This window comes from Solenopsis invicta, chromosome 14 (assembly GCF_016802725.1).
Source record: "Solenopsis invicta isolate M01_SB chromosome 14, UNIL_Sinv_3.0, whole genome shotgun sequence".
Taxonomy (NCBI): Eukaryota; Metazoa; Arthropoda; class Insecta; order Hymenoptera; family Formicidae; genus Solenopsis; species Solenopsis invicta.
In genome coordinates, this window is record NC_052677.1 from 4,948,018 (window position 1) to 5,092,196 (window position 144,179).

Consider the following 144,179-nt stretch of genomic DNA (forward strand, 5'->3'; position numbering starts at 1 on the left):
AATACTTACGTTGAGTATCATTGTTCAATCCAATCCGAGATCCGATTAGTATCGTAAACTAGAGTCCTATATAAAGAGAGAAGCGACATTGAACCCCCACCACAACCTTCAGTATCCAATTGAGTCCTCCACCGCCATTTTGGGACCGCTCTAACGTCATCAAACACCATTCGTATCATTCTACAAACAGCTGTGGTCACAATACGGCTGCTCGCTTAGCCAATCAAGTATCAATCAGATTACCAATCAGAGCTTTGGACATCAATGTCGCTTCTCTCTTTATATAGGACTCTATCGTAAACACCCTCTGTGCTGTATGGGTATTTATCTCATCTCAAGTGCAAAAATTTTTGGGGATTTCAAGCAACTCGAACAAACCTTTAATAACGTAAAAAGCGTAAAGTAACTAGGCGGAAGTTGATGTTCCAGTAAAACGATATCATTGGTCGGCGCAAGTTACGCTTACGCAAGTTATGCCCCATGTGACGGCACCTTAAAGGGCCTCGCACATGAAATGCATAACATATCATAAGCACAACATAAAACCGACGGACCAATGAAAATGTTATGTAAATTAATATGGCGACTTTATGCTGAATGCTTATTGGCCCATCGGTCTTATGTTGTGCTTATGTTATGCATTTTATGTGCGAGACCCTTGAGGCTGAAGTCCCATGAATTGCTATTTTTCGCGTAACGCGTATAGCGTAACCAATCAACTTTATAAAAAGGCTCAACAAAAGACGCAGAACGCTTCTGATTGGTTACGCATTACGCGTTACGCGGAAAATATTAGTCCATGGGACTTTAGCCTGAGTTTACATTTTAAGGGCCTCGCACATGAAATGCCTAACAAAGCATAAGGATAGCATAAAGGGCCACGCACATGAAATGCATAACGTAACACAAGCACAACATCAGACCGATGGGCCAATGAGCATCCAGCATAAAGTCGCCATATTGATTTACATAATATTTTCATTGGTCTATTTGTCTTATGTTGTGCTTATGTTATGTTATGCATTTTATGTGCGAGACCCTTAAAGGTTGGTTTATGCAGGCCGTAACCGCTAACTTATGCCGTAATCTAAAAGAAATTGACCAATCATAGTCGATTATTCTTTTATAAATTGATTACGGTTGGTCAATTTTTTATAGATTCCTGCATAAGTTAACAGTTACGGCCTGCATAAACCAACCTTAAGGCCTCTGGACTAGAGTCCTATATAAAGAGAGAAGCGACATCGAACCACCACCACAACCTTCAGTATCCAATTGAGTCATCCACCGCCATTTTGGGACCGCTCCAACGTCATCAAACATCATTCGTATCATTCTGCATCAGCTTTGTTCACAATATGGCTGCTCGCTTAGCCAATCAAGTATGAATCAGATTACCAATCAGAGCTTCGGACATCAATGTCGCTTCTCTCTTTACTAGAGTCCTATATAAAGAGAGAAGCGACATTGATGTCCGAAGCTCTGATTGGTAATCTGATTGATATTTGATTGGCTAAGCAAGCAGCCATATTGTGACCATAGCTGTTTGCAGAATGATACGAATGGTGTTTGATGACGTTAGAGCGGTCCCAAAATAGCGGTGTAGAACTCAATTGGATACTAAAGGTTGTGGTGAGAGTTCGATGTCGCTTTTCTCTTTATATAGGACTCTACTCTTTATATAGGACTCTACTCTGGACCAAGGGAAATTTTATGTAAATCAATATGGCAACTTTATGCTGGATGCTCATTGGTCCATCGGTCTTATGTTGTGCTTATGTTATGTTATGCATTTCATGTGCGAGATCCTTTACACGATAGTGTACAAAAGTGTAAAGGGCCTGGCACATGAAATGCATAACGTAACACAAGCACAACATCGGACCGATGGGCCAATGAGCATCCAGCATAAAGTCGCCATATTGATTTACATAACATTTTCATTGGTCTATTGGTCTTATGTTGTGCTTATGTTATGTTATGCATTTTATGTGCGAGACCCTTAAGCAAGAAGAACAAACCTATTGACTGAGCTCCACGAACGCACCCGATATGACATGTTTTCTAACCTAAATAATCGTCAACTTTAACAATTAACATCTTCGTTTTCGGGGCAGAGCGACAATTATTTTTCTATACAAATCCACCGCAAAAGCGCGTTGTTTGAACTTAATTTATCAAAATTGGAGGTAAGTTCCGTAAACCTAATAATTACTTTATTTAAGTGTAATAAGATTTCAAGTCTAATAAATTTTTAGACAATTTTATGAGCAAGATTATAAATTCTATTTTTAATTCTGTTTTTATTGTTTAAGGCTGCTTTCCTTTTAGTAAACAGTCGACACAAGCATCATTCTAACCTTTCCTGGTATTCAATAAGTAACAAAGTAGAACGACGCTCATTTAACCTTTAAATACTTGCGTATATCAAAACTATGTGATTTGACATTATTTTTCAATGCTTTTGAAAGACATTTTTTTAAGTAAGTTATTGTTGCTTTTATTACGTACACCAAAAGTTTATTGGAAAATGTTTCAACAATTTTTATTTAAATTTAAACGGTATAAACAAATATAAATATGTACATTATAAGTGGTACAGACAAGTGTAATTAAGAATAATTATTTGAACTATGCTGCTTAATAATGCTTAGAGTCATAGAATTAATTGTCCAGACGTTAGAGGTTTATTTTATGTTATAAATTCACCAAATATAATTTTTTAGGAAAATCTCAATTAGAAATGAAAATCCTTATTAGTGATGTGTTTCCATCAAAAGCATACTTACATTTATATTTAAAAATTCATGGTAATCAAATCAATTTGAAATTTAAGGATATATTGGCTTTATAATCTCAGTAAAAAGTGGCTTGTACTGTTAAGAACATGATTTTTTAAATTTTAGTATGTATTTGGATTTCACAAGACTGCTATTGTGGCTGTCTAAAATCAAATTAATGAATTATTTTTGATAACTATTTATAAGATTTTACATTTTGTTTGAAAGTTTGTTCTTAGTTATGCTAATTATATTTATATTTTATTTAAAATATTAGACATGATTGTACGAGTACATTCAGAGACCCCATGAAAATTACTTAGAATTTGTCATAATGTTTCAGAATTTCTATGTAAATTTTGTAATATGTTTAGTTTTGTAATATGTTTAGAAAATTTTTTAGATTTTTTAAAATAAATTGAAACAATTTTTAAAAATAATTTGAAAAAATATGTATATTGCTCATGTTCTTTCAGAGCAATACAATATCTAAAATGCTCAAAATTACTTAAACTAATTTAAATTATTACTGACAAATAATTGTGCTAGTCTACTATTGAATATGTACTATTAGTAGAACACTATAGGAAGTTTCCATGGCCATTTTTATCTTGTAAACTAACAGACAGACCCAATAAATGTAATATCAAATTAAATGGCTTGAGGTAAAGTTTATTGTAAGCACAGTGATTATTTAAAGAAATTATGTATGTTAAAGAATGAAGAGACATACATAACTTTTGCATGGTAAACTAAATATTTCTATATGATAAAAGTTGTAGCGTTATTTCTAATGAGTACACTGATGTATGATGTATCAAAATTATTTTACAAGTTATATAAGTTGTGTCAGTTTAAAGTTTTGTGGGCGAATAGTACCATTTTAGTTTCGCCACTGTAGTTTGTCTAACTTCCAACTCCCATTTTGGCAATTGACATGTAACATGTGACATATGATTATAATGCTAAGTGTATGTAAAATATAAGTAATAAAAATATGAAAATCTACAGATTTATAAAATTGTTAAAATGTTTAACAAAATTATGAAGTGTTTAGCGTTTTGTATAATAAAAATAATCCATATCAATAATACACTTGGAGAAAAATTATGTTTATATTGATAAAATTGTTTTTTTAACTTGGTATTTTTAAATTTGAAGTAAAAATACCTCTGTAAAAAATAAAAATTTATTTGATTTCAAAAAATGACGTTACTAGCCTTTTTTACATACTGATATGTCCAATCAGAGAAAGGTTTCTTTGAGTAAAAAATATTTATTTGACTCAAAGAAATGTGTGCATTGCTATATGGTTAAAGAAAAGTTTCTTTAATTTGTAGAAATTTTGTGATTGGTCTTTTTATTGAAATTAAAGAAATAGTTTGGTTGTGCAATGCAAATTATGTTTTAAATAAAAGAAATATATTTTTAAAATGACTTAATTCTTATACTTTTGTCAGTACTTTCTTTGAATTAAATAATTTTTTGTTTAAATTAAACAAATTATTTATTTTTAAAAAGACTGATAACACTATTTTTTGAAATTAAATAAATTTTTATTTTCCACAAAAGTATTTTTACTTTGACTTAAAAATACCAATATATTGTTATTATTGTATACTTATTAGAAAGAACTGTTACAACTTTTATCATATAGAAATGTTTACTTTACAGTGCGAAAGTTATGCATGTGTTTCCATTCTTTAACATAGATAACTTCTTTAAGTAGCTACTGTGCTCACAATAAAGTTTAGCTCAAGCCATTTAATTTGATATTACATTATTGAGTCTATCTCTGCTAGTTTATGAAATAAAAGGAGGGAATGGCCATTTATACAGAGACACCATATACTATACGTACAGGTTGTAATTAAAAAAACAAACATAGGAGTATGCCATGAGATAGAAGACAAGAAAAAGTTCCGAGTCATTTTTTGATCTAAGCTTTTTATTTGTATAATAGTTATACAGTATTGAAGTTTGCGATCAGCGCCGGTTTATAAACAAAAAGCAGGGATGGAAGATTAACAGCTATTTTTGCTCCTGTTTTCTATAGACGAGTGCTAATTCGCAATTTTTAATACCATATAACTACAAACAAAAAAGAGATCAAAAAATGACTTGGGACTTTCGACTTGTTGATTTTTGTCCTGTATCTCGTGGTGTACCTCATGTTTTCTTAATTGTACTAGACAAAACAGGCGTGCGTTACGGGCATGCTACACAGCTTCTAATATTACATAATTTCATACAAATTACAAATTGAATATTACACTATTTGAAAAATCGGGTATCGATGCAATATATAATACTTTTTTAGATAGGATGTGTGTGTGTGTGTGTGTGTGTGTGTGTGTGTGTGTGTGTGTGTGTGTGTGCGCGTGTGTGTGTGTGCGTGTGCGTGTGCGTGTGCGTGTGCGTGTGCGTGTGCGCGTGCGTGCGTGCGTGCGTGTGTGTGTATTTGTGATAAAGGACACGATTTCAACTTAGTAAAATAAAAAAATTAATCATATACAGATCAACATGTAAAGTAAAAAATGTGTCACTACCATTTCTATCATTTTCATTTATAATTTATTACTCGCTATAAGTGGAAAGTGAAATATTAAATGAAATACATGTTGTGATACACAAAGGTTTAGACAAAATTGATTTATTCCACTATTTGGTATTTGTGAATATATTTAAATAAACTAATTTTTAAATTCATTTATTGATAAATTGTATTATATATAAATGCTACTTTATAAAAACAGTATTTGTACTTAATATGATTATAAAAAACTCCCTCTTTGTAAATCTCTCAAGTTATTAATACATTGTTGAATATAAATATTTGCATTTACATTTGTTTATTAATGTATTACAGGATTTCATTAAAAAATGTGACGTTAAATTAAAAGTAATATTTTTATATGGATACAGGAAAAAAATATTTTTCAGAAAAGTCTGCCCCCACTATGTAATTTTAGCACGGACACGAACCACATCTATTTTACGAGACACGATTTTAACGGCACGGTTGCAAAATGTATGTGACTTGTAGTTCACATTCTGAGTGAAAATGGATGAGATCGTTAGTGTGCGAGTTTTGAGTGGAAAAAAGGCCGGCGTGGCCTCTCAGGTTCTTTTCTGCTCTCGATCAGCTGGTGACACGGTTGTAAGCGAGTTGCCGCTAATATCGAAAACTTGAACTAGAGAAAGACAATGACGATGACGTATTTCACATGATAATTTCGAGACTTGGACTTTTCTAACACATTATCTCTTGTATGGGCATGGAGAAAAAAAATAAAAACACTTATTATACAATTCCCTCTTTCTTTCTCTAGCTATCAGTTGAGACTATTCAGAACATTAACGGTTCAGTTGTTACTGGTTGTGAGATCTGATAATCTCGGGTGCTTCGAAGTCACTGACTTGCTTAAAGAGTCGCTGTTTCTCTTGCTACACGTTTATTTGGCGCAAGACTATACCACGTTTCTTGATAATTTTATTAATACAATCTTCAACTCGTACAAATTGTGCATCGCGAATATTATGTTGGTTTTTAAAACAATCCATTGGTCTAGTTTACATCATGCACTTGATACGCATATTAGGGCACTATATTTGAATTAAATTTATACTTAGTAGAAATATTTAGTACGCATGATGTAAACGCTGCCGGATGAACTTGATACGAGCGTATCAAGTAGAAGTATTTTATTAAATTGATACGCGTATTAAGTGCTACAAATAGCGATGTAAACGTATGAAACATATTGGAGGGAATCTAGTATTGAGCATAATCTCAATTAACCAGTATTAGTAATAAAAAAACGGGACTTAAGCGACGATTTTTCTTCTCAGAATGTATTTTACATACGAAAATATACAAATTTACAAAATTACAGGAAAATCGGAAAGGAAAACGTTATATTGCATATTTATCCGTAATATTACGTAATGATTCATAGTTATGTGTAGTTTGGTATTGAAATTTGAACTTTTTTTGAAAAAAAAAGAGGTCACTATCCAATTTATGGTCACTGTCCAACGTCTTTGACTTGAAAGATTGTACAGAAACTGATAATCCATGAAATATATAGCCTAATGTTTATGGATGTATATTTTTGGATTTGTTCATGATGATAAAAAATTTTAGATAAGTACGAAATTCTACCAAAAATAGTAATTTATAGGAATTTTTTTTCATAGAAATAGTTTTTTTTTTTTTAGAAATATCAACGCAATAGTATCACAAATTACAATTTTTTTGAATCAAGAAATTTTGTGTTTTTTTTTGTAATAATTTGTAATAAGGACAGCATTATTTGTTGGCAAAAACAAAGAAATCCTCCGTCTTTTTCGTAATAATTTGTAATAAAGGATAAGAAGATATACTATTTTATACATACTTTTGCATTTTTTTACGAAATTCTACAAAAATTTAACTGTTGTAGTATTGCGTACTTTTACGTGTTATTTGGCACTTGTTTTAATTTGTAGAAATTTTTCAACAAAATAATTAATTAATTTTGTCCTTTATTTCTTTTGTGGCATAAGACCGAGCATTATTGTGCTTCAAAATGACTTGTCTTGTTCTATAAATAATTGTTTTGTTAAATAATTTTTTTTTCAAGTCACTCAAACATGTGAAATGTTGCTGTTAAACCTTTGAATTGATAATTTGACCAGCTTCTAGCAACTCGTAATGTATTACTCTCTTTATGTCTCACAGTCAAATCTTTTCAGCATATATTCAGTTTTGCAATTAATAGACAGGTAATATTTCTTGCATACCTTTGCGTCACTGTACTTTTGTCCAACGCAGAACAAAGGACCCCATACAATCTTTATGGAAATTAGATTTCAGTGAAATTGGCTGAAAATTTAATATGTTGTACATCTTGTCATCCCGATAAAAAATCTTCATAGGGCACAACCTCCAATAACTGATCGTTTGACCTCTACGAGGTGTTACTTGTTAAAAGTGTCTAATGTCACACTTTTTTATTTTTAACGAGTAAGATGCATGCTTACATCATTATTTACATATTTTTTAATTATTTTTGTGTATAATTTTAAATAAAAAGCTGCAAATATGACACTGATTTAAAATCAGTGATTTTATGGATTTAAATCAACATTGTATTGTCGCTTCACATCAATTAACTCAGGATCTGAAATGTACGATTTTAAAATATGTTCATAGGGGATTAGAATAGACAAACAGAGAGATACAAATAGACAAAGCGTTTATTGGCGTTCTAGGGCAGGCCCTCTAAGAATGCAAAAGTAATAGATACATTGTAGTGCAGAATGAGAGAATAAGGTATCATAAAAACAAAGTAACAGACAATAGTTAGCGCAGAATAAGGTAAAAAAAGATAACAGAAGCCTAAAAAAATAAAGGTGAAAGTAAAAATAAAATAAAAATAAAAATGATAATAATAGCTCTCTAAGAACGCAAAGCAGTAGAAACATTGAGAGAGAGAGAGGGGGGGGGGGGGTGTTTAAATAGGAATGTGTTGTCCGGATACCGTTGTCAGTCATTTTAGCGCAGCAGGCGCCTCACGGAAATATCCGCGTGTAACAGTGACTCGTGTCGCCCCTGTCTATCCGTCGGATCCTTGTATCCGACTCGTCATACGTTAACTAATTCTTATAATTTAAAAACTAAGCTCGGGACGAATTTTTGCCAAAGGAAAAATCGTCTCAGAATTTGATTACGAATATGCTAGTAACGGGACCAATATGTTATTTGGAATTACTTTGTATAGTGTTTTATAAATGTTAAAGCCTGTGTTCAAAAATTTACTATTAGTGCTAAAAACCTATAATTTACGTTATATGCACTATAGATTTTCTTTGCTGACAGTTTGAAACATAGCCAAAGTAGGTACTTCAAAATTCCAAAATGATGGAAAATGTTTAAATTTAAGATGGATTTGTAACTGATTTAATGTAAAGTCACTACATTAATTTCTATACCTAATATAAATTGCCCATAAAAATGTAATTATTTATAGATTGAATGGTTATTATTATTTATAACGAAAGAATTTTATTTTAATTTTTATTTAAATCTACGTTTTTAATTATTCTAGATATTGCAAACGATATGGACGTAGATGCTTCTATAGCAGAGCGCTTGCAGAAACTGAAACAATGGCAGATGCAGCAACAGGAGAGATTGTTAAAGCAACAGCAGATACAAAGGGAGATTTTAAATAACGAGCAGGATCGTATTTACAAAGTGCTCGGCTTGCCAGGGCACGATTTTGACATTATTGTTGAAAATACTAAGATTGGGTAAGTTAATGAATCGTTCAAATTTTGAACAATCTAAAAACAAATATTTCTTTGTTGTGATAAAAGGTAGTTTTTTACAGAAATGCACGATGTTAACTTTGAACTGTCGCTATTTTGTCGATTTTCAATTTTTTTGTAAAATCTAAAGTTTATGCTGTATGTATGTATTAATAAATAAAAGAATGATATCAAATGGAAGCTATTTTTGGCTTAGAACCAACAGCCAAGTTATTTATTAGAAATTGTTAATGGACTAAGCTCTAAAAGCAGAAAAAAATATTATTTATCCACGAGGTTCAGGGAAAGTTATAAAAAAAATTGGAATTTATTATTGATTGTTGAAGTAATTATGTGAGTGTTTTTTTAATCTTTATTTTATTAAAATAAAATTAATTGCGCATTTATATGTTTAAAAAGGTGAGTAGTAAATGTAGAGAGTATGAGATTTTGGTTCGTATAATATATAGAGCGTCTGAAAATTCTCGGATTTCTTAAATAATACTAGCTTGCGAAAATAGACAGTTTTATTACGGATGTAATAAAACGACGTGATTTTTATAGATTTTTGCGTGCTAAACACATCCATTGTCTGAATTTATATCTAAAACACGGAATCTTCTCTTTCGATTGATACGGTTGATCAACTTTTTTGGTCAACTAAAATTCGAACGGCACGGCAGTAAAGTTTTGTTAGGGTCAATGCGACCCGTATAGTGCGTAAGTGAAACTTTTTGTGAGTATTTTACATAAAAAAACTGGACAAAATACGTTCAAACAGGTTGGTTTGCGGATGTTACTTGCATATACTCTGTCTAAAGTTGGAATACTATAAAATGTTGTAGAAAAAAAGTTTTTCCGAAATGTATCATGAAACACATCAATTTTCAATTTTAGACACGATTTAATCAAAAATACCTCATATTCGCCTTGTTACATAAGTACATTTTTTAATAGAAATAACAATAATATAATTTTTTTTTGAAAGTATGAATTTTTAGCTTTAAAACGCCGTATTGTAAAGTTCTTCAAAGTTTTGTGTTGCAAAGATATGATTTTTTTTGTGAAGTGATTTTTTTGAAAAGTGAATTTTTAGATGCCCAAAAATACCGCATATTCTCCATGTTACATAATTATACTTTTTAAAAGGAATGACTTTGTCAAATTTTATTTTGAAAGTGTGACTCTTTAGCTTTAAAACGCCGTATTTAAAAGTCCTTAAACATTTTTTGTTGCGAAGATATGATTTTTTGAAGGAAAAGTGGATTTTTGACCAATTTCTCATTTTTGTTAAATGGTTTTTTTTTTATAAATTCACAAATTATTTTTTTGCAATGCCGATTGTGCAGTCACACTCCTGAGATTTTGAACTTTTGTTTAAAAAAAAAATCGTAGAAAAATATTGATTGTAATCAAAGTTATAGCTTCTCAAAGTTGAAAAAGTCTCCCAGACCCTAAAATGTATTTCTGTATTTTACAGGATTGGTGTGTTTAAGGGTTAAAGGTCGAAACGTTTACTCTATTTTGGCATTTGTTTTTTGTTTTTGGCGTACAACACCCAGCACGGCTCTTAAGCTCTTGCTTTTGAATATATACATATCTACTTTAGCAATCAATAATAACTTCGGATTTTTTGTAACTTTCCCTGGACCTCGTGGACAAATAATTATTTTTTTCTGCTTTTAAAGGGTCCCATAAACAGTTTCTAATAAATAACTTGGGTATCGGTTCTAGGCCAAAAATAGTCTTTGTTTAACATCTTCCTTTAGGTTTTATTTTAAATTAACGTATAAATTAACATAAATTAACGTGGTGCAATTTTTTCAGAAGCGTTTTTCTATTTTCTAATTTTTAAAGAAATTAATATTTAACAATTATTTTATATATTTTTAAAAGTACATAGAATTAATGGGGGTGCATACGATTGGACATCACTACTCATGGCGGCCGATGCCTAGAGTTTTTCCACTGGTCAAGCGCTGTGAGTGGTGGTGTCCAATCGTGCTGTGTCCAAAAGGGTGTCACCCGAATTAATGCACAATATTTGAAATCAATCTACGGCGTAGTTTAAATAAAAATTAAATAACTTTATTTTTTGCGCGCAAATAGAAAAGGCTCTTTTTATCTAGGAAACGGAAGATCTCAGCGAATGATTAATCGTGTCCTGATCATTTCACTCTTTCGGTTTTTATTTATATCTCAATTTATAACTTTATTATATATTTTTTACATATATTTTTTTTAATGTTTTCTCGTATACAGGGTGTTCCAGACCTCTTATACTTTTAAAATAAAGGGAAATAATTTTTGTTAAAAATCCCAAAAATTGAAATAATAGAGGAGAAAGTGGTATTATGGATCTATTTACATTTTATTCAATAACTTTGTTGTAGCGGGGCGGGATCGCTTGTCTTGCTTTGATAGTTTGTACGCTCTCAGATTTGAGAACCGAGAATCGAGAATAGGATGACTAATTAAACGTTTAACAGAAATACATGATAATTTGATTGCATAAGATCACTCACATTTATTAAAGTTATATACAAAAGTTGAGGCGGTACGGATATAAGGGGAGGGGAGAGCGGATGCCTAGAATTCTTGAAACTGGTCTCTCACTGCTGCACGATACACGACCGGAAATCTTTGCGATGGAACCGAACTCTGCTCCGAAAACAGATATCTTGACGCGGATAAAAAGTGTAGCGACCAGATCGCGTTCGCGAACGCGATAGAAAGAATGTAAATGTAACTTCGAAAATCTTGGCGCGGAATGGCGGCGAATCTCACGCCATTGGAGCAAGTGCGAGGCACACACGGTTGCGGAATTTGAAGGCTATCGAAATCGGCATGAATATTGGTGCGGCTCATAGCACGAGACATTAAACAAAAGGGAACAATAACGATGAATTGTAAATTCACCGCGCACATAGATCGGCACGCGTGTTTCGATTCGCACTCCGGATGGTATAACATTTACGAACGAACAGGGCATGGAAAATTATTTTTTAAAAGTAACTCGTTATCGTTACTCGTTAACAAATCAAAAAAGTAACTAGTTACCATTACTCGTTACTGACTCTCAAAAGTAACTCGTTACCGTTACATAAATAGTAACGATTCGTTACTTTGTCGTTACTTTTTTAATTTTAAAATAAAAATAGATTATGTTTAAAAATTTTTATATAATTCTAAACCTACAGTTTTTAAAATAAATAAAACTACAAAAATTATATAGGATTTTCTGAATAGGATTTATATAGAAGTTGTTAAATATAAACTACATATATTTTTTATCGATATTTTAAATAGAAAGTTAAATAATTACGTCATAAAGGTTTGACTTTTGTCTGAAGGTTTTACTTTGTAATGTAATGTAAAAATTAAACCATAAAAATGTTTTACTTTATATAGTATTACATTTTTATCAGTATTAATTTACTATTTATTTTTAACAAAAGTTGACATCTGTAAAGTTTTTATGCTAATACAATTCTGTGATTGGTTTATTTTTGGGAACTATTCTTCAAAACGATCTTAAATATAATATAACATAACAAACTCTAAATATTGATTGAATAATAAAGATTAAAAATTATATTATAACGATAAAAGTAACTATTAAATTTGTTACCGTTACTAAAAGAATGTGACTACGTTACTGTTACAGTTACAAAAAATAAAAATTAACGCCGTTACTAATTCGTTACCAAAAAAAGTAACTGTAACGGTAACGCCGTTACAAGTAACTTGTTACTTCCAATCCCTGCGAACGAACAACGTTACTTTACGTACCACGAATAAGAGGCAAGAAGCAAGTGCTGGATCGCGCGACGATTTGCGAGAATACCAGAATTAGTGGTTTTACACCAATTCTCGCGAGTTCAGCGCCGCATGATTTCCGCGTGATTGATACACGATTCTCGTGAACGGTTTATTGAGTGAGCACGGAGACTCTCCAATATAATGTGAACTTGAATTTTTATAACGTTGACGCAAATACGGAACATTTGTAAATAATTAATATTTTATATTATAATATTTTATATTATAATATTTTATATTATAACTAAAACAATTACATTTTTTTAAAGTGTTATTCAAAAAGATTCTAGACTCAAAGTTATGAAATTTATTACTTAGGACGTGATTTATATAAATGTGACACTGCATAATGGGTAGAAAAGGAACAGAGGTCGTTATTACATCCGCTTGTATTAACCCTTTCTGTCACGGTGTAGTTCTGGGAGTTACATCTACCATCCAAGTTTATTTGATCTATAAATTAATTGTTTCATGTATTCGTTTAACATGTTTAGTATTGCTGGATTGCTAAAGGTTTCCTGTAACTAATACAATAAGTTTTAGAATGTTATTTTAAATAATTTGTTATTAATAAATATATATCGAAAAATTGCCATTTTTACAGATTAAATTTGTTTGTATAAAATTTTGCCTTATCAAGAGGTACGTCTCGCGCTAAGTGCACGCAAAGCGAAGAGAGACAGAGCCTTTTTTACGCAAGTCAGCGACTTTAAGCACACAAGATTATCAGATCTCAATAACGGCTGAACCAATCAAGTTCTGAACAGTCTCAAACGATAGCTTGGATAAAATGGTATAATAAAAGTGCTTTTATTTTTTCTCTCCATGTCCTACGAGTAGAGATATCATGATGCAAAGTCCAAATTCGGGAATTTTTATGTAAGAGACGTCATTGTTATCGTCATGCGAATCTTGTCGAGTACACGTTTTTGACGCAGAGTGGCGTTCATTACTACATTATTTGCCGCATTCAGGTGACCATGCATCATGGCCGCACTTATGATTGTCGTGATGACAGGTTTCCTAACCTGAATCGTCGTTATCAATAATATCTCAGTTTGCGGGGCAGATAACATTCTTTCTGCCGAATTTGTTTGTTTCATGCAATAACGCGTTGATTAATAAATATATTGTAATGATATTTGTTTCACGGAACCACGTATATGCAGTTAAAAATATACATTGCATTAACAAAGCAACACGGGACAACATAATCTGTGTAATTAATGAAATAAATAATTAAATTATACAGGGTGTCTCAGACCATCAGTACACTCCTTTTATCTTTGCAGGATAAGATCCAATGAAAAATATGTTCAGACAAAAGTTTCAGGGCTTAAAAAGATCTATTTATTGATCTTATTAGTTTGATCTTGAATAGCGTCGCAAAAGTTAGATCAAAATTACATCAACTTTTTTAAATAAAACACTCCATTTTTTATTGCATATTCTTGTAGCTTACTTTGAGAGTTTACCAAAACATTATAATAAAATATTTTTCCATTAACAAGGAGATGACGCTAATTAGAAAATCGCTTTTCCAACGAGTCATAGTGCGTTCGATAGCTTACAAGTAGCTAATAAAAACCGTTTGTGCCAATGGGCCTTCGTTTAGGAGAAATTACAAAATAAAGTTAGGGTCACGCAACTATGTCCCATGTAAAGAAGAACATTAGAATCTTTTTCGAGTAAGCGACGTAGCTGAGCCGACTAAGGCTTCCATACATTTTTGCGCCGGCGGCGTGCGTTCGAGTCCCGCCGACGACTGCTTCGCTTTTTTTTCAATTTTGGATATATAAAAGACACTACATTAATCATTATTTATTTTTTTTTATTTATTTTGTTTTTCTATGTAAAAATAAGGACATTTCGGGATGTTTGAACGCAATAGGAAATAAAAAACAGTTTTAAAGTCATGAACTGATTATATTTCTCATGCAATGTACATGTGCTATTTTGTCAAGAATGTTTTGTACAATATAAACTTTTTTTTTATAATTATATATCTTTTTATAATATTTTACACTTTTATTCTACATATAAAAAATTCCACAACAAAAATAATAAACCAAAATATAATTTATAATTTATACCGCCAAGATGTACATCGATATGCGATGTTTATTTTTACATCAATTTTCACCCAAATACATTGCGAAGCGATGGAAACCTTTTATCGTATGTAAATAAATATATAATTATAAAAGAAAGTTTATATCGTACAAAATATTCTTGACAAAATAACACATGTACATTGCATGAGAAATGTAATCAGTTCATGACTTTAAAACTGTTTTTTATTTCCTATTGCGTTCAAACATCCCGAAATGTCCTTATTTTTACATAGAAAAACAAAATAAATTTAAAAAATAAATAATGATTAATGTAGTATTTTTTATATATCCAAAATTGAAAAAAAAGAAAGCGAAGCAGTCGTCAGCGGGACTCGAACGCACGCCGCCGGCGCAAATATGGACGGGAGCCTTAGTCGGCTCAGCTACGCCGCTTACTCGAAAAAGATTCTAATGTTTTTCTTTACATGGGACATAGTTGCGTGACCCTAACTTTGTTTTGTAATTTCTCCTAAACGAAAGCTCATTGGCACAAACGCCTTTAGGGTTTTTATTAGCTACATGTAAGCTATCGAACGCACTATGACTCATTGGAAAAGCGATTTTCTAATTGGCGTCATCTCCTTGTAAGTACTTTTTGAGTTATAAGGCTTGAAAGTTACAGTACCGTCAGCATCAGTATTACCCAAGATGTACCATGTGGAGGTTACCTAGTCAGATTTAATCTTGTGTATGGGTGTGTGTAAGATACTATATTAAGTAGGAATGCGCATTTGCCATTTTGGCTTTTAGCATCTGGTTGAAGGTTTTTAACCTTAACTTTTATTTATTATCTACTTTAAATGATTGAAGTAAATAAAGATTTACTGATAATATAATTAATAAATATTTAGTGATAAATAAATATAATATATACTTCGTATAACTTTGAATTTGAGGAAGATATCCACTTGTCGTGCCCACAGTTAATTAACTATTTTTTTTCTCTGTTTTTTTTGGGAAGCGAACCGTTTGAAACCCGGCTTTATTTCTATTTTTACTAGACTGCAACTGCCCATTTTATATACTTAATTAAAATAATTTTACATAACCAAAAATTATTGCATTTTCTTTGGTCGAATTGCCCGCACTGACTAGAAGACAATATGGCGAATGCGTATTCCTTCTTAATATAATACTCTAGGTGTGTGTATACGTGTGTATATATATGTATGGAGAGAAAGGGGAGTCAAAGTTACATGTACTTTGTATGTAATGCTGATGCTGGTGGTATTGTAACTTTCAAGCCTTATAATTTGAAAAGTACTTAATAGAAAAATATTTTATTGTAGCGTTTTGAAAAGCTTTCGAGGTAAGCTACAAGAATATGCAATAAAAAATGGAGAGTTCTATTTCAAAAGTTGATGTAATTTTGATCTAACCTTTGCGACGCCATCCAAGGTCAAATTAATAAGACTAATAAATAGATTTTTTAAGCTCTACAACTTTTGTCTGAATATATTTTTGATTAGACCTTATCCTGCGAAGGGGTGTACGGGTAGTCTCAGACACTCTGTATAGAAATGTGTAAAAATGTGAGTGTTATTAAAATGTCTGTTTCATGTAGTTTAATAATTATACGAGGTGTGATCAAAAAGTAAGGTGACTTTTCATTTTTATAAAAAAATATTCATTAATTCATCCAAAATTGTTATCTCCTTCAAAATAATCCCCCTCTGATACAATGCATTTGTGCCAGCGCTTTTTCCAGTCGTCAAAACATTTCTGAAATGCACTTTTGGGTATTGCCTTGAGCTCCTCCAGCGATGCAGCCTTAATCTCCTCAATCGTCGCAAATCTTCGTCTTTTCATAGGCCTTTTCAATTTTGGGAAGAGGAAAATGTTTCGTCACCAGTTATAACCCTTTTGAACAGATCAGGATCATCATTGACGTCATTCAACATGTCTTGGGCGATGTTGCTTCTGATCAAAATTAAGCAGTTTTGGAACGAATTTCGCTGACACACGTGTCATACCCAAATCATCCGTTAAAATTGATTGACATGAGCCAAACGATATGTTAAGATCATCAGCTATTTCTCTAATCGTGATTCGACGATTTTTCAACACAATTTCTTTCACTTCCTGAACATTTTCGTCGGTTTTTGACGTGCTGGGGCGTCCAGAGCGAGGTTCATCGTTAACATTTTCTCGGCCCTCTTGGAATAACTTATACCATTTTTTTTGCTCAAAGTTGACTCACCGTACGCCACTGTCAACATTTCAAGAGTTTTTGAACACTTAATACCATTTTTTACATAAAAATTAATACAAACTCTCTGCTCCATTATTATCAACAGCAAAAAATCGCCGAGCACGCAAACACGAGTCTAACCTTTATGCCTCTCATATAAAAACAACACATGCTATATAGTTAAAACTGTGAACATATGATCGTGACCAGTGTACCAACCGAGTGTACCAACACAAAAAAAAATTTTTTTAATAAGAGTGACAGAGCGCGCGAAATTCAAAAAGTCACCTTACTTTTTGATCACACCTCGTATATTTGTTGTTTTAATGAATCTATGTATTTTAAATTTTGATAATGAGATATTGTATATTATGCTCTTTTGATTACTGCTACGTATCAAATTTTTCAAGTATTATAATATATGATTGACCAAGTGCATGAATATGGTAACGACACAAAGCTAATTAGATCGAATGCGCATTATTAAATCTGTTTTTGTCTTCCTTATTTTCTTTAATGCGTATCTCACTTTTCTCAGGGAAAATGTGCTTTGCTTTCTCAGATCTGCCTCCAAGTCATAATTGTTTTGATGAAACAAGTATCAAATGATTGAATGAAAATATAAAAATGAATCTAATATACGAGGTGTGATCAAAAAGTAAGGTGACTTTTTGAATTTCGCGCGCTCTGTACACTCTAATTTCAAAATTTTTTTTTTTTGTGTTGGTACACTCGTCACGATCATATGTTCACAGTTTTGACTATATAGCATGTGTTGTTTTTATGTGAGAGGCATAAAGGTTAGACTCGTGTTTGCATGCTTGGCGATTTTTTGCTGTTGAAAATAATGGAGCAGAGAGTTTGTATTAATTTTTGTGTAAAAAATGGTATTAAGTGTTCAAAAACTCTTGAAATTGACAGTGGCGTACGGTGAGTCAACTTTGAGCAAAAAAAATGTTTATAAATGGTATAAGTTATTCCAAGAGGGCTGAAAAAATGTTAACGATGAACCTCGCTCTGGACGCCCCAGCACGTCAAAAACCGACGAAAATGTTCAGGAAGTGAAAGAAATTGTGTTGAAAAATCGTCAAATCACGATTAGAGAAATAGCTGATGATCTTAACATATTGTTTGGCTCATGCCAATCAATTTTAACGGATGTTTTGGGTATGACACGTGTGTCAGCGAAATTCGTTCCAAAACTGCTTAATTTTGATCAAAAGCAGCGTCGCATGAACATCGCCCAAGACATGTTGAACGACGTCAATGATGATCCTGATCTGCTCACAAGGGTTATAACTGGTGACGAAACATGGGTATATGGTTATGACGTCGAAACCAAAGCCCAATCATCCCAGTGGAAGAGCCCAGGAGAGCCAAGACCGAAAAAGGCACGCCAAGTTCGTTCGAATGTGAAGGTTTTGCTCACAGTTTTCTTTGATTACCATGGCGTTGTGCATCAAGAATTCCTACCACAAGGTCGTACGGTAAACAAGGAGTATTACCTTGAGGTTATGCGGCGTTTGCGTGAATCAATAAGAAAAAAACGTCCGGAAGTGTGAAAAGAAAATTCATGGATTCTGCACCATGATAATGCACCTGCGCACACGTCGTTACTAGTGAGTACTTTTTTGGCCAAAAACAATACTATCATCATGCCTCAGCCACCGTATTCACCAGACTTGGCCCCCTGCGACTTTTTCCTCTTCCCAAAATTGAAAAGGCCTATGAAAGGACGAAGATTTGCGACGATTGAGGAGATTAAGGCTGCATCGCTGGAGGAGCTCAAGGCAATACCCAAAAGTGCATTTCAGAAATGTTTTGACGACTGGAAAGAACGCTGGCACAAATGCATTGTATCAGAGGGGGATTATTTTGAAGGGGATAACATAATTTTGGATGAATAAATGAATATTTTTTTATAAAAATGAAAAGTCACCTTACTTTTTGATCACACCTCGTATTCAGTTTTACAAGTCTAATCTTTAGAGGTCTCAACACTGCGTGTTCCCTCTGGTTTCAGAAATTTATAACTGGATTAATAAGTAAGGTAAGTACATTTTAAATCCTGTTTATTATAATAAATTTAAGTGTGACTTTTATAATGTGTAGTGTTTTTTGAACTACAATAATTAAAGTAATACATAATGATATTAAGTATGCTCACTGTATTAAAAAATGAATTATCTCTTATAAGAAAGGATACCTTTTATAAGAGAACTTAGAAACATTATTAAATATCAGGTAACACAGCAAGATTAACACACATTTTATTAAATTACAATTAACATTTATTTTGTAACAGCTATCATATTTAATATCATTATGTATTATTTTAATTAGTTTAGTGAACTCTATACATTGTGAAAGTTACACTTAACTTTATTAACTTTAATAAACAGGATTTAAGATATACTAATCTTACTTATTAATTAATCTAAGTTACAAATTTCTGAAATCAGAAAGAACATGCAGCGCTAAAGCTTCTAAGACTCAACTTGTAAAATTAACCCTTAAACACACCGATCCTGTAAAATACACATTTTTGGATCTGGAAGACTTTCAACTTTAAAGAGCTATAACTTTGATTATAATCAATATTTTTTAACTTTTTTAATTTTTTTTTAAATGATGGTTTAGAATCTCAGAAATGTAAATACACAATCAGCACTTGCCGAAAAATGCTTTATTGTGAAGTTATAAAAGAACCATTAAGCAAAAATGAAAAATTGTTCAAAAATCCACGTTTTCTTTAATCTTTTCGAGACTCTAGGTACACATGTAGTGTACCATGGTACCGGTAAAAACCATCTTGAATGGATTAAAAAATCATATCTTCGCAATAAAAAACTTTTAAGGACTTTCAAATACAGTGTTTCAAAGCTAGAGTCATATTTAAAAGAAAATCCATGACATCATTCTTTTTAAAAAGCATAATTATATAACAAGGAAAATACAAGATACAGCCATTGACAAAATTATTAGGCACCTTATTTATTTAATAATTTTTTCAATTCATAAAAAAATACATAACACTATTTTTATAAATGTTATCATTTATTTCTTAAGTAACCACATAAACTAATATTTGCTTGGTCTACCATTATTTTTTATGACTTATTTTTTAGCTTACGCACATACAGTTATAAGAAATGTAAAAAAAGCAAGGGTGTCCAATAATTTGGTCAATGGCTGTATTTTTAGATGTCTAAAAATCTATTTTTTTGTTTTAAATCATATCTTTGCAATAAAAAACTTTTAAGAACTTTACAATACGGCGTTTTAAAGCTAAAGAGTCATATTAAAAAAAAAATTATGTCATTCTTATTAAAAAGTATAATTATGTAACAAGGCAAATATGAGATATTCTTGATTTACTCACGGTGTCTACAATTGAAAATTGATTCATGATATATTTCGGATTTTGCGCAGAAGCCCTGTTTTCCACAGTACTAATGTGCGTAATTTCATTTAGGGGGTGAAACACTTCTTTGAAAAACAAAACGGTATTTCTCTTTTAGGGCGAATATTATCGAAAGTAAAAGAGATAGAAAACATTTTTTTAACAAAAGTTGTACGGTTAAAGAGTACTTTTAAGTTATAAAAAAAAAGAAATTTTTTTGTTTTTTTTTATAAAATACCCGGTACAAGGGTAGGTAACTACAGTTACAAATCAAACTTTAACAACATGTAATATCGAAGATTGTAATAATATATTGTAGCTGTAGTAAGATGTGCATAGTGCAAGATGTCATTATGTTTAAAATATTTTTTTATCGAGTACCATTACTGTAATAAGTATTATGAGTGAATGATTACAAAATATAAAATTATATAAACACTTAAAAATTATTTCACTATTAAGTACATTTAAAAATTATTATTTAAATCACGAATAAATAAGATGTGAAAGCGTAAAAAAATATTTTTAACAAGATAATTTTAAGATATAAGGAAATAATATACAGAGATGAATAAACAACAAAAGTTTTACTAAAGAGAAATAATAAATTTGTGTAATTTTTAATATTATTTATAGTCTGTATTAACAGATAAAACAAATTTTTTATTTTATACCTTTGATGATATTTTCCCTGAAAGAGAAATACCAGTTTTTCTTCAAAGGGATGTTTTATTCCTTAAACATAAGATTCCGCGCATATAAAAAAATACGGGTCTCCTAGATTTTCACGTTTAACAATATATTTCAAGAAGAATCAAATTGGCGCCGGACACCCGTGACATATTTTCTTGTTAGTGTTCTATAATAATTTTTTAAGTGGATCTATATGCATCCCCCTATAGCAAACTGTTATTATTTATTGTTGTTTTAACATCAAATATGTCATTTTACGAAACATCCGGTTTCATGTTTTTCAAACTTATTGAAAAGTTTCTTAAATATGGTATTCAAAAAGAACAGAAAAGTTAAAATAATGTCAATTGGACGTTACATTGATCAAATTTGTCTTTTTTTTTTGTTATAATTTGATCAATATGACATTAAATTAACACATTTTGATTTTTCTATTTTTAAATATAAAAAAAATACGAAAAGTAATGTAAAAAAAGTTTGTTAAAATTGTTTAAACAGTAATAAGTCATATTGAACTGACGAAATTCAAACATAAGATTAGAAAGCCTATTTCAGTCATAGCAATTTTTAATGCCAAATAATAATCTTTAATTTTTATAATCTTTAACCTATTCAAATTGCGTGCCGCATATTTATAAAAAAAGTTTTTAATTTGACGCATGGTGGCGCTTTATGTATGAAAATTCGACAGAATAATGGATGCATTCAGCAGACTCAACATATTTTAGATAGTCTTCTAGACTCAGCCAATCAGACCTTTAGAGCTAGAAGAATACACCAATAATAGCGAGCGCTCACCCAACTGTTGAGTTTGAACTAAATGTTTTAGAAACTTGGCAACCTTGGTAAACATTTTTCAAGTAATAGTTAGTTTATGATTAATATAACGACTAGAGCTTATTGGTCGTTACGTTAATTATGAACTGTAAGTATGTAGAAAGATAGCGACTTCTCAGTTTGGAAAATTTTTTGAGGGACAGAATTAATTACCGTGGGTGTACAAATCTCTTGTTTATCATTTAGTAAACAATAAATATAAAATAATTTCTCTATTTTTGAACGCAGCCTTTTAAAGTGACAATCGATTTATAGAAATATCAAAGAAATATTTCGATACGAAAATTTTGAGATTTCTCATATTACTAGCACACTTCTATGCTTACTTTAATAAAATGCTAAACTATCGAATAACTTTGCATAAATCAAAATGTGTACAGCTGAATAAAAAATTAAATAACAAAAAAAACATTTGAGTATATACAGTCTGTTTAACAAGAGCGTGTACGGCGAAATTTGAAAACTATTTGAGATAATGAATTGAAAAAAAATACATATATACTATATGATATAGACTAGGATGCTTTATTCTTAATAAGTTATCCAGTCGCCTTCATTATTAATAATTGTCTAGCATCTCCGAGGCAATTTTCGACTAATTTTATAGCATAATCTTGTGGCAAACCTCCAAATAAATCTATTGAAATAACTGCTTGTCGGTCCAAATCTTTTTCTCTTGGAGCTTGATAGATCGAAGAATTTTCCCAAACAGAAGTTTCGTCAGTAAAAATTATCTGGCCTCAATCGCGGTTTAAATTGTCTTTCGCCCAAGTGAGTCTTTTTTTGACGTGTTTTTTTGGACATTAGCAATTTTTTCAATGCTTCGAAATTTCATTTCATGGGCCAGTAAACGTTTTCTTATAGTGTCACATGATACATTTAGACCCTTTTTACGCAAAATTGCCTGTCCTCTATAGATTAGGATTTTTCTCTAATATTCATAAAATCACTTTGTCCTCTTTTTTTTGCCGTTACTTGTGCAGAACCACGATCTGGCAGGTTATCGACATTTCTTACGTCGGAATAGTGTTTCACTCTCTTACTTATAAATGTCTTTGACTTTTTTATGTATTTTGCAGCAGTCAAAATGACATTTTTGGTTCTTTTGGATCCAAACTCAAAAATACGGCTTTGTAACGTGATGCGTACACGGCACTCATGGTGAAATATGTTCTTTGTGACCAAAATCAAACGACAATTGAGGTTTTCTTTTCAAAGCATTTTGGGGGAGGCATCCCTCTATCTGATCGCGTTTGAATTTTCCCTCTAAAGGTTTCCAGAAAAAAGTTTTGCCGTACACGCTCTTGTTAGACAGACTGTACATTCATATAATATACGCTCAAGTTTTAAAACAATAAGGAAGTATGTGTAATTAAATGTAAAAGTGTACCTTAGAAAAGTTTTGAAAGGTTCAAAAATAAAAATGCCTTATAATAATTGTCAGCTATTGTGTATTGACATTTTAGCTAACTACATAACGAAAGATAATTGAATAAATGATTCCATAAGTAATTACTAGCAATTTATCACATAATAATAGAGATAATACAGTTACTTATTTTATCTACATGACCCATAATACCATTTTCTCCTCTAAATACAATAAATGTCGGATACATTTTATACAAACATTTGTTTCAGGGAATTTCTTTATTAATCTTAAAATGGTTTTGAAAGTAAATGTAACAAAAAATAAATTTAAATAAAATTTAAATTGCAAGTATGATCATACTAGTAAAGGTCTAAAGACATTTACAAGTTCTCCTAAACTGCGTATCGTACGTTTTACTTTAAAACGCAGCTATTAAGTAGAACTAGAAATGCATTATTCGGAGAACTTATAAATGTTTGTAAATTTACCTAGGAAATTATTATGGAGCACTAAGATCTACATTCGATCAGTATGGTCATTCTTTCAAATTTTGTTTGACATATTTCCTAATATTAGTATATCGTTTATACTTAAATAAAAGATTAATGCAGGTGTTTTTAGGAAAAATATATGAGACAAAAATTTTTAAGTTTTACGTATAATCCGAATCTTCAATAAAAAATGCCATATTCTTTTCATTTTAAAAAGAGTTTACAAATTTAGGACATCGTGTATAATGTGCAGAAATAGCGTAGACATATTTATTTCTATCTTTTGATATTTTTGTAGCAAGTGGTCTAAATGATCGTAGTGTTGTACTCATTTATTGTAATTTTTTTTATCTTTTTTGCGTTTTTAATATAACTAATTCTATATTATAATATACAGGGTGAGTCAGAAAGACCACTTGTCCTTTCTCAGGCATATTCGTAATCGAATTCTGAGACGATTTTTCCTTTGGCAAAAATTTATCTGGAGCTTAGTTTTTGAATTATAGAAAGAAATAGTTAGCGTGTGACGGGTCGGATACAAGAGGTAGGCAGGGGCGGCGTAACTCAGCGTTCCGCGCGGCGCGGCGGCGCCCCTGCCTAGCTCTTGTATCCGACCCGTCACACGCTATTTTTCTTTACAACTCAAAAACTAAACTCCAGATAAATTTTTGCCAAAGGAAAAATCGTTTCCGTGAGGCTTGCCATTGCACTTAGATAACACAATAGTACACGGACAACACATTCACATTAAAATTTTCTCTCTCTCTCTCTCTCTCTCTCTCGCTTTAATTATGCTATCTTTAACTTGAAAATAATCTTCTAATAATTCTAATAAAAGAAATGACAGAACTTTTTATAGAAATAAAGAACAGAGTAATTACATGAAGCCTACAAGAATATTTGCATGTAGGATTTTAAAAAACAATCAAAATACTTTTTTTTATAAGAAACGCGACTGTACTCGACATTTAGATAATTAAGAACACATGAAGTAAAACAAAGTTAATCACGATTTAAGAGTACAAATTACTATTGCGTTGTAGAGCTACAATTTCAATCTCTAGCTTCTTGAGAGAAAAACGGATAAATAATTTTAAGTTGTATCTATCATTATTCAAAACAGGAGTGTATTATAATAAATGTATGCTCGCGAATATAAAATTTAATACAAATGGAATTACTTAAATATTATTTTCCAATAAAAATAGCATATTTAAAATGCATGAGAAGAGAAGGAAGGAGAGGGGGAGAGAGAGAGAGAGAGAGAGTGAGAGAGAGAGCGGGGGGGCGCGTTCGAACAAGTTTAAGCATGTTTACTCACGAATCCATCCTGTACGGCGGTCAGCTTATTGTTTCCACGATGCGACAGTTCCACTTGAATCGAAATTTGTCCTTGAAGAGAAATTTATCTCTCAGAGTTATTTCACATTTTATCACTTTTACTCTATTTGCTCACTTGATCGATTAACGACGAACAACGAACCGATCGATCGATTTTATTTATCACTACGAATCACTACGAATTAACCGCTACTAATCATTCGACGCGTTAAAACACGTTACTCGAAGAAACACGTGTTTACGTTACGAGCACACAACACGTGTTTACCCGACGATAGCAAGCAGTCGACTGGATGTTATGATGCGGTAACAGTGGTGCCATAAGTAAAAACGCGGCAAAATTAAAATATTGAATATTACTATACGACTTACATTTTATAAATAATAAAAAATAAAAAATAAAATATTTAGAAAAAATTGATTTTGATAAAATCAATTCTTAAATATTTTGAATAAATAATAATTATCTTGATAAAGTCATTAATCATACAATTTTCAATAAATAATAAACATGCATTTGCAATATTTTTCTAATAAAAATCAATTTTTTCTAAATATTTTATTTTTTATTTTTTATTATTTATAAAATGTAAGTCGTATAGTAATATTCAATATTTTAATTTTGCCGCGTTTTTACTTATGGCACCACTGTTACCGCATCATAACATCCAGTCGACTGCTTGCTATCGTCGGGTAAACACGTGTTGTGTGCTCGTAACGTAAACACGTGTTTCTTCGAGTAACGTGTTTTAACGCGTCGAATGATTAGTAGCGGTTAATTCGTAGTGATTCGTAGTGATAAATAAAATCGATCGATCGGTTCGTTGTTCGTCGTTAATCGATCAAGTGAGCAAATAGAGTAAAAGTGATAAAATGTGAAATAACTCTGAGAGATAAATTTCTCTTCAAGGACAAATTTCGATTCAAGTGGAACTGTCGCATCGTGGAAATAATAAGCTGATCGCCGTACAGGATGGATTCGTGAGTAAACATGCTTAAACTTGTTCGAACGCGCCCCCCCGCTCACTCTCTCTCTCTCCCCCTCTCCTTCCTTCTCTTCTCATGCATTTTAAATATGCTATTTTCATTGGAAAATAATATTTAAGTAATTCCATTTGTATTAAATTTTATATTCGCGAGCATACATTTATTATAATACACTCCTGTTTTGAATAATGATAGATACAACTTAAAATTATTTATCCGTTTTTCTCTCAAGAAGCTAGAGATTGAAATTGTAGCTCTACAACGCAATAGTAATTTGTACTCTTAAATCGTGATTAACTTTGTTTTACTTTATGTGTTCTTAATTATCTAAATGTCGAGTATAGTCGCGTTTCTTATAAAAAAAAGTATTTTGATTGTTTTTTAAAATCCTACATGCAAATATTCTTGTAGGCTTCATGTAATTACTCTGTTCTTTATTTCTATAAAGAGTTCTGTCATTTCTTTTATTAGAATTATTAGAAGATTATTTTCAAGTTAAAGATAGCATAATTAAAGCGAGAGAGAGAGAGAGAGAGAGAGAGAGAGAGAGAAAATTTTAATGTGAATGTGTTGTCCGTGTACTATTGTGTTATCTAAGTGCAATGGCAAGCCTCACGGAAACGATTTTTCCTTTGGCAAAAATTTATCTGGAGTTTAGTTTTTTAGTTGTAAAGAAAAATAGCTTGTGACGGGTCGGATACAAGAGCTAGGCAGGGGCGCCGCCGCGCCGCGCGGAACGCTGAGTTGCGCCGCCCCTGCCTACCTCTTGTATCCGACCCGTCACACGCTAACTATTTCTTTCTATAATTCAAAAACTAAGCTCCAGATAAATTTTTGCCAAAGGAAAAATCGTCTCAGAATTCGATTACGAATATGCCTGAGAAAGGACAAGTGGTCTTTCTGACTCACCCTGTATATAGGGGAGACCGGGGCAAATTGTTAGACGGAGTAATTCGATAATTGGAAATATCTTTTTATGGGTACATATTAATAAAAATTTACTTTAAACACTGTAAACATGTCCTAATGTAACGATGTTGCTAACAAAGATTTGTTGGTAACAGCATCATATTGAAGTCATAGTAGTGAAAAATGTGTTTTGCGACAGTCGAAGTAATTTCTGATAGTCGGCATTTCTTCGAAATTTAAATAAGATAATAAGGTTTTTTGAAAACTTTGAATGTATCGTGTCCAGTTGAACGTATTTGAAACATTTCGTGTTTACTTTTTGCTTTGTGATGTCTATTTTTGTCGATCATACGCAATAATGCGCACAGTTGATGTTGGGGCTATTCGTAATACAGAGCACCGGGGCGATTCGTTAATACTGATTGCAGCGTCTAACCTAAGTTGGGTAACCCTAACCCTTCGGCTGTGTTACGAACGTCTGCGCTACGCAGAGTTAAACATTGAGGTAAAGTTTTTCATTGATTTAGTTCAAACATGATAATATTATGTCTTTTAGTACATAGAACATGAATATGAATATAAAATTGTCGCTCTTAAGCAGGTAAAAAGTTATAAAGCGTTAAAGATTGACACTTGTGAGGTTAGGAAATCTGTCACACCGATGGCATAAAAGAACATGTAAACGTGTATGTTTGCATTTGTTTTTTGTATACCTACATCCTTTTTTAAATAAAAGAAAGTCTTAACAACAGCTTTTTTACAGACTTTCAACTTAAAATACAAATTTTGGAATATTCCCGGACTAGTTACGAATTACCCCGGGCTTGGGGCTATTCTTAATTCTTGACATTGGTCGACATTTTTATATGCACTTTAAAGCAAGTACATTTGCATGTTCTATTTATATCGGCATTGTGAAGGGGAAGGTTCAACCTTTCAAACTGGCTCATGCTTTTTTTTTTTATTAATATAAGACTCAGGAGACACAAAAGAACAAAAGGTCTAACGATTTGCCCCGGTCTCCTATATATATATATACAGGGTGACCAATGGGAATGTGTTGAAAGTAAATAGTTATTACTTCGTAACAAATAGGCCGAATAAAATGAATTAAACGCCATTTTGTAGAGAAAACTTGTCAATTTTATTACCATATATATGAAAGAGAAATATAATAATTTAACAATTGAAATACACAATATTAAAAAAAAGAAAAATTTTGCTTGCGCATATGAATTAATGGTATATGTTTTCAAAGTGTTGTCCATTAGAATTAGCACAGAACTGCAATCGTTTGCAAAAACTTTGAAATACATTATCTAACATAGATGTAGGAATGCTGCGAGTGCATTTTTTAATACTATTTATCAGCTCTGCGGTGTTTTGAGGTTGTACGGCGTAACATTTGTCTTTGAGGTAACCCCAAAGAAAAAAATCACACGGGTTCAAATCAGGTGAATAAGGAGGCCATTCCAGACCTCCATGAGCAAATTTCGGGTATCCTAATCCAATTTTTCTGTTGCCATACACTTCATGTATCGATTCAAAGACTTCGCGTGTACGATGTGGGGTCGCGCCATCCTGCATAAAATGGAAGTTCTTTACTAATCCGCGTTTCTTTGCATGGGGAAAGAATTTAGTCTCCAATAATTCTTTATAACTTTGACTAGTCACAGTTCCTTCAAAAAATTGCAGGTAGACCCCCTTTTACAGAAATTGCAGCCCACGCGGAAACCTTTTGAGGATGAAGAGGAACGGCAATAGACACGTTTGGATTTTCCTGTCCCCAAAACCGATAATTTTGTTTGTTGACATATCAGTTTAACCAAAAGTGAGCTTCATCCGTAAATATTATTTGTTTTTCATCGAGTTCCTCACTTTCAAACATATTGGTTATCACCTTACAAAACTCAACTCGTTTTTCCATCGCTTTCTCCATCAGCAATTGATGTGTAGTGATTTTGTAGGGATGCAGTTTAATGACGTTTCTCATTATTTTTCGGAGAGTTTCTCGCTTTAAATCCAAAACCTGAGCAGCTTTCCTAATCGAGGTGTTTGGATTTTTGTCAAAATAATTTCTAACGTCATCAATTGTTTCGTCCGTTGTAACGGTACGAGATGGACCAGGTAAATCATGTCTACGATCGTTCAAAGTGCCATACATACCAAAATTATCAATAATCCTGCCAAAAATATCGACAAATAAAAATAAAATCTCACCTAACCAACATTGGAATGATGACGCGATTCCAGGGAAAGGGAGCGTGGGTAAAAAGTATCAAAAACATACCTTCTGAGTATTGTTTCGCTTGAAACTTTTTTAGATCCATATTTACTACGGAATCCACGATACGCTTGACTATAGTTTTTGCCTCTACTATAGAAGCACTCGATGAGAAACACTTTTTCTTCGATGCTTAGCGCGTCCATCCTATAACTCGCAAATCGGTTTATACGACGGTTCAAATGAAATTGACGGGTCTTAGGTAGCGGACCCTAGTCGGTAAAACAGTTACCGAAATCGAGGAGGGGATATATAACCGTTTACTTTCAACATATTCCCATTGGTCACCCTGTATATATATATATATATATATATATATATATATATATATATAAAATTCTATAACTTTTGTGAAACATTTTTCCATTAAACCAAAATTTTTCAAAATAATTTGTCATTCAGAAACTTTTGTCCCAATCTATATATATATATGACAAATTATTTTGAAAAGTTTTGGTTTAATGAAAAAATGTTTTACAAAAGTTATAGAATTAAAAAAATCTATTACCTGGTAATATTTATTTAAACTTTGGATAAACTAGAAAAGTCTGGTCATGTCAACATTAAAATCTTAACTCTTTACTGCGTGAATTTTTTTTGTTCAAAAAAATTGTTGGATAAAAACGCAATTACAACAAAAATTGAGTTAAAATATTAAACAAAAATTTTTTTTTTTTGTTCGTGCCATATATGGCACATGATGCGGTAAAGGGGTTAAATATCGCATTTATAATTACACATTCTTGTAACTGATCTAAAAATCTATTTAAAATACTATAATCAAGTATTTTTTTATTAAGTATTTTTTGAGTTATAAGACTCGAAAATATAGTATTGCCGGTATTAACCCTCACCCTGTAAAGAGAGGTCATTTTTACGAGGTGTGTTCAAAAAGTATCGCGAATTTTGTGTTTTTTCAAAAATTATTTATTTATTCATGAATATCTATTTTGTCCCCTTCAAAGTAATCCCCATGAGATATTATACACTTGTGCCAACGGTTTTTCCAATCTTCGAAGCACTTCAAAAAATCATTTTTTTTTATCTTGTTCAGCTCCTCCTTCGATGCCGTCTTTATCTCGTCAAGCGTAGCGTAACGTCGTCCTTTCATGGGCCTCTTCAGTTTAGGGAACAAGAAAAAGTCACAGGGGGCCAGATCTGGGGAATACGGTGACTGCGACATCATTAGTGTGTTGTTTTTGGCCAAAAAGTCGCGCACAAGCAACGATGTGTGAGCAGGGGCGTTATCGTGGTGCAAAAGCCAATTTTTGTTCTTCCACAAATCCGGGCGTTTCTGGCGGATTGCTTCGCGCAAATTGCGCATAACTTGCAGGTAATATTCCTTATTGACCGTTCTACCCTGTGGCAAGAACTCATGATGCACCACGCCCCTGCAATCGAAGAAAACTGTCAGCAAAACTTTCACATTCGACCGAACTTGGCGCGCTTTTTTCGGTCTTGGTTCGTGCGGCAGCTTCCATTGAGATGATTGAGCTTTGGTTTCCACGTCATAACCATAAACCCACGATTCGTCACCAGTTATGACCCTCTGGAGCAAATTTGGGTCGTCGCGGACAGAGTCCAACATCTCATTAGCAATGTTCATGCGATGCTGTTTTTGGTCGCAATTGAGCAATTTTGGTACGAATTTCGCGGCGACCCGTCTCATGCCCAAATCATTGATAAAAATCGAATGGCACGAGCCAATCGATATGTTTAGGTCCTCAGCAACTTCTCTAACGGTGATTCGACGATTGGCCAATACCATTTTCTCCACTTCATTAATTTTTTCGTCTGTTGTTGAAGTGCTCGGGCGTCCGGCACGCTCTTCGTCGTTCACATCTTCTCGGCCTTCTGAGAACATTTTGTACCACCGATAAACGTTGCTTCGGTCCAAGGTAGCTTCTCCGTATGCCACAGTCAACATTCGGAATGCATCCGCGCACTTAATTTCGTTTTTCACACAAAATTTGATACAGGTTCTTTGATCCATTTTTTTGAATAGGTAAAAATCGAAGACGATCCAAAACACGTGCAAGCAAAGCAGCTGTCAACAATTAAGTGAACATTCAAAATGGCCGAGCTTGTCGGCATAAGTGAGAGACATGAGTACCAACATAACGCCACAAAAAGATCGAAATTCGAATATACGTAACCCGCGAAAATTCAAAATTCGCGATACTTTTTGAACACACCTCGTATATAGATGATTTTTAAAATTATGAATCTTGAAAACAAGTGAGTATTGGCGCACTTTTGAAAATCTTGTAGGGTAGTGCCCATTAAAGCCTGACAGAATGTGTTATTCTGTTGCTGATGTGAACAATGAAAGTCGAGAGTGAACAAAATAGACCTCTACTTTACAGGTAATTTTATTACACAAATTTGTTATATAAATAAGCAAAATGATATTTTTCGTGTTTATTAATTATTTTTACAAGTAAAACATATATACAGGGCATATAAAAAGTTCCGGACTCCTTGATTATTTTGAAAATTAAGCATTTTTGTAAAAAGTGTTGCAGATAAAAGTAGTAAGACCTTGGGAAATGTCGCCAAGATTAGGTCAAGAGCAAATGGATTTTTTTTAATTGAATACCTTTTTACTTCAGACTCTAATAGCTGATGTCAAAAACTTTTTAAAACACTACAACAAAGTTTATTTTCTTTAAGTTCTTTCCGAATTGTAAGGCTTGATAGACCGCTGCATAATGATCGAAACAGAGAATACTCTGTTCAAAAATAGTTTACAGGCCGTATTTCTTAACCGATTTAAATAATTTTTTGAACAAATACTCAGAAATATATTCTTAAGAGAATTGTCAAAGCCGATTTTGGAATTTATTTATGCAAAAATATTTAAATAAATGAAGTGATCAATTACTACTTTTCCAAATTATATTTTATTTAGCTATTAACTACTTTAATACTCTCATTATCAATGAAAATGAGTACTATCATATTATAAGATAAGAAATAATTCAATAAGTATTTAAATTAATTTTTATAAACAAATTACTGAGAAAAATTATGGACTTTTGCGCTTTCTCACAGAAATAATTTCTCAACTTAATTCACCCAAAATTACTATTAGAATAGTGACTCATAAAATTTGATTACTAACAATTTTTGTTGTTGTAAACTAACAATTTTTATTGTTATAAACAATCAAATAAACAAATAGTGATTTTTAGATAACTCATTACTTTTTTATAATTAAATCAAATACACGTTAAATTATGCGCAAATAAATTTTGTAACATGAAATTATGTTAACAATGTAAATTTGTTACTGTTAAAATCCAATACAATAAGAAATATTTTAATGCAAAATCTATTTGCGCACAATGAAATGTACATTTGATTTAATTAAGAAATAATAAGTTATCTAAAAATCAATATTTGTATATTTGATTTTTTATAACAATAGAAATTATTAGTTTACAATCAAATTTTGTATGTCATTCTGATAGTAATTTGGGTTGAATTAAGTTGATATATTAATTACTTCTATGCGAAAGCGCAAAAAATCATAATTTATCTCAATAATTTGTTTATAAAAATTAATTTAAATATTTATTAAATTATTTATCTTATAATGTGAGAGTATTTATTTTCATCAATAATGAGAATGTTAAAGTAGTTGATAGCTAAAAAAAAAATAATTTTGTGGAAACGTAGTAATTGATTACTTTATTTAAATATTTTTGCATAAACAAAAAAATTCCAAAATTAGCTCTAACAATTCTCTTTAAAACATATTTCTGAGTATTTCTGTAAAAAATATTTAAATCGGTAAAAAATACGTAAGTTATTTTGAATAGAGTATTCTCCGGTTTAACCACTGTGGTTACTTTTTGAATTATAAGAGGATAAAATTAGCGAATTACGGGCCATGTAGACATGGTAGACAAAAGCGGCGTAACTCACCGTTTGGCTGCGCGCTCGTGTGCGTGCGTGCGTGCGTGCGTGTGTGTAACATTATAATGCTAGCTTTAATTAAAAAATGTAATTATTTTCCGTCTTGATTTTAATGATTTTGATAAGATCAATATTTCAAATTGTACGTTAAAGAAGATGTTTTAGAAAGGACGCAAGAAAATCTGTTAAGACGCATGAGAGCCTGCATCACGATGGATGGTGGTCACTTCGAGCACTTGTTATGAAGAAAACTCTTCGAAAAGAATTAATTTGCCCTTTTCAAGGCAACCAAATAATTTATTTTGAGGAACAATCTTTTGATTTTAACAAACTATTAGAATATTTTGACATTAAAAAAATAATAATTTTAATAAAATAAGTAGAAAAATATTGATGCGTCCGCCAAAGACAGGCTCGCGATACGGTTCACTCGCGCACTCTTATTCACACACGCACTAAGAAATTAGTCGACTTGTTTATAAAAGAATTCTTCTTTAATTCTAAACGTGTCACAAGGTCAAAACTAGATCTAACGAACGAACAGAAACAGAAACACAACGATCTCCGATTGTCAAACAACGCAGCTTCGTTCACGCGCTGGACCTCCAATACCAGGCGTAACAATATTTTTTGGAAATATTGAAGCAATTTTAATAAATAATGAAGAAACTTAAAATTTTTATATTTTTTAATAAATTTTATTATTAAAAATATATTAATCAATATTTTAGTTTTAAATTGCCGCGTTCTAACTTCTGTTCGACCAATTACGCATTCATATTTGATCATAACATAACCAATAAATTCAGTCGGCTCTTTCCTGTTACCGAGTAAACGCATGTTGCCTGTTCGTCGCGCATAAACACGTGTTTTATCGAGCTACACGTTTTCACACGACGAATGAATCATAATTTGTTGCAGTGATCGTTACTCGAAGTGATTGTTAATTAGTTGCTCAAGTTTTATTGATCAAGTGAATGAATTGTGTATTGTGATACACTGTGATATTGAAATGTAATACTAAAGTTATAAATGGGGGGGGGGGACTCTTATGTGTTGTATTAGCTGAGCATAGCAGGTGCCTCACGAAACACTCACGTGTAACGGTGAGTGCGCCGTCCCTGCGTATTTTTTGTATCCGACCCGTGGTACGCTAACTTAATCAGCTTATATTTTGAAATCTAAGCCTCTGCCAAATTGTTGCCAAAGGAAAAATCGTCTTAGAATTTGACGGAGGGAATACGTCCCGTAAAGGACAACTATTTATTCTGAATCACCTTGTATACAACCAAAACATTTTTACTCACAAGGAGTGGGTAAGAACTGTAAAATGCCAAATAAAATGATTCATAGCTCATTCAAAAGAGGGGAACACGTATATTAAAAAGTGTAAAACGGTTAGTATGAATGGGCCTTGCTTTTTAAGAGAATTTCAAATTTAACATTGGGTCGTTTGTACGTTAAGTACTAGAATCTTGAATCATTATCCAAGAGAGCGTCTTGGCTAAGAACGAAGTGTTAGCGTTACATTTTTTCCTCCGCGTCGCGTCGGTTTCAAATTTCCGCAACATCAATTTTTTGAAGTTTTTTTGTATTTTATATTTGCATTATCTTTATTATTTTTTTAAATTAATGATAATCTACTTACATATAATAATAAAATTAATCAATTTTTTATTAATAAAAATATATAATAAATTATTTATTATAATTAAATTATAAATGTAAATAATTAGGTTTTAACGAGCAGATTTATTCCAAAAAATAATACACTTTGAGAGTTTTTATGTCATAAATTATACGACGTTATAAATTATAAGAAGTTATAAATTACAAAATGTTATAAATTTTAAGATGTTATAAATTATAAGACGTTATAAGTTAAGATGTATTATTTTTCAGAATAAATCTGCTTGTTTAGGCTTAATTATTTATCTTTATAAACAATTGTATTATAATAAATCATAAAATATTTTTATTAATTTTTTATTAATAAAAAGTTGCATAATTTTATTATTATATGTAAGTAAATTATTATTATTTAATTTAAAAAATAATAAAGATAATGCAATTGTATTATAAAATATAATAGCAAAAAGTTTAAAGAAAAGGACCCCGCACAAATCTTATGGAAAATGATTCCCGGTGAGTTTAGTAGAAACTTGGGAAATTTATAGTTTACATGGTTCTGATGAAAAACTTTCATTGCCCCAACTTGATGCATAGAGCCATTTTGGCTCTAGAGACAGTTAAATGTAGGAAATAGGCGACTACGTGTAGGAAATCGCCTGATAGTGCTTTTCTTTCTTATTCTCTCGCTACTCCTCTCTTTTTTTTCTCCCTTCTTTGCGTGTATATGTGTGCACGTGTGCGTGTGTGTCGGAGGGGGGGGGGGCAGTTAGAACAATGAAACAATGTTTAAACATTAGTAACATTTGGTATATTATTACGATGTTCTTGCGGTGACCTATTCGCTGAATCGCGAATAGTATAAGGGGATCTCAATGAAGCGTACTAAACATATTTATGTCGTGCGTATTTAATAAACCATACAACACTCGCTATGTGTGCACATTTACTCAGAGTTTGAGCACCGGATTTGTAAGTGCAGTAGTAACCTTGGATATGAGGACCATCCTGAATATCCATTTCATTATTCAAATCATGATCGTCTGTTGGTCCAAAAACAACCTGATTTAACAAGAGTTTGAGTCTATTCTCGATTTCGCATTGCAGCGAAATACCAATTATGAATATCATATCGACCGACAGACGATCATGATGTGTGGATGATGGAATGGATGTTCGGGACGGTCCTTACATTCAAGGTTACTGCTGCACTTGCAAAGGTGCTTTAATTCTGGGTAAATGTGCACACATAACGAATGTTTTATGTTTTACTGGATACGCACGACACGAACGTGTTTGGTACCCTTTATCGACACTTCTTTTTACTATTCGCGATGCAGCTAATAGACCAGTGCAAAAAAATCCTGATAATATTCCAAATGTTATTGATGTTCAAACATTAGTTCATTTTTTCATCCCCCTCCCCCCCTACCGGGTGCGCGGGCGCATATACGCACGCACGCACGCACACACGCACGCACACGCGCGCGCGCGCGCGCACACACACACACACACACACACACACATTTACACGCATACAGCAGAGAGGGTTTGGAGTCATAAAATACTGCAAAAGTGACGAACCGTAGGGTTCTCATTTTTGCTGTAACGCGCGCGCACACGCACATACATACGCGGAGAAGGGTAGGGGAGAAAAAAAGAAAGTAAGAGGAGTGAAAAGTGGTAGTAGTCGGAGGCATTATTAGGTGATTTCCTACAGTCGCCTATTTTCTACTTTCAACTGTCTCAAAAGCCCAAACGGCTTCATGCATCAAGTTGAGGCAATAAGAGCTTTTCATCAGGATCATGTAAACTACAAATTTCCAAAGTTTCAGCCAAATCTATTGGGGACCTATTTTCCATAAGATTTGTGCGGGGTCATTTGATGCTGCGGAGATTTGAACCCGGTTTGCCACGGAGGGAAAAATGTAACGCTAGCACTTAGCTTTCTCAGCCACGATGTTTTCTTGAATAGTGGTTTGAGATTCTAGTACTTAACGTACAAACGTCCAAATGTTAAATTTTTATTGCAATTTTTAAAAAAGTAAGGCTTATTTACGCTAATCCTTTTACACTTTTAATATACTTGTTTTCCTCTTTCAAATGAGCTATGATTCATTTCATTGGACGTTTTATAGTTTTTATCCACTCCTAGTTTTATTTTGAAAAAAAAAAGGTAAATTGCTGTGCCATAGCGGTATTATGATAACCTTTGGCCTTAAAATAATATATTTTGGAGAAAGTAATAGTGAGGACAATATGAGATTGTAGATTTTGAATAAAGAATTTTTTAAAGTCAGTGTTATTTTTTTATTACGAAGGCTTATTCTTGTAAATTTTAGAATTGTACGATTTCATGTTCCGAACTTAAACAATTAAATTAAAAACAATTTGTTTTCATATTTTTTTTTATTAAAATATGAACCTTAAACTTTATTTTCTAATATTAGTTGATTATAAATTTCACTGATTTGTTTAAAAGTTACAAAGTTTTGAACATATCTTACTCGCATTTTGATTTATGTATGCGGGGCGATTCTAAAGTAAGATTACAAAACCTGCAGTGAAGAGGGAACGTTTTATTCAGAAAAACCAATGTATCTATTTTGAATTATATCTCTAGCATTATTTTTTGACGTAGTTGCTATAGCTATTTTAGCACTTATCGCTTTGTGGGATAAGGTTGAAAATTTCTTTCTCATAAAATTCTTGTCCTTGCTCTTTCTGCCAAGTTGTCGCGAAGTCTTTCATCTTCTTGTTTGAAGCGAATCGTCGGCCCCCCAAGTGCTCCTTGAAGTGAGGGTACAGATGAAAGTCCCTTGGAGCGTGGTCCGGGCTGTAGAGAGAATGGTCGATGACGTCCCAGCGGAACTGCTTTAACAGCGTCGTAGTCTTCCGTGTGGAGCTGCGCGTTGTCGTGAAGGAGGATGATGCTCTCGGAGAAGTCCTGGCCGTTTCATCCTGATTGCTTCGCGCAATCGTTTCAAGGTTTCGTAGTATCGATCAGCAGTCACCGTGTGTCCTCTTTCTAAAAACTCCACGAGTAAGACATCGAATTGTAATAATCGATTTCAGGAATGGCCTTTAGCTCCTTCTTCGCAGCAGCTTGAATCTCTTCTATCGACTCGAAACGGTGATTCGTGATTTTTTAACCAAAAACTCGACTAATATCGTTCCACAACCAGCGTATTCACCTGATTTGGCTCCATGCGACTTCTGGCTATTCAGCAAACTCAAGCAAGTCGATAGAAGAGATTCAAGCCGCTGCGAAGAAGGAGCTAAAGGCCATTCCTGAAATCGATTATTACAACTGTTTCGAAGATTGGAAAATCCGTTGGAATAAGTGTATTATATCAGGGGGGGATTACTTTGAAGGGGACGAAATTGATTTGCAAGAATAAATAAAGAATTTTCGAAATAAATGCAATGTCACCTTACTTTTTGGACACAGTAGTACATTGGTTTTTTCTGAATAAAACGTTCCTTCTTCACTAGAGGCTTTGTAACCTTATTTTTGGATCGTATATTTAAAAAAATAAAATATTTAAGCAAATGGATTTGTTAAATAATGTATAAATTCTTCATTTAGAATAGTTAAAAAGGCTACATGAATTTTTTGATATTTTCTGAAACACTTAATCCATTAAAAAATGCTGGACATTAATGACCGCCCTTTACAGTTAACAAATGCCAAAAAACACGCTACAAGGTGAGGGTTAATATTATCTTAGATGCATTGCGTAGGGACTGACCGGATTTACATCTTTTTGCGTGATACACACATACACACACATACGCGCGCGCGTATGTGTGTGTATGTGTGTATCACGTGTTTTTTAAACTATATAAAAAATTTTTTCAATAACGTATCAAAATAATAGCCTAATATGGATAAGTGTACATTTTTTAGAAAATTTTCTAATATTACTTCAACTCACGCTTTTATTTTTAGCTTAAATTAGAATATCATAATTCTTTTTAATTAAATTATTTTTTTTATAGATAACAAGACAATTACAATATGGATTATTAAAAAAATTTAATATGTTATTTAAATTTATAAATTAAGTTTAAAGAATAACAAAGAAATATTGTTTTTTATATGAAAATATACCTTATAATTTTTTTCTTTTACATATGTTATATATATATTCTTTTATTCTTTTACATACATACCTTATAATTTTTTAAAATAAATTTTTAACGTGGAAAAAAGTATTACTAGGTAAAGTCAGTATTGCTAGGTTAGGAAATTTTTTCTAAATTTATGTTTTGTTATTTTATGGAAATTTTTTTTAGAAAATAAAAATTTATACATATTTTTCTCTCTTGAAATATTTTCTAAACGTTTTATTCTCCAGAAAATCCCTTGTGATGAGCAAAAAATGGGAACAAATTTTTCCAACCTGGCAATATTGCTCAAAGTTTTAAAAATAACTAATTGAAGTTAAACATTAACTCATTTAAAATAAGCCAATTAAAAATGTAAATTTTTTAACTTGATTATTTAATTTTTTTTTTTAACTAGCTACTACCCAACCTTAGAAAATACTGAAGACATGTGCGTTACGCACGAGACGGAGGTGGATGTACAGGAAACAATGTTCGATAAAACTTCAAAGCTTCAATGTGACACGAACAATTCGGATGGTATATTAAAAATGATAAATAAAGGAATATCAATGGATGTTAGTCTATTGTACAAAGATTGCAACAAAGAGCAAAGAGACAATTCAGATTGCACTTCCATAATTGCCGATGAAAGTAGAATTTCTATGAAGGATTACAGTTCCGATATATTATCGCAGAGAAAAGAATTAAATAATTTGTTGATAGAAGATACAAAGCCGCTATCGTTGAATAATAGTTCGAATAAATGTGTCTCAATCGATGACATTCTTCTTCCTTCACCTAAAAAAGATTTTCAGACATTACTGGAAGAGAAATTGAAGAAAGAGTCAGAAATTACATTAAATGCGCATACCAACGCGAAGATTAAATCAAAGAAGCCATTCCTCAAGAAAGGCCAAGGACTGTTAAGATTTAAAATGTCTACAAATTCACATTCTCCGATAACAATTACGAAGAGACATAGCGTGCCTTTATCTTCTAATATACAACGTACTGATAGACATGATAAAAGCAGAAAATCTGTTGTACATAAATATGTGTCTCCAAAAAGTCTAGATAATGTTTTTGATGCAAATGGAAAGCGACAGTTAAACTTAAAAACTGTTCCATTACCGAAAAAGGTTTTTAGTAAATCTGTTATTCCTGCTAACCGAACGTGTAATGTTACTTCTAATCAATCGAAATGCTTATCAGAAATAAACACTTCAGATTGCGATTCAAAAGCAGAAAAAGAATTAGAAGAGGTAAGAATATTTGAATTCTTGGAAGAAAAAGCGGAAAACTCTAGTTTCTGCTCGACATCAAGCACAGTACTCGCATTTTTGCAGCAATCTACGCCATTTAAAATAAAAAACATATTAAATCAAACAAGAGAAAAGAATAGTATTACGTCAAATAAGAAACAGCAAAATGATGAACGAACAAGTGATGTGATAGAGCAGAAGTCAAAGGTTCAACAAGTTGCACACTCAGAAAATTCAAACTTAAGTATACAGCGTCAAATCAAGCAAATTGAGCCTTGTAAACGTCCTCATGCTATCACTATTGATTCCTACTGGAACACCGTAGATAGTCCGCCAGAAGAGATACAGAATTTGATACCTACTAATCAAATATTGCAAAATAGCGAGATACACACAAATCATTCAGAGAATCATGTAACATCTGTTGTCTCAGTATTGTCGAATAGTGATGAAGAGAGAGATGACCTCATTTCTATGGGAGATGATCGTAATTTAACACATGATAGCGAAGCGGATGTTAACCACCATGTTAGATTTTCAGAATATAACGAATATAGAACCATAGATTCAAGCGACATGTCCGATACGGCGAGTAGTTCTTTGAAAGATTATCTGGACCAACAAAATTGGAACGATCATTTCTACGACACGTTGGAATCGTCTGACATCAAGAAAAATCTGTCACTTAATTATGAGGAGCAAATACACGATTCCTCTTTGAAAATTGTCAATAATAAGAGAATAACTACAAGGCAATCACTTTTACAACAAGATGTAACGAGGCATAACAAGGATTCATGTAATCATTTAATGGAAACTGTATGTGTTTCCGACGAAAAGAAAAGTGCTTCAAGTTATAAAGACAAATTGCCTGACAATAAAACTTGCTACGATAATGAATGTATCTCGATAATTGAAGAAATGGTTGAAACATCTGATGAAGAGCGGTTTATCCTGTCGTCGCCGTTGTCGTTATCAGCATTATCGTTGCCAGATACTCGAGAGGTAGATGAACATGAAAGAAAAAAGTATGTATTGAAAAATGAGCCGGAAAATATAGCAGAAAAGATAACGGAAGTGTATACGAAAGTAGGAGAGATTGGGTTTTATCCATCTAAGGAACACACATCTCAAACGAATATATTCGAGACGGAGCTTTTGAAAAGTCGTTTATTAGAACTTGAGAAAGAAATAAATATATTTCGCAAGGAAAGTTCAGCTTTATTACTACAGCGCCGAAAGCTACAAGAGAACGAAACAATTCTGCGTAAACAGTATGCGGAGAAAGAAAATAATTTTGAAGAAACTAAAAGAAGAGTACAAAATCAATTGGAAGAAGAGAAGAAGAGAGTAGCGCGTGAGAAGATAGCAATGGAAAATAGAATTCGCGACGCTCAGGAGAAGGCGAGGCAAAATAAAATAGAAAGGCAAACGACACAGAATCTGCAAGAACAATTGGAACAACTGAGAGACGAACTAAATATCAAAGAAAGTAGATGGAGTGCCGCTGAATCAAGATATAAAAGCGAGCTTCGTGTGTTACGGGCAGAAATTTCAAAGTTGAAACAGGAAATTGCGAATCTACAGAATACTAAGAGAATAAACGTCAGAAATTTTAAGAAAAGCACAGGACAAGTAATCACGAAAGCTATTAATCAAATTAACAAACGCATTATTGTGGCTCCGTCCAAAGAAACGTCAACAAATATGCGACAAGATTTGTTGAATACTTTTTCAGATACTTCCGTTTATGACGATAACGATGAAGATAAGAACGAAAATAAAGAAGAGTTAATTATGGAAACAATTAATGTAAATGATGGCTTCGGACAAATAGAGGATGATGTAACTATAAATAAAGTAAAGCACAAACAAGCTGATGTTGAGTTACAGGCTAAATGCAATCAGAAATTCTCGGAAGGAAACATCATGAAGAAAAAGCGGTATTTATATGAAAATTTACGGAAAGACGCAACGTTGGATTTGGAAGAAAATCAAAATCCATTTTATATGGAGTCAGAAATATTAAGCGATTCTCAGCCAATAGTTACGCAAATACAGAATTTAAATGCAAAAAGTACTCACAACTCTTGTTTTAGTTCCACAAACAAAAATTTTGAACATACAACGGTTTGTGTTGCGAATAATACCAAGTATTATACTAACAGAACAAGTGAAGTGAATCAGGATTTGGATGAAAATGATATAAGATTAGAAAAAGAAAAAGAAAAAGAAAAACATATATTATCGCCTGAGAAAAATTCAAGTTTGCATTCCTCCTCTTGCCAGAGTCCGATTAATAAGATAAGCATGGACACTGTAAAACAGATGCAGTTTTCTGATGGACGTATAGAGTACTGGTATTCAAATGGCAATGTCAAAAAAATCTTTCCCGATCAGGAAGTCACAAAAATGATATATTACAACGGTGATGTTCGTGAAACTGACAGAAATAAACAAATCAAATATTTTTACGCCGCAACTCGAACATGGCATACAACGACTCCTGATGGCTTAGAGATTTTAGAATTTCCTGAGTACGTTTACTTCATTTTATTGTTATGCTTGCTTATTCCAATTTGCTGTTTTATTTTAAGGGAACCGCTTGGTTTAGAACGCCAAAATATCAATGATTTACATGAATTGTTTTATAGAGAAATGGTTATAATTATTAATTTTATATTTGCATACATATTTGTTTCATACATTAAGATATGTATGAATTTTTATATGTCAAAATAATTTTAAATAATCAAGCAGAAATATGGACGGTAGATGTGTTCATAGCAATTCTTGTGAAATTTCTGACACTATTTAATAGTAATTGTCTAAAACAAAAAATTCAAGTTGATTTTGTAATTAATAATAATACATATTTTAAATCTAATGAAATTACGGCGATATTTTATACGTTGCTATTTCTATAATTTTTAAATCTTAATTACCATTGGCTGCGTTCAGCAGAAAAAACAGTTTTGCAACTGTTATAACATTCTTTAATACGATTGGTTTTTGTTCTTAGTACTTTACGGATCTGAATGTAGTGTTACTTTTTTCTACCACTGTACCTTCAACATTTAGTGAGAGGCAAAAATGAGATTATATTTTGATATAAGAAATAGTGATGCAGACGAATGCACCATCTCAGCAAACACTAAATATAAATGTTATATAACGTGAGATTAACATGTAATGTAACAGTTGTTATACTCGATTTATATTAGGATTATGTAATTATCTTTTATTTATGCAATGTAATTCTATAAAGAAATAGTTATCTTCTAGCAACAGTAAAATAACACCAATGTAAGTATTATGTTATATGATAAATTTTACTCTGCACTTTACTGTAAGTTTTGTTAGACATGAATTTATAACTTTAGGTTTATCGCTATTTATAACTATAGAATAATCGTGTTACTTGAAATTGCCAAATTTTTTGTACTTGAAACAAAATAAATATATTCGATATAGAAGAAAAAGTCAACGAAGATACTAAGTGTAAAAAGTACAAGCAACGCGAACAGATTTATTTGTGATTATCATTCGTGGTTTGTCATTGAACCAAGTACATCGTAAAAGACCGACGTATTTTAATTACTATAATCGTATATTGCTCGCGCGCATATTTGATATAAAGGTTTTTTTAATATTCTGATGCAATTAAGAATTACTACATACAATATAATTATATTATGATTATAATTATTATATGTCTGTATTACTAATCTTATATGGAGTGTACTATTATAGGTGCCGTTTATAAGTAGGTAGAGCGTGCCGTTTATAAGTAGGTAGAGCAAATTGATAAGAAAAGATACGAAAGTGTCGTCCTTTGATTTTGATGAGTCTTTAACTTTTTATAGTATGGATCAAAACAAGGGACACGTATTTTTTTATATGTGCCCGTTTTCACCCGTTTTTAGGGCGTAAAACCTCTTTGAAGAAAATTGGTATTTTTCTTTTGATGATATTCTCAAACGAATATTGTCGAAACTATAAACCAAAGATGTTCAATTTGCGAGTATGCAAATGTCAAATGCCGAAAGCCACTCCGAGAAAGTGCGAATGAATCGTGCGGAGATTAAAGTTTGACTTTGGGTTCTGTCCAGATACGTCACTGAACGCGCGAATAATGAGTGCGAGCGACAGTACAAAGCGAGAGCGACGAAGACCGATTCGCTAATGTATTGGTGACAAAGATGGAAAGTGGGAACGAGACAAATGAGTGATCACTCACAGTGTGTTAACAGTTCAAAAAAAATGTCTTTACTAATAATCAAAAGTAACACCATCTTTGTCTTGTTAATTTAAGTTTAATGCTCGCGACTAAATGCACTGACTTCAATGCTATAGCCTGACGCGCGCACTATTACTCCCAATACTTTCAAATTATTTTGTTCGATAAAGTTTTGTTTTATGATATGTAACTTACTCGCGTCGCTCGCTAAATCTGAGACTGTGATTCTCTCGCGAACCTCAGAGCGATTGTTTGGCGAAGGAAATTTGGGGGAAGCAAATTTTCGCGGGAGATAGCCGTATTGGCCCGTTTCTGCTTATTATTTCTTGGTCGCGTCCATTTGAACGGACAACGGATTATACCGGTCACATCACTGTTTAGAAAAGCCCGACTTTCCTTTGCTTATACTGACAAGGGGAGGACCAGGTGAGAGACCCTGGGATTTTGATCCCAAATTTTTTAGTTATTCTGGAGACAAAAAAAAAGTTTACGTCTCCCGGCGTTTCATCGAATAGGCCTTAGTTTTGAAATAATAAATTTGTGAAAATTGGCCATACCGTGGCGCGCCATATGAGCCTTCCCGGTAACTGTTCTCGCAACCAGTGCAGTCGACTCCGTGCGTTAGGTGCTTACTTCACAATCGTAAGATCCGGGTTTGCTCCCGGATGTGTGCAATATTTTTTTTTCTTTTTATTTTTTAATAAATGTATTTATTTATCTTGATGATATTAATATAGTATGCAAATTTCTAAAATAGAAAATTTAATTTAATATCATTTTCTAAACTTCAATTTAATTTGAAGGAAATTTGAATTCAAGTAATAATATTTAAAATAATAAATAGGTAATAATAATAATAATATATAAGTTATTTGAAATGGATAATATATAAAGGCAACGTATCTAAATTTTCAAATTGTTTAATTTAAAATTTAATTGGAAATAATATTAACAGTATTTTAAAATTCTAGTTTTTAAAATAATTAATCGCAAAAGAAGAATAATAAACAAACATCTGATTGTGAATGTGAATGTAAATACTTTTATTACAAAAGTTAATTATTTAAGTATTGCAGATTTTACTTATATATTATTATTATTATTACCTATTTATTATTTTAAATATTATTATTTGAATTCAAATTCCCATCAAATTAAATTTAAAGTGAAGTTTAGAAAATGATATTAAATTAAATTTTTTATTTTAGAAATTTGCATACTTATATTAATATCATCAAGATAAATAAATACATTTATTAAAAAAAAAAAGAAAAAAAATATTGCACACATCCGGGAGCGAACCCGGATCTTACGATTGTGAAGCAAGCACCTAACGCACGGAGCTGACTGCACTGGTTGCGAGAGCAGTTACCGGGAAGGCTCATATGGTGCACCGCGCTATGGCCAATTTTCACAAATTTATTATTTCGAAACTAAGGCCTATTCGATGAAACGCCGGGAGACGTAAACTTTTTTTTCGTCTCCAGAATAACTAAAAAAATTGGGATCAAAATTCCAGGGTCTCTCACCTGGTCCTCCCCTTGTGAGAGCACGAAAAACTTATTTGCTTCGAAGACAATGATGTTATGATTGTTACCGTCAAAGCTTTTCGACTTATTATATCTCATGCAAATTAATGAGACAGAATACTCAAGAAAATATACAATAATTAAAATAGATATGCTTTTTCGAGAAAATCTATAATAGTTGTGAAAGCTATAATAATTTTGAAAATAGATAACAATTTGAATAAAGATACAATAACAATTTATAACTATGACAGTCTCAAACACTATAAGAGAGAAAAAAATGTTCTGAATAAAAGTTGAACGATTTGAAGAGTATTTTATAAACAATTAAAACAATTTTTTTTATAAAGTTTTTAAAAAATTTTTTAAATTCTTGTTATAACTCATACAGCACACGATGTCTTGAGTATCATCCCATTTTGATACTGATTATACTACGATCGATAAATATATTGAATAGGAGAGGCAGTTCCAATGACCTTGACCTTGGCATATGTTGTCAAGGTCATGACGCTGAATAACGTCCAACAAGTTTTAGCCATCGCTCGACCTTTGTTAAAAAGTTATAATCATAAAAGTTTGTGAAAATTAAAAGTAATAACTCACACATGTACATATATACTTACATGTACTCACACGCGCGCGCGCGCGCGCGCACACACACACACACACACACATACACACACGAGGCGGGGTTTGCAAGGGTGTGGGCCACTTTCTCCCGCACCCCCTCCTCCATGTGTGTGTGTCCGCAAAATTGCAAAAAACTCTGAAAAACTCAAATTTTTATATGTGGTACAGAGAACGCGCGGGCCAACTCTATTCTAGTTACAATTTAGTTACATATAAATTTATTTTGCCGAATTTTTATTTAAAAAAATTTATCCTTTTGATAATAGAATTGACGCATTTTTTCAAATTATGTAAGATATCCACTTACTAGGAAGACCTTTCAACTGTCGCCGATCCCGACAAACAATATATCATTGGAAAGTACTCACTGAGGCGATCACCGCTGTATAGGTCGTTACCTTCCGAATGAACTTCAGTACGGTATTTACAAGGTGTAACGTAAAAATCGGAACACTGTATTATCTCGGAAAATATAAGTTTCATGAAAAAAAGTTTCCAACAAAAGTTGTAGGGTTTAAAAAAGTCTATTTACTGATCTTACTAGTTTGACTTTCAATGGCGTCACCAAGGTCAGGTCAAAGTCACATTACTTTTTTTAATGGAACACACTATTTTTAGTTCCATAGTCTAATAGCTGTTGTCGAGAGCTTTCCAAATTACTATATTGATGTTTATTTTCATTATGTATTTTTCGTGTTATGAAGATTTAAAGTTATACTGCCAGCATTAGCAGTACCCAAGGTGCACCGCGTGGAGGTTGCTCAGTCGGATTTACACCTCTTTGTGTGTGTGTTTGTGTTCGTGTGCGTGCGTGTGTGTGCGCGCGCGTGTGTGTACGTGCGCGTGTGTGCGTGCGTGTGGGTGCAGTTGCATACCACAAGGATAAGGATAACCCCGTGGTTCGTCAACTTCACAGTATTTAAAGACTTTCCTTGTGGTGCGTGCGTGCGTGCGTGCGTGCGTGCGTGCGTGCGTGCGTGCGTGCGTGCGTGCGTGCGTGTGTTAAAAATTAGTACCCCATGGTTTGTCTCTTCAGTTTCTCTATAATCTTCCAGGTAATAATAACTACGTTTGAGGCTCATGTGAATGTTTTTTAACATAGAAATGATGAAAGCATAAAACAGTATGGCACCAACTACAGTGTAATAGGGGATATTGATTACAGAATGAGCAAGATGACACATTGATATTGAAACAAACCTGCCTCACAGACTGAAAGTGTGTTGGCAGTTTTTGTAATGCTTCACTAAATGCGTATTGACTCTGTGAATTAAAAATGGGAAAGTCAAATTGGTTAAACACAAGGTGATGTAATAAAATAATACCACCTTTGGATGTTATATGAATATCACTGCACTCGTCCCTGTTTATAAGTCTATGATCAATAATGTGTTTGATAAGAGATTTGTAGTCTAAAAAGAAACGTACATCTAATGGCTGTAAGTACTTTGTGGTTTCAGGAGGAATGAAAATTGGTGTTACATTCGGTCCCATGTTGTCACGGAGAAAATTTTCATCGCTTTGATCTGACCAGAAATCTAACAGTAGCAACGTTTTATTTTTTTCGATAATTGTACGTAATTTAGCTGCGTATGAACTGATAATATCCTTAGTACATTTGCCAGATATGGAACAAGTTACAAAGACATTACTATAAGGAAGTTTTTTACTCGCTTTATTATGTTAGGACTAAACTTTCTTCTTGTTTCCTGCAAAACTAACAACAATGGCCCAACCATTTTGCCTAATGAATTAATAGTTAATTGAATAGTGTAACTAAGTGTTGTTCGATTGGGATGTTGAACAGCACCCTCTACACATTTTTCACCCTTTTTAGTAAGTGTTCTTTTAGCAGTAAATTTATATGTAAAACCACTTTGGTCTGTATTAATGATGTTGACAAGGGTATACTGTCCCTCTTCAATCAGGTTCACCTTTCATCACTTTCTGCCGAAACATATCCACAATTGGTTGCAGAGATCTATTTGGGTACAAATTACAAATGGTTACATTTTTATTCATCTTTTGTCCAACGATTTTATAAATCAAATTAAAGTTATCAATGAATGTATGTGAAGCCGTAAACGTCGTTAGTCTCAACTCTTTAACTTTTTCATAACCCATGCTTGTAGATCTTGCTTATGTACGGGGCATTTCATGTTTCTGCAATAAAATTGTTCCACATACATATATATCTTGATGATGTTGTGCTTCTCGTATGTTGTACCATCTGCTTCCACATACCGCCTATATCTTTGGATACAAGAATGGAATTTGACATGGCGTGTAACATGTTTTGCAGCCTTCAATTTATTTTTCTTTGCCGTGTCATATGCCTTAATTGCCTTTCGCATTATATGTTTTGGTGGCAATGTTGTTGATTTATTTTCTGAACAGAATGGATACTCATACATTGTATTCGCACCATCCATCATGTCTTCTTCATTTATTTTATCTATTTATAGTGAGATATCAAGACATTGATGGAATTCACCATCAATGACGGCCTTATTAGGTGTAATCAGTGTTACCGTTCGGGCCGCGTTTTCTCGCGCATGCGCGGCAAACCAGTCATGTCTAGCTATCTGTGATGATGGGTTCTTTTGGTGCCCGGCTCCGTCGATGTAGGATGTAGGCAGTAGGAGTAGGAGTAGGTTAGGTTAGGCTAGGTAAGTATGTTAATTTATTATTAATATCTATCAATTTATTTATATTTTTTTAATATAACTAAACATGAATCCTGAAATTGGTAAAGGAGCCATTAAAAAAGAAAGAATTTTTAAACAATCTTGGCTAGATGAGGATATTTTTAAAGGATGGTTGGCTCCACATCTTACAGACAATGATAAAGCATTATGTACTTTGTGCAATATTGTTATTAGATGCTGCAAAACAGATTTAAAACGTCATGCGCAGACGGCCAAACATATAAGTAAATTAACAGATAAAAATCAAAGCCTTGCTCCTAATAAGATTTCTCACACCGAACAAGTTAAATGCGCGGAAATAAAGTTAGCAGCCTTTTTTGCGGAACATAATGTTGCGTTTTACACTGCAGATCATTTAACTCCTTTGTTAAAAAAAATTTTTATAGATTCTGACATTGCACAAGATCTTTCACTAGCTCGAACTAAGTGTTGCAATATCGTTAAAGATGTTATCACGGAACGAGAAATCGCGGAACGAGAAACCGAAAAACTTGTAGAAATTTTACGGTCGCGTCGATTTTCGATTTTAATAGATGAAAGCACAGACATCGCGGATACAAAACTTATGTGCGTTCTTGTCCAGTTTTTTTCCGTAAATAAAGTAAAAACACAATTGTTAAATTTAATACCTTTGGATGCTACAGATTGTTCGGCAAATAAAATTTTTGAAAAATTTGAAGAACTTTTAGAAAGAAAAAAAATACCGTTTGAAAATATAGTCGGAATGGCAAGTGATAACGCGTCTGTAATGATTGGACGTAATAATTCTTTTTTTTCGCGTTTACAAGCACGGGTTCCGGGTGTGGTATTATTAAATTGCATTTGTCATTCATCCGCGATTGTAGCTAGTAAAGCTTGTGAAGAGTTACCGGCATCTTGTGAAAATTTAATTAGAAGTATTGCCACTTACATTTCGGGCAGTGCAAAGAGATGTGCAATTTTGAAAGAATTTCAAGAATTCTTTTCTGTAGAACAAAATAAAATTCTTAAATTATCGAATACAAGATGGCTGGTTTTAGACAAGTGTGTAATTAGAATTCTAAATAATTGGGATGTTTTAAAAAATTTCTTTATTTTAGCAGTAACGGAAGATAAATTATCATCTGCAGAACTTATTTTAACACAGTTAAATGATAACACAATAAAATCATATTTATTATTTTTGAAATATTTATTAAATTTCTTTAACAGTTTTAATGCTTTCTTTCAATCACGCGATATTTTGGTACATAAATTATTTGAAAAAAGCCAGCAAATAATTCGACAAATTGCTATAAATTTTATGACTGCAGAGGCTTTGAAAGATATCGTTAATTTAAACATAGATGATGACAATAACATCCGTCATTTAAATGATATACGTGTGGGGCCTGAGTGCGAAAACATTTTGGCAACATTAACTTTAGAATGCGCTCAAAAAATTAGATATAATTGTTTAAAATTTTATAAAACAGCAGTTCGGGAAATGTTAAAACGTTTGCCATATAAAGATAATTTTTTTCAACAGTTAACTTTTTTAAATCCGGATATTGCTCTTTTTGACGAAAATAGAATTAAAATTAAAGATTTAACTTATATTGCCGCGCGAATAGGAAATTGTATTGATTTTTCAAAATTAGCGTATGAATGGATGATTCTCCCATCAGTTTTTAACGATACAGAAAAAAAAGAATTAGCGTCTTTAGCAATAAATGAGATGTGGAGAAAAATATTAGAATTTAAAGATTTTAACGGGGAACAAATGTTTTCAAATTTAAAATTATTAGTTGAAGCGGTTTTTTCTCTTCCCCATTCAAATGCCGAAGCCGAACGGATTTTTTCAATAGTTACAGATGTTAAAAATAAGAAACGAAATCGGCTATCTAATGAGACTCTTTCCGCAATTTGCATAGTGCGTTCAAGTTTTCAGGCTGAAGCCATAAATTGCATAAATTTCGAAGTTGATTCCGGACACTTAAAATTACACAAATCTTGAAATTTATATCGAGCAATGCAGTTCATCTAATAATGATTGATTTTAACTTATTTTGTATTTTATTTTTAATATTATTTAATTTGAATATTATTTTTATTTTTTATTCTATTTTAGTTTAACTTAAATTTTAATTTAATTTAAATTACATTTTTTATTTTCTTTTAATTTACATATCCATCTAGCCAATCTTTATAATATTACATATTATTAATATTTGTGTTTAATAAGTTTCAGGTTAATACGGTTTAGGATTCCTATATTTCATATGTTTAATGTTTTAGAAAATATTTTATTTTTAAAAAATTAAAAAAGAATTATTTTAAAATAATGCCATATAATATGTAAGCCATGTGCAATATTTTATTCAGTATTTCATTGTGATAATCTGTATAATGTAATATAATATGTAAGTCATGTGCAATATTTTGTTAATTATTTCTTTGTGATAATTTTTTTGTTTATTAGGTTTAGTTTTATAATGTGTTCATTATTTAATTCTTTATTTGTGATTACATTAAATAGTTATTTTCTTTATATAAAACATATTTTTATTTAACATATGTTCATCATTTAATGTAAATTTATGTAATGTTAATTATAAATTACATTTATAAAATATATTTTTTTGTAGTATGAATACTGGTAAGGTTTTTGGCAGTTTTCCTTACCCTTGCAACAAATGTTGGTATTCTTATGATTCTGCCAAATAAAATGTTTTATTTGATTTAAATATGTAAAAATATGATTAAAATTTATTTCGATATCCTTTCCTTCATTTCTATATTAATTGCACTTTTTTGTTTTAATTATTAAGCATAATTATAGCCTTGTTAAATTCCTCTATAGATTTATCATATTAATTGCACTTTTTGTTTTAATTATTAAGCCTAATTATAGTTTTGTTAAATTTCTCTATAGATTTATCTCATCTGACTGTGGGGGGGTCTAAATGTACCTTTATTCCTCTGAATTTAATACTTCGCTGAGGTCACGTGCACGGCCATCCGCGAGAAAACGCGGCCCGAACGGTAACACTGGGTGTAATAACCTGTGCGCAGCCAAAACTTTGGTTTTTATTGGTTCTCTAACGTCATCGATTACCGAACAATATTCTTTGAATATATAATCGGCCAATAGTTTAGCGATGATATGATTAGAAGAATATTATTCACCATTGATAGTATGACCACCAGAGGATTCACTGATAATATTTTCTTGGCTAACTACAGTAATATTCTCACCGAGAAGCCCACCTGCAACACTCTCACAGCTGAACCTGTTTCTTAAATATGCCATAGTTGAACGCTTTTGGCCCTATACTTTCTTTTCACAACAATAGTGCAAAGGTGTTTGTGGTACTTCCTGACATGGTGTGGCCCTGATAAGACTAATGCTTCGAGAATCTAATAGTAAGTATCTTTAATAAGATTCCAGAAGTCGCTCGATAATAAGGATTGCAATCGTTCGTTTCTGAATTGTTATCGTGATTACGAACCAAAAACGTTCAAGGATATATAGATATTTTTTTCTTGAAGCATGACGCGTGATCTGGTTAGGACAAACTATTTCCTTGCTGAGCGAGGATTCCTTAACGAAAGTTACTGGATTATATGTACAATATGACATATTTAAACAAGTCTAATTGTAGAAGTTTTACAAGCGGGTTCCTTGGTGATAATTATTGGAGATAATCCCTTGACTCAAAGGATGCGATGACTGAAGTAGCTTGGAGGATGTACACTGTATATTTGTCTTCTAAGAATATTACAATAAATTGCGTTTATGAGTACGCTGCGGGACATGTGCTCTCTTCTAGTGACGAGTACGGAAAGAGCGGGGACGACACCGAGAGAGCGGAAAACGCAAGCCCAGCGCACCTGAGCCGATCGCGGACGCAAACAGAAACTTCACCTAATAGACAAGCGCGCGATCTATACAGGAGCACCGTAGCTCGACACCAAAAAGAAACACGCGCCATTACAAATTGATACACATTTCAACTTGGTCTAACATGTGATAGAAACTGAGAAGGGAAATTTCCAAAAAAAACTCAACACTCCCTCGACCTGAGCATTTTCATATCACTGGTTAAGCCTATATCAATACATGATTTCTTAAAGTAATCGCGGCAAGTAGCCTTTGTAAGAATATCTGCGTGTTGTTTTTCACTAGGTACATAATAAACGTCGATATCATTTTTTTAATAATGTTCTCGTTTGAAGTGATATTGCACATCTATGTGCTTGGTCCTTTTGTGGTATTCAGGATTTTTAATTAATTTTATAGTGCTCTGATTGTCAATGAATAATTTAGTAGGACCTTCGCACGTATGCTCGATATCACTTAGAAGCTTATGCAACCAAATGGCTTCTTTGGTCGCCATGCTTGCTGCGACATATTCCGCTTCTGTGGTACTTAGGCTTACTGTTCTCTGACGCTGAGTTGCCCAGCTTACTGGTCCATTTGACAGCTCAAAAATGTAACCCGTAGTGGAACGCTGGAATCAAGATCCCCGGCAAAGTCGGCATCGCAATAGCCTTCTATCTCGAATTTTTTACGCGCTGAGTACAGTATGCCTAAATTTTTTGTGCCGCTTAAATATTTTATTATTCTTTGTACCGCACGCCAATGTGAAATATCAAAATTTGACAAGTAACGGCTGACTTTGTTTACGGCATGAGATATCTGGCCTCGAAATTGGCTAGAAACATGAGTGATCCTACTGCCTCCCTATAAGGAATGTTAGACATAGTCTCGTTTTCGTATGGATAATGCAAAGCAACGCCTGGTTCGGCTGGAGTCGAAACCGATTTTGCGTCACTCATTCCGAATTTATTCACAACGCGTTCAATGTACGTTGATTGATGAACGCGTAGGAGTTTACTTGATCAGCTTCGTTCAATTTGTATTCCAACAAAAAATTTTTCACACTCTATTTTGATATCGAAAGATCGTTTTAACTCTTCCATTATTTTGTTCAGAGTTTGCTTCGTTTCCGCCATGATCAGACCGTCGTCTACATATAAAGCCAGATAGACTCTTTTATTGTTAAAATGTCCGTTGTAGATGCATTTGTCCGCGTTAGATTGCCGAAAATTATATTGTAACAAAACAGAATTAAATTTTTGATTCCATAGGCGCGACGCTTGTTTCAAGCCATATAAAGACTTATTTAATCTACAAACTAAATTATTATTATTATTATTTACAACAACACCCTCAGATTTTCATGAAGATTTTTTCTGATAATGAGCCATATAAGAATGCTGTCTTAACGTCGAAATGCATGATTTCTAAATCGTAATGTGCAGCAACAGCTAATAGGGTACGCACAGAGTCATACCTGACTACAGGGGAGAAAATTTCACCGTAATCGACGCCTTGTTGCTGAGCACAGCCTCTTGCACAGAGACGTGTCTTGTATCTTGCGACTTTTCCTGACGCGTCTCTCTTGACCTTGAAAATCCACTTTGAAGTTATAATTCTTCGATCCGCGGGTGCAGGAACCAGTGACCACGTGTTGTTTTGCTTGTGGGCCTCGAGTTTCTCGTTGATAGCTTGCTCCCAATGAGTAGCGTCCTTGTCTGTTATCGCTTCTGTGTAGATTGACTGTCGAATTCAACATAGTTCGCCACGTATCTATCTGGCGGTTGAAGGTTGTCACGATTCCGCAGCGTTGGAGCTTTTCCGGGCGAGAAAACACCTGCCTTATTGGTTGTTTGCTGCTTCTGCTCCGGAGTTTTCAACGTCTCTGCGTCATCTTCTTCTTTGTGCGTCTCCAATTCATCATCATCCTCGACTACTATTTCAGGTCCGGTATTCTTTTCCGTCATGTCGATCGTCATCGTTCTACCGGAACGAGGAGAAAAATCTATTGATGATTCTTGTTCATTTATGATTACATCTCGGGAAGATGACTTGTTTCGTATTTTTGTCGAACAGTCTGTAAATCGAGTTTCCTTGGTAACCAACCAATATGAGTTTTTTCGATTTTGCATCCCATTTCTTTCGTTGTATTTTTGGAACGTGCATGAAGGCATCAGATCCAAAAGTTCGGATGTGCGATACTTTGGGTTTCTCACCATACCAAGCCTCGTATGGAGTGGTGTTTGCACTTCGTGAGGAGGGAGTTCTATTAAGTATGTATGTGGCAGTGTTAACAGCTTCCGCCCATAGATAGATAGGTAACCCTTTTGCGTACAGCATGGACCGAGCACTTTCCACAATGGTACGATTATCTCGCTCGGCAAGTCCATTTTCTTCTGGAGTATATGGAGCTGTGAATTCACATACAATGCCCTCTGAGGTGAGAAAATCCTTCATGCTTCGATTGGAATACTATCTTCCATTATCTGCTCGAAGACATTTGATGGTTCTGCCAAATTGGGTCGCTAGCATCCGTTGATACTCTTTGAACTTGTCAAAGACTTCATCTTTGTGATGAAGAAAATATACATGGCGGTACCCAGTACAGTCGTCTTTAAATAGCAGATAATATTTGGACCCTCCAATGGAATTCTGTGACATAGGTCCACAGACGTCAGTATGAATTACTTCTCCGAGAGCAGAATTCCTTCTTTGTTGCTTGTTGAATTTGAGACGATGCTGCTTCCCATAACGGCATGCTTCGCAAAAAAAATCATCTACATCGTTCAGTTGTACTCCCTCTACAAGATTCAGTTTTGTCATATCTCGCAGGGACTTGACATTCACGTGGCCCAAACGCTCGTGCCAGATCTGTAAACTGTTAGATGCAATATTTGCGGAGTTCCGGACAACAATCTTAAAGTTCATGCGATAAAGTCGATTTGACTGTTGGATTCCATTAGCTATCAATTTATTTGAAGAGAAAACAGATACACGTTGATCTTTAAAACGTATATCATAGCCTCTTTTAGCGCAGACTCCAAGAGAAAAAAGGCTTTTCTTAATCGAAGGCACATACAATACATTTTCAATTTTGAAATTGCTCCACTTACCTTCGACAATCTTTCTGATTGGTACAGTGCCTTTTCCTCTTATCTCACAGGCTCTACCATCGCCCAGCACGACTGTCTCTCCATTTGATGGAGAAAAATCCGTGAACCAATCTCTACGGTAAGTCATGTGCGCTGAGGCTCCACTATCCAGTATCCAAACGTCTGCGATGTCGTCCTTGAGCAGGCGTTCTTCATCTTCTGTGAATGTGGTTATAAATGCTGTGTTTGAAGAGTCCGCATCGTTACGTGTCTTTGCGAATGAAGGTTGATTTAATTTTGGACGTCTCCGGCAGATGTTGAAATCATGACCTCGGTGACGACAGTATTTATACAGGGTGATTCAAAATAACCTATTGGTCCCGAAGCTGGCTTATTCGTAATCGAATTCTGAGACGATTTTTCCTTTTGCAAAAATTTGTCCGGAGCTTAGTTTTCAAGTTACAATAAGAATTAGTTAGCGTATGACGGGTTAGGTACAAGTGGTAGACAGGGGCGGCGCGACTCACTGTTACACGTGGGTGTTTTCGTGGGGCACCTCCTGTGCTCAAATGACTGACAAAAGTACATGGACAGCACATTCCTATTTAAACTTTCTCTCTCTCTCTCTCTCTGTCACTTTAATTATGCTACATTTAACTTGTCAAATTTCGATCTGTCATCCAGCCGTCAAATATCGGGATAACCGTGAAATCTTCAAGCAAGTTTACATTATTATAATAAATGTACGCCCGCGAATAATAAAAATTAATGCAAATTAGATTACTTAAATGTGCACTTGCAAGTTAAAAGTAGCACTTTTAAAACGCACAAAAAGGGATAGAAAGAAGAGAGAGAGAGACGGAGGGGGCTTTGAACAAGTTTAAGCACGTTTACTTACGCACACGGCGATCAGCTTATTGTTTCCACGATGCGACAGTTCAATTTAAATTTGTCCTTTATCCAGATCTAGAAGTTGTTTCATAGTTCACCACATTTACACTATTTACTCTGCATTTGATTGATAAACGCGGAACTATGCGACGAACCGATCGATCGACTTTATTAATTACTATTAATCACTACTGTAAACACTATAATCATTTGATGCGTTAAAATTACTCGAAGAAACACATATTTACGTTACGATCACACAACACGTGTTCACTCGACGATATGAAGCAGTCGACTGAATGTTATTGGTTATGTCGTTATAAGAGTGTCGAACGATTGGTTAAAGCCATAAGTCAAAACGCGGTAATTCAAAATGAAAATATTGATTAATACGATTTACATCGATACAATTTATTAGAAAAATGTAGCAAATGCATGTTTATTATTACTTGTTGAAAATTGTGAGTGACTTTATCAAGATAATTATTTAGAATATTTATTATAAAAAAAACTTCAAGGATATAATTCTTGAAATCTTCTTGCAGCAACGGATAATCTGCCCTTTTCAGGGCAACCAAATATTTTATTTCGAGGAATATTTTCACAGTTTTCGCAAATATTCAAAAATAAGAAATAAAAAAAAATGTTTAGAAAACATTGATTTTGATAAAATTATTTCTTGAATATTTAGAATGAATAATAATTATCTTGATAAAGTCACTATCATACAATTTTTAACAAATATTGATAAACATGCATTTGCAACATTTTTCTAATAAATTGGATTGATGTAAATTGTATTAACCAATATTTTTATTTTAAATTGCCGCGTTTTGACTTATGGCTTTAACCAATCGTTCGACACTCTTATAACAACATAACCAATAACATCCAGTCGACTGCTTCATATCGTCGAGTGAACACGTGTTGTGTGATCGTAACGTAAACACGTGTTTCTTTGAGTAATTTTAACGCATCGAATGATTGTAGTGATTAGAGTAGTAATTAATAAAGTTGATCGATCGGTTCGTCGCGTAGTTCCGCGTTTATCGATCAAGTGCAGAGTAAATAGTGTAAATGTGGAATAATATGAAACAACTTCGAGGGATAGATATAGATAAAGGACAAATTTAAATTGAACTGTCGCATCGTGGAAACAATAAGCTGATTGCCGTGTGCGTGAGTGAACGTGCTTAAATTTGTTTAAAGCCCCCTTCTCCCCCGTCTCTCTCTCTCTCTCTCTCTCTCTTTCTCTCTCTCTCTTTCTCTCTCTCTCTCTCTCTCTCTCTCTCTCTTTCTCCTTTCCTTTTTGTGCGTTTTAAAAGTGCTACTTTTAACTTGCAAGTGCACATTTAAGTAATCTAATTTGCATTAATTTTTATTATTCGCGGGCGTACATTTATTATAATAATGTAAACTTGCTTGAAGATTTCACGGTTATCCCGATATTTGACGGCTGGATGACAGATCGAAATTTGACAAATTAAATGTAGCATAATTAAAGTGACAGAGAGAGAGAGAGAGAGAGAGAGAGAGAGAGAGAGAGAGAAAGTTTAAATAGGAATGTGCTGTCCATGTACTTTTGTCAGTCATTTGAGCATAGGAGGTGCCCCACGAAAACACCCACGTGTAACAGTGAGTCGCGCCGCCCCTGTCTACCACTTGTACCTAACCCGTCATACGCTAACTAATTCTTATTGTAACTTGAAAACTAAGCTCCGGACAAATTTTTGCAAAAGGAAAAATCGTCTCAGAATTCGATTACGAATATGCCAGCTTCGGGACCAATAGGTTATTTTGAATCACCCTGTAGAACGGGGGCTTGTGTGATTGTTTTTCGTCCTTGAACTTCTGATCTTTCGCTTTCTTGCTTGAATTTTGAGTCAAAAGAGCACTCTCCGTTCCTTCAGCCGATGAGAGACGATTTTCTTCTTTCAACAGACGCAGTTCTAGATTCTGAATTGTCTGTTTACCTGCATCGACGCTATCCCATGCTGTAACAAGAGAATTAAATTTACACGGAAGGCTTCCGAGTATTTTTGCCATTATAGTTACGTCTGAGATGGTTTCCCCTAAATTTCGGAGTTGTCTGGCCATGTTTTGGACTCTAGCAATGTGTTGAGCAACAGTATCATTAGCTCCCATCCTGTATTCATGAAATTTTGTCGTCAAGGTCAGTTTGTTCATTGCTGATTTTTGCTCATATATGTCGTTCAATTTTTGCCACATGGCTGCTGCTGTATCGCAATTAATAAGAAATTCTAATTGAGAGTATTCTAATGCCGAAGAGATAATGAAGGTGGCTTTTGCGTTGTTTTTGGACCACGTCGTCCATTCCGTTGAACGTTTGTCGTTTGGCTCAGACACCTTTCCGTCGATATAGTCGAGCAATCCATACGCGACGAATATGGCTTTCATTTGAAATTTCCATAATTGATAATTTGTCCCGTCAAACTTGGTAATATCTTTTGTGTACAGTGTATCTGACATCTCTGTTCGCTTTTGAAATGGTATTTGACTCACTCTAAAAGGAACGTGACTTACTTCGAGATACTGCAATTACACGTTGTGCTCTGGGCCCATAACCTATTGGAGTTAATGGAGATAATCCCTTGACTCAAAGGATGCGATGACTGAAGTAGCTTGGAGGATGTACACTGTATATTTGTCTTCTAAGAATATTACAATAAGTTGCGTTTATGAGTACGCTGCGGGACATGTGCTCTCTTCTAGTGACGAGTACGGAAAGAGCGGGGACGACACCGAGAGAGCGGAAAACGCAAGCCCAGCGCACCTGAGCCGATCGCGGACGCAAACAGAAACTTCACCTAATAGACAAGCGCGCGATCTATACAGGAGCGCCGTAGCTCGACACCAAAAAGAAACACGCGCCATTACAAATTGATACACATTTCAACTTGGTCTAACATGTGATAGAAACTGAGAAGGGAAATTTCCAAAAAAAACTCAACAATAATATTATGACATTTAAGCTTCATAACACGAAAAATACATAATGAAAATAAACATCAATATAGTGTTTTGGAAAGCTCTCGACAACAGCTATTAGACTATGGAACTAAAAATAGCGTGTTCCGTTAAAAAAAGTAATGTAACTTTGACCTGACCTTGGTAACGCCATTGAAAGTCAAACTAGTAAGATCAGTAAATAGACTTTCTTAAACCCAACTTTTGTTGGAAATTTTTTTTCATAAAACTTATATTTTCCGAGATAATATAGTGTTCCGATTTTTGCGTTACACCTTGTAAATACCGTACTGAAGTTTATTCGGGAAGCAACGACCTATACAGCGATGATTGCCTCGGTGAGTACTTTCCAATGATATATTGTTTGTCGAGATCGGCGACTAGCAATTGGAAGGTTTTCCTAGTTAGTAATAATGTTGATGAATAAAGTATGTGTATAAAATTGGTAAAAGAACTTTGAAAAACTCATATTTTCACGTGGTACAAAGAACGCATGGACGGGTCTCTGCCCCTCTTCCTGCACTTCTCGTATTTTTTTAACCTAACCTAACTTAACCTTATTTTATAATTTGTTATAATTTGTCCAAAGATATCCAATTGACCACGTTGCAATATTAGATTTGAAATTAAACTAAAATAGGGTTAAGTTGGGTTAGAAAAAATACGGGTTGAGGATGCAGGGGGAGAGGTGGAGAGGAGGTTCTCTGTACCACATGTAAAAATTTTTTCTAACCCAACCCATAATTTTAAATCTAATATCATTACAACTTACAAATTACAACTAAAATAGTGTTAGGTTAGGTTAGAAAAATACAGGGAGGGGGTGTAAGAGAAGGGGCGGAGTCCCTCTCTCGCCCACGCGTTTTCTGTACCCATATGAAACAGTAGGCCTCGTCCTACTTCCCGCGTGGAAAGTCGTAAATTTATTATAATTTTCACAAACTTTTTATGATTTTAACTTTTTAACGAAGGACGAGTGATGGCTAAAACTTGTTGGACGTTACTCAGGGTATAAATCCTAGAAACTAGAGTTATCCTTAGGATATCGCTTTCCAGGATATCGGCGTACGTATATGCACAGGATTGACGCAGGATATACAACTGATACGCTTTTATCCGCGAGCCTGGAGTACTTTAAGAATTAAATAAACAAGATAAATATTATTTTTCTTGAAGATTTTTTTACACTTGGAAATAAAGTAGGAAATTCAAGAAAGATTTTAAAAAATCAAAAATTTAGCAAATTTCAACAAATCTACGAAGTTGTAAATTTTTTGCCATGCAAATTAACAATTCAATTGAAGTTGAAAATTAAAGAAACTCTTTAAAATAATTCATTAAGTAAAAAATTATCCACGATATTGTTGATATTTTATTGCATTGTGAAAAATTTATTACAATGCAATAAAATACCGAAACAAAAATTGAGTGACCGTTCAAAAATAAAATTAAAGGATCGCCTACAATTACTTTCCAAAAGAGAGTTTAACATCGACAAAAACACTAAATCCTAATAAAATTTTTTGAAAAGCATTTTACAGCTTAATCCTTTGCGTCACAGTGTAGCCCTGAGAGCTACGCTTACTGTCTAAGGTTATTTGATAAATCAATTGTTTCACGTATTTCTTTAGCATGTTTGATATTGCTGGATTACTAAAAGTTCCTCTAAGTAATAAAATAAGTTCTAGAATGATATTTTAAATAAATGATTCGTTGTTATCAAATATATATCAAAAATTTGCCGTTTTTACAGATTAACCTTTAAACACACCGATCCTGTAAAATACAGAAACACATTTTTGGGTCTGGGAAACTTTTTCAACTTTGAGAAGCTATAACTTTGATTACAATTAATATTTTTTTACGATTTTTTTTTTTTTTTTAACAAAAGTTCAAAATCTCAGGAGTGTGACTGCATCGGCATTGCCGAAAAATAATTTATTGTGAAGTTATAAAAGAAAAACCATTAAGCAAAAATGAGAAATTGGTCAAAAATCCATTTTTCCTTCAAGAAATCATATCTTTGCAACAAAAAACGTTTCAAATACGGCGTTTTAAAGCTAAAGAGTCACACTTTCAAAATAAAATTTGGCAAAGTCATTCCTTTGAAAAAGTATAATTATGTCACATGGAGAACATGAGGTATTTTTGGGCACACTATATGGGTCGCATTGACCCTAACAAAACTTTGCTGCCGTGCCGTTCGAATTCTAGTTGACCAAAAAAGTTGATCAACCATATCAATCGAAAGAGGAGATTTCAAACTTTTTTTACGTCTTGATCCGAACTTCCTATCTCATTCCGTCTTCACATAGCAAGCGTTCAAAACTTCATATGGGATCTCTCAGACCCACTTACGTGTTTAAGGGATAAATTTGTTTGGATAAAATGTTGCCCTATAATCTATACCTCAAAATTTTTATGTAGGGGTTTTTGAGGTCGTTGATTACGAATCTGATATACAAAATGTTGTGCCCCGGTGATGGCTCCAGGGACGTCGGTAGGTATATCGGGATCTTTTCAGCGCCTTAGGAGTTAGGACTCGTAGGAAGGGGCCGCTCGGTGATCAAAGATACAACACTAGCTCGTTCCAACGTTAAGATAATGTATTTTCTTCAGTATTGCCTTCGTTACACTTGTAGTATGATTATGTATGTCGCTCGTTTTCTTGTTCTTCCCGGACGGCCCGGTATATATAGGTCGGCTGTTATCTCCGGATTGTGTTACAAGCTCGACGTGTAAGTCACGCACGGCGAGTAACACACCGGACAGCTGTTTGTCAAACTCTTCCGTCGCTTTCCGATTTTGTCGCGATATTTATACGGAAATTCGTCGTTTGGTTCGGCCAATCGTGTTCCTTGCGGCATGCAGCTCCCACGCTTAGCCGAAATCCGAATACCGGAAAGCGACTCAGCATTAGCTGGCGCAGCGCGATGGTGTTGCGGGCCGGAAGCCCGACAGACCATCAGCGTCTTTTCGATATTTCTAGCGTATGCGGAATTCGAGTCCGCTACGCGTATGCATAGCAATAGGAATCTTGATTTCCTGTTGCTATGCGTATAATTATCGTAGTTGTAAAGGGTACAACAAAAATTTAAAATTCAACATGGCGGATCCAATATGGCGAACAAAATTGTCAAAATCAACTGGATTTGCTTGAAATTTGCTATTTAGGGGGTTTTCGAGGTCGTTGATTACGAATCTGATGTTAAAAATGCAAAATGGAAGATCCAATATGGTTGACGAATTATTAAAAGTAAATTTGCATGAACTTGTTATTTAAGTGTTTTTGAAGTCTGATTAAAAATCCAATGTCTAAAATACAAAACTTAAAATACTAGATGTAATATCGCAGACCACTATGACAAATGTAATTTTTAAAGTTTCAAGCGAATTCGGCTGATTTCAAAAATTCTGTCCGCTATATTGGATCTTCCATTTTGCATTTTTGACATCGAATTCGTAATCAGCGTTCTCGAAAATTTTTAAATAGCAAATTTTAAGCAAATCCAATTGAATTTGATAATTTTGTTTGCCATATTGGATCCGCCATTTTAAGTTTTAAATTTTTGACATTAGATTCGTAATCAGCGACCCTAAAAACCCTCGCATATCAAATTTCATAAAATTATATTCACTAGAAGAAAAGTGACGCGAAAGGTTAAAGTTTCTACATGCTTTTTATATCGACTTTGAAACATTGGGATTTTAACTGTGGCCGCCTCAATAAAGATATTGCATGTCTATGTTCATACTACACACTTATATTTGAAATTGTAGTATAAACAAATACCCTTATTGATGCGGCCACAGCTAAAATCTCAATACTGATCTTTTACGGAGTTGTACGGATACAAATAAAGATGCGGCAAAATTTGTTACAAACTTTTCGAGTTTATTTGACGTGAATTAAAAATTGCACTCAAATGCAGTTTACAACGTTTGAAAGCGCAAATCTTTATCTTTAATTTGCGTACTTGTTAACCTTGTATGATTTTTATTCACCGAATTATTCAACACTGAAGCAAAAAAGGCTATTTTTGTTTCAGTGTTGAATAACTTAGTGAAAAAAATCGTACAACGTTTAACAAGTACGCAAATTAAAAGTAAAGATTCGCGCTTTTGAATGCTATAAACCGCATTTACGTGCAATTTTTATTTCACGCCGTGGAACTTTACAAAGTTTGTAAAAAATTTTGAGATTTAACGCATCCCCATTTGAATCTGTGTAACTTTGTAAACAATCTGTAAATTGCTTAATGAATTATTAGTCTCGAAATTAGAAATTACAAGCTTAAATGCTTTTGACAAATTTCTTATGATTATTTTTGACAATTTTACACTCTTGAATTTTGTCTATTTTTGGGATTCAGAATAGGTGATGCTTTAATTTTGCTGTCGAGTGTATATATACAAAAATCTATCTCAAACAATTATTTTACGTAATCCAACATCTTCTTCTTTTTTCTCTCAACCCCAAATTTTTATCCTTTATGACATAACATTCATGTACTAGATATGTAAAAAACATCCTCCTGCTTCTAAAGTTGTTTCTACATATCCTTTCTTTTAAACTCCAAACCTTTTTCGCAGCAATTCTTTCTTTAATACTCAGTTCCCTAGTATGACTTTTATAATTTCCTTTCCTATTGAACTTGAAACTAAATATTTAAATATTTAGACTTCTTCTAGAACCCTTTTATCCCCTATTTTTACTCCTTGTTTTCTTCTTCTTTTTTATTGAACTCTAATATCTTTAATTTTTTTGTACTTACAAGGAAATGACGTGAATTGCGAAATACGGAGTTTGAAGAGCCATAGTTTATTTGAAACGGCGGGTCAAGGGTATAAAAAGTGTTAGAGCGTTTGAGTGCATGGGCCGTTGTTTCAGAGAAATTTGTATGTGAAGTTTGGCATTCGCCGCGCGGTACGTTAAGTACTATTGCGCGGTAGGTTAAAGCGTGAAGCGCAGTATCTGAGGAGTCTAAGACACACGCTTTCTATTTTATTCGCGTGAAGAAAAGTGTTCGATACTTCGCTGTGCCATTTTTTTTTTTTTTTTTTAACAGCTACATTTATCAATTGTAATTAATTTTTATTATTCATAGCAAGATATTAATCGTTATATGTTATTTGTTATATGTAACAAAATGTAATAATTAGAAAGTTTACATATTTATTCAGATTAACACATTATTTATTATATGCGCCGAAATTTAAAAATATTCTACAATTTGCTTGGTACGCGTCAAAATTAGCACATAAACGCGAAATTTTTAGTAATTTGAATCAATTGTGTTTTCCTGTCAACACATGATATTAAATGTTTTTATAAAACACGTTATTTTTTTATACAATATTCATGGTGTACAGTTAATTTGTTTCCAATGCTTTTATGTAAATTTTCACCCACAACATTGTACAGCAATATCAGAATTGTATAATGAATAAAAATAAATAAACTTGAATAAATATGCAAACTTTCTGATTATTACATTTTGTTACATATAACGAATAACATATAACGATTAATATTTTGCTAAAAATAATAAAAATTAATTACAATTAATAAATGTAGTTATTATTGAAAAAAAATTGGCATCTACCGCGCAATAGTACTTAATGTATCGCGCGGCGAATGCCAAACTTTACATGCAAATTTTTCTGAAACGAATAATTATCGAAAGCTGCCTTCAGGTCTGCGAATAGGGCGAATATACCTTCTGAGCATTTCTACCCTTTTTTATTTCTTTCTAGACCACACAGTTCAAAGCAAAAGTGTTATCAATTGTTGACCTATTTTTTTTTAAGAAACCTGCTTGACCTTCTACCAACAATTCTTTTTACCTCCAATCTGTTCCTCACTATTTCTGCGTAAATCTTGTAAATCTTGCCGCACAAAGCAGGAGAATACTTCTGTGGTTCTCCAACTTTTCCTGGTTGCTCCTTTTATGTAGAAGAACTATAATATTTTTTTTCTGATCTAGTATATCTTATCTTTTTCAAATTAATTTTAACAACTCTATTATCTTACTCCTCAGGCACTTTCCTGCATGGTTCCATGCTTCTATCGGTATTCCCAATCAATATCCACAGTCTTCTTCAAGTTTATTTTTCTAACTGCCATAACAATCTTCTCCATCTTGAGTTTTTCGTCTATTTCTTGTATCCGTTCTGCTTATATTTTCACTTTTTGAATTTAACTTTTTCCTTATGATTGATTTCTTCTCCTTTTAACAGTTCTGTGAAATATCTTCTCCATTCTGTGGTTATGCTATTTTCTATCCAACCCTTGCCTCCTCTCTTTTTATTTATATTTCCACACGTCCACCTCTCTCCTCAGTCTTCTTAGTTCTTCCTCTTCTTCTTCCCTTTTTTTCCTTTTGTGCAGGAAGATGAACAGGAGAAGGAAACGGAAGAGGATCTTTTCACTGTCATAGGGCCTTGCCTCCTTATTTTCTTCGCCATTTTCTTTGTTGCCTCAGTATATTGCCTAATTGCTTCTGCATCTCATATGATAATAATCTCCATTTCTTTTTCTTTCTCTTTCATTTCCTCCTTCTGTCCATCTACTCTTTCTCCAGTTCCAAGCACAATGACATTTGGTTTGAATTCACTCCAACCTTAAATTAATAACGTCTTCACGCAACTTATCATTAACTATTATATAATCTATCACCGAACTATCTCTGACACCTAGGTAATTAAATTTTCCTTTCCAATCCTCTGTCACTGCGCCATTCAAAATATACCAATCTTTATCTTACAACCACTCTACACAATTTCTCCCTCTATTCTTTACTATTTTATCTTTACTGCATCTTACTATCTCACCTTCTATCATCTCTATTTCTATTTTTCTTAATTTCAAATTAAAATTGCATCTTATTAATATCTTTTTCTTTTTTATTTCTATTAGTAATTCAACCATTTTCTTCCTTAACTTTTTCTTTCTTTCCTTACTGTATATTGATATAATACACAACTTTTCTTTTTTTGACTTTATCTCTGTCAAAATCATACCTTCTATCTTCCTCTGGTTTAACCTACCTACTCTTCTGCCTATTCTATTCCATCTTTTTTTTCTACCTATCTCAAAACCTCCTTTGAATCTTCCTTTTTTCTTTTTTTCTCATAACTACACCCTCAGTCATGGCAGTCCAGTAATCTTCTCTTTAACCTATCCTAATTTTTTTTTTATCTATCCATGTCTTACACGGGCTGATAAAATCAAAACCGTTTACGAATTTCCAAAATTGTTAAAACTAAATCATGAGAGTTCTTTATCTTTATTACTTCTAAATTTTTATCTTTATTAGTCAAGCCTGCCACGTTCCAAAATGTTAATTTCTTCCGCTTGTTCAATCTCTTATTACCATTTCTTTTCTAGTTACTAACCTCCTTTCTTATTTCTCTATTCTTTATTCTATTTCCCTCCCTTTCTTCCAATCTCCCTTTTTGGTTTACACAAAATTCTGTTCCTTGCCTCTACGTTCCTCCTCTTTGGTTTCTCTTTCTTCCTCACTTTCAATATCCACCCACCATCTTCATGTCCCTTCTATTCTAACTTTCCTTGTTCCTACTTTTATGTTTCTTCCTTTAGCTCTTTGTTCTCTTGCTTATTTGCTTATTCTCTCTTGCTCCTTTCTTTTCTCCCAACTTAAATCATTGACATCAGTCTATGAAAATCATGCAACCCTTTAGTTTATTTTTATTTTTTATTATCTTTTCTGACCTTTATTTTCTACTCTATTATCACTTTTCCACTTATTTTCCAACCCATTACTTGACAATCCGCTCCTACTTTTTCTTTAATAAAATCTCTAACCTATGTATCCCTCCCTCTTTTATCTCGTTTTATATTATTTGGTATTTCCTTTTATCACTATGTTAGAACGCCTTTCTTCTCTATCTTTCTCCATCACCCACTTTTTTAGTCTATCTACCTTCCTTATACTAAATCCCGAACTTGCCCGACTTCTCGCTGACCTATTACATACACTATATTTACTTAGTCTTTCCCTGTTTATTAACCTCTAGAGAACCTCTAGAAGAGAGAATCGCCAAGGAGGATCATGTGACCAATTTTGTGATTGGCTGGCATCAATGTGCAAATTTTGTACAGCGACGTCAATGTTGTAGTGGGCTCTGTCGCGAGGAACCATCGGTGGTTCGTGTGATGCGTGCCGGTCTTTGAATATATAGACATGGAGGAGGAATTGCATTGTTTTTCGTAGGCCGTAAGTGTGCCCCATTTGTGTAAGATAGGAAGATATACAAGCTATATTCATCCTCTCTGAGCATGTGTTGACTTCATTGCATTTGCATCACAAGTTCGACACTATTCGACATTTTGACAAATGTGCATTGTGTTTTGTGCGGCAATCGCAAGAAATCGATTTTCTATCATGCGTAAATAAATATAAGTATATTATTTGTATCTATTACGTTAAACGTAAGATATGGTAAAATATAGATTAAGTTTTGTGTAAGCGACGCTTGCGTAGAGAGGACGTACATAGGTTGTATACCTTTCTCTCTTGCACAGATCTTGGACACATTTTTAGTGCTATCATTCCCCCTGCATGTCTGTATACTGAAAGGGGCCGGCTAGTGTCGACATCAACGCATTGATGTCGCAATGCAAAATCTGCACATTGATATCAGCCAATCACAGAATTGTTCGCATAATCCCTCTTGGCAATTTTCTCTTCTAAAGGTTCTCTACTAATCTCTGTGCTCTCCACTTCTCTTCCTTCCCTTTCTGATCTCCAATTCTTCCAGCCTCTCTTCCAACTTGTCTAATTTCTCTTTCCATACTTTTCCCTTAACCTTAAATTCTTCTATGTAACTTTTCAGCATCCTCTTTTCCTCTCTTGTCACCTTCATCTCCTTATCTATCTGCTTGATTTTTTTTCTTTTTTGGTTGCTCTTTTTCTTATCTTCCGATATCCTAGATGTCACCTTCTTCCCATTCTCCTTATCTGCAGATAATTTCAATTGTCATCCTATCTTATTGTCCTTCTCGAATTTTCCCATCTTTTTGTTTGCCATAACCTATACTGATTTCCTTTTGATTCTTTCATTATTTTCATAAATCCTTTTCACCTACCTCCGTCTTTAACCGCACGTCTTTTCTATCCTTCTACCTCTCTAAAATACGTCTGCTTGCTTTCTTAGCTTTTCTTTAAAACCTTTCAAAAACTTGCACTTAAACTGGCTCCGTCTCATACGCATCTGCACACTCTCGCGCCATTTAAATCCCGATACATATGTAATATAATAATTATAATTAGAGATAATAATTAAATAAAAGACTATTTGTCGTATAGATGTAACAAAGTAATAAATTCCAAAATAAACTTTTAGGATTTGTCCTGCCCAAAGGTTTGAAATCCATGAGATGGTTGTTAGTAGAATGACAAATAAGAGTGCGAAGAACTCTCACGACTTAGTTTTAACAATTTATTCCCTGTATTTGTTGGCAGGAGTATTATTGTGGTTTATGAATCACGTTCCGTACACTTTCACTTCGGTTGCTGAACATGTCGCGTGGTATCGGGTGCCGTACGTCGTAGCTAATGAAAATAACTCCCGCTGCCGACGAGTAAGCAATCTAATTGATATTGTCACTAATCACAAATTATGGCATTTGAAGTGACTACCTATATGGTCATTACTATGTCAACCGCACGCGGCTTTGATCACTCGCGCGGTTGAAGAATTTATAATCTTGTACTTTTGCCATAATGGGAGCTCGTGACGTGATCGTTATTGAAATGCAAGATTATTGTGGTGACTACTGGAGCTACAACATATAGAGAAGATGGAAATATGACACCCATTTTTATTTTTTTGATTAACTTTGTAATTAATATTTTCTATTGAAGCTTGAACGATTATTTGTCAAAGTGTTGTTTGACTTGTTCTAGACTCAAAGTAATGAAATATTTATTATTTAAGACGTGATTTATAAAAATCTAATGCACTAATCGGTGGAAAAAAAAAGTGGTTGTAATATGACTATCCATAAAAATAATTTTAAAAAAAGTTTAGTTTAAAAGAAACACAATAGTTTGTTACAAAAATATATATTTTTAATTTTTTATTGTTTAGAATTTGCCTGATTTTGAATTTTTCTGCGTTCAGAAACTTTACAAATAGGCTATTGGAAATTTTATTAGAAATATCATTTTTTTATCTTTGTTTAATATTAAACAACCATAAAATAATGTTTCTGATGTTTCTGAATAGCGCCCTTTAGAATGACAATTTATTGAAGAAATATTTTAATATAAAAATTTCGCTTAAAAAATCATATTAACAAAATTCCATGTTACTGTTTTAACTTTGTATAACTCAAAACGTAGCCGAATAAAAATACAGCCGAATAAAAAGTTAAATATAAAAATAATACTCGAGTGTATGTATATTTGTGTAATAATACACTCAAGTTTAAGAATATTGAGGAAATATGTATAATTAAAGCTTAAAAGTGTACCTTGAAAAAGTTTAGAAATGTTCAAAACTAAAAATGCCTTACAACAATTATCATTTATTATGTATTGGTATATTAGCATCACTAAAAGATGTCGGGCTACTAAACGAATAATTCCATAAGCAATTGTTGGAATACGTCACCTAATAATAGAGACAATATAACCATATTGTCGACAGTAGCTATAAGACTCTCTTCTCCTCTATTGCATGTAATAATTAATATGATCAAATTATATTGAAAAATTCTTTATATCAAATGTACGCGCAAACAATGTACAGTAGCGAAACTATGATGCGTTTGATCTTTGATCCTTGAATAGTAGGTTTGACGATCCACGGATGATACGCTTATCTACACCGAAGTACAAATTTATTTTTGTTTCTCACTGTACTAATCCATGTATATATATGTATGTAAAATAAGGAAGCGTCTATTTATAATTTTTAAGACATTTGTCAATTTTCTCAATCCTTTACATTCCAAGTTCAACTCAACCCAGATATATCTCAGTTAAGTTAGAATGCTTAAATATATTATCTTGAAATTTTTAAGCAATCGCATTCAAATTTTTAAGAAATGCATAGTTGTTATTTTAAAAATGTAAAGAAATTACTTTTTTGACCTTACAAACCAGGCGGTTCTTTTAATGAAAAAATGTTTACTAGTAGAAAAAACTGGGAAAACCTGGAATTTTCAGATTTTTTTATTTTTGAAAATGATGGATTTTCATAGGTTTTTATTGATACTCAAGGAAATTTTAGTAATTTACTTTTAAATTTAAATTCTATCTTTTTAACATAATTATTTCCTTGATCTCTTTTTTAATTAAAACAATTTTTGCAAAATGCCGACAATCGATTAGCAATAAGTATGTCATACATATTTATTCTTGTGTACATGCGTTTCATATACATTCTTGTGATATTGTTCTCAATCGGCATTGTGCATTTAAGGGTGTATTCTTGCTTTTGATACGATTTTTGTATTTCTTTTAGGCTTTTTTGAAAAAAAGCTGGTACTTTACCTATATTCTTTGATATTCAAATATTTAAAAAATTTTTTCGAGACTTGCATGAAAAAAAAAACATATTTTTGCAATTATTTGCAAAGGCTTTAGCCGAATAAAGAGGATCGAAATCTCCCCCCTCTTCACCCCGCTTATAATGGATTTGCCTGAAATGTGATCTATCTTTTTGTCATTAAAAAAAACTCAGTTTCCCAAGTTTTCAAGTTCTCGAGCTCTTTCTTATCGTCCATAACCTTGAAAAAAATATTTTTTGGTAAATATTTTTTTTCTCTACGAGTTTTTAATGAATTGATTTGAAATTTGAACTGATAGTAGATGTTATTCAGACACAAATTTTTGTTTTTTATTTTGAGAAAATCCTAATTTTACAAGCCAAAGAAATATTTTAAATTGTAATATCTTGGCTCTCATAGACTTACTGCTTCTTTTATTCATAGTTGCATTTTCATGCAAACTACCTCCTTGATTTATTTCAGAATTTTTTTTCATGAAAACACTTTTGAATACTTCAAAAATCTTTTTTTACTTTTTTTTGGCTATTGTGGTTAATTTTGTTTGTAAAGACTATTTCGTGACTGTGTCCGATAAATTTTTTATTCTCCACGGGAATAGATCATTATCAAGCATTATTAACCAACAACTTAAAAAAATATCATGTTTTAGATTTTAAAAATGACATTTTTACTTGTTTTTATTTTCGTGTATTTTAAGCGAAATTTTAAATCTATGACCGGATAAATTTGCTAGTTCTTATGCAACTAGATAATTTTACTTATTATAATTGAAAAAACCACCAAAAACTTTTTTAATTTCAAAAACAACATATTTCAATAAGTTTCCACCATGCCATTCTAGCGAACACAAAGTTACCGTCATATTAATATTAGTTATAATTTTCCATTCTCAGCAATGTTATATAACACACTTGCTACATAACATTTACATTGTTGACTGCGAAATTACAACATTTGTAACTAAACTCTATAAAATTTTTTTCTTTTTAATGGATATAATCTCTAGATGGATAATATCTAGCTTGGGAAATACCAAATATTTACTGTTTAAATCAAATCCAGCTTTTAAAACAAGAAAGATTATTTATTTGCTGTCTGCAATCTCATTATGAAATAATTTTTCCACAATTTTAAAAATTATTCGACCTGTAGTTCAAAATCAATATACAAAAGAGAATATGTTATATAAAGAAGGATGCAATTCGTTTTCAAAAATACAAACAAGAAACGGGCTTAAGAACCGTATTAGGTATTATATGCAAGGGTCAATGAACATTACTGTGTACTAATACTGTGTAAAAAAATTGCTAGTAGTGCAGTAATAGTTATTTACTATAATGTTCGCCTCGATAATTATCTAAAAGTCATCATATTATTACTAAATGCGTGTCGGATTGCATTTTTTATGTGATGGTCTCATGGAACGATGTAAGAAAACAAAGGTTTTGGATTATCAATTTTGATTGAAAGACTCAAACTGCACAGTTACAAATTCAGTATATTTTAAAAATTCGTCTTTGAGTATTTAAAGGTGTTATATCTTAATATAAATTCTTAATGTGAGCTTGTATTCTAACTTAAGGAAAGGTTTCGTAACATGGTTAAATCTCTCTATCGTAAACTGTCTTTATTTAATCCTGCTCGTACAGTGGCGTTTCCGAGAGTGTACGTTGCCATGCGCCGCTCGTCCTCGTCCTCGATCCTAGATCTGCTGCTCGTTCGCCATCTGCAGGCGACGACTAGCGCTCGCGGTTACAGAATGTCCGCCTTAGGGCGCGCGCGATATGAGTTAGAATTGTCGCTTACATTAAGATAGTTGCGTAACTCGGTCAAAAAAAATCGTAGAGAAATTAAAAAAAAAAACATTTTGTAGGCAAAATGTTGTAGTTTATGAAGCTTTACTTGAATTATTCGAAAAAAATTTGTTGGTCGAGCTGCAAAGTGTCAAAAATACGAAATTTTAAGGAACAAAACAGGGTGTGTTTTTTTACTGCATAAGACAAGAAAATTAAAAGAATTTTGAAAATCTGCTGATAGAGCGTTAAAGTTGGATCTTCAAGCTTCAAAATGCTTTTTTTATTTTTTATCTACGATGATTTTTCACCGAGTTACAGTCATTTGAAAATAGCCTAATTTTGGGTGTCTGAAAAGTGTTCCCTATTTTTTTTTTTGAGTAGTGTATATTCTTAAAAAAATATATATTTCATCTTATTTTCAATTGCACCGTAACATTGAAAGAAGATTCGGAATGGTGAAAAAATAATTTTCAAGAAATAAAATAAACGCAAAAATATTTATTGAAACTATATCTAATGAAAATATATAATTTTACTCTAATAAAAACTTATTTTGAAAAATAAAAACATTTAACGAAATATTTTAAAAAAACAAGACAGTTTCATTGTGGCGAAACAATATTACCTGCAGTTAAGAACTCGTGTTTACGGTAATGAATAGTCGTCAACAGTAATATCTCAATTCGCGGGTCACAAACATATTTTTCGAAGCTTTGAAATTTAAAGTACTTCGAAGTTTTGAAGTTAACTTCAAAGTTCGAAGATTTTAATACCGAAGTTTCGAATCTTCGAAGCTTTGAAGTTTGAATGTCGAAGCTTTCGAACCAAGTCACCAGCCCTAGAGTTCACAGGTACAATAATTGTTTTTCTTGTTACTTTAATTTCAAATTGGTTTTATAGTTTGTAATTTTTTTACTTGTTCAAAATTTGTTTATTTAGTTCTAACTTATTTATTTCATTAAGTTTTCATTTGTTAATTTTTTAATTTTATATTTTGACGTAATATTTTTTAAATCTGAAACATGATATTTTTTAAGTTGTTGGTTAATAATGCTTGATAATGGTCTCTGTTCCCGTGGAGAATAGAAAATTTATTGGACGCAGTCACGAAATAGTCTTTACAAGCAAAAGTAACAACAAAAAATAGCTGAAAAAAGTGAAAAAAGTTTGGGGGTTTTGGGGGTATTTTAGAGTGTTTTATGGAAAAAAAATTCTGAAATAAATCAAGAAAGTATATATATAAGGTACTTTATTCCTTGCGGAGTACACTGCGGACCTCCGCTCCGCTTACAAAATTTAAACCTCGCAATTTTATTCCTCGCATCCCATCCAACACCTGAGAGAGAGAGAAAGATCATTCATCCATCCATACATCCACACTCATTCTCCGGACCTCCGTTTCCGCCGCATTTTCCTCTCTTCCTTCCACACTCTCATTCACACCCAACCACCCTCCTCCTTCCCTCATCTTCTCTAATCTCCTCATCCAAATCTCTCCCTCCCCGTCTTCTCCCAAGACTTCCTCCACCATCTCCTGCCATCCTTTTTCAACCCCCCAATTCGTGCATTCCTCCCATACGTGCTCCCAAGTTTCCATTCCCCCTCCACATATCCTACACTTCCTTTCTTCATTCCCTTCCCAATATCTATTCCCCATCATCCCGTCTCCTAACCTAAACTTCGCCACTCTCTGCCATCTTTGTTCCTTCCATCCCTTCTTTAGGTACTCTGGCACCCCCTTACCTTTCACCCTACCATACCATAAGTTATATCTCGAGCCCCTAATTTTCTCCCATCTTTCCTCCTCCTGCCACCTTCTCTCTCTTGCCACTACCTCTTCCCCCCTCAGCTCTCCCCCCTCTCTCATCTTTTCTATCTCAGTTAGGTTCCAGCTCTTCTCCTCGTAAAAGTCTCTCCTTTCCTCTTCCCATTTACCCACTACTTTTCCTACCTTCGCCCTGTCTCTCATTTCCTCCAAACACAACTTCGCCAGCTCTCCTCCTCCTCCTCCCAGTTTCTTTTCATAGCTCCATGCCCTCAACCCTGCCCTCCCCCTTAACTTTTCCCTCTGCATTTCCTCCCTCACCATGTACCCCGGCGTGTACCTCCCAACCCCCACAATCCACTTCAAGAACCAGTCCTGTATCCTCTCTACCTTTTCCCTTTCTTTCCACCCCCAAATTTCTGCCCCATAGCTAACCACCGTCCATACCAACCTATCAAATAACCACATCCTTCTAGCCCAGTTCTTTCCAAATCTCCTCTTTCCTATTCCCCATACTTCTCTCATCACCACTGCTCCCTTGTTAACTCTCTCCTCTATATGTTCTTTCTGACCCCCATTTGCCATCATAACATACCCTAGGTATTTGTATTTTCTCACCTTTTCTATCTCTCTTCCTTTCCATTTCCACACCATCTTTTTCTGTCTTCCGCCTCCTCTTCTACAACTTATTATTTTCGTCTTTTCTACATTGACCTCTAGTCCCTTTCGTTCTATGTAGCTTTCTAATGCCTTAATCATCCCTTTCATCCCTATCTCCTCCTCTGCAACCACTGCCACATCATCTGTATACGCTAGCGAGTATGTTTTCCTTCCCTTTACCCTCACTCCTCCCCATCCCTCCCTCTCTAACTCCTCATCCAAATCCGCCAGCAATATCGTGAATAAGCATGGGCTCAGAGGGCACCTCTGTCTCACCTCTTTCCCCGTCCAAAAGTTTTCCCCTACCTTTTCCCCCACCCTCACTCTACTTAGGGTCTCCTCCAGTACCTCCTCGCACCTCACGACCAAGCTTTCTCTAACTCCCCTGTCCCTCATCATCTGTATGAGGATTTCCCTATCCACCGAGTCAAACGCAGCTTTCAGGTCTATATATAGCACTACCATCTTGCCTTTTCTTACTGCCACCCTCTTGTTTATCATATAATTCAGCACGTAAATCAGATCAATTGTGCCTACCCCTCTCCTAAACCCCGTTTGACTCGGTGGGAGTATCCCTTTCCTCTCCACCTCCTCCCTCAATCTCTCCGCAAGTACCGCTGCGTACACCTTGTATGCCGTCTGCGTTAGCGTGATCCCTCTATATTCTTCAACCCTCTCCCCTTCACCCTTTTTCACTATCGGCACTACCACCCCCTCCCTCCACTCTTCCGGCAACCCCTCTCCTCTCCACACTCTGTCACATATTTCCCACAGCCATTCCTTTATTTCTTTTTCCCCATATTTCCATACTTCATTTACGATACCATCCCCTCCCGCCGCTTTTCCCTCCTTCAGTTTACTTACCGCCCTTGCTATTTCTTCCCTACTGATATCATCTTCCACTCCTTCTCTTCCCCTCACCTCCCCTCTCACCCTCCACTCTACTCCCCCCAACATCTTTCTAAAGTGTCCCTCCCATTCCCTCATTTCGATCCCTTCCGTGACTCTCTTTCTCTTTCTCCTCCCCCTATTTACTACCCTCCAAATATCCCCTTCCGTTCTTACACCTTCCAATTCTTTCTCCCATCTTTCTCTTTCCCTTCTTTTCCTTTCCTTACAATGTTCTCTGTATCCCTTCTTCATCTCCTTATATTTCTCCCCATTCCCTCCTCTTTTCTTCCACTTTTTAAACTCTTCCCTTCTCTTTTCGTATTCCTACATTCTATATCCCACCATCCTCTCCGCACCTTTTTCTCTTCTCTCTCTACTCTTTCCAATGCTCCTTCCACTCTCTTTTTCAATTTCCTCCAATCCTCCTCAATCACCTCCGAAACATTATCCCTCTTGCCCATGTATTCCTCAAATTTCTTCCTTCCCTTTTCCGTCCACACCCCTCTTCTTTCTCTTCCTTTTCTTTTCCCAATCCTTTCTTCCCCCCTTCCTCCCCCCTTCACGTACACCGTTAATGGCTGATGATCCGAGTCCACCCAGTCCTCCACCTTCATCTTTACCACTTTACCTCTCGTATCCTCATTTCCGATTACATAGTCAATTACAGTCCCCCCCTTCTCTCCAGTATATGTCCATTCTCCCTCCTCATCTCCCTTTATACATCCGTTCAGAATTGACCATCCTAATTCCTTTAAAAAACCACACAATTTCTTTCCCTCTCCATTCATCTTCCCATCTTTTGAATTTCTCTCTCTTTCCCCTACCCCTCCCTCTTCCTCCTCTCCTATACCTCCCCCCTCTCTACCCGTTCTCGCATTAAAATCCCCCCCTATTAATATACTTACCCCCTCCTCTCTCTCCTCCATCCACTCTCTTAATTGTCTCGTTTTTTCCTCTAAATCCCCATTCACGTATACACCCACTAGTTTCCACCATTCTCCCCCTAATTTGACTTTACTCACCTGTAAACCCACCTCTCTCCTTTTCCTATTCTCTTTTCCTCTTTCTATCCCATCCCTAATCCCTACAATCATCCCCCCCATTGCCCTTCCTTTTTTGCTCTTTCTTCCCGCTTCTTGCACCTCCCAAATGTATCCCTTCGGTAATCATCTTTTTACCCTCTCCCATCCTTTCTTCTGTAACCATGTCTCACTCAAAAACATCACATCCCATTTCTTCAATTTCTCCCTAAAGTCCTCCTCTTTATTTTCCATGCCTGCTACATTCCAAAATCCTATTTTATATTCTTTACTGTCCCTCCTTTTTCTATTCCTCCTTCTATCATATTTTCCATTTCCCTCATTCCCATCCTTCTCCCTCTCTCCCACCCCACCCCCCCCTATTAAAAAACCTCTTTCCCTTTCTCCTCCTTTCCCCCTCTCTCCTCCACTCTTACATCTCTTCCCCTCCATTCCCTTAATTGATCTTTGATCTCATCCCATATCCACAATTTATCCTCGATCCACATTTTCATATATCCTACTCTTACCTTCTTTCCTTTTCTTCTATTCCTTTCTGCTTCCCTCTTTATCCACCACTCTACCCTTCTTTCTTTTTCCGTCAAGTCGTCCACGATCCACTCCTTCCTATCCCTCAGCTTCATCTTTCCCTTCATCACATCAATTTTCTCCCTCACACTCGCTAATCTCACCCATACCATGATCCCTCTCCCCTTATCTTTATCTTTATCTTTATTCCCTATCCTCCTCACCCCTTCTACTCTTACTACCACCCCCGTTGCCTCTACTATCTTTTCAATCTCTCTTTTTAATTCCTCCTTTCCCTCCTCCTTTACTCTTACCCCCTTTATAATTATATTCCTTTTCCTCTTCTCCCTTTCCCCCTTTTCCCTTTCTAATTCTAGTCTCCTCATCCTTTCTTCTAGTTCCTTCGTTTCACTCTTTCCTCTTATCTGCATCTGCTCTATCTCTTCTCCTTTATCCTTCTCCCTTCCTCCCGTCACCTTCTCCGCCCTTCCCCTACCTTTCTCTATATCCTCCACTCTTCTCTCCAAATTGTCTACTCTTTTCCTCATTTCCTCCATCCATTCCCTCATCTCCTCTCTACCGTCCCTCAATTCTCTCAATTCACTTTTCATTTCTTTAAAACCTTCCCTCACCTCCCGTAATATCTCCCTTAGCCCTCCTTCTTCTTGTCTTTCCGGCGATCTCTTTACCATATTGCTCCTCTTAAAGATTTCTCTCTCCTCTACTTTAGTCTCCTCCCCCTGTTCACCCTTCCTTTTCTCTCCTCTCTTCAACAATTCTAGCAGTGGCGCACTATTTGATCTTTCCCTCATAAGACTTTCTGCCTTGCTCGGCCTTCCTACTCTTCTCTTTTCCTCTCCGTTCCCCTCTACTTCCTTTTCCCTCTCTTTCCCTCCCTTCTTTCCTTCCTCCATCTCGTCTTTCTTCTAACCTGCCAATTTTCCTATTTAAAATATTTACTAGAATGACTCTTTTTTATATTTAAGATTATCACTTTTAATCTAAGAGAACAAATCAATTAAATGTAAAAATACCAAATTATATGTTAAGATATTATATTGGATACTCAGTAGATTACTCCAATTCAAAATTTCCCGCGACTGCACTAACTCTCTCCTGCTATGCTTCTCACTTTTACCGCCCGATGTCGCTACCCTCCCTCTTTTCTGCTTCCTCTCTTTTCTCTATACCTACTATCCCGTCTAACCTCCAAATCCCGTCCCAACCCTACTATCACTCCTGTCTCCCTATTCCCTTACCCCTGTCCTATCCCTTATTCTCCCAACTCCACCTGCTACTTCTCCGTCCCCTCACCCCCTCACACTCCAATCCTGCCCTTCTTCTTCTCAAAAACACACTCTCACCAAACACTCTTACAAACACACGACTATCACTCTCGCTACCGGAAACGGAAGTCCAATCAAGAAAGTAATTTGCACGAAAATGCAACTATGAATAAAATATAGAGGCAGCAAGTATTATGAGAGCCGAGATATTACAATTTGAAATATTTTTTCAGTTTGTAAAATTAGGATTTTCTGTCAAAATGGAAAACAAAAATTTGTGGTTATATGTCCAAATAACATCTACTACAAGTTGAAATTTCAAATCAATTCATTAAAAACTCATAGAGAAAAAATTATTTACCAAAACATATTTTTTTTAAAGTTATGGACGATAGAAAAAAGCTCGAGGACTTGAAAACTTGGGAAACTAATTTTTTTTTAATGACAAAAAGATGGGTCAAATTTTAGACAAATCCATTGTGGTGGGGGGGATTTTGACCTTTCTTATTTGGTTAAAGCCTTTGTATTAAAAGTATGCCAGTTTGCTTTTGCTATGATTTACGTAGGTTGCTTTAAAAGTTTTGCGCACGACAAAAATCATTATTATTATTAATTATTTTAATGAAATTTTTTTTATTGTTTTTTCAAATCACTTTTATGATCTATGCAATTTAGTAGAACTAGAACGTTGAGCCCATTGTTCTATAGCTATCTTAGAAACGAAATTTTTATAGGCTTTTGATGTGTTAAAGTCAATCCGTATTTTGCTTTTGATGAATGGAAATAGGAAGGTGTCAGGACGAGTCTATAAGGCGGATAAATCATCAATTCTACTTGTAAAACGGCTGAAAATTTTGTTGTTTTAGAAGGTTTTGATACAGGATTCGTCCTCTGGTTGTTTCTCATGCACTTTTTCTAACACAACTGGTAAACAAATGGTGGAATTTTATTCGACATTGACTGTACGACGATTCTCTAATGGAATAGTGGCAACATAACTCGTGTGTCTGAAGAAAGAAGCCATTATTTTCTTTTTAGAACTTCGTCCGCGTTCATTTTCGTTGGTTTTTCTTTATCTTAAAAGACCCACAGCCGATTGTCACTTGCTTTCTTGTTCGTAACAATAAATTTAAGTTTCGTCATCTATTTCGATATCATACACTGATTTTGACTGATCTTAGTTGACTAAATTTTTTAAGTAGTTTCTTGCATTAATCCACACGCGTGCTTTTTAGCTTGTGTTAAATTGTGCGCTATTTACCTAGTGCAAAGCTTTCTAACTGCAAGATAATTCTGACTTGATTGATTTGGGTCATACCTATACCCAAGGATGCCTGAATATCCCTGTATGATAATGTTACACCCGTGGGTAAGCACGTACACTCGCGGAACTTAATAAATATTTACGCTCGCGCTTTTACGTCATGCACGTTCGCTGAGGACACTTATTACACCGCCAGAACTGAAGCCATAACAGGAAACAAACGGCTGTCAATAAACAATTTTCAATAAAATGTCGATTTTCAAAGCCAGCTGATCTCAAACCCGTCCATCAGGGCGTAACAATAATAACAGTAGTTATTTGTCTTTATCATGGTGCGCATGATTTTTTCTGGAGTGACTACAGTGGCAGGCCATTTTTCACGATGCTTATCCTTGAGCGAAACATATACACGCTGGAACTTGTTGAACCACCGTTAAATAGTTGCTAAGGATGGTGCTTTATCATCAAACAATCGCTTGATTTTATTGTGAAGTTAGTCTGTTTTTAAAATTGTAAAAAATTATGACTCGTGTATTAATTGTATTTTTCAGAAAACTGATTTTATTTGTAAAATTCTCACCAAATAGTAAGAATGTGGGTTAATAATCTATCACAGCTGTTCAGCATAACAGATGTTAGAGAATCTGAACAAAATTTTACTGATATATTACGGAAACTATCTGAACCGCAAAACTTAAAGTAATCTGTGTAAGATATAAAAATTATCTGAAGCAAAAAATTTTTAATCTAGATGTAAACTAGGAATATAAAATTATATAGTTTTTGTTCGAATTGCAATCAAGTAAAAAATTTATTTTTATCAAAAAATTAATTTCATAAAGTGTTTAAAAAGAATCCATTTTCTTGGCTTTTTTAAATTCTTTCTGAAAAACTCGAAAGATTAGAATTTTTTTATTTTAGGTTGGATGAGAGAGGAAAATATTGTAAATATCTTTTAAAAATATTGAGTCAATTAAATTAAAATTAGATGAATGATAACAGTTTTGAAAAAATTATTATAATGGAACATTAATCCCAGAGAAATTTTAAGCATTCTAAGAGAATTTTGAGCATTTCTAAGAAATCTGACGTGATAGAGCAATTTGCTTACCAGATTCGTGTTTAGCGCGCAAAAATACAATGGAAAATGCTAACTTTTATTGAAACAACAGAAAAGAAGTCTAAAAATGGCGCCCTGTGTTACGAGAAACCATCACTTTCAACTCTTTATATCTCCGGAATCGCGCTTATGCTCATTTCAAAATTTCTCTGAGATTAATGTTCTATTATATAGTACTATTTGGCATAAAAGAAAGTTTGAAATTCAAGCTCCAAGAAATGGGCCAAATTTGGGGGTACTCTTTGAGTAAACACTCTGAATTTAATTTTAAAATAATGTAAATAATAAATTAAATATATCTATATTATAGTGGTCAAGTAGAAAAGCGTATGTTAGATGGCACAGTTGAAGTATTATTTCCGGATGGAACGATAGCGCAAACTTTTATTAACGGCGACAAGATTTTGTCCTTACCAAATGGCCAAAGAGAAATTCATACAAAAGAATACAAGGTAAACAAGTGTTTATCTTTTTATACTTCTTAAATTTCGAATATATTATTCTGATTTTATTTAACGCATGTTTTGTTTTTTTTATACAATTATATAAATCTGCAAATTTTGGCATCATTATTTGTTAAATGACATTTGAATATTCCAGAGACGAGAATATCCTGATGGTACTGTAAAACTAGTTTATACGGATGGTACCCAAGAAACACGTTACTCCAGTGGAAGAAAACGATTAAAAGATAAAGATGGCAATCTTTTGATGGATTCATACGACATATAAAATTTTCCATTAATATTTTAAAATAGAATTTACTATAAACGAATTAAATATATATATATATATATGAATTATAAAAATATGTTGGTATAATGTTATTCACAGTTTATCACAGTGACTGAGACATTGTAAATGATTGATGTATTGTAATTATTTTTATAAGAATTTAATGCTAATTTATAAGAAGTGAATAAAGCAAGACTGAGAATTTTATATATACAATATCTTATTTAACTCTACAACCAATATAATTGATAGGATGGTAGTGTGAATTTATCAATCATTTTGACAAGAATTTATTGAGATGGAAGAAGATGAAGTGTTATGTTCCAAATCAATATATTTTTATTGTTACGTCCAACCTTAAAGGAAAGATGGTTAAGGTAAGGTTATCTGGAATATAGGGAAGGCAGGGAAGGATGCAACAGAATCCTTAAACTCGTGGTTGTACTACAACGGACGTACGACACGAGGGCAAACGCACTTTTATACGACTCTGGAAATTGGATCAGGGTGTCACGACATGCCTTTTCGAGAGTCGTGCGATCGTCGGTCCTTTTTTGAGTCAGAGAATATAATCTCTTTAACTCAAGATCGGACTTTGCGTGATCTTTTACTAGGAGGAAGCGTTCAACGAGACGGATTAATTTAAGAAGGAAATGAAATAAATTTTAACAATTATATTTCTTTATAAAACTAGCATAACATATATTTTAAAGTAATAGAAAGAGATATTTTGAACTTGAGGAAAGTATATAAAATCACATAGACAATATAAGACCTAGCTACGACCGTAGTAGGCATTCTTGTTCAATTTGTATATATTTTAAAACTATTGTACATAATAGGGTAATTATTAAATATTATGAAAAGAGAAAAGATTTTACATATGAGAATTTGATTTGCCGCATTTATTTATTACTAGGGAGGTATTGGTTTAACGTTAATTTTTCTCATTGAATTGTAAATAAGAGATGATTTAATTGCAAATATTACATATTTGACAGTTCAAATCGTAACGTTTGTTCGACGTAATTTAAGCATATAATCTAAATAATATTATTTGATTATTACAACATTACTCAAATAATTATAATTTATAGATTAGACAATTGTTACAGAATATATATAAGTATGCGTATGTATGATTATGAGACATATTCAAGGGTTATTTGACCAGATTATAATTAATTCGATATATCGGGAAGATAAAGGATGATTGAAGTAAAGGATTGTTTTGGATTAACTTGAACAGAATTCGAGTGAATTCAGAGAAAAGAAGAGATTGAAGCAAAGGATTGTTTCTGATTAACTCGAACAGAATTTGAGTGAATCCGGAGAAAAGAGTTCAAATTAAAGATTCTTTTGGATTAACACGAACAGAGTTTAAGTGAATCCAGAGAAAGGATTGAAATTAAAGATTCTTTCGGATTAACTCGAACAGAGTTCGAGTGAATCCAGAGAAAGGGGTGAAATTAAAGATTCTTTCGGATTAACACGAACAGAGTTTGAATGAATCCAGAGAAAAGAAGAGGGAGAAAGGGGGGAGTGGGAGAGAGAACGGGGAGGAAAGAGAGAGAGAGAGGGAGAGATTTGATTGATTGACCTTTATTTAGCTTTCACAGCTATTTCTTGTACACAATTATTATGTATACATTAACTATGTATTAATATTAACTGATATATTTTCTTTTAACAGTATCTTAAACGCTACTAATTCTCTACATTGCTTAATCACAGTGGGTTACGAATTATACATTTTTATGCTATCATAAAAAAGGCTTTTTTGAGCACTTCTACTTCTACAGAAAGTTACTACTAAGTTTCCTGTTTGTCTCGTTTGCTTATCGCATTCTCCTCCCACTATCTCTATTTTATTGTTTAACGCCTCCGAAGGCATGCCATTTAATATTTTAAAGGTAAATATATTAATGTTATAACATAACCGTTGTCTTATAGACATGAACTGTAAGGCATGTAGCATGTGTTCAATTTTGGTAAATCTATTGCACTGTAGAATTACTCTCATAGCACGGTTTTGAGCTATTTGAAGTTTATTCAATTGCGTTTCACCTATTCCGACTAATAGAGTGGCACAGTACTCGAAATGAGGTGCTATGATGGACTTGTACACAATACATCTAGTATATGCTGATACGAAGTTACCTATTCTATTTAAAAAGCTTATTCCCTATTTTTTAAAGTATATAATCGCAGTGGTCCTGAAATCTAAGCCTATCGTCTAGCATTATACCTAAATATTTCATGGTTAATACCCGTTCTATTTCAATTCCATCCAGACACTTCACGGCAGTATTACCTCTTAATTCTTTTCTAATACTTCTAACTATCATATATTTTGTTTTATCAGCGTTCATTTTTAACTTATTTATATTCATCCAATGTTCAATTACATTAAAAGCCATATTCATTTTTATCTCTACATCCGCACTACTTTTTCCACTTACATATATGAGCGTGTCATCTGCAAACATTTTTATATTGTACCCTTCTGGACAGACTTCAATTATATCATTTATATATATTATAAATAGCAAAGGCCCTAGTACTGAACCTTGTGGCACTCCATATTCTGTAGACAATAATTTAGACTATATCTGATTGAATCGTACCTGTTGTTTCCTATTATTTAAGTATGATTTGAACCACTCTAATGTCATTCCTCTAATTCCGTATTAATACATTTTTTCTAACAATCTTTATCTATTGTTTCAAACGCTCTCTTAAGATCCATGAAGATAACTCCTACCATTTTTCCTTTGCTCACTATTAATTTCCATTTGTCTATGACAGATTGAATCGCTGTTTCACACGAATAATATTTTCTAAATCTCGCTTGATGCTTTATTATAATACCGTTTGTTTCCAAGTATGTTTCAAGTTGTTCTTTTACTACTAATTCTAGCATTTTTTCATATATTGGTAACATATTAATAGGCCTATATTTGCTCGTTTTTTTGGCTTTATTTATTTTTGGGATTGGTATTATAGTAGAGGTTTTCCAATCTTCCGGACAATGACCTTCTCTTAAAGAATTATTTATTAAAATTGCAAATTCTTCTTTTATTACAGGAAAAACTACCTTTAATATATTACTAGTTATTCCCTCTTCCGTACCTTTCTTTTTTGGTAATTCCATAACTATTTCTTCTAGCTGCTCTAGTGTAACAACCTTAAAACTTTCCATAATTCCTTTGTTCTTGATAGTATAAATAGTTTTCTTATTTATATTCATCCAAAATTCAATTATATTACTGCCAGGTCTATCTACCTTTATAGAGTTTACTATACTATTAATACTTTGTATATAATATAAATTAAATTTATCGGCTATATTGCACTCTTCGGTATCGCCTAAGATCTCAAAATCTATATTTCCTACTTTCTTTATACCTATTGATTTGCACCTAATTACTTCTTTCAAAGTTTTCCACATAGTCGTAGGATTTTCTTTATTAAGATCTATCATACTTTCATAATATTCCTTCTTTTTTTCCCTGATTAATTTTACTACTCCATTTCTTTCAATTTTATATTGTGACCAATTTTGTTCGGTATTGTCATACAATGCTTTCCTATATGCCTTATCCCTCCTATCCGCAGCTTCTCTTATCTCATCTGAGAACCATTTTTTCCCGTCCCATACTTTTGGAATTCTAAATTTTTTCTTTGGTGCCGTTACATCTAACGCATCTACTATACTATTAAATTTTTTCGCTCTCTCACTCACACCCATACATTCACATTGCTATCCCTGACTTTCCTGTGATTTGTTTTTTACTAATATAACAAATTTATCTTTATCGAACTCTTTGTAATTTCTAGCGCTAAATTCCCTGTATTTACTTTCAATTTTACTCACACTCAACTCTACTTTCAGCCACGCATGGTCCGTAATCTTAGGTTCATGAATTACTTGTACTATTTTATTATTATTAGAGAAAATTAAATCTATAATTGTCTGACTGTCTTTTGTAACTCTCGTCGGTTTGTTCACATACTGTTTCATGCCCAAGCTTAACATTGACTCTTGTAATTTCTTTGCACAAAACAAGTCCGTCATAAGGTCTATATTAAAATCTCCTATTATCATGCATTCTCCCTTTATTATTAACTCCTCTACTATATCCTCAAAAAATCTCAAATTCCCGTGCGATGCGCTCGATGAGTGATATACGAGTTGAGTGATATTACCATTATCAATCCTTTATAAAGTTTTTCTTTTATTTCTATCGCAGTACACTAGCAAATTGAGTCTAACTTTTTTATTAATACTACTTTATATCTAATATCGTCTCTTATATACTACTGTGTTCAAAAAGTAAAGTGAATTTTTAAACTTCCCGCGCTAATCGATTCGAGCAAACTGTTTTAATTTTATGTTGGTACTACTGTTAGTGACATCTGTGCCAAATTTCATGTGAATGTCATCATTAGTCATATAGTTACGCTTGTGTTTTCTAAACGACTAAAAGTGATTTTGGCGATTTTTACAATGTCTGATTTTGCTGAGCAAAGAAGTGCCATTAAATTTTGTTTGCGGAATGAAATTTCGGCTGCGGAAACGTGCAGAATGTTGCAAAGGGCCTTCGGTGAATCGACTATGTTGCAGAAAAATGTTTATAAGTGGTACAAAGACTTCAAAGAAGGTAGAGAACGTGCTGATGACTTGGAACGCTCCGGACGACCATCAACGTCAACTGATGAGCAACATGTAAAGAAAATCAAGGAATTGGTGCTCGAAAATCGTCGATTGACAATTAGAGACCTTGTCGATATAGTTGGCATTTCAATTGGATCAGTTCAAACAATTTTGAAGAATCATTTGGACCTTAGAAAAGTCAAATCTCGTTTGCTGCCAAAAACCTAACCAAAAACACTCAATTTCCTCGAAAAAGAGCGTCGCGTTAAAGTGTGAAGTTTGTGAAGAGATGATTTCTGACTATCAGGACGTCTACGAACGCATTATTACGGGAGATGAGACTTGGATCTATGCTTATGATCCGGAAACAACCGACCAATCGAGTGAATATCGTGCTAAAGGCGAGGCAAGACCAAAAGAATTGCGCCAAAGTTGCTCAAAAATCAAGGTTATGTTGACAGTTTTCTTCGACTATCGTGGTGTTGTGCATTATGAGTTCCTTCCGCCGGGTCAAACTGTTAACAAGGAATATTATTTGAGTGTTATGCGTCGTTTGCGTGAAGCTATTCGCAAGAAAAGGCCGGATTTATGGAAAGACAACTCCTGGTTTTTGCATCACGATAATGCGCTGTCTCACACGGCATTGATTCTTCGTGAGTTTTTCGCCAAAAATTCCACTCATATCGTTCCGCAACCGCCTTATTCACCTGACTTAGCTCCGTGTGACTTTTGGCTATTTCCCAAACTCAAAAGACCGCTCCGGGAACACCGCTTTGAATCTATTGAAGAGATTCAACGTGAATCGCTACGCGCTTTGAAAGCTATACCGGGAAACGACTTTTTGGCATGCTTCGAGGAATGGAAAAAACGTTGGCATAAGTGCATTATATCGGAGAGGGAATACTTCGAAGGGGATGAATGATTGATTTGGATGAATAAATAAAGATTTTTCATTTTATAACAAAATTCACCTTACTTTTTGAGCACAGTAGTACATAATAACTCTCCCTGTGTTCCTATTTTTGCTATCACATCTAACTACAGTGTAACCCGGCACATTTACTTCACTGTCTTCTATCTCACTAATCAGCCTGGTCTCCGGCATCGCTATCATCACAGGATTTATCCTCTTCATAACCTGATGGTGGAGTTCGTCTATGTGCGCTGGTAAGCTCTGCGCATTTGTATACATAATTATTTCTTCTTCGGTAGTTGCTAGTTTTCTATCCTGCCAACCTGCTCTCCTCTTCTCTTCCTGTAACACCCTCTTAAAAGAGGGTGTGACATTTTCGACTGATTGCTTCATGTTCGTCATTTATTTTTAGATTGTATGTTCTATTTTTGAACATACAATTCACACATTTGCTCTCCGTCGCTGTGCAAATACGTGAGCTATGATTTCCTGCGCATTTGCAGCATGTTTTTTCTCTCGTACAATTTTTAGCAATGTGGAAGTACCCCCAGCATTTAAAACATCTTTTAACACTGACGTGATTAAATACAGGACATTTCTTTTATCCTATATTTAGTTTTGATTTCTTCAATAACAACTCATGCGTCTCTTCATCTGTCTCTTATTATTGATCCTTCTTCATTTCCTCTTCTTTGATTGTTACTCTTTTCTTTAACCATTCTCTTCACAATTCCAATATTTACTGTATCTATTTTATTCTGCTTCTTAATTGTATTCATAAGTTCATTATTATCTAAGTTTATCTCTTCTAAATTTATGTTAATAATTTTTACTTTTGGTTTTGATTGAAACGACTCCAGCACTTTATAATTCTCTCCCAGCTTAGCTTGTACTGTCTCTTTCAATTTTTTCACCTTTTCTCCAGTTTTACAACCCATAATTACTATTCCTTTGCTTCCTTTCTTTAATTTCGTTACTCCCATATTTTTTATATCTATCTTCTCTTTTATTACTTTTTTCGTGTCTTTATTCTCTTGTTGCAATTTTGATTTAACTATTATAACGTTTTCTTTCTTCTTTAGCTGCTTCACTGTAGTTTTTCTGTGGTCCTTCCTTTGATCTATACGCTATTTCCTGTATCATTTTCTTCAAGTTTTCCAGTTCTTGCTTGACATTTCGTAATTCTTCTTGAACTACTTTTTTAATCATTATTTTAATTTTATTTTTACGTACCGTCTCAACTTTTATTTCTTTTACAGCTCTTATAATCCAATCTATTTTTAAATCAATGCCTGACCCTTTACTTCTACTGCTCATTGTTGTGACCGCTCCTGTAGACGATATTCTGCATATTCCTCGTCCATGCTGATAATTACCGTCCGAAACCATTAATATCAGCATAAGCGATCCGTCACCTGTGATCCACTTACACACGTCAGCACTATTGTGTCCACGTATAATGTCTACTGTCTTGTGAGACTTCGATGTCCCGAACAATAATTTCACTGCTTACATTCACAGATCGCCATATCCTGGCTAGATAACTTTCACAGCTATCCTCGGTCTATGGTGGCGTAAGTCAAACTTATTTTACGGCTTTTCTCACTTTAAACCACTTAAAAATTATTACATTTACGGAGCGATTCTCGACACGTCTTCTTGCGAGAGAGAGGGGGGAGGGAGGGTGGAGGAAGGGAGAGAGAGGGGAAAGTTGAGAAGGGAAGGGAAATGAATTTATAAAGTATATATATGTTTAAAAGAAAGTTGTTCGCAAGAGAGAGAAAAGGTGATCAGAAAACAAGAACAAATAAAAAAATAAACGGGTAATTTGGAACCCAGTCAGCAAAATGTTAGCACTGTGTTGGCAGGCTGGCGGCAGATTCGATCACGACGTGTTGACAGACTGAACTCAACTGATCTCAAATTCTGCTTACGTTCTGTTAACAGAACCTGATATTTTATGTCAGCAGAATGACAGCACCAGACGAGCACGCCGTGCTGCCAGCACGTGACGCCAGATAGGCGGCAGAATTCAAACATGACATGCGCAACACAATTTGACGGCAGACTGCTAGCACAAATCGAGCACGTCGTGCTGACAAGTTCTGACGTCACGCTGGCAGCAAAAATCAAGCATTTTTATTTAAAATTTTCAAAAATTTTTATTATAAAAAAGTTTTTTTTAGTTTTCTTGCAGATATTATTCTTATTTTTATTATAATCTAATTTGCATATATTTTATTTTACTAATTACGATTACGCATTATTTTACAATTTTTAAAAACGCATTGGCGCCGGCGGGATTTGAACCTAAAATTTCGGGACAATAACCTAATACGCTAACACTGAGCTAATCGTACACTTGTGATATCATTAATAAAAAGTTATATTTAAAGTAAAGCTGATTTGAACAGGAAGAAACTTACAGTTACGTGTTGAATATCGCGCAAACATTCTCACTAATCCTTTGATTTAGTCTTAAATATTTTTAAAATAAACTATATAAACTATATAATTAAATAATTAAAACCCATTCCAGACTAATATAGTCAAGAAAACAACAATTGAAAATAGTACCGGAGCATTATTGGCGTAAAAAGCACGCTGACAAAAATCAATTTTGCAACTGATTGTTATAAACAAATTACTAAAAATTGACTGTAGAGAAAAACTGATTACTCCAATCGATTCTTTGGGAAAACTGACTCAAGAAACATATATAACACTTTCTTAATTGTTATAAACAAATTAATTGCAAAATTTATTTTTGCAACGTTCCTTTAGTAATTTTTCCCGTAGAATCGATTGGAGTAATCAGTTTTTCTCTACAGTCAATTTTTAATAATTTGTTTATACCAATTAGTTGCAAAATTGAGTTTTGAAAAGTTTTTTTTACATCAGTAATGTTTTTTCATGCTTTAGTCCTATTTCCAATTCCAATTTTTTTGAATATTTTTGTTAGTCAGACTATGGCCAGGAACGGGTTTTAATTTTTATATATGCGGGCAGATGCAGATAGAAATCTGAACAAATACATGCGGATAGATACGAATAGGATTTCTATACGCAATCACGGACAGGTGCAGATAGAAATTGCGGCGTATGGAATGCAAACAGAAACAGACAGAACATATGCATAAAGAAATTGATTTGTCCAATAATTAAACAAATGCATAAGAAAATGCATCAATCACTTTCTTTATGCATATGTTATTTATGCGTGCAATTCTGCAAGTTTGTCTGAAAAGGCCCTTAATAAATTCATGAAGAGTTACGTCACAATTTAAAAATTAATATGCAAAACAGCACGGTTTGCTTGATTTGTGCTGCGTCAACGTGACGTCAGATCTTGTCAGCATGGGGTGCTCGATTTGTGATGTCAGTTTGCCATCAGATTATGTTACGCAGGTTATGCTTGAATTGTGCTGTCAATCTGAGGTCACGTTCTCTTAGCACAGGGTGCTCGATTGGTGCTAACAATCTGCCGTCAGATTGTATTGTGCAGGTCTTGCTCTAATTCTGTCGCATATCTGACATAAGCTGCTGGCAGCACGGCATGTTCGCGTGGTGCTGCCAGTCTACTGTTAGATTGTCGCGTAGATTTGGCTCGTTTTTTGCCGCCAATCTGATGTCAGGTCTTGTCAGCACGCGGTGCTCGATTTCTGCTGCCAGTCTGCCGTTAGATTGTGTTACGCAGGTTATGCTTGATTTTTGCCGCCAATCTGACAACAGTCCTGTCAACACTAGGTGCTCGATTTCTGCTGAAATTAAATGCCAACAGTTTCTGTCCTATTTCTGACAGCAGTTCTTCTGACAGCTGACACCGCAGATATTGCAGAGTCTGTGTGAAATCTGTTGCCTTTCTGGTAACAGAAAGTGATAGCAGACTCTCCGAATAATCTGTTTGTTCACGTTTGGCTGACGGGGAACTTACTTGGTGGTGGTAGCGTTGGTGTTGTTGGTATAATGATGTTGGCGACAATGTGTGACTCTCGGGCTCGTAAGTCTAGAATCTGGTGCATGCCCCAGCGGGAGATGGCTGGTCCGCTCGAGCAAGGCGGCAGGTGCGTTGCACAATTCGCGAGACCTAAAATCAGTTTTTACTTGTCGACCGAGAGTTACGGATTGAAGTTGGAGACCGCGGATCCGAGAGTTACAGACTCGGACATACAAAATGTCATGGACTATGGATCGGATTAAGATAGAATAAGAACTGCGTTCTCTGCTAGAAAACTTGCCTATTTATACCGCGTTGTCTATGATTTTCTTTGTCCTTTGAAGGGCCGTGTGCACTAATTTACTTACTAATACGCCCACGTACAATATTCCAGTTCCCTGATTTTACTACCTTTGTTTCCGGCGTCGAGCAACGATGTCATCTCGAACTTCCCGGAAATTACTGAATTTATGGTTTCTTAAATTGTGACATCCTATGTGTCACCGTATTCTTAAAATCGGGGCGAGATTATAATATTAAATGAATCATTGTGGCTTGGCCCCGTTTATTAGTACATTTGCTGTTCACGAAAAAAAGAATTGTTACTCCGCATGACGTAACATTATTATTAACAAATTTTATCCTAGAATTTCATTATTAGACACAAAAGTAGATTGATAATTTCTTGGTTGGGCTTCACAAAAAAGTTCATCAAGAACTATTTCGACATTTTATTTACAAAAGCCAATAGAGATAATGTAACTATAATCTTAAACAAAACAGAGTATCTATCAAAAAAAGAAAATTTGTTTTCTGATAGAAACACTTAAGAAATAATCAAAGATGAATAAAGAAATCAACACAAGAGTTACGCAATTTATTGTCAAGATAGAAGATGAAAGAATTTATTGACGTTGGCATGTATAAGATACGAGGTGTGTTCAAAAAGTATCGCGAATTTTGTGTTTTTTCAAAAATTATTTATTTATTCATGAATATCTATTTTGTCCCCTACAAAGTAATCCCCATGAGATATTATACACTTGTGCCAACGGTTTTTCCAATCTTCGAAGCACTTCAAAAAATCATTTTTTTTTATCTTGTTCAGCTCCTCCTTCGATGCCGTCTTTATCTCGTCAAGCGTAGCGTAACGTCGTCCTTTCATGGGCCTCTTCAGTTTAGGGAACAAGAAAAAGTCACAGGGGGTCAGATCTGGGGAATACGGTGGCTGCGGCATCATTAGTGTGTTGTTTTTGGCCAAAAAGTCGCGCACAAGCAACGATGTGTGAGCAGGGGCGTTATCGTGGTGCAAAAGCCAATTTTTGTTCTTCCACAAATCCGGGCGTTTCTGGCGGATTGCTTCGCGCAAATTGCGCATAACTTGCAGGTAATATTCCTTATTGACCGTTCTACCCTGTGGCAAGAACTCATGATGCACCACGCCCCTGCAATCGAAGAAAACTGTCAGCAAAACTTTCACATTCGACCGAACTTGGCGCGCTTTTTTCGGTCTTGGTTCGTGCGGCAGCTTCCATTGAGATGATTGAGTTTTGGTTTCCACGTCATAACCATAAACCCACGATTCGTCACCAGTTATGACCCTCTGGAGCAAATTTGGGTCGTCGCGGACAGAGTCCAACATCTCATTAGCAATGTTCATGCGATGCTGTTTTTGGTCGCAATTGAGCAATTTTGGTACGAATTTCGCGGCGACCCGTCTCATGCCCAAATCATTGATAAAAATCGAATGGCACGAGCCAATCGATATGTTTAGGTCCTCAGCAACTTCTCTAACGGTGATTCGACGATTGGCCAATACCATTTTCTCCACTTCATTAATTTTTTCGTCTGTTGTTGAAGTGCTCGGGCATCCGGCACGCTCTTCGTCGTTCACATCTTCTCGGCCTTCTGAGAACATTTTGTACCACCGATAAACGTTGCTTCGGTCCAAGGTAGCTTCTCCGTATGCCACAGTCAACATTCGGAATGCATCCGCGCACTTAATTTCGTTTTTCACACAAAATTTGATACAGGTTCTTTGATCCATTTTTTTGAATAGGTAAAAATCGAAGACGATCCAAAACACGTGCAAGCAAAGCAGCTGTCAACAATTAAGTGAACATTCAAAATGGCCGAGCTTGTCGGCATAAGTGAGAGACATGAGTACCAACATAACGCCACAAAAAGATCGAAATTCGAATATACGTAACCCGCGAAAATTCAAAATTCGCGATACTTTTTGAACACACCTCGTATTATTGTCGACTGATAGGAATATTCATAGAGCCTGCAGTATGTCAAAGATTCGCAAACAGGTTAATTCTCTTAGAATAATTAGGCTTGTTTTTTATTCCTGCACTAGACTGCACTGGAATGTTCCTTTTTGCTTTCGCTTTCTGGCTAACTTTCAAACATCTACCTATTTTATTTTAAGTGTACACTGATTCAAGGAGTTCAGGAACAAAAAACAAATGGATTGTTTCGTCGATTCACAGCTCACTCTACAGACTTTCGAAATATATATGTAGAGTACCTAGCAAACATAGCAATATAACATGTACATATTAAATACATAACAGTAGGTATCAATTGAACGAGTTATATAGCAAGTAACATACATGTACGTTACATGTACTATTGAATGTCAGCAACAAAATTACATCTCTGATTTATTTCAGATATGTAGCAGAACACTTTAAATATTATATTTTTAATATGTAATCATGCCAATACTGCGATGTAACATATTTGTCTTTAAAATATATATTACATCGAAGTAGTGGTAAGTTTTGGTTCTCTTTGCTGCTCTTTTATTCGCTGTTTGCAGAATGTAAATTATATTCCGATATACACTGCCGATATACACTGAGAGAAAAGAATGATTGCATTCATCATAAGTCAACTATTATTTATAGTGGTATTATAGATTTTTGGTGTGAACTGTAAACTTATAATTATTTTAACTATGCAAATTGTAGCTGCCTGAACAATGAATTATGATTATAACTATGATATGTTTTAATACAACTATTGTGTATGGTTACACTGAGAGAAGAAAATGGTAATTACCATAATTTAATTATAATTTATAGTGATTCTGAATTATAATAGTCTACCTTTTATGTATAGTTATATTCATTATACTTATATAGTTTTAATATTGGAAGTTTAAAAACGTTAGTTTTAATTATAAGTAAATCAAAACATCTTGCACTTGATTTTATTTTTAAAAGAATTCATCAGAAAAATTTTACTGTAATAACACCGATGTTCATCGGTGAAAAATCTCATAGAGCTCCGCCTTTTATACCATTTATGTGATTACTTTCTTACAAGAAATAGAACGCCATAGCAGCCATCTAGTGATGGTTTTGTGTACTATTATACGCAGAGAAAAAAGTATGTGATATTTGTAACTATAATTGCATGGCTAAGAAAATAATTACATTTACTATAATTGTAGTTACGATAACAATATAAAAATAGCTATTTTAATTTTCATATATATCTTAATATTTTACTATATTATTAGTTGTGATTATCATAATTTATAATAAAATATTTTCACAGTTGACTTAACTTTACATACAGGGTGTCCTAAAAAGGTCGGGACACCTAAATATCTCGGGAAATATAAGTTTTACAGAAAAATGTTTCAGACAAAAGTTGCATGGTTTCGAGGGGGATATAAGATGGTGTTATTAATTTGACCTTGAATAGTTCCTTGAAGGTCATGTAAAAGACACCTTCAATTTTTTAAGTGAGACTGCCAACTTTTTATTACATATTCTTGTAGCTTATCTTGAGACCTCTCCAAAACACTATAAGAAAGTTTATTTCCGTTGAGTACTTTCCGAGTTGTGAGGCTTGAAAGCTACGGTGTACTGTAACTTTCAAGCCTCATAACTCGAAAAGTACTTAACAAAAATAAACTTTCTTGTAGTGTTTTGGAAAAGTCTTGAAATAAGCTACAAGAATATGTAATAAAAAGTTGGCAATCCCATTTAAAAAAATTGAAGGTGTTCTTTACATGACCTTCAGCAATTATTTTGCACATATTTTACAAGATTATATTTTTACATTATGTTATGAGTTATATACATATATAACAAAAAAATATAATTTTGTTCTTTTAGAGTGCTCTCAAATTTATATAATATTTACGTCTCATCCACATAACAATGATATATATTGGGAGTATAAATTAATTTGGTCCATTTTTTTGTGGTCAAAAATGCATTTATTTCAGAACAAATTGAATGAACAGATTAATCAAAGTATTGTCCATCATTGGCTACTACTTTGTCCCATCTCTCATACAATTTTTGAATTCTATCTCGAAAAAATGTTTCGTCTTTTGAAACGATCCAAGTTAGGAGCCAATTTTTTATTTCTGCGAAAGAAGTGAACCGGTGTCCTGCCAAATCGTGCTGCATCTGTCGAAATAACCAGTGATCAGATAGAGCGATGTCCGGCGAATAAGGCGGGTGCAGTAAAATATACCACTTGAGCGTTTCCAAATAAGTTTTGACGACTTTTGCGACATGAGGCCGAGCGATATCATGTAACCTTGCTTGCTTGCCTTGCTTGAGAATCATTCCCATGGATTTCAATCGTATGGAAACTGTTGGTTGCATAACTCCCAATGATTCTGCAAGCTCTTCCTGCGTTTGACTCGGATCTTCATCGAGTAATGCCTCCAATTCTTTGTCTTCAAATTTTTTTGGCTTTCCAGAGCGAGGCTTGTCTTCAACGCTGAAATTACCATTCTTGAAACGTCGAAACCATTCCCTACAGGATTTATCAGTTAGAACATTATCACCATAAACTTCTACCAGCATTCAATGCGCTTCAGCTGCGCTTTTCTTCCAATTAAAACAGAAAACTAAAACCTCCCGCAAATGCTGATTAGTTAATACAAAAGTTGACATATTCAACACAGTAAAAAACAGGGGTTTTGTATGAAAATCAAAGCGATGTGTACTGAATATTATTGACAGATGTCTAATCTATCTGAAACCACCGGAATCAGCTATCACTATGACACATGTATAACAGCCAGAGCCATCTTTTGAAAACGGACTGAACTAATTTATACTCCCAATAACATTGTTCTTTTTATGTGCTCTCTCAGTTATATAATAGTTATGTGTTGGTTTACTGGGATATGTACGTCAATTGAATACGGATAAAATTCAATTTGAATTTTTCACTTAAACTTAGTAGTAGATTGTTGGTGCTTTGTTGGGTAAGTCAGATGTATTAAGCGGCGTCTACAATGGAGTTGTAGAGTCGCAAAAACGGTCGTAAATAAAAATGAAATTTCAGTTAATATGCGTGTTATATAATTCATGGTTTTGTAATTCGCCCTAAAACTAGTTACTTTTGGTAGAGAGGGCATGAGTGCGGTGTTAGGCTGCGGTCCGATTCACGCTCACAGCGCTCACTGTACTCACGACGCTCATGATCGGTCCGATTCATTAGCATGCTTAAGGCGCTTGACGACAATAAACGTTTCGGACCACTTGTAAACGCTACTCATAGGGATATAACCTAAGATACCTAGCGTAAGTAAAGCTTAATTATTTTATTTTTTAAAACACTAATAAAATCTTATAATAAATAGAATTGTAAAAAGTATATTTAATAATTTTTTATAATAAAATTAGTTACCTAGATGATATACAATATTTATTTTAAAAATTTATTAAAATATTTTATAAATATTTTTGTACTCTTAGATTAAACAGATCATAAATACTTATAATAAACGTTTAGTCTATATTTTAATATTTTATACAATATTTATTATAATATTTATTGTAATATTTATAATAAATATTTATGATCTGTTGAATGTAAGATCATAAAAATATTTATCAAATATTTTGACAATTATTTTTATAATATTCACATAATTTTTATAAATATTTTATAAACATTGTGTGTTGTTTAGATAAGGAGGCCTTATTCAAGTATCTTATTAATTTTAGAAACCAGCCTCGAGGAAAGAAAAATGAATATTCAGTGTAAGGTCGCAGCATTACAATTGATGGAAATTGCTTTAGAGGAGTCTGATAGTGAGGATTTGAATCGTTTATTTTATTCATCTTCAAGCGATGATGAGGAAGCTATAAAAAATTTGCATGCTGCTTTAATTATAAGTAAACAAAAAAAAAATTGAACAGAAGACCTCGGATTCAAGACTTTATAGAAAGAGTTATCTCAGGGTACACAGCACAAGAATTTAAAACACATATTCAGTATGTTGTTTTTATTTTGGTTGCTAATCTTATATTTATTGTCATAATTAAAATCTTAGCAAACTTTATGACTCTCCTGTTGATTTTTCGAATAGATTACTTCCAACGATCTTCGACCATGTTTTAAGATTGATTGGACCAAGTTTGACTTCTACAAAGTCAGTTGCAGGTAGAAAGCCTATTCCAGCAAAAAAGCAATTGTTAATGGCTCTTTGGATGACGGCTACACCAGACTCATACAGGTTTATTGTAATCAATATACTAGTTTTTTAAAAATAATTGTTAACAAACGAAAATGGATTAAAGTGGATTCAGATGGATTCAGATTTTCACGAATGCGTATTTCTGAAAATCTAAATTTATTTTAATCCATTTTAATTCATTTTTGTTTGCTGGGAAAACATTTGAAATAAATCATGGCTTTCAGATCTGTGTGTATGAAATTTGATTTGGGAAAGGCGACGGCAATTCGCGCTATGAGACGAGTTACATACGCCTTGCACACCTTAGCTCCTCAAATTATTCAGTGGCCTCAAGGAAGAAAAGCTACTGAAGTAATGATAGCATTTGAGCGTGTGAGTGTATTTCCACGTGTAATAGGAGCCATAGATGGCACTCATGTGGAAATACGATCTCCTCGGGATGATAATCATCAAGCATACATTAATAGAAAAGGATACGCATCAATTCATGTGCAGGTAATGTTTCATGAGAAATTAATAAATATAATAGTCTGTAGAATATGTAATCTGTAAATGTAAATTTTGTTTTATTTTCAGGCTGTGTGTACTCAAAATTTATTATTTACAAACATGTTTGCTGGGAATGCTGGCTCTGTGCATGACGCACGAATTTTTAGAATCTCTCCAGTGGCTCGGTACTTTGAGAATCCAGAAAAATATTTCTGTAATGATAGTCATCTTGTTGGTGATGCTGCATATGGTATACATACCAATATGATGGTCCCGTTTAAAGACAATGGTCATTTGAGCCTTAGACAAAAGAATTTCAACTTTTGTCACTCATCAGCTCGAATGGCAATTGAAAGGGTCTTTGGTGTTTGGAAAGCGCGATGGAGAAGTATTTTAGATTGTTTACCCATGATTACCAGTTAGAAAAAATACCAGAATACATATTGGCAACTGCAGTCTTACATAACATTTGTATCATAAATAATGATTTATTTGATATAAATAATATTGATGTGCCAAATCAAAATCAACACATCCAGCACGGAATATTAATATCGGGTAGAACAAATGAAGGCAACAGAAAACGACAAAGAATAATGAACAATTTGGTAATGAGAGATAATGAACGTGTATTTGCGTAATTTATAAAATCTTTTTAATGTATTAACTCTTATAAACTATTTTCTCATCAACTAAATCTTTATAAAAATGAATAAATGTATGCAAATTAATTTGAATCAATCTTTACATTTTTTATTGTTGTGTGCACCTATCCTAGTATACTTTTATACTTAAACATAAAAATACATAAAAAATAAAAAAAAATTAAAATACATAGATATTATGTTTAAACAACATACATAAAAAAAAATAAAGTTCATAGATATTATGCTTAAACCAACATCACAATTGTCATATCTATTTTAAAACGCAGAATAATTAATAAAATCACAATAAGTACAATGGTAAGTAGCAAGAAATACGTAAAATATAAAATGAAAATAAATGAAGAAAGTGACTAAAAATAAAAAATTTGAATACAATAAAGTTAAAAATTGCACACAATATAGGAACTCAAATCTTTCATGTAAAAATAGTTAGTCAAATAATTTTTTGCCTGAAATAGCTTCGCAGAATGTTTTCATTATATTCATTTTCTCTTTATGCTGCTTTTCTTTTTGTTCTTTTAGTTCTTGCAATATAATTAATTGCCTTTCCTCTTTTTTCTTCTCTCTCTCCTGTCTATCTTCTTTCATTTGTTTCACAAATTCATCTAAAAGTTTATCAGATTTTAATTTCTTAATGGCAGGTTTCTTGATATTGCTATTTTCATCTGTTGAATTTGCAAGAGATGAAGGTCCAGAATCTGATGCTGTTGCTTTCGGATTTGCCCATCCTGATTTTCCAAATAATTCATTCATTCTCTAAAAATAAAAAAAATTATCAATTACATAAACCTATTTGTGTGTAGAAAAAGAACTTGAGAAGAACATTTATACATTGTAGATAAAATATACCTCAAAATATTGCCATGACTTTCGATTATTTCCAGATATATTATTGTGATCTATGATTTTTCTATATATTTTTATCATGCTATTCATTTTCGACTGACATTGTGGTCCTGATACTGCAATATTTGGATCAACTTTATTCATCTTGCTTGCAATATTTTCCCAGATTTTAGAATGACGTTTTGTTCCCGAAGAGAATTCGTTCATTCGTTCCTCATATTTCTCCAGGAGTAAGTATACAGTCTTTGATGATCATATAAATAAAGTTTTTTCATTATCTATTAGATATCCAAGAAATCATTGATTATAAATGTCTACTCTGCCGCAAATTTACTTTAGAACACTATAGAAATGTCTATAGTTCTGAATGTGTTTTTTGAAACAGGTATTGCATATACGGAATGGAGTTCTTTTTATACAACTTTTATAATTTTTAATAAGGTAATACGTATGTTCATTACCTTATTAAAAATTATAAAAGTCATATAAGGAGAACCCCATTCCGTATATGCAATGCCTGTTTCAAAAAACACATTCAGAACTATAGATATTTTTTCTATAGAAAAACATACAGAATGGGGTTCTCCTTACATGACTTTTATAATTTTTAATAAGGTAATGAACATACGTATTACCTTATTAAAAATTATAAAAGTTGTATAAGGAGAATCCCATTCCGTATATGCAATACCTGTTTCAAAAAACACATTCAGAACTGTAGACATTTCTATAGTGTTCTAAAGTAAATTTGCGGCAGGGTAGCTCATGTGTACAAAACAAATTGGGAAAGTTAAAAAGCTAAGAAACGAATGAAAAACAAAGGATGTTGAGAAACGTTAATAATAATTTAATATCGATAAAAGTCAAAACAATTCACTAAGACTTCTATTTAATACCAATTATTTATCTCAATACATTTTGTTTTTTTTATTTCTTAATTTTTTAATTTTCTCAATTAATAATAACAAAATTACTTAGCATCATTAAATTTATACTCACCAGTTGACTCTTCAACATTTTGTGTTGAAGTGTGCGGTACTGACAAGGGGAGGATCAGGTGAGTCACCCTGAGATTTTGATCCCAATTTTTTTAGTTATTCTGGAGACGAAAAAAAAGTTTACGTTTCTCGGCGTTTGATCGAATAGGTCTTAGTTTCGAAATAATAAATTTGTAAAAATTGGCCATACCGCGGCGCACCATATGAGTATTCCCGGTAACTGTTTTCCCAACCAGCCGTTGGCTGTAGTCGGCTCCATGCGTTAGGTGCTTGCTTCACAATCGTAAGATCCGGATTCGCTCCCGAATGTGTGCAATATTTTTTTTATTTTTTTTAAATAAGTGTATTTATTTATTTATCTTGATGATATTGATATAGTATGCAAATTTCTAAAATAAAAAGTTTATATTTAATATTACTTTCTAAACATTAATTTGAATTTAATTTGAAGGATATTTGAATTCAGGATATTTGAAGTAATAATATTTGAAATAATAAATAGGTAGTAATAATAATAATATATAAGTTATTTGAAATGGATAACATACAGGGTGAGTCATTTTAATCTATGGACCCGAATATCTTCCAAATAACGGTATCTACAAAAAAAATGGTTTAGATAAAAGTTGACCAGGACAGAGGGGGTCATTCAATTGTACCATTGGTTTTGACCTTGAGGTCAATTTTGAAGGTTATTTCAAGGTCACGATGGTTTTTTTAAATGGGACACCCTATTTTTGACTGCGGATTTCGAAAGAGCGGAAAATTTTACATCAAACTTGTCTTATGAAAAAATTGTTTTTGCGACTTTGGAAAGGTAAAAAATTAAGGTGAAATGCCTGAAAAACGATCTGGTGTACTTTTTCTGAAATGACGTGGTTTTCTGGGTAACATAAATGTGCATAATGCTTAAACACTACTACTTGCAACTTTCGGCCGGATTCTTTGACGCACGCCTATTGCTCCCCTTCCACCGCTCGCGCCTTAGCAACTGCGCCGCCGGACGGCGTAACACACTGTCCTGAGACGATGTATCGCGCTCCTTAGTTACGCCGTCCGGCGGCGCCGTTGCTAAGGCGCGAGCGGTGGGAGGGGAGCAATAGGCGTACGTCGAAGAATCCGACCAAAAGTTGGAAGTAGCTGACAGCACTGCGATACTTAATGCTAATAATCAACGATTGAAAAAAACTAAACAATTACGTTTGATTTAAGATTTATAATTATTGTTATAATAGAGTTTTATTCCTTTTCTTTCTTACTCACTTCTGCATAATTGAAAAATTTACTATTTAAAGTTGCTTAAATTTAAAAATTCCAAACATACATACAGGGTATGTAGGTAATTACATTCACAAGTTACCTTTCCAGAATGGCTGATTATAGTCCTAATGAGATTGTTGATATTAGTTTTAGGGGAGTGTCATAGCAATTACAATGCAGCATCAGGCTTTATGCTCAACGTTTTCCTAAAAGGCGACATCCAACTGATATGACAATACGTAGTTTAGTCCAAAGAGCTCGCAATAGACATCTTGTTCGTCAACGTCAACATCATGAATATAAGGAAAATGATGCGCGAGCTGTAACTATTTTAGCAATACTTCACCTTAATCCTCATGTTAGTACTCGCCAGATTGAAAGGGAAATAGGTATACCACAAAGAACTGTTGTTAGAATTTTAAGAGCTCTAAATTACCACCCTTTCCACATCACTCTTACGCAGGCTTTACAGCCTAATCATCATCTGATGCATATTGCTTTTTGCCAGTGGGCTTCACAAATGTTACACGATGATCCTAATTTTTTTAGGTATGTGCTTTTCTCAGATGAGGCTAAATTTTATAGTGACGGACAACTTAATAGACACAACTGCCATTATTGGTCAGATGTTAATCCCCACTGGTATAGGCCAATAGATCATCAAAATCGATGGAGTATTATGGTATGGTGCGGCATTGTAAATGGTTATTTGATTGGACCTTATTTTTTTGAAGAGAACGTTGATAGACACAGTTACTTATCGTTGCTAAGAGTTCACTTATCAGGCTTATTAGAAGATGTTGACTTAGCAACAAGAGCAAGAATGTGGCTTCAACAAGATGGTGCTGCACCGCATTATGCACTCATTGTACGTGCCTTTTTAAATGCCAGTTACAATGACAGATGGATTGGACGAAGGGGTCCAGTTGAATGGCCTCCTTGCACACCAGATTTGACGTCGCCTGATTTCTTTTTATGGGGATACTTGAAAAATGTTGTTTTTGCTGAACGACCAACCACAAGAGATGATTTTATGGACGTAGAGCTTGTGCAGCCATTCTTAGAGCTACCCTGCTTAGAACTGTGGATAATTTTCAAAACAGATTGCAGTTATGCCTCAAAGCCAACGGAGGTAATTTTGAACAATTACTCCGTGGGTAATTCATTTAAATTACAGTGTCAGTAAGAGGCAAGGGGACTCACGATAATCAAGCACCTCGACGTGAGAGGCAAGGGGACTCACGATAATCAAGCACCCCGACGTGAGAGGCAAGGGGACTCACGATAATCAAGCACCCCGCCGTGAGAGGCAAGGGGACTCACGATAATCCAGCACCCTGACGTGAGAGGCAAGGGGACTCACGATAATCAAGCACCCCGACGTGAGAGGCAAGGGGCTCACGATAATCAAGCACCCTAAAGGAAATAGAACTTACTACGTCCACGTCGTTGTTTCCGGGTAACGCTAAAAGTAAGATGAAAGTGCTTTTGACCTTGATATGACCTTGATATAACCTTCGAAAGGTCAGGTCGAAAAACTAAAAAATCCCTATGCTCATGTAAAAAGTGCCATTGTTAAAGAACCTATTGTCAAGAAACAGGTTCTGCGGTCAAAAATAGGGTTTACTAATCAAAAAATGCGTTATGAGCCTCAAACAACCTTGAAAATTGAGCTCAAGGTCAAGCTAGTCAAAATGATTAACACTTTTACAATTCATTGACTTTGTTTAAGCATTATGCACATTTGTGTTACCCAGAAAACCACGTCATTTCAGAAAAAGTACACCAGATCGTTTTTCAGGCATTTCACCTTCATTTTTGACCTTTTCAAGGTCGCAAAAACAATTTTTTCATAAGACATGTTTGATGTAAAATTTTCCGCTCTTTCGAAATCCGCAGTCAAAAATAGGATGTCCCATTTAAAAAAACCATCATGACCTTGAAATAACCTTCAAAATTGACCTTAAGGTCAAAACCAATGGTACAATTGAATGACCCCCTCTGTCCTGGTCAACTTTTATCTAAACTATTTTTTTGTAGATACCGTTATTTGGAAGATATTCGAGTCCATAGATTAAAATGACTCACCCTGTATAAAGGCAACGTATCTAAATTTTCAAATTGTTTAAATTTAACACTGGTATTCTTCTTCTACGATTAATTATTTTAAAAACTAAAATTTAAAAATACTGTTAATATTATTTTCAATTAAATTTTAAATTAAACAATTTAAAAATTTAGATACGTTGCCTTTATATGTTATCCATTTCAAATAACTTATATATTATTATTATTATTACTTATTTATTATTTCAAATATTACTTAAATTTAAATTAAATTTAAATTAATGTTTAGAAAGTGATATTAAATTAAATTTTCTATTTTAAAAATTTGCATACATAGATCAATATCATCAAGATAAATATACTTATTAAAAAAAAAAAAATGTTGCACACATCCGGGAGCGAACCCGGATCTTACGATGTGAAACAGTCACCTAACGCATGGAGCCGACTGCACTGGTTGGGAAAACAGTTACCGGGAAGGCTCATATGGTGCGCTGCGGTATGGCCAATTTTCACAAATTTATTATTTCGAAACTAAGCCTATTCGATCAAACGCCGGGAGACGTAAACTTGTTTTTCGTCTCCAGAGTAACTAAAAAAATTGGGATCAAAATCCCAGAGTGACTCACCTGATCCTCCCCTTGTGAGTATACGGTATCTGATTGTGCAGATGTGATGTCCAGAGAATCATTTACCTCTGAGATAGATGAGCACGGGACAGAAGATAAATCTTTTTCCATAAATGTATTACAAAGGTCATGTCTCTCATTGGTCTTGCTAATTTGTGTTTTCTTCTGCCTTGCATACTCTTTATTAACTAAGTCTAATATACAAACACTATCTAAATTTTTTATTAAAAGAAAAACAAAAACATTAAAATTATTCAATTGTGCAATGTTTTCTTATGGAGTCACTATTTATTTTAATTTTAGTTTTTCTAACCTGTAGTTGCTCTTGCAGCTTCTACTTCTGTTAATTGAAACGTAAATATTTTCCCAATATCTTCTACAAAAACTGAAAAAGGCACACGATTGATTTTTTGTACATTCATTTTTAAAGAAAGTTAAAGGAACAATATAATTTTTAGAAAGAGGCACTGAGTTCTATGTTGCGTGAAGAATCGGAACACAAAATAAATATTGACAATGCAGGCTGTAATAGCAGTCGACTGTGATTCAAACACTATTTCCCGCACAAATGACGCAAACGCTTATGTTGACCCACCTCGGAACCATGGTCACCGTGAGCGCGTGACGTCACAAATTCATTATGTCACTTCGCTCGCAGAAAACGCTCAGGAAGTGAATCGGACCAACCGTGAGCGCGCTGATAGCGCTGTAAGCGTGAATCGGACCGCAGCCATAGACAATACAAGCACGAAGACCTAGCTGCGACCGTAGTAGGCATTCTTGTTCAATTTGTGTTGAAAAAAAAAAAACGTTTGTATTTTATCAGAAAATTAAGTATATGTAAGATTTGTTTTTTATTGCTGCATTGGACTGCACTAGCTTTTTCTTTTTGCTTTAATCAAATTTCAAACATAGATCTAAATATTATTTTTAACGCAGAATGTGCACTACTTCTGCAATAAAAAGCAGGCCTATAATACATATGACAGATTCTCTGAATCATAAAGATCAACTTAAAATTATACATTGTTTTTAAATAATTAATCACATATTTAATTCCTTATGAATAAAAATAAAATAGAAAAACTTCTTTAACATATAATAATTAAATGTTAATTTCACAATTTCAAACATATAAAGATTTAGAGCCGCTGTTCATATCATCAAAAATTGATTGCGTTCAACGGAAAATACAGCTTTGCAATTGTTGTAAAATTTTTTAATATAAATGGTTATACATTCAAATAGGAAAAGTAAGGGCAAATATTAGTTGTATTAAAGAATTTTACAACAGTATCAATAGACAAAATAGATATGAATGAAGAAACCTCAATCTACATCCCAATGAGCAGACAATATTTTTTTAATGTTTTTCAAATGTTTTTTTTAATAAAAATTTTTTTATACTTAATTTAATTATTGTATTATATTGACATACTTTCTAGTTGCATTCTTAAACAAATAATAACAAAAAAAGTAATTCCAGATGCTAATCCGCATTTGTAAAACTCAGTAGAAAAATTATAATTTTACATATATTTATATAAATAATATGGTTTAATTATACATAGTTCATCTTTTCAATAATATAAATTTACTTAATCTATCAGTTATATACACATATTAGCATAAAGTGTTTACAGATCATCACGAGGGATCCAGTTTGCAGCGATCACGGAGGTCAAGCAACGTTCACCGGAGTCGCAACTTGGATGGGTGACCGTTTGGGAATTTTTGAGAAAAAATTCCCGATTTTTTTTTGCAAAAAATGTTTTTTAAAATGTTATTAAAATATTGTTTTGCTCATTGGAATTATGTAGTGTAATAATATAATATATTTATGTGGATATTCCTTAAATATTCTAAAATGGTCCTGAAATGCGTATGTATCCCGAAGATTGTAAATGAATGTCCTTAAGACTCCCGATGGAATGTCCACAGGACGTCCATAGGCAAGAATGAGGCGCTCATTTGAAAGTCCACGGGACGTCCACAGGACGTTTCGGGACTGTAACAGGTAGTCCCCAGGATATTCCGCTCGTCCTGACAGGTCGTCCTTAGGACGTCCCTGTGCTATTAGGGAAGTCATATATTTACATAGTAAAGCTTCGTTGATAATGACTTTAAAATAAGTCGAAACGCGTTCTACATGTTTACGTTTTGCGCTGATGTACTGATTACTATGTAAATACACTGCCCAGCAAAAAAAGCGATACACTAAAAATTTAAGAAAAATTTATCAAACTTCAAACGCTTGTAAAATAAAAAATATTTATGATATAGGAATGTTTCAAAAACAAAATTAAAGCTTTCCACATAATAAAAATTGATCCCAGGAATATCCTGCGGATGTATGTCAAGAGATTTTTAATATCCTAAAGATGTGCTTAAATAAACTTAAGAGGTCCTAAGGATATCCTGTGGATGTCTGAATGACCGCTATGTAGAAGAATATCGCTAAGATATCGTAATTCAGATATCCTCAGGATGTCTTTGGATAATCAAATTTGATCCTCAGAATGTCCAATAAATGTCTTAAAATAACTTTTAGGACTTTCTAATTTTATGAATTTTTCCAAAATATTCACATAAATATTATTGCACCACATAATTTCAATAAACAAAACAATACTTTTGTAACATTTTAAAAAACATTTTTTGCCAAAAAAATTTTGGAAATTTTCTTTCGGAAATTCCCAAGCGGTCACCTGTGCAAGTTGTGACTGCATGTGCGTGTGTTATACGGGGTCCTTGTGGTATGCAAATACACATACACACACACCATAAAGAAAATTTGGAGTCCTTAAATACTGTGGAGAGTTATGGACGAACCACGGGGTCCTTATTCTTGTGGTATGCAAATACATACACGCACGCGCATACACGCACGCACGCACGCACAATAAGGAGGGTTTGAAATCTTTAAATACTGTGGAATTGACGATCTACGGGGTCCTTATCCTTGTGGTATGCAAATACACATACACGGATATGTTTTCAAACCAACAACATGTCTTGATAAAAATTGTAGTGATTTGCATTTATAATAGCGACATTGCAATTCATAATTTATTATTTATGTCGTAAAAATCAAATTTTCTACAGATTAGCACTTCCCGAAAAATCGTATCAAGTTCCGTAAAAGTGCATTTTGAAGGGAAAATTTCAAACTTTCACATGCTTTTTACTGCATTGAGTTACATTAACTGCTTCACTCCACATAACTCTAGAAACTTCAAATTTTACTTTTCAATTTTGCAAATTTTTTTTATGTCGGCCATACTAAATTAATCATGCCACTTAATCGGCTTAAAAGTTCAAAGTACAGACTTCAAGCTTTAATTTCGTTTTTAAAACATCCCTGTATCATAAATATTTCCTGTTTTGTAAGCGTTTGAAGTTTGGTAAATTCTTCCTAAATTTTTAGTGTAGCGCTTTTTTTGCTGGGCAGTGTATATGACTTATTATTGACGCACCAATTACCGCATTGACTCGTTATTCCTTGTTTTCTTTACTTAATTTTTTAATATTGTCGAGTCCTCTCTTAATTTTGTTTTTGATCATTATAACAATTACGGCTTTTTGTTATTACTGGACTCAACCCATTCTTTCTATTGAACGATGAATAGATGACAAAATTCCATGTCGAAGTTTTTTTTTACTACATTAACGACTCATATAATGTTGCGCCATTGAGAATTATAATTTGTTTGATATGTTCGTGATAACAATTTGTGTTAAAATTATGGTTTATTAATATTAAATATTTATGCAAATGCTGATAAAGACTCCGTGAAATCAAAGCGTTCGCTTTAAATTTTAAGATATCGTTTGAATAAAAGGGTAGCATCTGAAATTGTTAATTGCGTGTAAATAGTCGTTAACTCTATTCTAATTACGTTTGTAAAAAAATTATAAGTACAAATGTACAAAAATTTCATATAATGTCTAAAAGCTATTCTCTAAAATAAATTTCAACCTTTGATTTAATATAACAATATTTGTCACAAATTTTTCACTAATATTTTGTACAATAGTCATAGATATCAATTGTTTTATCCCAAATAACCATGCGTGTCTAACGAGAGCCTTTGACAAGTATCTCACCGATTTTAATAAAATTTTATGGGTATGTAGTATTTACTCACACATTTACTGTAAATTGTTTATTGAGAAAATTAGGTATTCTCAAGAAAATGACAATTAAATATTTCCAGTATTTATAGTACCGTTACAGAAGAATGATTGTTGTCAGTAACGTAGTGTGAGGCATTAAGACGTCGACTGGTACGTTTGAGGTCTCATGTTCGATTCCCGTAGATGAGATTTTTTCTCATTTAAATCTTGTCTTTTTAAATTGTTATATATAATTTTTAACCGTTTTTAATTATTTAACATAAAACCTTTTTTTTTAATCATGAAATTTAAAAATGCTCTTTTATTATTAAATACATTAAAATTTCTTATGAACAGAAAAAATATATTTTCAATAAAAATTTACAATGACTGTTTTAAGAACGTCGAAATAAATGACGTTAATTTGTTTACGAGGTTTGTTTTCCAAATTCTCTTAATCAAATGAAATGTAAAGATTGTGCACATAAAATGTCAATAATTTTATGTGCATAGAACAATGAGCCATTGTGTTTTAATTGTTTTTACAGTAAGTATCACCCTGAAAGCTGTAAACTATTTATAAAACAGTCAATATAAATTTTTATTGCAAATATATTTTTTGTTTTTACTTTTAAGTCTTTTATTCTTGTGTTTTATATTTTTTGTGTTCATAAAAAATTTTAATTTAATTAACAATATAAAAGCATTTTTAAATTCCTTGATTAAAAAAAATAACACGTTTTATATTATATAATTAAAAACGATTTAAAAATTATGTATAATAACTTAAAAATATAAAATTTAAATAAAAAAAGTCTCCGCGAGGGTCGAACCTGAATCCCAAGTGTGCCAGTCGACTTCTTATCGGACGCTGCGCCGCTGACTTGACAATCGTTCTTCTATAATGGTACGATAGATGCTAGAAATATTTAATCACTCTCTCGAGAATGCCTAAATTTCGCAACAGACGGTTTTATTGTAATAAATGTGTGAGTAAATACTGCACTGATAAAGTTTTATTAAAATCGGTGATATACTGATAGAGAACTCCCCTTGTAAGCAAGAGTGCAATCTATAATTGCTTATAATGCTGGCAACTTACCTTATATTATATTTATTTTTAAGGGTTTAAAATATACCGACATTGAAACAACACGTAGGCAATAACATATACAGGATGTCTCAGAAATGGGGTATGAGTTGTATTCGGGATGTGGAAGTGATTAAGAAGAACAAAAAAATCTTGTATTATTTCGGAATATTATAATTATGCCGCGATAGATCGTGTAACAAACTTGGGAGACGTGTTGTTATTACACATTGATTCAGACGTTTTTTTAAGTCAATAATTATAGTGACTAATCCAAAATGATACAAGACTCAATAATTTAACAGATAGTTTCATAAAAATTACTTTAAATTGTCGATAATATAATAATATTGTGCGACTCTATAAATTATTATAGCAATATAATGGCAACAGCACAAATAATGATAACGATTTCAAAGTTGCCAGTATGTATCAATATGCTAAAATAAATGCGGACTTTGTTACAATTTTGATGTAGCAACGCATGATGTAATTACCAGCAATAAGATAGACTCGTTACTAATTAGAACATAATAATTCGATTCAGGTATATACTATACAGTCACACATCAAATTGCTTTACACTGCCAATATTCTTCTCGTAAACACACTCTCCCGAAATCCATGTCGATAATAATTCAAGTTTCTCATCGAGTAATATGAAATCGGCGTCGGCTCCAAAATTTAAAACGCCTTTGTAAGAATCAATTCCTAGGGTTTTCGCAGGATGTAAAGTCGCCGCTTCTAAAGCCTCAACTACTGTGCAACCTGATTGAGCAATTACATCGCTAAGTATTAAACATTGAATAAAAATGCAAAATGTTAAATTTGATACAAGTATTAGGATGATCGGAAACTAATGTCGTTTTTACAAATAATGTAAATAATATACAGTTCTATGTAAAATCACACAAGAAATATTATTTCAGCGCCAAAATCTTGCTACCGTATATAGGCCTATCTCATCTTTAGTTATATTATATACATAAAATCAAAGTAAACGTTCAAGTATTATTAATCTAGGTTCAATCATTAATTATTAAATATGTAACTCTGTTAATATAATTTATTAAAAGTAATAACGCGCAGTTCGAATGCATTTAGGAAACATTACATAAAAATTACACATTAAATATTATTTTAACACTAAGATCTTGCTATGACCGTCTTGGCCCATCTATGTAATTTGTTGTATACAATGGATGCATTCAGCAGACATAACAGTTAAATGAATATTTGCTGTTATTGATCTGTTCTTCTAAATTCTAGATCTAAAGATCTGATTGGATGATCCAGAAGAATATTTCAACATGTTAAGTCTGCTGACCGCGCCCACTATCACGGTCTTGAATCTATATCATATTATATCATAAACACATCGGCCTTTTTTAAATACAAGTACTTGTAAAAAATATTAGCAAGTGTCGTGGTGGTCAAACAGGCCACTCTTTTTAAATAATTGGGGGATCTAGGTTCAAATCCTGATCAAGAGAACATTTTTTGCAACAAATTTTTTACTTTCTTCGGAGTGGAAAGATTTTAAAGATGTTAGTTAGCATCAGTATTCTTGAAGTTAAGTTTCAATTTAATTGTGTAATAATACTGTTTTAGTTCATTTTCAAAAGTTGTGTTTGAAATTGTAAGTAACAGCGCGTAGTTCGAATGAATTGGAAACTGTATGTAAAAATCAGATATGAAATATTATATCAATACTAAGATGACTATTTGGCCCATCTACTATTTAATTTGTTAAATATAATTCATTAGTTCGTGTACAACCGCCATAATTTTCTATGCTTGCCCATTCATTTATTAATTTTTTAATACCTTTCTCCAAGAGACCTTTCTAACTGACTTTTATTAACAAAATATGAATAAAATTACTTGTTCTTGCAAAACTCCCTCCTCACCCCAAAAAAGTATTCCAATAACCAAAAAAGATACCCTAACCAAATAACGAATCGATACGATGAATATGGTAACTTTGCATTATAACAATGCATCTCGTAACTCAATACATTGTTCCTGGCAAACAAACTAGAGGTCGCTGTTCGGCTTTAAATCACAGAAGGTATATTGTGCCTACTTAATCGTTTTCATCCAGTCAACACCACTAACGACCGAAGATGGTTGAGACCGATCCGTGTGCTACCCAAGTACACGCGCACGCGCAGCACCAACTAGTTACGGAAAAGATTCCCCGCGCGAGCCTGTACTAGCGGCCCGCCGCAGAGATTAAGCAAGCCAAGATAAATCTCGAGATGAACCGAAAAAATGTGCTGGCGGATATATAAGAAGCTCGACTCGCACATTTAGCATCCAGTTCCTGATCCTGACTTTGACCATTAACTCCAATCCTCTCCCAGAGAGAAATAATAGGTTGAATCAACGTTAATTTGACGTCGGTGGCGCCTAAAACGTTTCCAAGTCGAGACATCGACGTCAATCAGACATCAACAACATTTACAATCTTTGATTAGTTAAATAATACCGATAAAAAAATTTAAGTTTAATAGAATTTAAAAATTGAATAAAAAAATAAATTAATTAAAAATTGCATTAAAAGAGATTAAATTAAGTTAAGTTAAAAGTTAATTTTTAAAAGTATTATTTGTATTGTTTTAAATAAGGATGTAATATTTTTAAATTAGATTTTTAAAATTATTCTAAATAACAAAACAATAAGAAAACAGTTACTAAACAAGAAGGTCTCTTCGGTCGTGTGTCGGTCGAATATCTTTCTAATAAGAAAACATATATAAACATATTTTATATATAATTATATATATTTTTTACATAAAAATTTTTTACCGGTAATGCATAATATAAAAATTTTCAAAAATTTTAAATCAGTTGCATTAAAAATCCTAAATACTCACAGCAACTACATTTAAGAATACTGACATTAGTAGCAAGAAATAATACGTTGAGATGCTAAAAATTCTTGCATGCTATTTTTAAATGAAAAACTATTTGGATAAAATAACATTGTAAATCATTTTAACTAATTTGTAAAATTGTTCAAAAACTATTTTTTTTCTTGACAGTTGTTTATTAACTGCAAAAAAAGAATAACTTTCGGACAATTTTATAAATTTGTTAATGTGATTTATAGTGTTGTCATCAAAATATTTCTTTATTTAAAAATGGCACATAAGAATTGTCAGCGTCTCACATCATATTAAAATTCGATTTAATCATAATTTGAAATCCTGTAATTTCGGATTGAAATGATAGATAGCTCATACTTCAGTGAAACTTTTAGAAGCTGCTTAATGGAACTTCGAGACAAATACTCGCTTTCGTTCTTTTTATACGTAACGTGTATGTGAAATACTGTTCAACATAAAATTTTATATATTTACATTACACATGTAAATAACAAATTGTATTGTTATTTAATCTTGTACATGAATTAAATGTTTAATTCAAATTTAATCTTTTTTTAATCTTTTTTAACAAAAAGGATACAAGAAATACTGTTTTTGTAAATTAAACATTCATTACGTTTACATTAATGTATTCTGTTTTAATAAATCTATCTGGATTTCGATTTTAGTTTTAATCGATCTTAATACCGTATTTTTGGTTCAGAAATCCCGATTGATCCAAATTCTTTTTTTCTAAATCGGTTTTAATCGCACATTTTCGGCATATTTTTTAATCAAATGTTTTAACTTTTGGCATGATTTTTTCCATCCTTCCAGTCCATTAAAGGATTTCTGGGAAATGATAATGGAATCGATGTCCAATTGACATCAATTTGACGTCGAAATCATTTCGATATGATTCGATATAGGTTATTTCTCGTTGAGTTATAGTAGCAAAAGTCTGTTACATAACAAAAGTATGTTAATATCATTTATTAAATGTTTTACACACATTGATATTAACATCGAAATGGCATCAAAATTTGAACATTTTAACATCGATGTCAACGTAAAATTTGATCTCATTTCTCCCTGGGCTCCAGTTAAGCAACACAGCAGCAAAGGTTCTTGGCCGCTGGTTAAGGTATTCTGTAACAAACTTTCCGCTCTCCCCTCGGATTGTCCACCGTTCCGTGACGTCCGGCCAAACATCCGCCAGACAGCCAAACAACCCAATGCACGGCGCCAATAAATATTTCTAACAAGCAGCGTAGCGCACGAACACGCATCCGCGCGTCGGGAGTATCTCCGCGCGCACGCGCCAAAGAAGCGAGCAAAGTGGTGGTCGCTGCCGATCTCGAGCAGCGGGGACTCCCTCTCCGATAGCGAACCTGTCCCCCCGCGCCGCCTCTCCTCACGAGCTATATAAGCGCCGCCGCTTCGACAATCGAGGCTTCTTCTTATCCAAACCGTCCGTCCGCTAAGAAGTAGTACTCTTTTCCGCTCCAATTTGATATCAAGTACACTTGGTTTCTGCAAGAGATATCGGCGACGAGCATCCTAACCGCCTCCGTTTCTACGGGCTCAAGCGCCTTGAGCTCAAGCGACAAATCTCGGTGGACCGGAGAAATCACGATTCAATCTCCTCTCCGTTGGCACCGACTCACGATCTGGGGTGCGGAGTTTCGCGCCTCCACCAAGAGATCTTAGCGTGAGTCGTTGCTACCGCTGCAACACCAACGCGGTATTAACTGCCACGTGTCGCGATCGTGTCATACCGTACAGCTGTGCCGCGCGCGAGTTGTATTGTCACCGGGCTCGCGCGCCCGTGGCCGTGGCCGCGGCCTTCGGCAAGGCCGAGCTGACTTGTAAACAGGGATTCCAAGTTCGGAGAAATTTGTCGCGGAATCACCTGCGTTTATATAGTCCTCGATTATTTGCCGTCGTTCGTCCGTCCGCGCGTAGTTATCTCTCCCGTCCATCCGAGCGTTATTTTTCCGTTTCGTCCGTCCGCGCGTAGAGATAAATTCAACGTCACGTCCGTCCAAGCGTCATCTTCATTTGTCCGTCCGCGCGCCGCGTCCGCGAGTACTTTATTGTATCTTCTCTTCTGTGTACAATAAACTGAGTTCTTTTGTCATCGTCAGAAACCAGTCTAGTTCTCTCGGCGACATACCCGCGTCCTCGTCCACCGAATCAACACCGCCCGTGCGCAAAGTTAGGTCGTTACAGCCTGTAGACGATGAATTTCTTGGTGCGGTAATGCTACAGGGACTCACTGAGGAATATCAATCAATGTGTATGGCTCTTGAACATTCTTCCACAGCAATTACAAGTGATTTGATTAAGACAAAATTGCTACAAGATACCAAATAGAAACAAGAAGTAAATCAAATTGCTATGTACTCCAACTCAAAGCAAAAAATAGCCAAAGATAAAGCTAAATCACAGAAACCATAGTGTTTTAATTGTTGCACTGTCGGACCTCACACAAGAGACTACTTAAAACCAAAACGTATCCAAGAGATCAGAGAAAAAACCCTTGGACAAAACTTTCGACAAAAAGCTCAAGAAAAAAAAATAGTAAAAAAGGACTATTTTCAGTTCTCAGCATTCATCATAACAATAATCAGCGCAGCTGGTATATTGACTCCTGTTGTTCAAAAACTATGAGCTAAATTAAAAAGCAAATGTCAAACTATTCGGAATAGATTGATGCAGGTAACTATTGCAAACAATGAAAAACTCTACAGCAATGGCACTGGCACGTACCTACAAAAATAAATAGTCAATTTGATAATTGTGATTAGTCATAATGTAATGCATGTTCCTAATTTATCCGTTAATTTGTTGACAGTCAGCAAAACAGTGAAAAAAGATTATGTAATTACCATTGATTCTAATAGATGTAAAATTTATGATGATGAGGATTGCGTAATTCAAGGTAAAGTACAAATGATAAGTTCCAAAGTAGGAAAAATATATAAATTAGACATTGTCGATGATATCACTAATATTAATATGTCTAGTAAATTTGAGACTGCAAATGTCAGCATAGCAAAAGCATCAGAACAACTCTGGCATAGAAGACTACCCACACAACACGTGGACGTCCTTCGGACATCCGATTTATGTCCTGAAATATCCTATTTATGTCTCTGTATTTCGGACGTCCGTAGGATGTCCAAAAGACGTACTCTAGATGCTCCGTTATATATGACTGCGATCGATATAGACTCAATAATTAGAATAATACATAAATACAGTAATAAATTAATCATAATTGCATTCGGGGACATATCCGGAAATTATGTCGATCTAATTTCTGCATATATCTCTTTTATGTCCAAAAGACGTCCGTTGTATATCCAGAGGACATTCTCTATACCCCAATCAGCATACAATATTTTTAAAATATTTTTAAACATTTAGAAAACACTTTTAAAAACACTTATAAAAACGTTAAAATTAATGGGATAAGTGTTTTACTTTTAATTTATAAAATGTTTATTTTAACGTTAAAAAGAATGTTTTCTTAAATATTATAAAAACGTTTTTTAAACATTAAAAAAAAATGTTCGTTAAACGTTAAAGAAATGTTTTTTAACGCAGCATAAATTAGCAAAACAATATTAAAAAAAAACATTTTTTAAGTTTTTGCAATAAAAAAATTTTTTAAAACGTTAAAATTAATGGAATGCCTCTTTTTACATTAAAAAATTTTTTGTTTTAATATTGAGATTTTTCCTCAAAAATGTTTTTTGGAAATTTCCACGCGATTACCCATCCAAGTCATAACCGCCGTAAACAATGCTTGACCTCTAAAGCTGCTGCGAACTGATCCCTCATAATGATCTGTAAACACTTTGTGCTAATACGAGGTGTGTTCAAAAAGTATCGCGAATTTTGTGTTTTTTCAAAAATTATTTATTTATTCATGAATATCTATTTTGTCCCCTTCAAAGTAATCCCCATGAGATATTACACACTTGTGCCAACGGTTTCCAATCTTCGAAGCACTTCAAAAAATCATTTTTTTTTTATCTTGTTCAGCTCCTCCTTCGATGCCGTCTTTATCTCGTCAAGCGTAGCGTAACGTCGTCCTTTCATGGGCCTCTTCAGTTTAGGGAACAAGAAAAAGTCACAGGGGGCCAGATCTGGGGAATACGGTGGCTGCGGCATCATTAGTGTGTTGTTTTTGGCCAAAAAGTCGCGCACAAGCAACGATGTGTGAGCAGGGGCGTTATCGTGGTGCAAAAGCCAATTTTTGTTCTTCCACAAATCCGGGCGTTTCTGGCGGATTGCTTCGCGCAAATTGCGCATAACTTGCAGGTAATATTCCTTATTGACCGTTCTACCCTGTGGCAAGAACTCATGATGCACCACGCCCCTGCAATCGAAGAAACCTGTCAGCAAAACTTTCACATTCGACCGAACTTGGCGCGCTTTTTTCGGTCTTGGTTCGTGCGGCAGCTTCCATTGAGATGATTGAGCTTTGGTTTCCACGTCATAACCATAAACCCACGATTCGTCACCAGTTATGACCCTCTGGAGCAAATTTGGGTCGTCGCGGACAGAGTCCAACATCTCATTAGCAATGTTCATGCGATGCTGTTTTTGGTCGCAATTGAGCAATTTTGGTACGAATTTCGCGGCGACCCGTCTCATGCCCAAATCATTGATAAAAATCGAATGGCACGAGCCAATCGATATGTTTAGGTCCTCAGCAACTTCTCTAACGGTGATTCGACGATTGGCCAATACCATTTTCTCCACTTCATTAATTTTTTCGTCTGTTGTTGAAGTGCTCGGGCGTCCGGCACGCTCTTCGTCGTTCACATCTTCTCGGCCTTCTGAGAACATTTTGTACCACCGATAAACGTTGCTTCGGTCCAAGGTAGCTTCTCCGTATGCCACAGTCAACATTCGGAATGCATCCGCGCACTTAATTTCGTTTTTCACACAAAATTTGATACAGGTTCTTTGATCCATTTTTTTGAATAGGTAAAAATCGAAGACGATCCAAAACACGTGCAAGCAAAGCAGCTGTCAACAATTAAGTGAACATTCAAAATGGCCGAGCTTGTCGGCATAAGTGAGAGACATGAGTACCAACATAACGCCACAAAAAGATCGAAATTCGAATATACGTAACCCGCGAAAATTCAAAATTCGCGATACTTTTTGAACACACCTCGTACATGTACATCACTGATAGGTCAGAATAATATATGTTATTGAAAAAACAAAATATATATAATCAAAGCATATTATTTATAAAAATATATATAATTAATTTGATTTTTTACTGATTTTCATATATGTTATTAAAACATTTTTAAACGAATTTTAAAATCAATAATAATTGAAAAATAAATAGCTTAGATATTAAATAAATAACAAATAAACATAATTTTATAGAAATAAAAAATAAATAAAAAAATTAATATTAAATAAACCTTAAATAAATATTAAATAAACATTTAAAAAATGCTTACTAAAATTATTTTTTCAATTAAATAATTCATAAAAAATAAATACTTAAACACTATTAAATAAACGTTTAAAAAACGTTTATTTAAAAAAAATTAAATAAATATAAAATAAATATTAAATTAATATTCAATAAGTGTTAAATTAATGTTTTCAAAATTGTTGTTTCAAATAAAAAATTAATGTAAAATAAATATTAAAATAATGTTGAATAAATGTTAAATTAATCCCAAATCATTATTTTAAATGAGTAATTAATGAAATATAAATTTTAAATAAACGTTAAATAAATATTAAATTAATATTTTCTCTAAATTATTATTTTAAATATTTAAATAATTTTAAATAAATATTTAATAAATGCTTAATAAATATGGTTGTTATAATAAATTGTACAATAAATAATTAATATTAAATAAATAATTAAAAAACATTTAAAAAATATTGTGTGCTGAGTGGGGTCCCTACAAAGTAAATTAAATTTTGAAATGTATTTAAATATTTACACTTTAAATAAATTATATACATATAAAAGTTGTATAAATAAGATTATATTTTTATTTAATAACACATTTTACAATTATATTTACTCTATTTCTTATTAAAAATTATTTTTTACAACTTTGAAAGAATCTTATTCTTTGTATAAGTACTTTAAATATTCAAGATGATTTTTATACAAAGTTTTGTTGTCTGCTAAGTTATTCTGTAAATAAATAAATTTTGTTTATTTACAGAACTGATTCCTCATAGCAAAAAATGTCATTGTGATATTGCATAGACGTTGTGTGACAAGTATTTAGTCATAATGATATCACAGTGATGTTACAGTAACATGCAAATGTCCGCACAATTTACCTGTAACTTTGTGAACCTATTGTGGTATTTTTTACTATATTTTTTGTAATAGGGAATTTATGCGTCGCAATGAAACTTTACATAAATTATCTTTAATATTTAAAGTACATAAATAAAAAAATTAAGATTCTTTTTCATTATTTCTTAATTATGTCCTAATTGTGCCCATGTTATGTCCAGTGTGGACATTTTAAGTACGTCCTTTAGATGTCCCTAGGGTGGAACATGGGACATTCCTAGTACATCCATCAATGTACACAGGATGTCTTCCAGATTCGTATCGGACATCTAATTTGCGTCCTTCTTACATCCATGTGTTGTGTAGGTAGACCATTTGAATTATGCAAGTTTATATCAACTCAAGAAAGGTATTGCTATAGGAATGAGGTTTACTAAAGTATCTACAGCTCAGCAATCATAATGCATACAGTGTCTTAAGGGCAAACATTTAAGGCAGCCATTCATAAGAAGCGAAGATAAAGAATTAGCCAAAAACAGATTGGACTTAATTCATATCGACTTGTGCGGGCCCATGTCTATTGAATCATGGAGCGCTATATGTTAACGTTCATTGACGACAATTCAAGGAAAGTATTCGTGTACTTCCTCAAAAATAAGAGCTAAGTTAAGATGATTATTCAGAAATTCATAGTTATGGTAGAGACGGAATGTGATACCAAAGTAAAAATAATTCGATCTGACAATGGGACTAAATATTGTAACAATACACTAACAAATTTTCTTAAAGAAAAAGGTATCAAACACAAATTAACAGTACCATACAGCCCTCAGCAAAATGGTCTACCTGAACAATATAATCGAACCATTATGGACAACGTTAGGTTCATGTTACAAGATTCAACCAGCGATCCAAGGATGTGGGCAAAAGCACCAAATACGGCTGTTTACCTGATTAATCGTTCCCCTACCAAGAAGCTTTCTGGCACAGTACCATAACAAGTTTGGACGAATAAACGTGTCGATTTAAAGCAATTAGGAATATTTGGATGCGAGGCCTACGCTCATGTACCGGATGAAAAAAGATTAAAGCTAGATCCTAAGAATAAAAGATGTATCTTCGTGGGATACTGCCAGAACTGTGAAACCTACAGACTGTTCGATCCTGTGACTCACAACATCATAAAATCAAGAGATGTTGTATTCCTCGAAAATAACCAGGAGAACATTCATCAGAAGACGATAAACCTAGAGATCAACTACAACAGATTTTACTTTTTTCAGAAGAAAAAGATGGTGCGGAGTCAGATGCAGGGAGTGACGTCTATCATTTTCAGGATGAAGAGAAAAATATATTTCATTCTCTGAAGGAAGATGAGGCTGAAGACGAGCAGAACGCAGATATCCTTTACGAGAACATAAGCCCAAAATCTACTCAGATTACGTAATGTATTTCATTATTTGTGAAACCTTTGAACCACTAACCGTAAATGAAGCTCTCTCAAGCAATGATAATTTAGCGTAGAAAAAGGCAATGTAAGCAGAGATTAACTCCTTTAAAAAAAATAATGGATGGAAACTTGTAGATAAACCTACCGGTGTAAATATTGTAAAAAATAAATGCGTTTTAAAAATTTTTAAGCGTAATGCCAATGGTGATGTTATACAATATAGAACTAGATTAGTGGCCAAACAATTCACCCAAAAATACGGGATTGATTTTACAGAAACTTTTTTCCCTGTAGTTAAACATAGTTCATAGTAGAATGTTTTGATTGCTCTTGCTGCTCAGTTAAACTTAGAAATAGATTATTTAGATGTTCAAACGCCTTTCTTACACGGCAATTTAGAAGATAAAGTTTACATGACTCAATCTAAAGGAACAAAAATTGTAGGGTTTAAAAAGATCTATTTACTGCTCCTATCAGTTTGACCTTGAGTGGTATTGCCACTGTTAAGTCAAAGTCAAATCAATTTTTTTTATGGAATACCCTTTTTTGTATTCTAAAATTTAATAGTTGCTGTCAGAAACTTTTCCAAACACTACAATGAAATTATTTTTCATTACGTACTTTCCAAGTTATGAAGCCTGAAAGATACATTCTACAACTTTGAAGCTTCATAACTCACAAAGGGAGTTTTCGAGATGTATATCACCAATTTTAATAAAATTTTATGGATGGGTAGTATTCACTCACACCTTTACAGTAGTAAAGCCGTTCGTTGCGAAACTTAGGCAATTTCGAAAAAATGACGATTAAATATTTCCAGCATCTATTAGTAGCGTTATAGAAGAACGATTGTCAATTAAGCGACGTAGAGTAAGGCGTTAATTATTGTAAATCTTTATTGCAAATTTCTATTGTATTTTTTTGTGTTCATGAACAATTTCAATTTAATTAATAATAAAGAATATTTTTATATTCTTTGATTTTTTAAATAACATTTTATATTAAATAATTAAAAAGAGTTCAAAAATTATATATAACAATTTAAAAATATAAGATTTTAAAAAAAAGTTAGCCGCTGGGATCAAACTTGTGACCCCAAACATATTAGTCGACGTCCTAACGCCCTACTCTACGTCACTTAATCGACAATCGTTCTTTTGTAACTAATACATGCTGAAATATTTAATCGTTATTTTCTCGAGAATGCCTAAGTTTTGCAATGAACGACTTTACTACGGTAAAGGTGTGAGTAAATACTACACACCCATAACATTTTATTAAAATCGGTGATATACATCTCAAGAACTCCCCTTGTTAGAAAGTAGGAGAGTATAGGACCCATTTTATAGTGTATGAGCAGGCAGATAAATGGCATCTCATAAGCGGAGAAGTCGGTCTAGTCTAGTTATAGTACGGGTTAAAAGCACGTAATAAAAATTCAGAATAAATAGTGTTATAATGGTACAATTTGGTTATAATGGTACAATGGTTCTTTAAATTGATTGAACATAACAAATTGGCAAAGAAGATAAAACATCGACAATTCTGCAGTATCATGTGCACGGTGGTGATCCAGGCACGCCGGTAGGTATTTCGGGATTCGCTTTTGTCCAAAGAGTTAAAACTCACGGGACAGCAGCAGCTCAGACGGGTTGCCAATTAAGAAACACCTTTCTTGTGGCAATATATAATAGATTTATTCTTAATGCTTTTTCTTGTACAGATCTTATATTTAGGTGCCCCGTTATATTGGGCTGCAGTGCGCGTTATCTTCTCTTTTATCGCATCACGACTTGACGTATAAGTTACGCACGGCCGTGATGTTACTCTGACGGTTGTTCAAGTTATTCTCCGCCGTTTCCCGATTCGGAGGCCCTTTTTATCCTCCAATATTGCTGATGCTAAATTGCAGATCGGCTACACGCTAAATCGGCGGCGGTACAATATCCGGCAAAAGACTATCTTGTCTTCCGTTGTTGTCGTGTTTTCTGCACGTTTTTCGAGAAAAAGTTTCAAAAGACGATCCGCGCGTTCCTTTTGCGATTCCGAAACGCAAATATTCGCTTAAAATTAATATGCATAGCAACAAAATCGCTTTTTGTTGCTATGCACTGGTGTTAGCTTAAGCTACAACAATCACCCCCTCGATGGTGACCCACCTTGTCGTGGTGAAGGGGCTCCCTCTTCCTCAAATCGCCCTTGGACGAGAAGAGATGGAGAGTCTAAGAGGTCACCGGGAAGGCATTCGCCTTCCCTAGAAGGCGAGTGCGATGCCTAAAGCGCCTTCTGGCGCAGCGGGCACACGAGGCGGAGGTGCCGGTGTCTGGGGACGGTGTCGTTTTCACGACTCGCGTCCTGGCATGAGAAGAGCCGGCTCCTCAAAAGAGTAGGGCAGGCCGACGGAATCTCGGTGACACCAAACCCGTCGGACTGGGCCGTCTCTCAGCCGCCCGGACTTATTCCGGGGCAAGGTCGGAGCGGCATGGGTTGTCCTGGTGCGTGCACCGTGGGAAACACTCCCCGATGTATCGGACCGGGACTGCCCTCGGGCCGCTCAAACATTTCCGTGGCAGGGCCAAGGACGTGCTTGTGGAATGGCAAGGCGTTTCTGCGAAGAATCTTGTTCCGGAACGGAGCTCTTCGCCGTTTCCGAGCAGAACGGACGGGCCGCTAGGACCCCGGTTTACCGAACCCAGCTAGACCATCTCCGGGCCGCCCGGAATTATTCCGGGGCCGGGTTGGAACGGTGGAGGACGGTCCAGCTCGTGCCTCGTAGGAAACTCTTCTCGAGGTTGCGGGTTGGACTGGTCCCGGGGCCACTCGGAAGTATTCCGAGGTAGGATCCGGGGCCTTGCATGGGCTTTCGAGGGTCCCCTACCTCTGACCTTGATGACTCCTTCGTATTGGTGAGTAAGGAGCTAGAGGTCAATGCACTGGATGTAACATTCCCGGTGCCCGTGCCATATGCCGACCCCCCCGGGAGTACCCGGGGCACACTCTCCTTGGAGGGTGTGGAAGATACGCCGGCCGGCGGAGCCGTCACAAAGAGTGGGATCTTTTCATACATGAGTACACATAAATCACACCAAGATGGAGGGAAAAACGATGCGTCCTTAGGCGCTCGCTCAGGAGGTGGCTCAGGGGGGATAAAGACTTCATCCCCCTCAAACTTGAGCAGGGGAGACATCTCGCCCGTTGAGGGAAGAGACGCCTCCGCCTATGAAAGGGGACTGGCGGGCTGGAGCTATTCAGCTCGACCGACTCAAATGATGCTGGGAATGCGAGGCCGGTGCCCTCAGCTAATATGCGGGAGTTCCCCCTCTTAAAAGGAGGACGAGTGAGAGTCACCACCAATAAGGTGCCGATCATCGTTCTTCTAAGATGTGACGTGGTAAAGAGGGCTGACCCCGGCTCTAACAAGCCAGGCCCGGCCTTTACCAAGAGGAGGCCTACGGCTCGGAGTTGCATGGAGCTCACGTATGTGACTCCGAGCACCTCCAGGGCCACCTCCAGGACCGCCTCCCCGGCCTCTGTTCACTCGTCCTCGGACGGAGAGGGACTGGCAGGGGGTGCGAGCAAAAGGCCGGAGTACTCACGGCGGCACAAAAAATTCGTCTTTTCGTTTTTGTCCGAGGAGAAGCCGCCCCGTAAGTCGAGGGAGACCAGCAATTGACCCCACACATAAGGGGCAATACACTGCGCAGGCGAGGGCTTTGTTATGGTCGAGTATGGAACCATCGATGTCCTGGGCTGCTACTTCTCCCCTAGCCTAAATAGGGGGGAGTACGAGGCGGCACTGGATGGCATGGAGAGCGACATTCTGAGTCGCTCTCCTAGGCCAGTCGTTGTGAGGGAAAATTTCAATGCCCACGCTGAGGCATGGGGCTCCCCTCGCACTGACACCAGGGGCCGCCTAGCCCAGGACTTCGCGGCGGGACTCAGCCTGGTCCTACTAAACAGGGGCCGGGTCAGCACCTTTGTGGGGGGACGGGGGAGTCCATCGTAGACATTACAAGGGCTTGAAAAGGGTACGAGGATGGAAGGTGGAGACCGGCTCCATGGGAGAAACGTCTGACCACAGACTGATATCCATGGAGCTGGTTTCCCCCCTCCGCAGAGGTGCGCGAGCAACGCCGCCGATTACACAGGGAGAAACGATGGGTCCTGAAAAAGCTCGACCCCAAAGCCCTCGAGGTCAGCCTCCTAGCCTCCACATGGGCGGAGGGTGAGGCTGACCTCGGAACCGAGGAGGAGGCGGAGCGTCTGTGCGACGCAATGTCGCGAGTTTGTGACGCCTCCATGCCCCGCAGCCGGCCGATGGCGCGTCGTGCCGCCTACTGATGGTCCACGGAGCTGGCGAAACTCAGACGAGCCACTGTGGCCGCCAGGCGGGCGAACACACGCGCCAGGCGACGGAGCGTGGAGGCCGTAACGGAAGAATCCATGGCGGTCCTCAGAGACTCTAAAAAAGCCATGAGGACCGCCATCGCGCGGGCAAAAGCCGCGGCTTGGGAGGACTTAGTCTCCGAACTGGACTCGTGGGGGAGGCCGTACAAAATAGTACGGAAGAGACTCCGCCCATGGGCGCCTCCAGTGACGGAGACGCTGGACCCCCAGTTCCTAAACAGGGTGGTTGACACCCTGTTCCCCACCAGGGGAAGGGATATACCGGAAAAAACCGGCCCTCCCCCGGACTGGCGGGAGGAGCTGAGGGTTTCCAACCATGAAATGGCCGCGGCTTTTGCCCGCATTAAGGGTCGAACAAGGGCGCCCGGGCCGGACGATATATACGCCAAAGTCTGGGCCCAGGCGACCCCCCCACTGTTGGGGAGGCACTTCGTGACTTGTTCACAAAGTGCCTCCAAGAAGGAACATTCCCCAGGAGATGGAAGAGGGCCAGGCTTGTCCTCCTTAAAAAGGAGGGCAAGACTGCGGAGAGTCCCTCCGCGTACAGGCCACTGTGCATGCTGGATGATGCGGGCAAGCTCTTTGAGCGCATCATAGCAAACCTCATCATCCGGCACCTGTCCCGGGAAGGTCCCAACTTGTCCCCCGGCCAATACGGCTTTCGAGAGGCAAGATCCACCATAGACGCAGTAGTAATGGTGCGATCCCTCTCGGCGGCCATCACGGGGGACGGGGAGGATATCTCTAGATATCGCCAACGCCTTCAACAGTATCCCCTGGGGCAGGGTAGTGGAGGCGCTCGAGGAATATCACCTCGTGCCTCTCTACCTTGTCTTCATTATAAGGGACTACTTCCGGGACAGGAAGCTGGAGTTCCGAGACAAAAACGGACTCCAGCAGCGGAGGGACATGTCGTGCGACGTTTCGCAAGGGTCAGTGCTTGGACCCCTGCTATGGAACGCCGCATACGACGCAGTGCTCCGTACGGCCCTCCCCCCTGGCTGCCACATGATCGGATACGCGGACGACACATTAGTGGTGGCCAGGGGGGGTCTCCTGGGGAAGAGCTGCCAAAATGGGTAAGTGGGCGGTGGCATGTACCGTTGGCGCTATCAAACGCCTGGTCCTGAGGGTGGTCCCCGAGAAAACGGAAGCCGTCTTTTTCCATGACGGCTCCGCCGAGGCCCCCCTCAGGCCTCCATCCTGGTGGACGATACTCGAGTCTAGGTGGGAGCAACCCTGAAATATCTGGGGTTGCTCCTGGTTGCTGGGACTTTGTCGAACATTTCGACAAATTGGCCCCGCGATTGGGCACAAGGATGGAAGCCCTCGCGAGGTTGATGCCTAATCTCCGAGGTCCGAGAGACGGTGCGAGACGTGCGTACGCGAATGCCTTCATGGCCGAGGCTCTATACGGAGCCCCGGTCTGGTTCAGTGAGGCACTGGCCAGCCAGCGTATACGTATCGCCCTACGTGCGATACAAAGGCGACTGGCCAGGAGGATCGCGCGCACGTTTCGCACCGCTCCCAACAAGGCGACTCTAGTCTTGGAGGGACTCCCCCCGGCGGAGTTGGCAGCCGACGCCCTGGCATGGTCCTATGCTAGGGCCAAGGCCATCCGCCTGGAGAGGGGAGTGGTAACCCCCAGGGTTGCCTCGCTGCTGTGGGGTGAGAGCGCGCCAGCGGGCCATAGATGCTTGGCGAGAGTATCTCATCAACGACCCGCCGGCAACCGGTATTCGGACCTTGGAGGCCGTCCTACCACACCTAGACGAGTGGGTAGACCGCCCATGGGGCGGTCTGTCCTATAAGATGGCGCAGGTGCTCATCGGACATGGCTGTTTCGGTGAGTACCTGTGTAGGATAAACAGGGAACCAACGGCACAATGCCACCATTGCGAGGAAGAAAGGGACTCCGCGCAGCACACGCTGAAATTCTATCCAGCGTGGGACGAGCTGCGTGGAGTCCTACGAGAAGAGATAGGGGAGAACTTCTTCTTGCGGGCCATTATTTGTCAGATGGTTCGTGGGAAGAGCGCCTGGAAAGCCGTCTCCTCCTTCTGCAAGCGAGTTATGCTGCAGAAGGAGGAGGCGGAACGGGAGAGAGAAAGAGGGTGGGAGGAACTCCGTTCCCCCCTCACATAACGGTAGAAGGGGGGGGGAGAACGCAGAGGAGGTGAAGAGAAGCCCCCCCCCTCGGTCGACCGGCCAGGAGATCGTCGTCGCCGCCGCCGCCGAGACGGTGGCAGATCAGCCATCAACGCGGCAACGGCACACCAACCAACGGGTCACCGTTGCCCCCTCCCTTCCGACCATATCGGAAGAGGAGGGGAGCGACGGCCCCACGCAGAACAGGCGGAACCCCCCACCGTTTCTGCCGAGGGCCTAGCATACGGGACCCAAAGCAGGACGGGGAGAGGGCGCCCGCAGAGGCTGTATCCCCGGAGATGCTAGGCGGAAGAGCCCACTCAGCTGGCCTCTGCCCCGCCCAGCACGAAGCCGGCGGGGCCAGTTGACATGAGGGGGGGAGGACACCCAGCACACCAGCTGGCCATCTTCTCCCCCCTCCCTGGCTTCACTGGGAAGGGGGGGGGAGAGTGGAGAGTAACCTCCCTCACTCTCCCCCCTTGGGAAGAAGGATAAAACCTGGGGCTCTCCGGCGAGGGCCGGATCCTGGGGTAATACCCCCAAACACTAACAGGGGAAGAGGCGGGGGGGAGGAACAGTGTCCCCCTCCCTCGACCTAGGGCAGACTAGGCCCTAAAACCCAGCCAGGTGCGCCCATGGTTAGGACGCACCTGGCGCGCCAAATCGGCTCAGGCCGACCGGGTCCGGGGGGGCTCCGAAAATATGCTGCACGCGTTCCCGGAGCCTCTCCAGTTATGGACCAGGGCAGGGCAGGACACCCGGAGAGGTTTTAGTAGGTAGGCTCTCGCCGGCACGTCGCCGGCGGGGGAGGGCCCCACATAATCACCAGGCCTCCCCAGAGGCCTGAGGTATGCGGTAACGCATTTCCTCTCCGTAAAAAAAGGGGAGGGGCAATACACTGCGGAGGTAATGGCCTTGCGTGCTAAAGCCAAGAAAACAAGGCAACTAAAAAGAAATCACAAGGCCATTTTGGACCCTGAGGTCTTGCCCACGTCCGCATTAGCCAAAAAGACCAGCATGCAAGCTATGGAGCTGGCTATCGAATATGATAGCCAGCACATAGCTGCACTGGCGGCGATTGCGACACATGGCTTGGCAAGTCTGTGGAGCAATCCGGCAAAATTCAGGATCCTATTAGGAGGGACCTGTGGAGAGCCTTCACTGAGCTCTCTGCAGGGCTCGCCTCCATAATAAGACGAAAAGAGGGCGAGCCGGCAATGACAGCCGGTGAGGACTGCTCCCTCGCCTTTGAGAAGGCCAAGATAAGCTGGCTAGAGAAAAAAAAAACTCAAGGGGGTGATGGAAAGGCTTAAGGCCAAAAACGCTCCCGTAGGGGTCTGGAGTCGTTTCGGGGCCTTCCGAGGCCGCGGAACGACTCTAGATACAGGAATTGGCGTTCCTGCGGTTTCCCGAGCTCGCTAAGGGTCTGCGGTCTCTCGTAGGCCACAGATCCAGGGATCTCAGCGACCCTGGCGCCCGAGCTGACACACTGTAATCCATCACGGGCTGAAATTACGTGCGGGATGGACCGGGGACCTTGGCTTCACCGCCCGGGTCGCGAGGAGTCAACATCTATAAAAAATCAAGGAGGCGGCGTCTGAGTGTCGTGTTTCGCGCCTCAGACGCCTTGGTGGTGCGTGAATTGTTCAGTGTACGGTGTTCGTCGCGGCAGGGGGTCGGGTCGCCTTCTCCTTGCAGAATCCTGGAGCGAGCTTCCGGTCGATGGTTAAATCCCGCGTGTTGACCCGCTGGTTGTCTCCGGCTAGCCCGGGTGCATCGGCGCCGGGCCTTCGGGCCTAGGATCAGCCCGTATACCGGTGCGACTGGTGCTTCCTCTCGGGGATGTTCCTCGTTAGCGCGGGGGCATCGTCGCGAGAGGTGCTAGCTCCTGCCGAGACCTCGAGTCGGGGGATCCCTCTGGGTGCCTGTTGGGATCGGGGGTCCCGTCTGCCCGACGCAATCCATTGTCTGGCGCGCGTCTATCGGGGGTCATCCCGGGTGTGCGCTTAACTGCGTGCATTTGGGTTTTCGTTCTATGTTCTTCCCTGGTCGGCGCGTGTGATGTGTGTGTCGTCTACTAGAGTCGCCTTGGGCCAGTGGTCCCCGGACACCGGCCCGTAGTATCCCTCGGGGCGAGGATGGGGTTCCCCTCGTAAAACAATACCCCATTTATGAACATTTATGGCTAATGATAGGGATATGTTACCGCGCAGGTGGGGTCGGATACCCCAGGGCCGGCAAGGGAGTCTAGTGTCCCGGGTGCCCCCTTGTCGTCATCTCTCAACGGGCGGCCGCGCGGAGTGACCACACGCTCCGCCGGCTATCGGGCTAGTGTGGTAACAGATGTTTGTATTCGTCCCCGCGCTAGGCGGATGGGCCAAAGGTCTTGTCCAGTTTACTGGAGAGACTCGAGGTCCGAAGCCTACCAGCACTTCCTGTGGCGTCGCCGGCTAGGCAGGGCGCTGACGCCTTATTGCGACTTCACGAGCTCCGACTCGTGGAGCCTCATTGAGGTCGAATCGGCGGAGGAGACTTCCTCCTCCTCAAGGGGAGGAGTGCCTCCCTTGACGGGAAGAGTGGAGTAGAGCCGTCCCCGGTGGACGAGGCCTGTGCCCTGACCGTGGAGGGGGACACGATCCTGCTGGCCGGCGACTGCCGCAAGGCAGTCTCCGACCGGCAGGATGACAACGCAACCGGGTCGTCAAGAACTCGATTTTTCAACATGGTGGCGCATCCGACGCCACTGCAGAATGGCGATGGCAGAACGCCGATCCGCGTCCGTGGAGGAGGCTCGAGCGGGGAGGACCTCGCTGACCCGCCTCGTAGGAGGCGGCAGGGGCTCTCTCAGCTCAGTGCTGAGCCCATGGACGTCGATCGGCGTGACGAGGAGAAAGAGGATATGATGGCCGGGAACCTCCTGGAACCGGTCATCGATTTGGATGAGTCGGAGGGTCGTGTCCGAATCCCGGATGTCCCGGGGGACGGAACCGACCTTCCGACTCACGTTAGAAGCAGGCGCGCCCGTGGCCGACCCCGCTTGGACGGGAGTGGACCCTTTCGGTCCCCCTCCCCATTGTCCGACGAGGCGGACACGGAAGCCCGGCTCCACGGAGTTCCTTTGGAGCAGTTTAGGGTTCGCCGACTCCAAGCCAACGTCATCTGGAGCTCGGAGTCGGAGGGAGAAGGAACGGGGGCGAACGATGCGCGGCCTCGGCAGCGCATCAGGATCCCCCCGACCCTGTTTACGCCGGACCAGCGGCGTTACGGACCGCCAATTGGGAGTGATCTCCTGGAGTACGACCACCGATCTGGCCGGATTGGCTGATGAGTGGCTCCGGGAGGTCGAAGGCGCGCGCAATAAGGCCTCCACAGGTTGCCCGCGGTCGGGAGGCGCTCATGACGCTGGCGTACCGTGCCATGGGCCGTCTCGGGCGAGAGGATGGTCAGGAGGAGGTGACGACCGCGGCCCGGGAAGAGGAGGTTCGCTCCCTGCGGGCCGAGGTCGCCGAACTGAGGGGGCAGCTGGGGGTGGCAAAACGCGCCCTCATGCTGCAGAGCGGTCCCTCCTCGTCCGCGGCTGCCTCACAGCCGGCGAGAAGGAGAAGGTCTCCTTCTCCCCCGCCGCCCCCGTCGGTCGCCTCTGCCCCCGGCTCTTCTCCTTTCGAGGAGCGAGTGCTGGAGACGTTGAAGCGGCTGACGGCGACGGTGGAGGGCCTGGAGAGGCGCCTGGCGCGGGTGAAGATGGGGGCTGTCCCGGCCGCCGACCCCACCGACGCCAGGGGCAAGAAGAAGAAAGGGAAGGGGGAGAAAGGGGGGTATGGGAGCTCTGCGGGAGGAGCCTCCTGCGCCCCTCGCCGTACCGGCGGCAGCGCCCGGCCCCGATACGCCTGCGAGCGATCGGAGCTGGATCGAGGTCGTCGGCACGCGGAAAAGGAGAAAGGTGGACAAGGGGGGCCGTAGAGCGCCCCCCGTCCGCCCCACGGGGGATGGTGGTTGGGGGGTGTTCCCCTCAGAGTTCGAGCGTGCCATGGCTCGACCATCTGGGGCAGCGGCGTCTGCCGCCCCCCCCCGACGGCCGAGCCAGTAAACAAGAAGGCACAGAAGAAGAAGAAAAAGCAGGGAGGTCCGCCACGAAGCGAGACCCTCGCGAAAAGGAGGATTGGGAGGCGCGTTCCCAAGTCATCGGCGGTGATGATTACGGTGATCGGGGACGACGCCTCATATGCAAACGTTATGCGGCGGGCCCGGCGAGTCCATCGTCCTTGGGGACATATTGCCGCAGGGGGGAAATGGGCTGCGGGTTCGCCGAGCCCAGACCGGGGGTCTCCTCCTGGAGATCCCCGGTGAAGACAGTAGGCCAGCCGCGGAAAGGCTGGCCTCAGAGATGCGTCGCGTCGCGGGGGGCCCGGACGTGCGGATCTCTTGCCCTCTGCGGAGAGTGGGGATCCGCATCTCCGGGTTCGACAAGTCGGTGACTCCGGAGGAGGTGGCCACGGCGGTCGCCGACTCCGGGTCATGCTTCGTGGCGGACCTCAGGGTTGGTCGGGTGACGCGCGGTCGGCGGGGGCTGAGCTCTGTCATAGTGCAGTGCCCGGTCGCCGCCGCCGCGAAGATCGCCCGAGCGGGCAGTTTGGCCCTGGGCTGGGTGGCGGCTCGCGTGGAGGTGCTCAAGGCACCTCCGCAGCGATGCTTCCGATGCCTGGCTCAGGGACATACGCAGCACCGGTGTCCTGGCGGCGTCGACAGGGCCCGGTGCTGCTTTAATTGCGGGGGGGAGGGGCACACCCAGGCAGAATGCGCGAGTAGGCCATTCTGCCCGGAATGTGCCTCCAAAGGCAAGCCGCACAATCACCGCCCAGGCGGTGAAAAGTGCGTTCGGGTTCCCCCGGCGGTGCGACCGGGGAAGAGGGCTCCCCCTCCTCTGCAGCGGGATGAGGGCGGAGACGCCGAAGAAGGTCGGCCGCTGACCCCTCCGCCTCCCACCCCGCCCGGCGCTCAGGCCGTGGATGGTGGTGTGTCGGAGGGGCCGGTGGCCGACGTCGATATGGAGGAGACCCCTCCCGTGACGGAGACCTCTGTCGGTAAGGCCTTCATCACGGGAGTGATTGAGATATCGTCGGAATCGTCCGGAGCATCTGGGCTCCGCCGACAAAAAAGAGGTGCGAGGCACTCGACAGTCCGAGTGCCGCGCACCTCCCCCAGGCGAAGGTGGTGCTCGAGCCCCTCCCTCTCCCGCAACGGGAGAAGCGAGTGGGACGAGACTCGAGCACCCCTCTCAAAAAGGCGTTGAGATCCCGGGCGAAGAAGGCGTTGACGCCTTCTCCCCCGGGGTCGCCTATCCTCGGAGGAGATAGGGCCGCGGAGTGACTCCCCTGGGGGGGGGGTCATTACGTGACCCTGGGCCTCGTTTCCGGCTGCCCCTGCGCTCGGGGATGCCCAGGAGACGAGGACCCTGGCTGTTGGGCCGCCCGATGAGTAGGGGTCTCCGCTCATCCGGTGCGCCGGCCACACGAGGATAGGAGGTAGGCCCGGTCGGTTCCTCGGGACCACTGGATAGGGGGTTGGCGCGGAACGGGTAAGTTCGGCGCTCGCCTCCTGCCCTAAAGGAGCGCGGGGGGGGGGACGTGCGGTGTTTTTCACGGCGCTACCCCGGGGTGGACAAGGCGGCAGCTGACGTATCTCGGCTGCCGCCCTGGCACGTCCTCTCCCAACCTGACGAACTGGCGCGTCGGGGGGCTCACGCTCCGCCCCCGGGGGGAAGGCTACCGAAGGAATGACGTATTGTCGGCCGGGGCCTTCCTTTATCCGGGGCGAGGTGGCTCGGTGAGGTTTTTAGTTGGTAGGCGGGTTAGGGCGAGCCTGGTTGCTGAAATTACGTGGACGGATTAGCACCGTCCTGACTCGAGTCCAACACTACCATGGTTTAGCCAACCTGGTGTGCCATGAGCATTTCCCTCATCGTACCAAAAAAAAGGCCAAAAACGCCATCCTCGAGCTCCAGATGGGTGCCAATAGGGACCGAAGCACCAGACTGGTGCCCTCCAGGGCTGACAGATGCCCTCCGAGCCGCGCCGAGACCGAGGATGGTGGAAGCGTCATCTTAATCTTCCTCAAGTGGTCGGAGGGAATGGATTAGTCAACCACTCCTGGTCAGACCCCAGAAGTAGAAATGGAGGCAGCCCAGCGCGTCTTGCCAGACAAGGACAAATTCCCCCCTCTAGGATCGGAGACCACAGGGAGGAAGAAGAACAAAAAAAAGGCGAGGTCAACCTTGGAGGAAATGTACTGACCCATCTTTGCGCCGCCGCTCAGAGGGGTCCAGTGACAGCTAAACCCCTTCTCTAATGAGGCGGACAAAGTGGCAACGTCAAACCCCCGTTCTGAGGGGGCTCAAAAGGGTGGCGCTGCCAAAAAAGCAGCCCCTTCCGCCAAGGTGAGCAATGGGAGGAACACGATGAAAGAGAGGATGCAAACCATTTTGGCCAGAATCCTCCCCTCCATCCTGAAGGAGCTGGGGGTTGCCTCCGGCGGCCATCGTGTGGCTGCGGTCGCTCCCTTCGGGAAAGATGGCGGGGCCTAAAGGGGGGCCATAGTCTAGCCCCAAGAGGGACCCAACGGGTCCTCCTATAGCATGCCGCCTCCAGTCCCTCTTTCGGCCGCAAAAGCGTCCCACGCTGCAGGCACATTTGGCCCCCTAGAGCAACCGTGAAACGTGGTGCTCTCCAGAGCGGCCAAAAAGAAGGAGGCCAAAAAAGCCGCTGCTGGACAAGCCAGCACCGCTAAACCTAGCAGGAAGGCTCCTTTCCCTGCTACTACCCTACCCAACCCTTGGGAAAAAGAAGAGTGTAAACCCTCCTCTCCTCCCTCCAAAAGGAACGCAAAGAGAACTTTTCAAGGGGAGGACAAAGGCCCCCCAAGAGGCCATAGACGGTAAAGGTGAAACCGCAAAATACAGCAGCGGTTGCGGTCACGTGCGCAGACCAGATCGCGTACGGGGAAGTCGTTCAGATGGCGAGGAAAAAAATTAACATCGGCTCCCTCGGCATCAAAGATATGCGTCTCCGCAGAGCCATCACCTGGGCGCTCCTCTTTGAAGTGAGAGGCGAGGGCAATGGTGAAAAGGCCGACGCTCTCGCTGAAAAGCTCAGGGAGGTGATGGCCCCTTCGGGACGACGTTAAAATATCTCGACCAACAAAAACGGTCGAGATATGTATAACGAGTCTCGACGACTCGGTCACCCCACTGGAGATAGCCGAGGCAGTAGCTGGGTTGGGAGCATGCTCCCCCATGGATGTCAAAAGCGGGGGAATTCGCATGGCTCCTAACGGGCTAGGCACTTGCTGGGTACGGTGGCCCGCCGGGAAGAAAGTTGTGGCATCCCCAGGCATTACCGTGGGATGGTCCACTTGCAGGGCGGTACTACTCCCATCGCGGGACCTACAATGCTTCAAGTGCCTAGCCACCAGCCACGTACAGAGCAAATGCAGCAGATCGACAGATCTGACTGCTGCTACAGATGCGGGGGCCTTGGCCACCTAGCCAACGCCTGCAAAGAAAAAGCGGGCTGCCTTACTTGTAGGAACAAGGGGCAGCCCGCCGTCTATAGGCCAGGAAGCGAGAAGTGGATAAGGCACCCCGCAGCGGCAAAACCGCTGCCAACAGGCAGCCTCAGCCACAACAGCAGAAACAAAAAATCCCCAACCAGGGGTCCGCCAGAACAGTCGGGGTGAACAAACTCTCCGGCAAAACGGCCCCTGGAAACGAGGAGAAAAAGGGGGGAAGGACTACCACAAGCATTACCCTCGAGATAGAGGGGAAGACTTGAGGCGACGAGGATCTAGTTGAGATCATAATGACCCCAGACCCCGTCCTGGAGGCTATAAATCCCCCCCCCCTCTCCCACAAAAGGTGAAAAAGTCGGGAGAGGCAAGAGCCTCAGAGATAGAGGTGGAGGAGCATCGGGGGCCAGAAAATGCCCCCTAGGCTCCTCCAGGCTAACCTCAATCACGCCAGGGCTGCGCAAGATATGCTTGCGCAGTGCCTGGCAGAGGGAAGTGGCGGGCTGGCCATCATCGCCGATAATTCCCGAGGATCACCCTAATTGGGTCAGCGACACCTCGGGGATGGTGGCGATGGTCAGCCAACACGTACCGGGCGCTCCGCCAATGATTCCAATATCGGCAGGTGAGGGCTTCTTTACGGTCAAGTATAGACCCATCAATGTCCTGGGCTGTTATCTCCCCCTAGTCTACACATGGGAGAGTATGAGGCCATGGAGAGAGGCATGCAGCGTCGCTCTCCTCGGCCAGTCGTGGTAGGGGGTGACCTCAACGCCCATTCTGAGGCTTGGGACTCCCCTCGTAGCGACACCAGGGGTCGCCTGGCCCAGGACTTTGCGGCGGGGCTCGGTCCTTCTAAATAAGGGCCAGGTTAGCACCTTTGTGGAAGGAAGGGAAGAGTCCATCGTGGATATCACGTGGGCTTCCTCCAGTGCCCTAAATAGGGTATGCAGATGGCGAGTGGAGACCGGCTCCTTGGGTAAAACATCAGATCACCGATTAATATCCATGGAGTTGGTCTCCTCCCCCGCGGAGGTGCGAGAGCAACGCCGCCGCCTAAAGAGTGAGACTTTTCTCATCTTTATGAGTCCTAAGAAAACTCAACCCGGAAGCCCTCAAAGTCAGCCTCCTAGCTTCCGCATGGGCGGAGGGGGAGACTAACCTCAAAGCCGAAAAAGAGGCGGAGCGCCTGTGCGAGCAAATGGCGCTCGCGTGCAATGCCTCCATGCTCCGCAGCCAACCGATGGCGCGCCGTGCCGCCTTGGCGGGTCCCGATATCGCACATCCCGATAACATACAAACCACTCACAATAGCAGATGCCTAGAGATTTTCTATAGGTTGGGTTAGATAAGTCAAGATGATTGGTTGGTGAGCTATCGGGATGTGCGCTATCAGAACCCTCTCGTGCCGCCTACTGGTGGTCCACAGAACTGGCCAAACTTAGACGGGCCACCGTGGCCACAGGTGCATACGCACGCCCGACGGCCGGGCGTGGAGGCGGATACCGAGTCGACTACGGCGGTTCTCAGAGAGGCCAGGAAGGCCCTGAAGACCGCCATAGCGCAAGCAAAGGCCGCGGCCTGGGAGGAATTAGTCTCCGAACTGGATCGCGATCCAAGGGAGAGACTTTACAAAATTGTAAGGAAAAAGCTCCGTCCGTGGGCGCCTACAGTAATGAAGACACTGAACCCCCAGTTCCTAAACAGAGTACCCTGTTTCCCATCAGGGCGAGGGACAGACCGGAAAAAATCAGCTCTCCCCCGGACTGGCAGGAGGAACTGGAGGTTTCCACCATAAAATGACCGTGGCTTTTGCCCGCATCAAGGGCCAAACAAGGGCGCCCGGGCCAGACGGAATATACGCCAAAATTTGGGCCCGGGCGGACCCTATCGTGACGTGTTCACAAAGTGCCTCCGAAAAGAAACGTTCCCCAGGAGGTGAAAAAGGGCCAGGCTTGTCCTCTTCAAAAAGAAGGGCAAGCCAGCGGAGAGTCCTTCCGCATACAGGCCACTGTGCATACTGGATAATGCGGTCAAGTTATTTGAGCGTATCATCGCAAACCGCATCATCCAGCACCTGTCCCGGGAAGGTCCCGATTTGTCCCCCGGTCAATATGGTTTCCGAGAGGCAAGGTCCACCATAGACGCGATTCTAAAGGTGCGATCCCTCTCGGGAGCTATCACAAGGGACGGGGAGGTGGCGTTGACGGTATCCCTGGATATCGCCAACGCCTTCAACAGTATCCCGTGGGGAAAAGCTGCTGCTATGGGCAGCTGGGCGGTGGCGTGTGCTATTGGCGCTATTAAACGCCTGGGCCTGAGGGTGACCCCCGAGAAAATGAAAGTCATCTTTTTTTCACGACGGCTTCGTCGCCCCCCCCCCTCAGGCCTCTATCCTGGTAGACGGTACCCAAGTCCAGGTGGAAGCGACCCTTAAATATCTAGGGTTGCATGTGGACAGTCGCTGGGCCTTTGTTGATCATTTCGACAAATTGGCCCCGCAGTTGGACAAGAGAGCGGATGCCCTCGTGAAGTTGATGCCCAACCTCCGAGGTTCGAGAGATGGTGCGAGACGCGCGTACACATACGCCGTCATGGCCGGGGCTCTCTATGGAGAGTTCAGTGAAGTAATGGCCAAGCGCCGTATACGTGCCAACCTACGCGCGATACAAGTGCGGCTGGCCAGAAGGGTTGTGCGCGCGTTTCGCACCGCACCCGGCAAGGCGACTCTGGTACTGGCGGGGCTCCCCCGCAAAGCTAACGGCCGACGCCCTAGCATGATGTTACGTCAGGGCCAAGGCCATTTGCCTTGAGGGGAGAATAATGACCCCCGGGTCCCCTCGTCGCTAAAAGTTAAAGCGCGCCAGTGGGCCATAAACACTTGGCGAGAGAATCTCGTCAACAACCCGCCGGCGTACGGTACTCGGATCTTGGAAGCTGTCCTACCACACCTGGACAAGTGGGTAGACCGCCCATGGGGTGATTTGTCCTACAGGATGGCACAGATGTTCACCAGACATGGTTGCTTTGGTGAGTACCTGTGTAGGATTGACAGAGAGCCAACGGCACACTGCCATCATTGTGAGGAAGAGCGGGACTCCGCGCAACACACTCTGGAAGTCTGCTCAGCGTGGGATGAGCTGCACGGAATCTTGAAAGCTGAAATCGGGGAGAACTTCTCCCTGCGGGCCGCTGTTCGACAAATGGTCCGCAGGGAAAGTGCCTGGAAAGCCGTCTCCTCCTTTTGCGAGCGAGTAATGCGGCGGAAAGAGGAGGCGGAAAGGGAAAGAGAGAGGAGGGGGAGAAACACTGCCCCCTCTGCAAATGGAAGGAGGGGGGGAGAACAAAGAGGAAGAGGAGGAAGAAAAGCTCACCCTTTCTCCCGGCTGTTGAGGCAGGAAGACGCCGCCGCCGTCGCCATGGGGACAACAGCAAAACGCTACCGCCAGCGAGGCGGCGGCGTGTTAGTCAAAAGTCTGCTGTCACTGTCGTCCCCTCCCTCCCAACTATACCGGAAGAGGAGGGTAGCGACAGCGACGCAGAAGTAGCGATAGAAGAAGCAGAATTCGCTGCCATCCCTGCTGAAAGTCCACCATATAGAACCCAAAGCAGGGCTGGGCGGCGGGTGAGAGTAGGGGCCTTAACCCCTGAGATGTTGGGCAAGGGAAATCGACCAATAGGGATACGTCTCACTTGCCCCCCTCCCTCGCCCACACCAAAACCGGCGAAGTCAGTTCTCCCCTTTGACACGGGGGGGGGGGGCGTCCCACGCACTAGATGGGTGTCCTCCCCCAGACCACGCCGGAAAGAGGGAGTAGGGAGCTTAGCTAGCGCTCCTAGTCCCTCTCCTTAAAGAAGTAGAGAGCGCGGACGGGATCTAATAGCGCACGGTGCGATAGCCCACCAACCAATCATCTTGACTTATCTAACCCAACGGAAAAACTCTAGGCATCGGCCACTGTGAGTGGTGGTGGGCAATCGGTCTCGTGCGCTATCGGGATCCGCCCAGGGAGCGCGCGCCAACAATAGTCGGTGCAAGAAAACCCAGGAGGCTGGACCCCTAGGTCATACCCCCGTAAAAACTAGGGAAAGAAGCGAGGAAGAGACGATGTTCCCCTCCCCCGACCTGAGGCAGACTCGGTCTCTCAGCCCTATCGGGGGCGCTCCATCCTAGGAGCATCTCCCCCGACGGAATGAGTCGGCCGTAAGGCCCGCGGATCCGGAGGGCTCCGGAAGTATGCTGCACGCGTTCCCGGAGCCCCCCAATAAAAGACCAGTGTAGGACACCCGGAGGGGTTTTAGTGGGTAGGCCCCCGTCGGCACGTCGTCGGCGGGGGAGAGCCCCACATAACCACCGGGCTTCCCCCGGGGCCCGGGGTATGCAGTAACGCATTTCCCCCCGTTACAAAAAAAAAGACTACAACAATCAAGTTACGCAGTATATCCATTATTTGTTAGTCAATTCATTGATATTTGTAGAATAATCTGAATAAACGTCAGCCTAACCTAGGTAACGTTACTAAATTTCGTCAAAATGAACCAAGAGCAATTCAGCTATTAACTGCCGTGACAAATCTAATTACGCAAATACAACAAGCAGCTACTGCAAATGATAGTTCAAATTAACAACAGAACGTGTCCCCACCTTGTGAAATTTCATGCTGAACCAAAACTTCGATTATTTCTTTCCAGCAAAAGAAACATTCCGTCAATATCACCATCGTTTGGAAAGCTACCCAGATAGCACATTGCCATCAAAATTGTTACTTGACGTCAATTTGATGTCAAATTGATGTCAAGAAACAATTTTGGTGTCATTTTGGTGTCAATGCAACAACAAAGACGGCAATGTACAATCTGGGTATTTAAAAATGAAAAAAATCAATACAAATAAGAAAATGTCAAAGTATCTTCTCATTAATTCAATTGAATCGGAAGGCTATAAAGTTTTATGTTCAGTTACAGCTCTCGATGATTTGTCAGCTATTATACTATTGAGTATGATAACTTAATTGATAAGGCAGAAAAGCATTTTTGTCTCAAAGTAAATATTATGGTGGAGCAACATGAGTTTTTCAACTGTGTTCAACAAGAAAAGCAGACCATTGCACAATATGTAGCTACACAATATGTAGCTAAAACAGAGAATCATTGATTGCAAGTTTGAAGTAGGATGTAGATGTAACTGTAGGTATGATGATAAAGTAAATGATGTACTCCTTCGTGCGCAATTTATTCGGGAATTGCATGATACATATACAAAAGCAACTTTTAAAAATCAAAAACCTAACTTTTCAAATTGCTATCGATGAGGCTCTCATACACAAAGTTTCAAGAGAAGACAGTAAAGAACTGAGTAAAAATAAGCTGCTGTGTACTTCAACGATGTTAACCGGATATTCAGGACAGTTAAACAGAAATTCAAGAAAAATCAACGTCAAAGTCACGTAATAAATCACCATATCAATCAAAGTAAACAATTAATTATAGAGAACTTGGCATCAATAACATTTGTCTGCGTTGTAGTAAGACAAACATTTATCAAAAAAGTGTCACATAGATTACAATACCTTAAAATGCACAGCATGTAATCGCATTGGTCAAGTCTAAAAAGTCTAAAAAGTCTGTATTCACACTCTCTTGAAACAAAAATTAGATAAAATGAGAGCAGTAGAACTATATATCAACTAATTACATCGATTCCACAGCAACACATGATTCCTATAATGTGAACTCAATCATCGATCAAAAATGACACATCGCCAAAAAAAATTAAAAAAAAAAATACTATATAGATGTATTCCTTGAAGAAAAAAAAAACAAGAATTTGAAGTAGATTCTGGACCAAGATGCATACTTTTTCCAGAATCAGAATATCATCAACTGGGAATCATAGTAGAATTACAGTCAACATTCTTTTTCGATCATATACAAAAACAATTTTCAAACTCTTAGGAACAGTTCAAGTCTCACAAGGAATGTACGCAAAGTGTCCGCCTTAGATTTAAACGAGCTTTTAATATGTTGTAGTACAGATAAAAATAAGGGACACGTATTCTTTTATACGTGCCTGTTTGCATTTTTAGGAAGTGAAACACCCCTTTAAAGAAAATCGGTTTTTTTCTGTCGAAGCGTATATCGTCAAAACTATAAGAGATAAAAAAAATGTTTTGAATAAAAGTTGAATAATTTAAAAAGTACTTTATAATAATATTAAAAAAATTTTTTTAAACTTTTTTTATATTTTTCCCCACCACTTACTTATTTTTTTCAAAATTTTTATTTCTTTTCATAAGCAAAATAAAGCTTATTTTATTACAAATTCAACGGTATATGATAAAATTATGATGCAACTTTTCCATTTTCCAAAAGTAATTACAAATGACCCCATAACGCATGATACGCGCACTCGTCCGTGTACTATGGAAATATCCCCCTACGATTTCGACGAGCGTTTAATACGTTGTAGTACAGATTAAAATAAGAGACACGTATTTTTTTATACGTACCCAATCTCACTTTTAGAGAGTAAAACACCGCTTTGAAAAAAATCGGATTTTTTCTTTCGAGGCGTGTATCATCGAAACTATACAAGATGGAGAAAAATGTTCTAAATAAAAGTTCTAAATAAAAGGCTCGAAAAGTACTTTACAACAATACTTAAAAGTAAATTTTTTTTTAATTATTTTTTATGCTTTCCTCACCACTTCACATTTGTTTTTAAAAATTTGTAAATATTTTAATGACAGAATTAAAGCTTATTTTTATACAAATCTAACCATATATAACAAAGTGTCTTTTCAATGTACCGATCTTGAAAAATAATAACAAATTCAAGTTCAGTTTTAAAAAGCGGTTCATGAATACTGCTCAAATCAAAATTCTGGATAGAAAATGTAGTTTTTTTCAATCCAATCAAATGTAAAAAAATTTTTATCTAAAAATGGACTGTGAATGCTACTCAATTCAAAATTGTAAATAGGAAATATATTGTTTCAAGCTATTTCAAATCCAAAAAAAGTTTTTATTTAAAACTTGTCCATACAGCACAGAACGTTGAAATCAACATTGTTGAGATATTGCAGTTGATTGCTGAAGTGTGAACATTTTTTCAATATTGAATCTATGTTGATTTTTTTACATTGACTGTTAATGTTGCTGCAACGTTGAAACAACATTGAACAAATTATTAATTATATCTTTTTATTTAAAAATATATTTAATATAATAGTTGAATAGATATAGAATCAATGTTAAACCAATGTTGAATTGCAATGTCTGTAAGACATAGATTCAACGGACATTGGTAATTGGACATTGCTAGGAAGAGAAGAGACGGCGTGGCTGTTTGCCAAAACGCTGGGCTAATTTAACTAAAGATCTTTTAGACATAAACTATTGTGAAGCCGTCCACTTCTCCTCTGACCGCTCCTGATAAAGTGAGGAAGTCAGAAGAGCCGTTAATAACCTAGCAGCTCATTAAAACAGATCGTAACACATTTGCTAAGATGTTATGACATAAAAAAAGATAATTTTCTGAAGATTTTATTTAACATTATTTAATATTAATAAAAGATTGATATCCAAAAAATATTTAAAAAGTAAAGATGATTCGTTAATTATAAAAAATCTAGTTTTTATATCATCATCAAACTTAACTATCCCGTCTTGCCTTATCCAACTCTACTGTTTACACATTACTTAAAAATATTAGTTTCCGGTTATTTCCAATCATCCTAATATAGGCAGGGTCCCGCCGTTAACACACGGTGTAATAGCCCACATCCCTTTAACACACATAGCGCACAGTACAATATCCCAATAACGCATAATCCTTTAGCACATATCCCGATATTGCACATCCCGATAGCATACATCACATTTAATATAATTACCGATAGCTCACTTTGCAAGAAAAGTGCATTATACCGCTAACACACAATGTAAAAGACGCAGTATCCCGTGAGCGCACGTCCTGTTAGCACAACTCTCAATAACACATCTGTGATATTGAGAGTTGTGCTAACAGGACGTGCGCTCACGGGATATTGCGTCTTTTATGCCTACAATGATAGGCAATACATCTACAATTGTACTGTTCCACATAGGTTTCCGACTTTCCACGCAAAGCGAGATTCAATCTCCCCCCACCCCTCCTACTTACGAGACAAAACAAAGTCTGCAATTGTATTGTTCCAAACGGGTTTTTAACTTACCACGCAAAGCAAGGTTTACCTGACGTATTTTGCTTACAGGGTAAAATAATGACTGTAAGTTTACTGTTGTGTGAATTTTATTAAATAAAATTTTTATTTTTGTATTTTGCA

General features: G+C 36.6%; 5 protein-coding genes across 13 annotated transcripts in view; 2 read left to right on the forward strand and 3 right to left on the reverse strand.

The window, feature by feature from the left end:
* The first annotated feature begins 1,989 nt into the window (after positions 1-1,989).
* LOC105203931 (centromere-associated protein E) lies at positions 1,990-83,178 on the forward strand. Of its 3 annotated transcripts, none has more exons than XM_026139930.2 (5): positions 1,990-2,189; positions 8,873-9,077; positions 39,597-42,980; positions 82,547-82,688; positions 82,837-83,178. In XM_026139930.2, exons 2-5 carry the CDS (start codon positions 8,887-8,889, stop codon positions 82,966-82,968), a joined length of 3,849 nt encoding a protein of 1,282 aa, XP_025995715.1. In that variant the 5' UTR covers positions 1,990-2,189; positions 8,873-8,886; the 3' UTR covers positions 82,969-83,178. The 3 variants fall into 3 exon arrangements, 2 of the variants coding, with proteins under 2 accessions (XP_025995715.1, XP_039313211.1); XR_005576294.1 differs by lacking the exons at positions 1,990-2,189; positions 82,837-83,178 and adding exons at positions 2,235-2,483; positions 81,668-81,824 and having other exon boundaries at positions 82,547-82,686; XM_039457277.1 differs by lacking the exon at positions 1,990-2,189 and adding an exon at positions 2,240-2,483.
* LOC105206523 lies at positions 28,414-29,802 on the reverse strand. Its single transcript, XM_026142133.2, has 2 exons — positions 29,525-29,802; positions 28,414-29,417 (listed from the first exon to the last, which is right to left on the reverse strand). The coding sequence occupies exons 1-2, from the start codon at positions 29,662-29,664 to the stop codon at positions 29,051-29,053; spliced, it is 507 nt and encodes a 168-aa protein (XP_025997918.2). The 5' UTR covers positions 29,665-29,802; the 3' UTR covers positions 28,414-29,050.
* An 8,828-nt stretch (positions 83,179-92,006) lies between the features above and the next one.
* The window catches only part of LOC105207896 (N-acetylglucosamine-6-phosphate deacetylase), a 150,470-nt gene continuing 98,297 nt past the window's right edge, over positions 92,007-144,179 (reverse strand). For 3 of the 5 annotated variants that reach the window (XM_039457288.1, XM_039457287.1, XM_039457289.1), the window contains one exon: positions 111,261-111,875. In XM_039457288.1, the coding sequence (XP_039313222.1) occupies positions 111,670-111,875 (206 nt within the window). In that variant the 3' untranslated portion in view covers positions 111,261-111,669. Of the gene's footprint in view, positions 92,629-111,260; positions 111,896-144,179 lie in introns of those variants that run through there. The other 2 variants (XM_039457290.1, XM_039457291.1) reach the window with 2 other exon arrangements.
* Positions 97,911-100,017, forward strand: LOC105206805 (protein ALP1-like). Of its 2 annotated transcripts, XM_039457294.1 has the most exons (5): positions 97,911-98,045; positions 98,472-98,741; positions 98,837-98,983; positions 99,169-99,439; positions 99,521-100,017. In XM_039457294.1, exons 3-5 carry the CDS (start codon positions 98,946-98,948, stop codon positions 99,854-99,856), a joined length of 645 nt encoding a protein of 214 aa, XP_039313228.1. In that variant the 5' UTR covers positions 97,911-98,045; positions 98,472-98,741; positions 98,837-98,945; the 3' UTR covers positions 99,857-100,017. The 2 variants fall into 2 exon arrangements, with proteins under 2 accessions (XP_039313228.1, XP_039313229.1); XM_039457295.1 differs by lacking the exons at positions 97,911-98,045; positions 98,472-98,741 and having other exon boundaries at positions 98,831-98,983.
* Positions 99,169-107,197, reverse strand: LOC113002797. Of its 2 annotated transcripts, XM_039457292.1 has the most exons (4): positions 106,215-107,197; positions 105,968-106,113; positions 100,951-101,190; positions 99,169-100,857 (listed from the first exon to the last, which is right to left on the reverse strand). In XM_039457292.1, exons 1-4 carry the CDS (start codon positions 106,321-106,323, stop codon positions 100,531-100,533), a joined length of 822 nt encoding a protein of 273 aa, XP_039313226.1. In that variant the 5' UTR covers positions 106,324-107,197; the 3' UTR covers positions 99,169-100,530. The 2 variants fall into 2 exon arrangements, with proteins under 2 accessions (XP_039313226.1, XP_039313227.1); XM_039457293.1 differs by lacking the exons at positions 105,968-106,113; positions 106,215-107,197 and adding an exon at positions 101,947-102,307.

Excerpts from the sequence above, each read along its gene's own strand:
- LOC105203931 (XM_039457277.1), top strand. The coding sequence starts at position 2,459 with ATGCTTTTGAAAGACATTTTTTTAA. Across the intron at positions 42,981-82,546 it reads GAGATTTTAGAATTTCCTGA|TGGTCAAGTAGAAAAGCGTA; the intron begins GTACGTTTACTT and ends TCTATATTATAG. Across the intron at positions 82,689-82,836 it reads TTCATACAAAAGAATACAAG|AGACGAGAATATCCTGATGG; the intron begins GTAAACAAGTGT and ends TGAATATTCCAG.
- LOC105206523 (XM_026142133.2), bottom strand. The coding sequence starts at position 29,664 with ATGGACGCGCTAAGCATCGAAGAAAAAGTGTTTCTCATCGAGTGCTTC. Across the intron at positions 29,418-29,524 it reads AGCGAAACAATACTCAGAAG|GATTATTGATAATTTTGGTA; the intron begins GTATGTTTTTGA and ends TATTTTTGGCAG.
- LOC105206805 (XM_039457294.1), top strand. The coding sequence starts at position 98,946 with ATGGCTCTTTGGATGACGGCTACACCAGACTCATACAG. Across the intron at positions 98,984-99,168 it reads GCTACACCAGACTCATACAG|ATCTGTGTGTATGAAATTTG; the intron begins GTTTATTGTAAT and ends CATGGCTTTCAG. Across the intron at positions 99,440-99,520 it reads ACGCATCAATTCATGTGCAG|GCTGTGTGTACTCAAAATTT; the intron begins GTAATGTTTCAT and ends TTTTATTTTCAG.
- LOC113002797 (XM_039457292.1), bottom strand. The coding sequence starts at position 106,323 with ATGAATGTACAAAAAATCAATCGTGTGCCTTTTTCAGTTTTTGTAGAA. Across the intron at positions 106,114-106,214 it reads AGCTGCAAGAGCAACTACAG|ATAGTGTTTGTATATTAGAC; the intron begins GTTAGAAAAACT and ends TAAAAAATTTAG. Across the intron at positions 101,191-105,967 it reads CGTGCTCATCTATCTCAGAG|ACTGTATACTTACTCCTGGA; the intron begins GTAAATGATTCT and ends TGATCATCAAAG.